Source organism: Pantherophis guttatus, chromosome 8 (assembly GCF_059756535.1).
Source record: "Pantherophis guttatus breed Tessera chromosome 8, ASM5975653v1, whole genome shotgun sequence".
Taxonomy (NCBI): Eukaryota; Metazoa; Chordata; class Lepidosauria; order Squamata; family Colubridae; genus Pantherophis; species Pantherophis guttatus.
Window position 1 is genome coordinate 67,407,316 of NC_142070.1, and position 144,179 is coordinate 67,551,494.

The 144,179-nt window shown below is 38.4% G+C and overlaps 1 protein-coding gene across 1 annotated transcript; it reads left to right on the plus strand.

Annotated features, from left to right (window-relative positions):
• The first annotated feature begins 9,080 nt into the window (after window positions 1-9,080).
• On the plus strand, window positions 9,081-85,815 carry DCHS2 (dachsous cadherin-related 2). The gene is made up of 21 exons (XM_087875402.1): window positions 9,081-10,062; window positions 10,174-10,931; window positions 29,786-29,977; window positions 30,943-31,174; window positions 33,556-33,792; window positions 38,132-38,263; window positions 40,053-40,228; window positions 41,158-41,257; window positions 43,124-43,281; window positions 45,456-46,293; window positions 47,661-47,900; window positions 55,477-55,611; window positions 56,299-56,508; window positions 57,005-57,862; window positions 64,557-64,667; window positions 70,316-70,527; window positions 71,706-71,857; window positions 76,701-76,831; window positions 78,458-78,744; window positions 78,840-78,978; window positions 80,120-85,815. The coding sequence occupies exons 1-21, from the start codon at window positions 9,081-9,083 to the stop codon at window positions 82,513-82,515; spliced, it is 8,676 nt and encodes a 2,891-aa protein (XP_087731528.1). The 3' UTR covers window positions 82,516-85,815.
• Window positions 85,816-144,179: the final 58,364 nt, after the last annotated feature.

Genomic DNA, 144,179 nt, shown 5'->3' on the forward strand with positions numbered 1-144,179 from the left:
AACACATTCAGCATTATTTTAAGACTTGGGGAATGAGCTAAAAGCCATTTTAAAAGCAAGTAATAGTTCCAATTTCCTGAAAATAAGTTAATGTGATGGAGTATTTGTTCTCTTAATCTACTAAGATTTGAAAGAGAAAGAAAAAAACCTATTTTTAATCAACTACAGATTTGCAGGCACTTTTCATATTTTTTTTTTTTTAAAAAAGAAAACATCTGCCCTATTATCTTAATGCTCTTTACATTCTTTTCTACTTTTTGGTCAAAACTGAGATTTATATGATCCAAGAACAGGCAGCTAAGATAGCACCACAACAAAGGTAGTGTTAATTTAAAACTTTGCTTCCATCTTTCTTTTGCTGATTTTCTAAGAACTTTTTTTAAAAGGCATAGTACTTGGAAGACCTGGGTTATGTCACAAAATATATTTCCCTAAATTAATGTAATACAATCCACATAGTGAAAATGTATATTCCAACACATTAAAAAAAACAAAATCTTTACACATCTGGAGAGCGCCAAATTCTCATACATGACAAAGTATGGTATGACACTATTGTTGGTGAGTACTACTAATTATCTAAAAGGAGTTACTTCTGACAAGAAAATTGCACACTTTTCAAATTAGAATGGGGGAAAGGGGAAGGGGAAGTACTAGGTTATTTCTTCTTGATCTGATCCTAATCCATAAAATTTGGCAGACGAAGTGAATGTAATGGAAACGGTGAGAAAATGCAGCCATGTAATTTTGAAATTCTTAATATTAAGTGAAATTAAAGCTGAATATTGTCAAACGTATATCTTGGACTTCCAAGAATGCAGGTGATCAAATTGGGTGGCAATTTCTAAAAAAGGATAGTGGTAGTCCTCATTATATGACTGTAATGGGCAGGCTCAATGAGACGGCCTTGCTTAACAACTCCAGTCCCACCTCCTGCTCTCTATTATGCAGCTGTGAAACGAAGGTGTGTGGGTTGTTAATCAGAGCACAGGATGCCTCGGAAATGGAAGAAGTCTTTGGAGGCCTAGCACAGGGCCAGGGCCACGGTCTTCTCACACACACCCAAAACACCCCATACTCTGCTTCCTGCCCTTTGGGTCCCCCAAGACTCTTTCTCTCTGGGTCTTGCAGGTATTTCCCTCTGCCCCCAGGTCTCTCTTTCCCTCACCCAACACTCCTTGCAGGCCTTTCCCCACTCCCAATAGGTCCCTGAAAGCCATTCTCTGCCCCATGGAGTTCCCACAGCCCTGTAGGGCCCCCTAACTTTCCACAGTGCTGTGCAGACTGCATTAACGAAGCCCAAGCCCTGCTGGGACATGTTGGGCAAGTGAAAGGCATGTGGGGGGAATAGGTATGTGTGTGCGCTGAAGCATTCCTGCAATCAGTTATAAGTCGAACTGTGGGGGGTACCCAGTGGCCATAACTTTGGGACTGAAGTAGCTTTTGTGGATCTGCTGAAACTTAGAATTGCCATAAGTAGAGGTATACTTAGTACAATTGCAATCAATTCCTATGAGGAAAAAAATGGAAGGCAGTCAAAAAGCTGAAGTGATTATTCACAAAGTTTAGTAAAAGTAAGACAATCCCATAAGGGAAAAAACCCTACCATCACATCAGGAGAGGGTTCTACTTACCTTTATTACCGGTTCGCAATGGGATCACGTGATTCCGTGCAGATCGCGGATGATGACATCCAGGGTGGTGGGTGGGGCCTCCCGCCGGTTTTACTACTGGTTCTTGCGAACTGATCCGAACCGGGGGCAACCCACCACTGTATCACATGCCTTAATGATTACCGTCCAGTTGCACTCACTTCCATTATGATGAAGTGTTTTGAGAGACTGTTGTCATCCGCCAGCAGCCTGTTGAGCTGGCAGCGGAGTCAGACAGTGAGGAGGCTGGGGAGGACAATGGGCCAGTCCTGGAGTCAGGGAAAGGCCCGGATGAGAGCTCTGTGTCGGATGCAGAGGTGGGGCCAAGGCCATCTGGGAGCGATGCACGGACTCCGGAGCCTCCAGAGACGGATAGCAGAGAGGAAGAGGAACAGGAGGAGCCTGTTCCTAGTGCACGCATGCGCAGAGCTGCCAGAAGGCAAGAGCAGCTAAAGCAAAAAGGACGACTCAGAAGTAAGGCCAGGAGATGATTGGCCCCTCCCAGAAGGCTTAAAAGAGCAGCAAGGGCTCTTGGGATCTTTGTAGGAAAGCAACATTGCTACATTTGTTTCTTGTCTTGCTACATTTGTTTCTTTTTTTTTTTGAATAAAAGTTTTTTTTATTTTTTTAAAACATAAACATAAAATACATCTTTTAGAACGAAACATTGATCCGGTTATAAATTGGTACAATCACTAATTCATCTTTAACAATATTTCATCTCCATTAATTATCATCTTGTAGAAATAATAATAATAATAATAATAATATTATTATTATTATTATTATTATTATTATTATTATTATTATTATTATTAAGATGGGAAAAAACCCAGCTCACAATAACTCACTCAAGAAACATTTGTTTCTTGTCGGCATCTCTTGCTTCTGAACTTTTGCCAAGAAAAGCCTTTGGCAGGGTGCCAAAGTAGAGAAAGGTTGGTGATAAGGCCGAAGGACTGTTTATGAAGAATTTGTTTTGGACTTAATTTGGACTAAACTGAGAATGAAGTAATTCTCAGCTGTTCTAATAAAATGTTTGTTTAGGACTGATTGTGTCTGGTAATAACTACTTGGGCCTAGATCACAACAGACTGGTAAAGGACTATATGATTTCATGCCTTCCCCGTTCTCATTACAGTTTGCCTATTGGAAGAACCGCTGTATAGATGATGCACTTTCCTGTGTGCTTCATCTTAGTTTAGCCTACCTGGAGGTGGAGAATACTCATGTGCGAATTCTGTTTGTTGATTTCAGCTCAGCGTTCAACACAATCTTCCTCAGCGTTTGATGAACAAACTCAGCCTGTTGAGTCTTAATAGTCCTTCATGTAATTGGATACTGGATTTCCTTATTGATAGGCCCCAGTTTGTGTGAGTTGGAAGAACAGTTTCCAACTCCATCTCGTTGGAGTTGGGTACCCCATAGGGCTGTGTCCTGAATCCGCTACTCTTCACCTTGATGACCCATGACTGCTGTGCCAAATCTGCCACAAATCATATTGTGAAGTATGCGGATGACACAGCAGTGGTGGGTCTTATCCAGGATGTCAGTGAAGGTACTTATAGGGAAGAGGCGAAGGCTCTGGTGGACTGGTGCAATAGAAGTAACCTGGTTCTAAATGTTAATAAAACAAAGGAGATCATCATAGATTTTAGAAAGACCCAGCATGGTCATACTCTACTCAATATCAAGGATGCAGCTGTAGAGGTGGTCAACAGTATTAAGTATCTGGGATGCAGATAACTAACAATCTGAACTGGTGTCTCCGCATCAGAGGTGGGTTTCAGCAGGTTCTGACCAGTTCTGGAGAACTGGTAGCGGAAATTTTGAATAGTTCGGAGAACCGTAGTAAAAATTCTGACTGGCCCTGCCCCCATCTATTCTCTGCCTCCCAAGTCCCAGCTGATTGGGAGGAAATGGGGATTTTGCAGTATCCTTCCCCTGGAGTGGGGTGGGAATGAAGATTTTACAGAATCCTTCCCCTGCCATGCCCACCAAGTCACACCCACAGAACCGGTAGTAAAATTTTTTGAAATGAACCACTGCTCCACATGGCATCCTTAGTGAAGTGTGCAAACCAGAGCCTGCATTTCCTGCGTTACATGAAGAGAGCACATCTTTCTCCTTCTGTCCTGGCCACTTTTTTTTTTTGTTTTTTTTTTTTGTTTGTTTGTTTTTTGTTACAGAGGCACCATTGAGAATGTTTTAATAAACTGCATCCCTGTTTGGTTTGGTGGCCTCAGATAGAAGGACCATACAGACAGTGGTGAGGACAGTGAAGATGATAGAAAGGTTGCTTTCCATTATTAAGGATACTGATTATAAGTGCTATGTGCTTAGAGCTCAAAGCATTGTTAGAGACCCCACACACCCACTTTACGGTCTGTTTCTGTTGCTCCTCTTTGGGAGGCAGTTTCGAAGTGTTTCTAGCAGGACTACCAGATTCTGTAACAGCTTTGTTCCTTATGCCGTCTGGTACACTCACAAGATTAGTTTTTCTTCATGTATACATCCAAACTAGACTTCTTGTTTCTCTGCGTCATATAATATATGTGGGTATATAAATAATTCTGTATTTATTTATTTTGTCATGTTTATGTAATATATATTAGAGCTAGTGACCCTTTGAGAGCAGTATGCAACAAAAATTCATTTTAATGTATGCTGATTAGTGTACATTCAAAATGACAATAAAGTTAGTCTAAGTCTAGGATACATATAGGCAGAGGGTGTAGAAGATTACAATAGAAAATACAGGTAGTGTATTTCCTTTCCTTTCTTTTTCTCTTTCCTTTTGCTTTTGCTTTTGGACTTTATTCCCTGGCAAACTATTCAAAAGTAAAATGTGCCTCTCGGACTTAAAAAAAAATCTGTACACACTCAATCAGATCCTGCACAATGTCACATCATTTGCTGTGTTCACTCTAAGATGGAGCACTTATCATCTGCAGCTGTTTTTAAGAAACCTAGTCTGGACATAGTGACTCATTCTCAGATAATATTCATGGGATTGTGATGGTATGATTTATGCAAATCTGATTTTCTTTAAAAGATCCAGATGGTTCTAATTGCTACTGGGGTGCAAATTTTCCCATAGATTTAAAAGACAGCTACTTGAACTATAAATTGCTTTGGAGCTGGATTCAAATGACTGATCTGCAAAATTCTAAATCTAATCAGACTGCCTCCGGTATCAGAAGAGAGGTGTGTGTGTGTGTGTGTGTGTGTGTGTGAAAGAGAGAGAGAGAGAGAGAGAGAGAGAGGGAGGGAGGGAGGGAGGGAGGGAGGGAGGGAGGGAGAAGCAGGTCTTTCTGTGAAGAATATCTCAACTCTAAACTCCCTTCCAGGGACGCAGTGGCTCAGTGGCTAAGATGCTGAGCTTGTTGATCGAAAGGTCGGCACTTCAGCGGATCGAATCCCTAGTGCCGCGTAATGGGGTGAGCTCCCATTACTTGGTCCAACTTCTGCCAACCTAGCAGTTTGAAAGCAGGTAAAAATGCAAGTAGAAAAATATGGACCACCTTTGGTGGGAAGGTAACAGTGTTCCGTGTGCCTTTAGCGTTTAATCATGCAGGCCACATGACCACGGAGACGTCTTCAGATAGCGCTGGCTCTTCGGCTTTGAAACGGAGATGAGCACCGCCCCCTCGAGTCGAGAACGACTAGCACATATGTGCGAGGGGAACCTTTCCCTTTAAACTCCCTTCCTTTCACCCTTCTCCAACTATCCTAAACTGGTTAAGACAACAGAAAAAAGAAAAACTTAAAAAAACCCAAACCACTGCTTTTTATTGTTCTATTGAAACGCAGTTGCTTTTTCTTTTTACCTAACAATTGTTAGCGACATGGTTTCCATTAAATTGAAAATGTGTATAATAAGAATTACCACCATCCCCTATTCTGATTTCATGTTGCGTTCCCTATTTGCATGATCCAAGGAGAAAGCAGAGCTAATTTAAAGTATTACAGATACTTTAAGTATCTGTACAGATAAGTCCCAAATGCTTTGAAGATCTTTCTGGAATCAAAACCGAAGCACTGAACATTACGTATGATTTAAGAGTTTAGTTCTGGAACTGAAATGTACCAATATCTATAACTTTTGCCTTATGCTTTGCTTAAAACAGTCAAATTAAGATGGATTTAGAAAATAGAGCTTTTAAGAAAATCATTATTCATACTGTGTCAAGTTAGGGAGAAATCTTGCTTAGTAGGAACATAGGCATATCATTTCCAGTTTTAATCCCTGATTGTTCTAGACAAGTATAGAAAAAATATATTTCCGAAACCCCAGAAAACTATTCTGTGTAATCAGATGTAGTTCTGCTCTGATACGGTATATAATTTTTTGGTTCTGGCCTGATAAAAGAATTAGGGAAGGATATTTAAAGTGAAAGTCATTAAAAATTCTGCTTTTAAAAAGACAGCACAGCAAAACAAAATTAGGGGATTTAACTTAACATACTATTATGGTTTGTATAAAGACTTCCTCACAATGCTCTATTACTTCTACTAAGTTTGGCAGAATATTGAACTTAACTGTTGAGAGAAAGATATGAAAGAAAGATATGATGAAAGTTGTCTACAGAAGAAAGTATGCATTCCCTCCTAGTTAACATTGCCCAATATGTAGCCTTATTTGTATTTATTGGATTAAGTATTTCAAAATTGCTCTCAAACACCCAGAAAATAAAAGCTGTCATATTTTTCTCTAGTTCTATGCTAGAAATAACCTACATGATTGCTGGGGATCATTTTTTTTCTATGGGAGATCAACCATCACTTCTGATCCCAGCCTTGGTGGGACTAGAAACCTCTAAGGACCCTTCCAGCTCTGTGATTCTGTGTTCTGTTGTTTTGCTCTTTTATTCAGATAATATTTTTTACCTTATTGTACTAATATTTATATACACACACAGATAGGGGAAAGAGATCTTTTGGAACTTGAGGTGGTTTTTTTTAAAAAAAATATTTTTAGCTTAGCAGGTTATTTTACACTCTCTCCTCCCTTTTAAAAGTGGCATTTCTTCATTTTGTTATCGAATTTCAGTTCTTCAAATTAGGTCCTGGGGTGTAAATGTAAGACTATGGAGGCACATATTGCATGGCTAATAGACTGCCCATCATTGATACTACAGCATTTTTTCATTTCATTTTTCATTTTATTTGATTTATATACCGCCCTACTCCCGAAGGACTCAGGGCGGTGAACAGCCACAAGATAAAACACATAAATACAAAATTTAAAAGTAAAGTAAAACCGAATTAAACAATTTGGCCCAAGACAGATTTAAAACACCCCAATAATTTAAAACAGATTAAAATTTACATTTTAAAAAGGGAAAAAAGGGAAAAGATTAGGCTAGGCCAGCCTGATGGAATAAAAAGGTCTTAAGAGCGCGGCGGAAGGTGTGCAGATCCGGGATCCTCCGTATCTCTGGGGGGAGCTCATTCCAGATAGTAGGCACCCCCACAGAGAAGGCTCTCTGCCTGGGGGCCGCCAGTCGACATTGTTTGGCCGACGGCACCCGGAGGAGCCTCTATGAGAGTGTACCGGCCAGTGGGAGGCTATTGGTGGCAGCAGGCGGTCCTGTAGATAACTAGGTCCTAAGCCATGGAGCGCTCTAAAGGTGGTAACCAAAACCTTGAAGCGCACCCGGAAGACCACCGGGAGCCAGTGCAGCTCGCACAGGAGAGGTGTTACATGGGAACGCCATGTCGCTCCCATAACCACCCGCGCGGCCGCACTCTGCGCCAGTTGGAGCCTCCGGGTGCTCCTCAAGGGGAGCCCCATGTAGAGAGCATTGCAATAGTCCAGGCGGGAAGTGATGAGGGCATGAGTGACCGTGAGTAAGGAGTACCGATCCAGAAAGGGACGCAACTGGATCGGGACTCCTTACATCTATCCCAGAACTAGCAAAATATTTTGAATTTCCCATCCTGGATTCCAAAATCAAGTATAATACTTCTTAAAAGGTAACCTTATATTCTAATTTGGGTTGTACTCCGGGTGATTTCATTGAGGTGTCCTTCAACAAAATAATAATAGTATTATAGGACTAGTTTGAGCTGGAGTGAATCCAGCAGGTTCTGGAGAATCGGTAGTGGAAATTTTGAGTAGTTCGGAGAACTGGCAAATACCACCTCTGGCTGGCCCCAGAGTGGGGTGGGAATGGCAATTTTGCAATATCCTTCCCCCAGGAGTGGGGAGGGAATGGAGATTTTGCAGTATTCTTTCCCTGGAGTGGGGTGGGAATGGAGATTTTATAGTATCCTTCCGCTGCACGCCCACCAAGCCATGTCCACAGAATCAGTAGTAAAAACATTTGGATTTCACCACTGGTTTGAGCTATATATTGGAAGGCACAAGGCTGACTCTTCTGCTGTGAAGTGATCTTATATAAGACTTCAGTCTAGAATAGAAGACGTAATAATTTTTATTTGTTATAAAAGTACTTGTTATAAGAGTAAAATCAGATAAAACAAACAAAACACTTTAAAGTCCTGAAAGCATTATAAAAATGTTTATTGTTATTGTGAATTATCTATTTAGTAAGTACTGGACATACATATCAAACATGTACAGGTTATCGTAGCTTTCTATAAAACATATATACATCCCCTGCTCGTCATTCTTTCTAATTATGATATTCATACTGTTAGTTCTAGTTCCCATTTAGCTTTTACATATCATCACTCAAAACCATAGTTTTGGAGACTTCCACGTTTTGCAAAGATAAAGTAAAAAAAGAAAGAAACAGAAAGAGCTGCTAAGATGAGGAGAGCATCTCAAAATTAATTCAGCAAGGACTACTGAGGATTGGCTTAAAATAGTTTAAAGTGACGAAAAGAAAAGATGTAAGTCAGAGATTAGAATCCTGAACAATATTATTCCACCATATAAATTGCACGACAGTATGCTTTAGCAAGCTGTGCTGTATAACTTCCTTTGAAAGGTGGGAGGCCAAGAGGAATTAAAAATGAATTAAAATAAAATCTTAATCTTGTTTTCAAAGTTAGCTGGGTACATAGTGCCCAGCAAGGGTGCTATAGGCTGGTTAATTGGGGCTAAGTCCCATGCTACCCACACCCCCACCATCACATGGGGTAGTAGGGGTGTGTTAGCATCTCAGAGGTGCCTGGGTAAGGCTGTTGCAGCATCATCAGAAACAAGCAGTCAGGTCGGGAGAGAGGCAAGGGAGATGTCCTGCCCGCTGGCGCCTGGCACCGGTGCCTCTTAGCCAAAGTTTTATGGATGAATGCAGTCTGACTGCACTCAGTCTAGGCTACAAGGAGGGCTGAGAGAGCGTGGAAGAGGAAAGGACTAAGGAGAAGCTCTGGTCAGTCTGACTTGGCTGAGCTACAAGGGCTCCTATGGGCAGAGTGTTTAACGCACCAGCTTCGGGCAAAGAGATCGAGGCGAGCATGGAGCTCCGGTGTCTCGCCTTGAAGATGAGGAAGAGTCGGAGGAAGCCAAGGGGGCGACCGGCCCTTAAGCCGTGGATCGCTGGGCGATGGCCGATCCCACTGTGGCTCTGCCTATGCATCGCGGGGGAGTGTTCAGGCCAGGTGTACCACCTCAGCTTGGGAGTGGACGAAGAGCTGCCGGCAGACACTCTGGTGGGGGACATCAGCGCAGGGCTGCCCCCCGGGGAAGCCCATCCCGGTGGGTTTTTCTTATCGGAAGGCAGCGGGGAGTCCGCCCTGTTCGCGGATTTCCACGTGCACACCGACACGGGCCTCATCCTGACCGCCAGGCCCCTGGACCGCGAGCGGACGGCGCGCTACAGCTTCGCGGCGGCCACGCCGAGAGGGGCGATCGTGCAGGTGGAAATCGCCGTCGCCGACGTGAACGACCACGCTCCCCGCTTCCCTCGGGATTTGGCGCATCTCGGCGTCTCCGAGCTCAGCCCGCCCGGCAGCGCTTTCCGCTTGCCCGCCGCGCGCGATCCCGACGAGGGAAGCTTCGGCATCCAAGGCTACTCCTTGCTGCCGTGGGGTCAGGACGGCTCGGCGGAGGAGGAAGAAGCTCCGTTTTTCCAGGTGCGCTACGGCGCTCCCTCGGACCCTCTGGAGCTGCTCTTGCTGAGACGGCTGGATCGGGAGCAGGCGGCTGCCCATCGGTTGCTGGTCGAGGCTTGGGACGGCGGCAGCCCTCGCCGGAGCGGACGCCTCGGGGTAGAGATCCAAGTGCTGGATGAAAACGACAACGCTCCCGCTTTCGGGCAACGCGAGTATCGCGCCCGCCTGCGGGAAGACGCGCCGGCGGGAACCTCCGTGTGTCGGGTTTGCGCCACCGACCCGGATCTGGGTGTCAACGGGGAGGTGCGTTACGCTCTCAGCCGCCGCCAGGGAGACTCCTCCGCGGAGATTTACTTCGAGGTGGGCGAGCGCAGCGGGTTGCTCCGTTTGCGCCGGCCGCTGGATCGCGAGCTGCGCGCTAGCCACCGCCTGGCTGTGGAAGCTCGCGACGGCGGCGCCCAGCCCGAAATGGCCACCGCCTGGGTCTCCGTGTAAGTCCTCGACGTGAACGACAACCCGCCGGTCATTCGCTTGCTTTACCTCACCGAGGCCGGCGCCAAAATCTCCGAAGGGGCGCGGTCGGGGGACTACGTAGCCCGCGTGTCTGTCTCCGACCCCGACGAACAGCCGGGAGGAGGAGGAGGCGGCGTGGCGCTGAGCCTGGAAGGCGGCGAAGGCGCCTTTTCGCTGCGGCGCTCTGGCGACGGCGGCGTCTATTTTCTATGCGTCGACGGTCCCTTAGACCGGGAGACCCGTCAGGCTTACGAGCTCCGCTTGACGGCCGTCGATGCCGGCGTCCCGCCGCTCTCCTCCCGCCACGTGTTGGCCCTCCGCGTGGCCGACCGAAACGACCAGGCTCCCGCCTTCGCCCAGCCTCGCTACCGCGCCACCGTCTCCGAAGCCGCCTCGCCCGGCGCGGTGGTTTTGCGCCTCAGCGCTTCGGATGCCGACGAGCCGGGCTCTCGCAACAGCCAGGTGCGCTACGCCTTGGCTCCCTCTCAGCCTCACGGCGCGCTTTTCCACCTCGACCCGCTCAGCGGCGTCCTGAGTCTCCGAGCCGCGTTGGATCGCGAGCGGGAAGCGCTGGTGCAGCTATGGGCGCTGGCCCGGGACTTGGGCGCGCCGCCCCTGTCTGCGTCGTGCCTGGTGAGCGTCGCCGTCGCGGATGCCAACGACAACGAACCCGTCTTCAAACGCCAAGTCTACACCGTGAGCCTGGCTGAACACTCCGAGGTCGGCTACTGCCTCTTGCAGGTAACTGGCCGGGGAGGAGGAGGAGCAACCTCTTGTAGGTAGAGCACAAGGAGTGGTGAAATCCAATTTTTTTTTACTACCGGTTCTGTGGGCGTGGTGTGGCTTGGTGGGCATGGCAGGGGAAGGATACTGCAAAATCTCCATTCCCATCCCACTCCAGGGGAAGGATACTGCAAAATCCCCCATTCCCTCCTCACTCCTGGGAGAAGGATATTGCAAAATCTCCATTCCCACCCCACTCTAGGGCCAGCCAGAGGTGGTATTTGCCTGTTCTCCGAACTACTCAACATTTCTGCTACCGGTTCTCCAGAACCTGCTGGATTTCACCCCTGAATGACCCCCAAATGAGCTAGTGTTTTCTGGGTTGGAGGACCAGCAAAAAAGCTGGTTTAGGTGAATTTTGCCAGGTAAAACGAGCTGGTATTTTAAAATATTCTCCTTTATTGGTTTAAAATATTCCCTTCACTATCACAATTAAAAAATAGCAGAACCTTTATCAAAATACAGGTGCTAAACTAATCCAGGTGTCTATCCTTGCCTCAATAGATTGGCTGCCACTGAAAAAGTTTCTTCTCTTTGATTTGTTAAGAAACAATCCTAGGTTAGAATGGAGTTTGTTTAATTATGCTTGTGTGGATTGCAGGTACTTTTTCAGGTACTATTTAGTCTTTCATAGGTTTCCCAGATATTTTGGACAGGCAGGCTTTGTATCTGCACAGTTGTGACATTTTCTGTTTGATTCAGAGCAAGGAAGTTTAGTTGGGTTAGGCAGAACATTTTTTTCCACAATATAAATGATACCAAACAAGACTAAGGTTGACTCAGCCTTCCAACCTTCTGAGGTCCGTAAAATGAAGAGCCAAATTGTTGTGGGCAATATGCTGATTCTGTAAACTGCTCAGAGAGTGCTGTAAAGCACTGTGGAGTGGTATATATGTCTAAGTACTATTTTTATTGTTATAAAAGTTAAAAAGGGAGAAGCCTGGAATCCTCTAACATAAGTAATCACCAAGGCAATCTCTTTTTTCACAATAATAATTGGACGAAACTGCCCCCTGAAGGAGCACTTCCATTCCTTAACCCAGAGGTCTTCAAACTTGGCAGCTTTAAGACTTATGGACTTCAACTCCCAGAATTCTCCAGCCAGCATAGCTGGAGAATTCTGGGAGTTGAAGTCCACAAGGTAGTAGTGCCACTACTACCTCAGCAACCTTTCTTAAAAACAGAGAGGTGGAAACTGGCTAATGGTTATCTAAATTTAGATTGTTGGATCTAGGGAAGATCTCTTCAGGAAGAGTCATACCATAAATCTCTTTCAAACCTCTTCCCATAAAAAGGCAATGATAGTCTCCCAGATTCAGAGGGTCATAGTAACCCCAACACCACATGGAAATTGAGCTGGGGATGGGTGACGCGTGCAGATGGCAGAAGTTTGTTCTACAAGCTTGTTCTCTAAAGGCCAAGTTATTTAATTTGGAGAAGCTGAAAGAAGCAGAATGGTTCAGAGAACTTTTTCCAAAATTCCTCTAGTGGTGCAGAAAATAATAATCTCATGGAAGCCATCACTCTGAGAAAAAGAGAAATGATCCCTTAGAAGATATCTTTCCTAGACAGGTGTACAGATATTTTGAAAATCTATGCCTCATTGAGCGCTAATTATGTGACTATGATCTGACTGCAACATCTGTCATTCCATTGGTCACTATGATTGATTGAACTGATATGGCTGGTTAGATGGTATGCCCTCCCTCTTTTATCTCTTCCTGTGCATCCTTCTTGAAGTTGTATTTGATGGAAGAGAAGGACCAGATAGGAACGTGACAATCTTCAGTCAAGGTTCTATGACAACTCTTACATCAGAAGTGTGGGTCGATTAGCAAACAAGGAACAAGATGCACATGCTAATGTGGAGTGTGAGGCAGAAGACACACAGACTCCATCCACAGGAATTTGCTTAATAGGTTGTGTGAATGAGTTGTTTGCAAACTATAGCTTATTGATTAGTGTCTTGTGTGAAACGAGTCAATTGGGGCTTTAAATAACTTCTATTAAACCCATGCTTAATTAGATATATAGATATGTTTTGGGTAGAGCTGCCAAAAAAAAAAACCCTTTATATTTGTGAATAGAACAACCTTCCTTATTTTGGTAAATTACTTAGATTTTCAACTATACTTTGCATAAAATCCCAATTACCAAATTCAGACACATACTGTAGAGATTATAGGTATTATATAGCTCAACCTGCCTGAAAGGCAACAGGTTAGAAAAAACTAGCACTGTATATAGAGATGGGGGAATTAAAATAAGGCATTTTTAAAAATAAATAAATAAAACTAAAAGAGACTTTGGTAGTACAGTGGTCTAAAGCACCCTGTTATTAGAACAGCTGCCTGCAATTATTGCAGGTTCGAATCTCGCCAAGGCTCAAGGTTGACTCAGCCTTCCATCCTTTCTAAGGTAGGTAAATTGAGGACCCAGTTGTGGGGGCAATAAGCTGACTTTGTATAAAATATACAAAAGAATGAAGGCTTAGCGCATTGTAAGCCGCCCTGAGTCTCCGGAGAAGGGTGGCATATAAATCAAATTAAAAAAAACAAAAAAACAAAAAAACCACAAATTTCTGCTACTCTCTTAGCTGATGGTAATGATCTTGAACTTTATAAATCTTTCACAACTATTACTAGTGTCGTGGCATCCTCTTCCTCTTCAGGAGAATCTTCCGCACATTTTCTGTTCAAATGCAATTCGTATTTGTATTAATTTTCTAACATTAGAGCATACCTATTAGCTGCCTTCATTTTCTTTAAACTGTGGCTTCCAAATTCTTGTCAAGTGCTGTCAGACTTCTACATGGTAAAAGCCAGACAGCACCTGAGTAAGTGTTGTCTTACTCAAGTGCTGGTAAAAAGTTTTGCAGGTCACCAAATAGAAAAATAGATTATCATCCCTTGCCACAGATACATAGGTGACTGGATATGCTCCAATTTGTGTAGCAATGTGATCACAGCATAGAAAGACAATTTGCTGCAGTGATTAAGGTGACCTTGAGTACTTGTTCCATTCTAGGCAAAATCCAGCTGTGTGACCTTTTTCTGTCTCTCAGTCCTTGAAAACAGGCAATAGCAGACCACTTCTGAAATGTTACCAAGAAATCTGCAAGGACTTGTTCAGACAGTCGACAGGAGTCAGTACGTATTCAAAGGCATGCACGCGCACACGTGCACCCACAAATTATCACAGCATACAGTGGACCCACAATTCTGAAATATTTTTATCTGTGAAAAAAGCATTACAGGTAGTCCTTGACTTAAGACCATAATTGAGTCCAAATTTCTGTTTGCTAAGCAAGGCAGTTGTTGGGCAAGTTTTGCCCCATTTTTATGACCATTTTGCCATAGTTAAGTGAAGTGTAGTTAAGCAACAGCACTTACACACAGTTGTTAAGTGAATCTAGCTTGTCCCATTGACTTTGTTTATTGGAAGTCAGCTGGGGTGCTTACAAACGATGACCACATGGCCTCTGGACACTGCACCTATTATAAATACATACCTGTTGCCAAGCATCCAAATTTTGATCATCATTTTTCTTTTGCTCTTTCTTACATTTCCTATCCACATACCTTAAGACATCTTCCAAATGATTTTTTTTAAAAAATGATCTCTCTTCGTCAGACACATCTATGCATCCATGCACTGTGAAGTAATGGAAAGATAAACCATGGAAGGAAGGTGAGAGAAGAAGACAGGGAGAATAAAAGGTAGCACTTCTTCTTCATCTGGGTTGTGCAGTTTTGGTTGTTCATCAAGCAATATCTGTACTTCTTCACTTGAAATGTAGCTGATTGCTGCAGAAAGCTCAACTGCTCCCTTTCTCTCTCTGACATACTAGCACTATGGAGAAGGAGGGAAAGGATATCATAAGAAGACAGGGGAAGAGGAAAAGGCAGTAGAGCAGGAATGTCAAACTCAAGGCCAGGGCCCGGATCCGGCCCGCAGGGTGCTTAGATCTGGCCCATGAGGCCGCTTTGGAAACAGTAAAGGGCCAGTCTGTGGTGCCTCTACCAGTGAAAACAGAGCTCAGGAGAGCAGCCCTCCTGAGTTTCATTTTTGCTGGCAGAGGGTTGCAGGAGGGCGTTGTAGCAGAAAACAGAGCTCCGGAGCCTGTTTTTGCTGGCAGAGCGCTCGGGCCACCACAGGTGTCGACATTTTCATTTTGTGGGAAACGGGTCCAAATGGCTCTTTGAGTATTTAAGGTTGCAGACCAGTGGTGGGTTCCTCCCGGTTCGGTCCGGTTCAGCCGAGCCGGTAGCGGTGATGATATGACATCACCGAACCGGTTCTCCCCCCCCACCCCCCACCTTATTCTTACCTTTTATTTGGTCCCACCCCCAATCTATTGCTGCCTCCTGAGTCCCAGCTGATGACTAGAGGGAAAAAAACTGTTTAAACTCTTGCCGCGGGGCTTCAAAGGGCCGTCCTACAGCTGATCAGTGTTAAAAGCAAACAAATGAGTCGGGCGTAAGTGTGAGGACTTTCCAGAAATGACTCTGACCAGCTAGCCATGCCCACCTAGTCACATGACCTCCAAGCCACACCCACAAAATAAGCCACGCCTACAGAACCGGTAGTAAAAAAATTTAGAACCCACCCCTGTTGCAGACCCCTGGTATAGCCACCTTGCCATACTTGAACAAAACATGATGGATTCATTTTGATCCAATAACCCTCTTTGGTATACCTCCTGTTTCATCTATGTCAGGGACGGGTAACCATGGCCCTTTTATGACTTGTGGACTTCAACTCTCAGAATTCCTGAGCAATTCCTGTTTCTGGCTCTCACTGCCTGCTGAATGACTGTTTACTTTTAATTCATGTTTATTTCACTTGGCACTTTCTTAATATTATTTAAACCCTAATCAAAAGCATTTGTGTGTTCCCCTTTGTTTATCTACAGTATTGAACAATTTTTATTCTACAGAGTTTGGGGCTCCATAGCCTGTTTAAGTGGAGTGTTCCTGTTTTAGTGTATAGGCTTAATTGATACATCTTGGCAAAAGAAAAAAAAATGATAATGAACCTTTTGGGTTAAGTTAATATATAAATGGAATTTAAGGTATGTACCAGTACTGGGATTCAGTGCACTAATGTACCATCCCAGCTAGCAGCTGCTCAAGAGATCTTAGGTGTTGATGATAACTCTAAATGAATGGTTGTGTGACATTGGGATGTTAAGTGCCATTTGCTACTGATTTATGATTAATGGGCCAGTGAGGGGTGGGATATAGATTCAAAATAGTGTCTCTGTTGATTCTTATATTCTATGAGCTATTATGTAGTCAAATCAGCATATACCTATATTAACTTTTGTCTGAGGTACATTGGACCAATATGGTAGATGTCAAAAGTCTTTTTGTTGTTTGTGCTATAGAAAAATTGATGAAAAGTCTCCAATTCTCATCTATAGGGAAACTTGTAGTAATTTATAAAACTATTTTTCTGTTTTACCCAGGTAGATCTCATTAGCTTTCTTCCAGTGAGTATAATTCAACATACTACATCCAGTAGCATCTCTATGATATGACAGAACTCAACTGGCCTGCATGATTTGATATGACATTTTATCCTTTTATAATAACCAGTCTCCTTTATTTCCAATCTTGCTGTTTGGATTGGGGAAATCATGGTCCCACAGCTTCATATCTTTCTCAGACTCTTACTTTATATCTCAGTCCATGTCAACTTCCTTACTAGCCTTTCCTTACTGCAAGTTAGGGATAGAAAAGAGGTATGAATACGATTTTATTTTTTTAAAAAATGCAGTCTTAATTCAGAGATTTACCTGAAAATTCTGATTTACCACATTTTATATTTAATGAAGAGTTTTCTCACACAATCCCACAGAGCCAAATCATTTACTTGGCCTAAAGGACACTTTTTCATTCAGGCATTTCATTTGAATAAATATCTTCACAACCTCAGCTAGTGTGTTTTATGTATGAGAATTTTTTGCTTTCCATGCTGAAACAAGTTAAGTTAAAGCAGCTGCCGATTTAGTAAGCCTGGGGAAAGGAGCTGAGAACAAATTAAGCCCAGCTTTTTCAAAGTAAATAAATTGCAGTAAAAAGAGAAATTGCGAAATAACCATGACACTAAATAATAAACAGAAATTCTTGATCTCTTGAACAGCTATGCTATGTATAGAAACAACAAATACAACTTTATAAATGTTACTAATAAAAGCAAAAGTTCAAAATCTCTAGCAAGTCAAAAGAGGTAAGAAGTTCCCTTTATCTTAAAAATTAATTGTGGAAAACCAGAACATGACACCAAAGCAAATATTTAACTGTAAACTGAGTCCTTGGTTTCCTAGAATGCTTGATGTAATCTGGATAGAAGCCAACCGCTGCTGGAAAGTGCATAGTGTATCCCCAATCTGATCCTCTATAAATATATTGGGATTGCCAGTTGTTGTTGTTGTTGTTGTTGTTGATAGCATATGGAATTATTTCATTAGCCAGGAAACTATAATGCAATTGCAGAGCAGTAGTTTGGTTGCTTGTTTACCAGCTCAGTCAGGTACACGCTTGCACAATTCACAAGGGAGCAAGCTGGCTTCGCTTCAGAAAGAAAGATAAGCAGGTCTTCCTACAGCATCATTCAAGGCCTCCCCTGAGCCACCTCGAAAACAGGCACCGCAACTAGGAAGGTTCAGAGGGCAGGAATCTGACTGCCTGCATGGAGCACCAGCTCGTCTCCCCTCCCCCCCCTCTCCAAGTGGTACCTATTTTATCTACTTGCATAAAAAATGCTTTCAGACTGTTAGGTGGACAGAAGCTGACGCGAGTGATGGGAGCTCACCCCAACACGCAGTGCTAGGACTCGAACCGCTGATGCAGAAACTATATCCAGCGTCATTAAGCCATTGAGCTATCGTGCCTCAAGATTTACCAGTAAGCATAGCCAAAGGCGCATGCACTGTAAATGTAAAACACCAACAATCTCTTGCAGGTGCTCTGTTTATTTTGCTTATACAGTTTGGCTTGGGTTAGGGTTAGACCTCTGTGACCTGCAGAATCTCTGTGTGGAATAATGGAATGAGAATGTATGAGCTTACGCTAGCCTCCCATTACATCCAAAGGCTAGATTATGAAGGGAAAAAAACAAATCCAGAAGAAGACAGTAGCACACCTCTCTCATAGTTTTGCCCAGAAAATTACAAAGAGGCATGCTCAGCTCATGGGAATCTTATATTTTTGCTGGTTAAATAAAAATTGGACGTGTTTTTCCTCTTTGAAAGCTGCAATATGCTGGGAAAAAGTAGTGCTTTGCTTACTGTATACTATCAACATTTTATATGGTTGAAGATGACTAGATAGTGTAATCCTTATTATTGGGATTAAAAAATTGATTTAGTTTTGTTTCATCATATAAAGAAAATCAAAACAAACCTTTGTTTATGGTTACAGCTGGAATACCACAATCATGGAGCACACTAGATTTAAATGATAGATGTTAAGTAAATAGTAATAAGTCAATTTTGTTATGCTATGTAAATTCTTTGGGCATTTAAGCACTGCTATTCTGTCATTTGTAATCCCATATAATATTCTGATTTTTAAACAGGGCTAATGAAGTTATATTCTCTTTTTTCCACAGATTTCAAAATACATGTAGTGTTTATGGACTTTGACAGGTGCAGATTTTGAAACCCTTAATTTTCTACCTAACTATGGCAGGTGCCAGTGCAACTAAATTCAAAGTATACTTTTAAAAAGTATTTCCCATTAAGAATTTTGTTTGAAACAGGGGTTCTGGAGACTCCTGGGATCCCCAAGACCCTTTCAGGAGGATCCACAAAGTCAAATAAATAAATACTTTAAAAAAATTTCAGATTTAATTTCTAATACAACAGATATTTATATGTAACACACCTAAACCCCAGGCATTTTTATGAATGTAAATGTGTCCTGAGGCCAACATGCTTGAGAAGCACTGATTTAGAAGAGTGCTTTTTTGCAAAACATTCTTCTTTTAAAATGCCTTTGTCTGTTATGCTTTGATAAATATTTCCTTCTTATGGGACCAAACAAAGCAGTTTTTAAAGTAAAGCATACTTTTCTTATACTTACCATATTTTTTGGAGTATAAGACACACCTTAGTTTTTGGGGAGGAAAATAGGAAAAAAAAATTCTGCCTACCAGGTATTCATCTGGCTAGAGTCCTTAGCCTGGTCAGCTTCAGCACATTAGTTCGCCCCCAGTTGGGGTTTAAAAACAGCTTCTAAAGCACAGCTGATCGTCGGAGGGAACAGCAATGAGAAAAGCAGGCGAAGCGCAGAAGATCACTAGCACTTCGTTAGGGCTGAAAAAAGCTTTGAAACCACAGCTTTCAAAGCATATAAATTAAAGCTAAATTAAAAAAAAAAGCTGATCGTCGGAGGGAGCTCCAGTGAAGCTCAGAAGGGATAAGATATAGCAGTAGCTGTTCCGGGTAGCCATTTTGGGCACCATGCGTTGCGTTTTAAGCCTCCAAACACGTTGCGTTTTCAGGCAGCAATCGGTGGCGATGTGCTTTGGCGATCCCTGTAGCTTTGAAGGGCTCTCAAACGGAACGTTTGGAGCTGAAAACACGACGTGCGGAGCCCAAAAACACAAGCCATTGTCTGTGGCAATCTCTGCAGACAGGAAGAGGTCGCGCGGAGACCAAAGGGTGGGGGCCGGCAGGTGGGCGGAGCTACATTCAGAGTATAAGACGCACCCAAATTTTCAGCCTCTTTTTTGGGGGGGGGAGTGTGTTTTATACTCCGAAAAATACAGTAAATTCTATTTTATGTAATCTAGACACTTTACCTAACTGTCTACATATTTAGAATTGTCTCTTTGAAGCCTCAAATATAGTAAGCAGGCAACCATTAATACTGCTTTAGGTATGTTTTATTAACAGAATAAGCAAATGCACACGTTTTTCATTTCTGATTGATGCGTCTGTCTCCCACATTGACTCCCAAGCAGTAGTTTTCTTCCACTTTATGCAAGGGCTGTCATGCTTAAGTCTGCTCCATTCCCACTCATGGGACTACATTTGGGAAAAAAGTGAAAGGAAGGGCAGTCATTTAAACCTCCTAGACATGCTTGAGACAAACAACTTAGGCATGCTTTATTGTTCTTACAACTCCCACCCATGTAATGCATATGGTTTAATGTAATGTTCAAAGTACTGGATGTATATTTCCACATAGAGAAAATATTTAAAGCTGTTATACATTGAATTTGTTTTTATTCTATGTTCCATGTTTCTGTTGCTTTGAAAGTGCAGAAATAGCATTTTATATCTTATGGCAAATGACTCTAAATAGCTTTGTTCACCATGGTTTTATAGAAATCTAAATTAAGAATTGTAGAGGTTTTTGATAGTGAAAACATAGATAAATGCTGAAAAACCTGTGTTTGTGTATGTCAGTATATAGTTTGAATTTAACTATAATCTTAGCTCTTCCCTTTTTTGAATTGGAAAGATTAGAAGGAATTATAAATAACCGACGCAGTCTTTCGGCAATGGCCGCTCTGGGAGTGCGCTTCCCACTCTATGGTTCCAACTCCATGCGGTTGCCCCGGCTCTTGGAAGACTCACAGAGGTGGCTGACCTGACCGGCTTCTTCTCCGCTTCCAGCAGCTTTCAGCTGGGGTTTGAAAGTCGGAGAGGAAATCATCCTCAGTGCTTGGATGGCGGTGGCAGCAGCATGGTCTCCCCCTGCGGGGCTGCACCTCACTTTGCCCTTTGCCACCTCTCTGGTCTGGCTGCCGGAAGACTCTCTGCCCCGGCTCCCGGAAGACTTGGCAGCAGGCGGCTGGCCCGAACGGCGCCTTCTCCACTTCCAGCGGCTTCCAGCCGGGTGCTCACCGGCTTCGCCCACATCAACATGGTGAGGCCTGGGAGGCATGCAAGTGGGGGAGGGAACAGGCGCTCGCATGGCTTGGCGCCTTTGGGCCGCTTACATTCTCCCCTTGCAGGAGGGGCGGGGCTTGATGGTGCACAGAGGGAGCCTCTCTCTGCTGGACCCCCCAATAATAAGGCCAAGCCCTTATTTTGGGGTTCAAAAGAAAATAAGACCCTGTCTTATTTTCGGGGAAACACAGTTTTACCATGGAACTGACGTGCTTTGTTGATGTTCTGTCCCCGTACCACGCACACACCCAACCAGCCAGCCAAGGGTTAAATAAACTCTTCAAACACTCAACGTCAGTGATAAGAAACTTGGCAGCAACTCCGTGGCTGCCTGCCAAGAACTTTTACTCTGATAACACAGACAAAAATACACACAGTTTGAATAGTCCAGTTTGTAATTAAATCCACAGCAAATAGGCGTTGTGTCCAAAGGTGCAAAGTGACTCGCCAGATATTAGCTTTGTCCGTCACAGAGTCCGAATGGCCATCACACTCCCTTTTATAGCCTGTGGGGTGTGGTCCAGTGACTCAGCTTAATCTCTGGCACGCCTCCTTTTCTGCTGTGCACGCTTGTCTCTCCGACGCCGGTGTGGGTCCAACCACAATGTTTCTTCGTCACTATCCGACGGCTCGGAAACACCTGGCTCCTGGCCAATCTCTTCTCCTTCGGGAGACACATGAGGCATTGCCAGAGAGGAGGGTCCTGGAGAGGGAGGCCTGGCCGTCTCCTCTCCTTCATGTTCGGAGCCGTCTTCCTCCAATAAGATAGGCTCGGAGGACGGAGCCACAACAGTTGAGTCTGATGCATTATCTGCTTATAGCAAAGATTATCTTCTACATAAAAGATAATTTCCTATACCAAATGATACCAGTGAAGAGGTATTATTCATAATGATACAAGACTTTCAAAATGAAGATCAGTAATTTGAATTACTATTACTACAAATAGGCTAGTTATATGGTCGGAAAACCTGGTGCCAATCAACATTTGGGTCACTGCATTTGCTACTGATATTGCTGGCTAGTGATTTGCCTGCTTCTTCATATCCTAAAGCAGGGGTGTCAAACTCGAGGCCCGCGGACTGCATCCGACCCGCAGGGTGCTTAGATCTAGCCTGCAGGGCCAGTCTGCAAAAGACCAGCCCGCGGTGCCTCTGCTAGCAAAAATGGGGTGCAGGTGGGGGGCGCCCCCCACAACTGCTTTTAGCATCCAGAGTCCTCCAGGAGGCCTTCCAGGCCCAAAACCGAGCCTCTGGAGTGGTCCAGGAGGCCTTCTAGGCCCAAAGCGGGGCCTCTGGAGTGGTCCAGGAGGCCTTTCAGGCCCAAAACAGGGCCTTTGGAGTGGTCCAGGAGGCCTTCTAGGTCCAAAGCGGGGCCTCCGGAGTGGTCCAGAAGGCCTTCCAGGCCCAAAATGGGGCCTTTGGAGTGGTCCAGGAGGCCTTCCATTACTGCAGAAGGCAGTCCTTGATTCAGAAAGTTATAAAAGGGAAGAAAAGTAAAATATTTTACCTTTCAGGCTTGCAGGAATCTGCTATTATAGCCTATGTCAAAAATTTATAGTTCTAGTCTTCACATGGAATAAATTTCTTGATCTGGTCTCTCTCTCATAAGGTGATCAAGTAGATCAAGTAAGTATTAAAAAAACAAAATCACAGAAATGTATGCCTCTCTATTTTTATAAGTTTATAAAACCATGTCTGTGGAGGTGTGGTCCCATGTCACACCCATCATGGACATGCCCCCACCCCGGCCCTCCAAGGTCAAACCCAATCCTGATGTGGCCCTCAATGAAATTGAGTTTGACGCCCTCCTAAAGGAAGGAGACCATCTTGTGAAAAACCATAAAAATGAAATTAATCAAGGATATTACCTCTTGTACCCACTGCTAAAATTGTCTGCTAATGACAGGAAGAATCAATCCTATGGGGAAAAAAAATAACTTCAGCCAACATGCAAAGAAGATGAAACAGATTTTCAGCTCAATCTTAATTGACCCCATTTCACAGCAAAGAGTAACATCAGAGACACAGGGTGGTATTTGTAGGATATTTCCTAAGAATTTGGATTTGGAATAATTATTATAATGGCTGTAAATAGCTTTAGGGCAAATGGAATAAAGAAAGCAACTCCTGTTCTGTAAAAAGTTTCAGTTCCTGCAGCTGATCTTTGGGCATTATGAGCTACATAATCCAGATGTGCGTTTTTTCCCACCTGAAGCTGGGAGACAATTCTAAGGTATCTGAAAACTTTAACTTGTTTGATTTTGTGTCCATTTAATTGTCATGTGTGAATTCAGGGAACACTAAGGAAATACCAATGTTTTTGTGTTTTCATAATTTTTTGTTAAATCATTATTTGTGCATTAAGTGGCAAATAATCTTATTTGCATGTTTTAAGCTGAGTGGAGTTTAGGGGAGAAGGACTGCACATAAAGTATCATTGGGATATGTCCATGTGCTAGCTTTGAGGGTAGTGGGGGAAATTAAGAGTTTTTGACATTCCTTTTAATCTAGTTATTTTGCCTGTATAGTAGTAACCAGGATAAAATATAGTTAATAAGTTATAACAGGAACCTAATAACAGAATAACAGGGCTGGAACCTTGGACGTCTCTTAATTCAACCCCCTGTTCAAGCAGGAAACCTCATAGCATTCTGGAGAAATAGCTATCCAAACACTTCTTAAATACTTCCAGTGATGGAGCACCCTTAACTTCTGGAGGCAAGCCATTTCACTGATTAATTGTTCTCACTATCAGGAAGTTTAGGTTGGATCTTTCTTTGATAAGTCCATTTGTTACTTCTTGCCCTGCCCACAAATGCTTTGGAGAACAGGTTGATCCCTTCTTCACTATGGCAGCTTCTAAAATATTGGAAGACTGCTATCATTTCACCCCTAGTCCTTTACTTCATTAGACTTAGACAGTTCCTGCAATTGTTCATGGTATGTTTTAACCTCCAGCCCCATGATCATCTTTGTTATTCTTGTGTTCTTTCTAGACTCTCAGTTGCATTCTTTCTAGAGCACTCCAGAAACTGGGTATTAACAAGAATGAGAATCAGAAGGAGTTCTAGTGATGAATTTTTCTGACACTTTAACTCTCTTCTGCATATGTAGGTGTTATTGACTCTGCCACAGAAATATTGGTGGTTCAAACGATCACCCTGTAGTGCAGCAGCAGAATACATTATTGAAACATACTGTATGCCAAAAACACCAGAGAATAGACTCATTTCACTAAGAGTCTATTCTTTTCTGAAGACTGTACTTAGAAATATGCCTCTCTGCAGCCATACTTCATTCTTTTATAGAGATTTAAGATCAAATCTCTTGCAGAATTCCACATGGAATTCTAAACCTTTTTGGGGTCTTCCTTTCCACACTCACATGGAACTGTCTCTGATCTTGACATGTGGAAAATAACATTGCACATTACCTTGCCATTTCTTCGGTAATGCAGCCCATTGCCAGTTTCATGTGCTGTTTCGTGTAACTATCAGTCGTAGTCTATACTTTAATATAGTGGCTTCGATAAAAGCTTTAGCTTCAAAGAGACCAAGACAAGTAACTCTAAGTAGCTTTGCATTAGTATATAACTAGTAGGCAAGCTTTAAAGCATGAAAACAAATCTATTTGTGGACTGGAATAAAACCTCCAAAACGTTAACCTAAAACTGTCTACTGTTGACCTCACCCCATTCCTAAGAGGTCTGTAAGGGGCGTGCATAAGAGCACCAGCGTGCCTACCGTCCCTGTCCTAATGTTCCCTTTAATTGTATTCATTTTATGTATTCAATTCATGCTGATACTTATATATATTATCTAATATGTACTTGACAAATAAATAAATAAATAAAAATAAAAATATCAGACATTCTGTGTAGCTTCATTGACACTGAGCGTATTGGTGAACACTGAAGTTTGGTATCTTAAGAAATAAGTTCTAATGGACAATGGGTATAAACCAATCAAATATAAATATATCTGTTGGGAATCTGAGTACAACATATTCCATTTTTAATAGTGTGAGAGCAAGTAACATAGAAAAGTAGAGACAGAAAACTGATGATTATTTTTCGATTCAAAGTATGATGTACAGTGCACATGGAAAAAATGAGGGTGGATAAAATTATACCACTAAAAATTCCAGAGAAGAATTAATTTATCCTATAATAAATTCTTTATTCATATTGTTTGATTTTACACAAGTAATTCCTTTCAAAGCTTTGTTTGAATTTTTTTTTTCTAATGGTTCAAAACCAAAAATTGTTTACGCAAAACAGTATATGTTTGGCCAGTATTTTTTATTGTTTCGTTTGATGATTTTTGAGTTAAGATTCATAGATCTGGGGATAATACTTTTCATGTGTTTTCTTCATAAATATGCCTTTGAAGTTCCAGACCTTTGTACAGTTTTTGCATCATTACAGCTTCATAATGGTTTTATGCTGCTACTAGACTGCTGAAACATTCTGTTTTCATTTAAAAAGTCAAAAATGAAAGAACAGCATACATTTCCCAAATTAAATCTGTACTGTAAATCTGTATGTCATTAATTTGGTGTTATAAACAATCTTCATTTTACAGTGGAAGAAAAAAAGCATTAACAGCAAGCCATGATGTCACAAAAATGACAACAAGCATATTGGTGATGGCCTGATGCAAATCCTGTCTTTATATATTTGTTCCAATATCTGATACAAATGCATAAGTTGCTGTATTTGGTTCATGATGCATGTTTTGTCACTTTCCCTCTTTCCCCTGTTGGTTTCCATGTATCTGATTAATATTTCCAGAGTCTTTATCTGTTAATTTCAGCAATAATTTATTTTGAAGTATTTTATTGTAAGAGTGATGCATATAAACATAGCTCAGCCTGTGTAAGGCCAGGGGTGGCAAATGTCTACATGTCTCAAATAGCAGACTTGAATATGTGAGGATAACCTTGATTGATATGCTGTAATGAGCCGAGGTGGCGCAGTGGTTAGGGTGCAGTACTGCAGCTACTTCAGACAAATCTAAAATACCCATGCTGCTTTTTCCAACATGGTAGAGAGAAGAGATTGTAAGTAGGTACAAAAACAGGCTGGGGACAGCAGAGACAAGACTTCTCCTATATACAGAACAGTTGAGCTAAGCCACGCCCAGGCTCCTAGCTGTCTCTTGTGGCTCACACAGCAATACTATGTTTCAGTTACCAAACAGTCCCCATTGGCTGACCTTGTTGCCATGTCTATTCCAGTTCATGAATATATCTACACTGACAAGAGTTGGCCCTGTAAGTAACCTGGTCCCAGGCCATGAGGGTTGTAACCAATTGTATCTAGAGGCAAACTGTCAACCAATGCAATTCACAGAGCAGAAGTGTCACGTGCTGAATGACTATCACTCATGGTCGCCTTCACGATTGCTTTTTCTGCCAGTTGAAGCTTTTGAATACTTATAACAGAATTGTTTCTACATTTCCAAATGAATACCTATTGTTAGTCCAGCTACTATTCAGCATAGTGCCATAATGCATATACGGAGTATGATTTTCTGAATAGCAGGCGGCACATCATACAACATTTGAAGCATTTCTTCCACTGGGTTGAAATGTTCCAAACCTTTTTATCTCATGATTATCACTTCAAGGCTATTTAATATAAATATCATGTCTCTAGATTGTTAGCAACTGCATTGGGAACGGAAGAGCGTTTGTCAAAATAGGCAAGAATACAATTGAAGCATCATAATTGAAACATTGCCTCTTTGTACGTGTTGATACATGTACAAAATGGTTGGGGCTTCATTTGCCATGCTGCAATCATATTGCCTTTTTAACCCCACATCGCACTGTGCACATTGCTAGTTGTCAGTAAAAGAAGTACATTAAAAAGGCACTCTTAGAAATCTTTTCTCCCAGATATTTTCTTGTGAATTTTGTAATTATATATATTTATTTTAAAGAGGAATTTCAACAACTTGAGTCAGTAAGGCAAATTCAATTCCAATTAATATAAATTGTCTTGAATAGACAGTATCAGCAGTGGTGAAATTCAAATTTCTTTACTACCGGTTCTGTGGGCGTGGCTTGGTGGACGTGGTGTGGCTTGGTGGGCATTGCTTGGTGGGTGTGGCAGGGGACGGATACTGCAAAATCTTCATTTCCACCCCACTCCAGGGGAAGGATACTGTAAAATCTCCATTCCCACCCCACTCTGGGACCAGCCAGAGGTGGTATTTGCCGGTTCTCCAAACTACTCAAAATTTACACTACTGGTTCTCCAGAACTGTCAGAACCTGCTGGATTTCACCCCTGGGTATCAGTACTATCTCTGTTCAAGAATCTAGTCAACTAACAGTCAAAGCTAAATTGACACTTGATAAGGATCAACGGAATTTATGGGGGCTGGACTTAGTCTCTTGTGTCAACGCAAAGATTCCAAACTGATTATATGTTTAACCATGCTTTCCAGATCAGCCTGTTCTCTTATGGATGTATGAGAATTTAGTTTATTCATTTGGTTTGGTTAAGATGTGCTGTATATGAAAATGAAGTTATTGTCTCTTACCTATGATTATAGAAAGTGTGTGATGTTTAGTGAGGTCAAATCTAGGTAAAGCTTATTATGAAGAGACATGTAAGGAAAATAAATTTATATGGTTACAAGATGTTTTGAAAGAAATACTATACTTTGCAAACTGCATTGTTTCTTGTTTAAATTTACATAAATGAGGCAAGCTGTAAGGTTGGCTTGGATTTACATTTTCCATATACTCTTAAAAGAAAAAGATCAAGTGAAACAGACCATGCTTTGTGACACTCTCGATTTCTTAGAATAATTATCATATACAGACTGTGCATGTTTTCAACTCATCTGTTTTTATTGCATATTTTTAAGCACTGTTCTCTTACGGATATTAATGTTATTAAAATTAATAGTGTCAGGTTGGATTTATAGAACAAAATATTATTTTCAATTTATAAACATTATTTCATTTGACCATTAATGTGTCTTAATCTACAAAGTTTCATTCATAAAGAATTTTAAATTGCTTGAGGTATTTCATTTCTTAAGGTTTTTTTAAAAATAAATTCTAAATAAGTATTTCTTTACACATTTCTTAAACTGCGTATCTACAGTCTAAAGTAGTTAATATTTCAAAGGATGGCTGGAAAGACACATGTGAGAAGCCATTAAAGATCTAAAGCATAATTTATATAGAATATTAACATTCTATCAGCCCTAACATAAAAGTAGTTTATTACAATATTATTTCATCGTAAAATTATAAACATTTCAAAGCTATGTTAACACAAATATAATTGAGACTTCGCTTCTAAAATGTTGTTAGAAGCTGAAAACCTTCCTGTCATCTCTGCTAATCACACAACAAAAACTGCTGACCGCATTGGCAACCTCAAAATAAACAATAAAATTGTTGTTAGTTGCGAAGTCGTGTCCGACCCATCACGACCCCATGTATAACGTTCCTCCAGGCCTTCCTGTTACAAATAAACTGCTTAATTTTTTTTTTGCTCACATGGGCACTTGGGATGCAATTAATTAAGCACCTCTCCAAATGTCAGCTGACACTGGCATACATACATAAAACAGAATCCTCTGTAAGATAAGGGAAATATTACAACGCTGCACCGTGATGCCGGACCCCTCATAAAAACCCATACCTAGGAAAAGATCTACACAATTAAGACCAACACATTCCACAGGCTATAAATGATCTTCCTCTCTGGACTTCACATGCTCCAGAACAGGAACACCTCAATTTGCACATACTTCACTCAAAGTCCATTATTTCACAATTGAAATATATTATAAGTACTACCACTCTCAGCATTCTAACATTGTAGCCTACCTTTGATTCAGTGGTGAAATCCAAATATTTTTACTACTGGTTCTGTGGGCGTGGCTTGGTGGGCATGGCAAGGGAAGGAAACTGCAAAATCTCCATTCCCACCCCACTCCAGGGGAAGGATACTTCAAAATTCCCATTCCCTCCCCACTCCTGGGGGAAGGATATTGCAAAATCTCCATTCCCACCCCACTCGGGGGCCAGCCAGAGGTGGTATTTGCCGGTTCTCTGAACTGCTCAAAATTTCCGCTACCGGTTCTCCAGAACCTATCAGAACCTGTTGGATTTCACCCCTGCTTTGGCTGGTATACTCCATGTAACGCTGTTGAATAAAACTACCTTTCTTTGCAAGCAGCTATCCAGCATGTTTATTTACGTCTCTTTCTTCCAACAAAATCATTATATTATACAGTATATTATACTATATATACAAAAGCTATTATAGAGTTGATATCGCAACATTAGATTCCATAACTATTTCAACTTCACACAGCTTTAAAGATAGTCGCCCCTTATTAATTGTGACAGATTTACAGTAACAAAAATTCCTTAATCTATATTCCACATCAAAAAGAGACTAATTTTTTTTTTAAAAAATCTAAGCGCACTATGCAGGCAGCTTATCTGCAGAGAGCAGAAAGTGGCATATTTTTGTCAATTTCACTACTTGCTAGTATTTGTTGCCCAGTCCACTGAGGTGGAGATGTGTAGCTGTCCTGCCAGCATCGTTAAAAGATCTGCTATGGGACTAAACTTGAGATACTAAGTGGAAGGATTAATTAAGTGTTCTTTGTATGAATTAACTGCCCTAATTTAAACTCTGCAGCTTTCTGGTGTTTCCAGATGAAATCTAGCTTTGAATTAATTACTATTTCATGGAGCTGAGCAGCAAATAAAAGCTCCATAGCCAAAGAAAGAAGATAAAATGGGGCCAAAGAGATACAGACTAATCTTGGAGAAATACAGATATTGCTTGCTTAAGTAATGTTTTGGATGTGTTAACAGGTATGTAAGAATTAATGAGGTTTTGTTTTCTTTATACTATTGCAGGTCAAAGCAACAGATCAAGATTCAGGCCATTTTGGATATATTGAATATTTTCTTTATAATGGATTCCATAGCTATGAAAAATCGGAAGCATTTCAGATTGGTGTAAACACTGGCTGTATATACGTGTCTCAGGATATTGACAGGGAAGAAGATCCATCTACCTATGATTTATTAATAAAAGCCATTGATGGGGTAAGTTTCACTCTTTAAAAATGTCATCCTTACAGCTACAGAAAGACAATTTAAAGGATGCAATCATAGGAAACCAACGAAGGAAAAAAATTGAAAGGCTCATTAAAGGATAATGCTGATAGCTGCTTAAACCTCCCATATATCTATTGAATATGTACGGTACTTCAGATACACTGATATTCCTCATCTCACAACCTATTGAATATAAGGACCAGTGGGCCATAGATAGAGAGAAAGGGATTTGCTCTGCGTTCCCTTACATTCTTCCTGCTCTTTGTTTATGAGTTCATTAAACTCAAATACTCTTTATTCCTGCCTTTCTTCCCTAGAAAAGTATATGAGGCCATATATTCCTTGTAAATAAATCTTTCAGTTAAAGTTACAAAATATGCTTGACTAATCCTTGCTCAGATTAGATTCTGCTTTTTCTTTTAGATTCTGCTTTAAAATCACTTCAACAAATTTCCCACTCAGAATGTAAAAACAATGAACGCAAACTCTAAATAATTTTCTGATAATGTTATTTTATACAGCAGATTTTTCCTTTTTAGGCATTAAAAAGTAGTAGTAATAAAAATGCTTTTAAAAAGTAAAAAAAAAAAAGAGGCTCCGATGATCACAGCTGTGCCGTGCGATCGTCAGAGCCTTTTTTTAACTTTTCAAAGCATTTTTTTAACAACCTATTCGGGCGAATAGGTTGTTAAAAATGCTTTTAAAAGGTAAAAAAAAGGCTCCAAAGATCGCGCGCCACAGCTGATCACCCCCACCCCCTGTGCTGTTCTACTTACCCCATGCCTCCGTTTTGGCATGTGGTGCGCACTGCGCAGCCAGCAAACCAGTAGTAAACCGGTTCAGATTTCACACTGCTTTTAAGATACCTTAAGTTAACTGATCTCTAGCAATTTGAAAGGTGTTTGTTATATTTGAAATTGGCTTACAAATTGTTTTGATTTTGGATTTAACAGGGTGGACTAAGTGCCCAAGCTTTTGTTCACATAGTAATTGAAGATATAAATGACAATCTTCCTATCTTCAACCCTGTAATTTATGTGATAAACATCAGCAGTCATACACAGCCAGGAACAGAAATAACTAAACTTCTTGCTACAGATAAAGATTCTGGGTTATATGGAGCTGTGACATATAAACTGATTCCGGGATATTTTTCTTCCCTTTTCAAAGTGGACCCATCTACAGGTATGATAAGAATCATATATAATGCATTATAATTATGATTGCATGTTATTGTGGGAATGTGAATTTAAAAAAATAAACAAATACTGTATTTTTTGGACTATAAGACGCACCTGTGTATAAGACGCACCAAAATTTCAAAAGGTAAGTAAGGGGGAAAAAAGTTTTTTCCCTCCCTGGCACCCAGGAGCACTCTTCAGGCCTCCCAAACCCTCTGCGCACCCTGTTTTTGTGAAAAACGGGCCCATTTTTCACAAAAATGGAATGAGCGGAGCGGGGCTTCAGGAGGCCAAAAATGGCTGTATTCGGTGTATAAGACGTACCAAGATTTCCACCCTCTTTTAGGGGGGAAAAGGGTGCGTCTTATACTCCGAAAAATTCGATAAGTACTTGCAACATTTGATTTTGGATTGACACTTTAAAAATGATTTGTTTGTTTTTAAATTACGGATACAATTGTTTATACTGCTGGAGCATCTGATGCAGAATTTTACTGAAGCAGAATAGGCATAGGCCTGGATGGGAAATGCCTAGAAATTGAACATACTCTTTGTTAAATTATCTCTTAGAATAAAAGGGAGATACAATTATAAGAAACTTTGTAGATCACACTTTTAAAATAGACCAAATAAGATGTCTTTTTTAAGTATTAGGATAAAGAAATATCCTTCTGAATGAGTAATTTTTAGGATTTAACTTTATATCAACTGGATTTCAATCACTTGATGCAGTCTAAAGAGCACAAAAAGATTCACTGTGATTTTAACTTCACAGAAATAGGTGCCTTGAAATCTGCGACCCATCTTCTAACATAATTCTTGGGTATCCTTTAAGAAAGTGATTATCATTTGTAGCAACCTACATTGACCCCAGCAAAAACACACATAGCACAATACTAGGAAAATGAAACTTTGCTAGAGACCAATTTAGGGATTAAAGTTTGAAGCTAACCACCCCTTCCCCCCCCTTAAAGGATGCAAGAGGAACAAAAGATAGAGGACATCCTATAAAATTCCCTATCTATTTGATCAGAGGACACAGGCTAGACTGAATCCCAGAAAACATGGCAAGAAAATGCCTTAGTCATTACTCTAGGTCCAGCCCAGGTCCAGTGAAGACTCACTAAATGTGAGTGACTTTGCTGACAAAACATTGTGCTAACTGTCAGTACAGCTCCGTGGGAGCAGGTAGCTGGCCATCCTAAACAGGGCCACTCAAAGACAGACCTAACAATCTGCTGATGCAGTAGGAGATGAAAATATGAAAATGCTCCACTTTGAAATAGACTCAAACATACTCAAATCAGATTTGATCTTTAGCTTTCTCAACTGGGACTCTAGGGATCTTGGCACCACCCAGTGTGTCCAATAGAGAGAGGCAATTACTCCAGAGTAAAAACAAGGCTAACATGTGTTTATCTATGTGGTTTAGGTTCACAGAAGATAAACTCAGTGAAACCATAAACTCCTGGGCCTTATTTGACATAGTCTCTATCATATGGAAGAGCATGTCACTAAGTATAGCTCAGGAGTGTTTACAGTCCCTTTGCCGGTGTCATTAATTTTGTACGACGTGTACATTTATACTACTTAAACACCATATAAAAATAATAAATTGCAATATCCACTTCATTAGTATGTAGGCTGTGAAAGTTGGACCATAAGAAAGGCTGAGCGACAAAGAATTGAGGCCTTTGAACTATGGTGCTGTAGAAGACTCCTGCAAGTCCCTTGGACTGCAAGGTGATCAAACCGATCAGTCTTAGAGGAGATCAACCCTGACTGCTCTTTAGAAGGCCAGATCCTGAAGAGGAAACTCAAATATTTTGGCTGCCTAATGAGAAGGAAGGACTCACTGGAGAAGAGCCTAATGCTGGGAAAGATTGAGGGCAAAAGAAGAAGGGGACGACAGAGAATGAGAGAACGGCTGGATGAAGTCACTGAAGCAGTAGGCGTGAGCTTAAATGGACTCCAGAGTGTTAGGTCGTGGGCGCAAGAAAGGACAGGACACGCAGTAGAGTCTAACACTTTTATTAGCTCCGTAAATCGCAATGGCAATCCTAGCTGCGGCAGCTCCTTTTTTAGCTAGGAGCTGTCCGCGGCTTCAGTCACTGACGGTCCTATGAATTTCCCGCTCTTGTCCCTGATTGGTCCGTTCAAATCTGCCATTCAATACTCAACCCAGAGGATGGTAGAGGACAGGAAGGCCTGGAGGAACGTTGTCCATGGGGTCGCGATGGGTCGGACACGACTTCGCAACTAACAACGACAACAACAAAAATAATAACAGATTCAGATCCTTTAGACTTAGTTTTAGCAAAACTTTTGCATTTAAATGTTCTACAATTAATATATCGGTTCATTATTTTATCTTTTTCCCCCCAGGAACTGTTTATTTGATATCTTCCCTGACTAATGCAGATTGTTCCAGTGTGCTGCTGACTGTTTCTGCTCAGGATGGTGGGGGTCTTAGGTCTGATGTTGATGCGGATGTAACTGTGGAGATCTTTCAAACTGCTGTGGCTCCTGCTGTCTTTGAACACTCATCTTACAGCTTTTCCATCACTGAAGATGCCCCTGAAGGAAGTTCTGTTGGAACAGTGAAAGCAAGAAAGCCTTTGAGTAAGTGTCCCTTGAGATCCATTCCAGCACATTCCAAAACTCTGCTGATCGTTTACAGGTTATCAATACAGGATGCCAATGTTCTTTTTAGTACATTAGATATGCAGAAATGCAAAAAAATTAGTGCTCAGCTTGGAATCAGTACCACCGCCTGCTGAGGTGGGTAGTCATATATATTAAATAAATAAATACATATTAATAATAGAATTTCATAATGATTTTTCTGAACATATGTTTTCATGGAATGTTTCCTTGAGAAGTGACATTAAAAATCATCTAAATAATGTTAAAAGACTTTTAAAACAATCGTTAGACTTTGAAACATATAGAACATTATTTATTTACAACTTTCTTTATTGAAAAGAACGTGTTCTACCATATCCTTCATCCTAAACATATCTCTAATCACATCCATACTCAATCATCATCATCTTTTAACGACCCCATAATCCCTTGCGGGGTGGAGTCTAGGCAACAGAATGGAGCTAGCAGAGTGTTTAATGGCCGGATGCTCTTCCTGTCGCCAGTGTGGAGTTTTGTTCAGCAGATATATTCTCATTGTGCCCAGAGAAAAATATCTGCCTCTACCTAGAATCGAACTCACAGCCTCCTGATTGTGAGGCGAGAGCTCCACCTCTAGGTCACCACATCACTCCCACATCCATACTCAGTGTATGTTACATTTCCATGAACGTAATGCAAGAAACCTTTTATGCTTCCTGCCACATTCCCTACTTTCTCATCATGCTACTTGTAATATGTTGAGCATGTATATGTAGTAGCATAGGAGGTGAAGTTTAGATTACTTATCTTGCCTTTAAGTAACTCAAAGTAGTGAATATGTCAGCACTTCAACCTGCATTTACTCTAGTGCTGACATAAGAAGGAGAAGAGGGGGCAGCTGGCAAGAGGACTCTTGACATTTCACCTACTTATTTTCCTTGAAGATAATATCCCCTAGGAGATGAGATGGGAGGGGGGACATTCCTGGGAGCTTAAGTAGTAGATATGGGGAGAGTGATTTGGAAGAAGGCCAATGAGACGCAGAGAATTGGGGAACAGAAAGGGAAGGTTGGGGGTCAGGAAGTCAGAGTTGGCTACACCACGATTGGGGACAGATTGCCGTGCTTAATAAAATGAAAGATTTCTTCAAAGACTGTCTGTTTGGAAATGCAATTTATTTTATTTGAGACGACATCGAAACCTGACAGAATATATCTAATATTCTTTATTGTAATTATTTTCCTCACAACAACAGCCTGTGAGATGAATTGGGCTGAGAGAGTGTAATTAGCCCCAAGTCAACCAGCAGGCTAAGGCAAGACAAAACTTCCAGTTTCCTGGTTTCTAGCCTGGTGTCTTAGCTACTACTAGTTCGTAATAAAGTTTTCGAAGACATTCCTTTGACTAGGTCCCCTTTGCTTGTGTGCCTTATGTATTATTAATTCCTTGTTCTATAGCGGGGTCAGGCTTGAATTAACCTCATATCATTTATAAGCTCTGACTGCATAAGAACTTTGATGGGTGTCTATACAGTAGAATCATTCAACTTAACTGGATGTAGTTAGCAGAGATTTAAGTAAATTCACATAAAGTCTTTGGCTTATTTTCGTTTGTTCAAGGTAATGGTGGTATGGAAAAAAACAGACTTTTAACTAAAAGTCCTAAACGTTCCAGCCATTGTAGCATCCGCACAGACATGTGATCATGATACGGGTTCTCAGATGTGCAGATTGCAATTATGATGTCACCACAAGCTGCATCATGTGATGACCATTTGCAACTTTCTCTGCTGGCTTCTCACAGACAAAGTAAATGGGAAAGCCCATAGGAAAGGTCATAAGTCACCCCAGTATGTTGTTCCTGCCATTCATTCATTCATTCATTCATTCATTCATTCATTCATTCATTCATTTAGTCAAGCATGTATTTTATGACAGATACAAATGTAAACATGATTATAAATACATGAAAAGGATACAAATAAAAGAAAACATTAGGACAGGGACAGTAGGCACACTGGTGCACTTATGCACGCCCCTTACAGACTTCTTAGGAACGGGATGAGGTCGACAGTAGACAGTCTAAGGTTAAAGTTTTGGGGATTTGGGGAAAAAGCCACAGAGTCAGGTAGTGCATTCCAGGCATTGACAACTCTGTTACTGAAGTCGTATTTTCTGCAGTTTAGTTTGGATCGGTTTACCTTAAGTTTATATCTATTGTGTGCTTATATATTGTGGTTGAAACTGAAGTAATCATTGACACGTAGGACAGCAGGTAATTTTATGTACTATGCTTAGGTCAGACTGAAGGCAGCGTAGTTCTAAGTTGTCTAAGCCCAAAATTTCGAGTCTGGTGGCATAAGGTATATTGTTGCAAGCAGAGGAGTGGAAGACTCTTCTTGTGAAATATCTCTGGATTCGTTCGATTGTATTAATGTCCGATATGCAGTGCGGGTTCCAGGCAGATGAGCTGTATTCGAGAATTGGTCTGGCAAAAGTTTTGTATGCCCTAGTTTGCAGTTCAATACTACGGAGAAGAAACTATGCAAGATTAGGTTAACAACTCTTAATGCTTTTTTAGCAATGTTGTTACAGTGAGCTCTGGCACTTAGATAATTTGAGATGAGTACTCCAAGGTCTTTGACAGAGTGAGGGTCGTCTGTTAGGTTGTATCCATCCAGCTTGTATTTTATGTTCTGATTTTTTTTTTGCCAGTGTGTAAGACAACATTTGTTGGTTGAGATTTGGAGTTGCCAGTACGAGATCCCAAAGATTTTTCACTTTTCTCACCCTTAATCTCAAATGCACCTTTCTATGGCCTCACTGACCTGCCTGCATGTCCTGATGACCCAAAGGATCTCCACACCCTTCCGCAGCAACAGTATATCAACTCCAAATTCTTACCTGCAACTCCTGTCAATTCCCATTTAATGATCTGTGTGTCCTAAAGTTATAACAGCAATTGGCACTGCTAGAATTGTGTTACTAAGCAATGCAGCCACATGATGTCATGTTTTACAACCGGATCGCATGGCAATCCTGGTCACAATTTTGTGTGTGAGAGAGTTTATAATCTAAAGGGATAGAAATACCCTGTTTTCCCCAAAATAAGACATCCCCTGATAATAAACCCAATCGGGCTTTTGAGCACATGGCAATAAGGCCAAGCGCTTATTTCAGGGTTCAAAAAAAATATAAGACAGGGTCTTATTTTCAGGGAAACACGGTATAGCTCTTACAAATACTCCATAGAATCTTGTTTTCTCTTTATTTTTCTGCATGCTTTAGATTCAGCAAAAGCAAAAACAAATAGGAAGTATCTAAAAGCAGGCTTAAAATATTTAGTTCATTTAATATTGTAGCATGGATTTTTCAAGCAAACTGGAATGCATTTCCATGAAATGAAACCTCTACACTATTAAACTTCTCTGTTTGATTCCTTTTTACAGATTTCCTGGATACCGTTTCTTATAGAATTTCCTCTGGCAATTCCCATGGAATTTTTACTATTGATTCTCACAGTGGAATCATACACACCAAAAAACAACTTGACCACGAAACACATGATCACATACTTCTTACAGTGCAGTCGCAATTGGGAAGCTCTTCCATCTTCAGCAGTGCCCAGGTCAACATAACTCTGATTGATATCAATGATAACCATCCAGTATTTATGATAGAATACGATCAAATATATCTATCTCAAAGCACGCTACCTGGAACAGCTCTTTATATTGCTCATGCAGAAGATAAAGACAGTGGGCTCAATGGGCTCATCCGTTATGCCATTGTAAGCAGTCAGTCAAGTATTTTTACTATTGATCCAGCTCTTGGGATTCTTTACCTTACTAGAGATCTGAGTGGTCATAAGCAGCATGAACATGTAGTGGTATACATCATAGCAGAAGATCATGGAAATCCTTCCCTGAGCTCTGTGTTGATTTTAGGAGTGCTAATTGACAAACAAAAGGGAAGTCCTGTGTTGACTTTTGAAAAGTTGTTATATCAAGTGGAAGTTAGTGAAAGATCCTGTTTAGGTGCCAGAATCCTGCAAATAAGGGCCTGTAAGCTAAATTCCTATCACATTTCTGCTACTCTTACATACTCTTTGGAACATAACATAGATTCTGTTTCTTTTAAAATTGATCCAGAAACAGGCATGGTTTACTTACATAATCCTTTAGACTATGAACATTTGCAAACTCATACTTTTAGAGCTTTTGTTACTAGCTCAATGGATAAGTCAGTACAAAATGCAAGCACATTAATAATAATCAGTGTAATTGATGAAAATGATAACTCTCCTGTGTTTCTTCACGATGTCTATTTTATTGAAGTTGAGGAAAGAGTATTACCCCAAGGTGTGATTGGCACAATTAAAGCAATTGACAAGGACTCTGGAAGAAACGGGCAGCTCTCCTACTTCATCTTATCAAATGACAATTATTTCAGAATCAATTCCAATACAGGTAAAAACATTTTACAATTTTCCCTATATTCAGGTGGGCTGTGTTATTTTTCTAGTAATATGTGCATTCATTGAATTAGTTTAATTATTTAATTTATTTGTCAATTAACAAACTGCATCTCAACATTTAGTAAAACTGGGCATCATAGGTGCAAAGAAAAAAAAATAAAACTAAAAATAGAATGCAGTCTTCATTACTTAATAAATAAAAAAAAGTTTTTGATACTCCCAAGTATCATAAAGTTAAAAAATATAAACCATCAGCACAAATGCTGAGTAGTCTGTGCTTCTTACATCTATTCTACTGATTTGAGGAATGAACTTCTAGGATAAAAGTCAGTCAGATTCTCTCAGTATGTGCCATCAATTGATACTAATGCCCCCCTCAATCTGAGTTTTCTCTGTATTCTGCTGCCCCAGTTTCTCAGGGATGCCCTACTGCTTTAAAACTATACAATTGTCTATTTCTATTCTTGCTGACATATTTGCCCTTTTCTTCTTCTAACTTTTTCTTTCATTTGGAGAATTTAAGTTAATTCAAACTTCATAGCTAGTGCTTACCCCTTTTGATAGGAAATTGACTAGCATGGCTTTATGCATGATTTAGAGATATTTGTACGAAATGCTTAATAATAGCATGTCACAGATGTAAATAATCTACTGGTATTTTTTAAAGAGAATGAGAGAGCTGATACGGAATAAAATTCAAGAAAAGGTGTGATGATAAACTAATTTTATCCAGAACAATGGATAAATGGAATGGAAATTACACATAAATTGCCAGATTAATTGCCAGAACAGTTGTTTCTACATGTAAATAATACATTCCATAAAACCTGTCCTTTTATCAATTGAAAAAAACGAATAAAGCAGCATTGCTGTTGCAGATATAAAGAAATAATTTGGAAATCATGGAGTATAACCACTGCTGTATTATTCTATTATGAGGCAATTCATTTTTAAAAGTTTCCAGATAACTCATATTTAGTTGTTGCAAGGCTTCAGAATATCTGCAGCTCTGAACAAAATGAAGAAATGTTCCTTAGTCTCTCAAAAACATTTGTACTGAGAATCCCCAATTTAAAAAGATTTTAGTGAGTTTCCTTAACAACTAAAATAACGTCATCCCTTTTGTTTTGCTGGTCTGGGAATCATAATATTATCTGTGTCAACCCTGAAGCTGACCTGACCGAAGCCATTTTGAGGCTTCAGTGCTGCCACACTGGAGCTGGGGGATAGGGAGGGGTGAATAAAGATAGTTGGAGTTTGTAGCCAAAACAAAATTCTTTCTCCTGGGAACCAAGGACATTCCAACAGGTGGTCAGAGAGGGGAGGAATGAAGTTAACAGACAACTGGACGACACCTTGATTGGACTATATGGCTGATAGTTTAGGGAAGGGAGAAAATGTTTACCTAATTAGGTGAAAACCGTAGGAACATTCAGAGTTGGTTTTCACCAGCCTGTGCCAATATGATATATCCCAATAAAACTATTCTTTGAGGAATCTACCAGCCTTGGAGTTATGTTTGCTATGGGTGTATTACTTGGAACCCTGACAATCTAATTGCTTCTGGCTGATAGCATCTGGTTCTGACACTAACTTTTGTGTGAAGTCCAAGTCATTTACTGCACAATGACAGTAGATGCACAAGTAATGCTGAATGACTGCTGTTGCTAGCCTCTGGGTAATGGATCAAGTGACAGAAGCAGCAAATGGTACCTTGTGCTACTTATTAAGACAAAATGCATCCCACAATACTCTTTCTTTTCATTGTTCCTTTTCACTAGGGGAAATTATAAACTGGGTGGCATTAGACTATGAGCAGCAAGTTCAGCACCATTTGATCGCTCTGGTAACAGACCATGGAGTCCCTCAACTTAATGCTACCGTATCTGTCTATATCTCAGTTATGGACGTCAATGACAACCGTCCATGCTTCTCTCAGGATCTGCTACGTTTCAAGGTTTGCAAAATATGCAGAGTCTGTTACTGTGCAGGTTTGAGAAAGGGCTTTGGGGACATTTTATACATTGTATTACAGTGAGACGGAATATGGAGGGTATTAATTTTAAATTTGAATGTGAATTCGACCCAGTGTATGTTCAATTTGCGTTACAGGCAAGTAAAAAAAAAATGTATGAAGAAAAATTGGTTTTGGTCACCATCTTGTGGTCAAACGTTTGAATTAGAATTTGAGTATCCTGTTACAAAATGTGAAAGAATTTGATCTGAGATCCCAATGATTAACATGAACGTCTTGTGGCAACCATACTGGTTTATCATTACCTTTGTCAGATAATGTTCCCAATTTCAAATATTAATAAAATCTAAGTCAGGTTAGCTTTTTGGAATCATAATTGGTTAAATACTGCTACTTGCTATGGCATATATTTTTTAAAGTGAAACCTGTATAGGTATTACAGAAAAATCAATGAAGCTAGATTCTATGACAATGCTATGACATGTCTTCTAAATGTATAAATATAGTATGTATTTATGTGTATATGCTCAGCTAGTCAGTGAGATGAAGTATTTTTAATATATCAGCTTAGGTTATGCTGTGACTGGAAAATAGAGCCTCAACCAACCTCAACAAATTACAACTTACCTATGGCAAGAGATAGAAGTAAGCATCCTGCAATCAGTCAATAAATTTGACTATTAGTAATATTTTGATAAGTAGGCTGAAAATCATGCTGATCCAGCCCCTCAGAAAAGGGGCAAATAGATAACAGAAAAATATCTGAATATATGGTATGAACCCGCCTATTTGTGAATATATTTGTGAAAATTGTCTCCAACCATAAGTCATGATTTTGTTTTGGGACACAAATTATTTGAATTCCTTGTAAATTTGAAACATTTAGTTTTAACTGAATTGTTTAATTTTAGGTTTTAGAAAGGCAACCAGCAGGAACACGAGTGGCCAGTATATTTGCCAAAGACCTTGATTCTGGAAACAATGGAATAGTGCTGTATTTGTTATCCTCAGGTAATATTATTTATGAAGTAAAAATAGTATGGCTGCATCTGGTCATTGTCACCCATTTAGCACCACCCATGTGTAACTTAAGGAATGCTATGTCAGGTGACTATTGCCTTTTTTATTTTTACTGAGGTACTGGGATTCTATGGATTGGAGGGTAACTGAGCCTGCTGGGGGCATCCCATAGAGACAATACCTATCCCATAGGGACAGGAACAAGAACATTGTCAGAGGTCATCTAGTCCAATCCCCTGCTTTAGCAGGAGACCATATACCATTTCAGACAAATGACTGTCCAATCTCTTCTTAAAAGCCTCCAATGATGAAGCACCCACAACTTCTGAAGGCAAGCTGTTCCCCTGGTAGATTGTTCTCACTGTTAGGACAATTTCTCCTTAGTTCTAGGTTGCTTCTCGCCTTGGTCTGTTTTTCTCTGACTTCCATATTTCTTGGAATTATTTAGGAAATGGGAGAATCTAGACTTCATGAATTGTCATGGCTTATTTTGGGAGAATATGATCCAGAACACAGATGTCACATGTTCAGTTTGTCATAATAATATATTAATATATTATTAATATATATTTATCTTAATTGTGACAAACTGGATGGGTGACATCTGTGTTTTGGATCTTATTCTCCCAAAGTAAGCCATGACAATCTATCCAATGTTTATCTGTAAACTCTGATAGGTTTATGATATGTTATAAAATAGTATAGCTACTGTATTCAAAGCCACAGTTGATACAAAATGTGTTCTGCTGCTCGAGGGTATCAACCATGTGGAATTTTTTTTTTTATTCTTATCTGATATATATTAGGACATACTTTCAAAGATATTTCCTTACCAGATTCCTCAATGTCTTCAACAGTGACAGAGCGTCTAATGTACTGCTCTCACTATAAAGGCTGGCATATATTCAAAGATGTACCTGCCTTGAAAATGATCCATGTTGAACCGTTAACACACTCAAATCAGCACAGAAAATGTTTTATGACATAAAATTTGCCAAATTTTAATTCCGTGGGCATACTTGGATACTGTATTTTGTACGTATTCTGTAGGTTAGCCTATTTGACTATGGTTAAGGGTCTTATTATTTTGGGCGGGGAGGTCTTATTATTTTGGGCGTGTGGAGGAAACGGCGGGTACCAGCTGTGCATACATTTAAATATTTTCAGGGAGGGCTTATTTTCAGGGGGGGGCTTACTTTAGCGCATGCGCTCAAAAGCCCGATTGGGCTTATTATCAGAGGATGTCTTTTTTTAGGGGAAACAGGGAATATAGATTACTCTCTCAGAGCAACTTGCCATACTATATAGAGAGTTTCCCAGAAAATATCCTTATTCTCAGGTATAATATTTGAAGGGAAGCATAGAAAGTGACACTATTAAGATAGAGGAAAAGGTCTCCTTGACTTGAGGCAGTGCAATCTTGGAGAATTTGGGGCCAAATATGGATTATAAATTTGAATTGCTCATCACTGGTATAAATGACCTTCATTGCATATTGATTGGGTATATCATTATCTCTTGTAACATGGAGGGATGAGGGGTTAAAATTGTACCCTAAGAAATCAGATTGCTTTTTTAAAAGTGCCAGAGATTTCTGTAAGCTTATAAAGGATATTAGTTTAAATTTTTATTCCTTGAATTGGAAGTTGATTTCTATTTAAGTGAATCTTTTTAAGACTGCAAGGCAGAGAGAAAAAATATGCACATTTAGGGAAACATGGTTATATTCTGCTTGCCATGTGACAGAATTTTGCACAATTCAAAATTTTGAATTGTCAGCTGTCAAACTCAGTACTTAACATTGTTTAAGGTTCTTCTAAATAACACTTTCTTAACATGCTCGTGTATCTCTTTCAGAAGAAAGTTTAGGTCATTTTCAGATTGACAGCAGTAGCGGTGAGTTAAGAACTACCAAAGCTCTTTTATACAATTGGCATTCAAACTATCGAATGGTAATCAAGGCAATTGACAAGGGAGATCCTTCTCTTCAAGGGGAAACAGTCATCAATATTGAGGTATTGGCTTCAGCATACAGTGTTTTTTGAGAAGTAGTACTTTTGAATACGAATCAACTAAAAGAGACCAAAATTAATGATATTTTGGACATATGGATACCCTATCCAGAGCGCCATACGTTCAATCTCTCTTTGTTGTTTCATTTGTACATCCTTTATTTATTTTAAAATATGGGTGCTGCAGAATTTGGCATGAATATTTCCTTCATTAAAAGAAATATATCCCTTTAAACAGTGGTGGAATGCAAATTTTTTTACTACCAGTTCTGTGGGCGTGGTGTGGCTTGGTGGGTGTGGCAGGGGAAGGATACCTCAAAATCCCCATCCCTCCCCACTCCTGGGGGAAGTATATTGCAAAATCTCCATTCCCACCCCACTCTGGGGCCAGCCAGAGGTGGTATTTGCCGGTTCTCCGAACTACTCAAAATTTCCGCTACCAGTTCTCCAGAACCTGCTGAATATCACCCCTGCCTTTAAATAATACAATTACAAAGTATATATGGAAAAATTAAAAATATAACTAAAAGCAGCAGAAAAATAATGATGCACATCTTTGTTTCAGTACCTTTCACTGATGTGGGGAGGGGGGCGCATACTCCCAAAGATTCATCAATCTTGAGCAAAGAAATGCTGAACCTGGACAAAAATTAAATTTGGTTTAATTTAAATTTAAGATCAAAGTAAGCACATTCAGCTGATATCATTATTATCTTATATATTATTATCTACCTATCTTCTACAATAATTTTTCTTCTTCTGTCATATGTATTTACAATTCTTTGGCCAATTTGGAAGGTTCTGGGGTTTTTTATCAAAGGCTTTAAAAGAAATGCATAATGTTCTAAAGCCATGGATGGTATATCATCAACTTACAGAATGGTTCCTGCTAACATCTTTGCACTCAGATCTTGTTGAATGTGAAAAGTTAATTGTGGTTTAGTCAAAATATAGGTATTTTTATATATTTCTTAGGTTGATCCTTTAATAACCTTTGGGTGTGTTTAGTATGGTTTTAAGCACTTGAGTGTTTCATTGGAATTTTTGTTGTCCATTACAGTGCGTTCAGTTATAACCAACCAAATGAAACTATTTCAATATAACTCACCACAAAGGTGTGATTTTACTTAATGTATGCAATAGATGATGTGACCTGATGCATTTTAAGCCACCAATTGTATTTCTTAATAGTACAAAATTTGACACATTCTGTTGTTCAATATAAAGAGCATTGCTCTCTCTTGAACAGAAAAAACACTGCATTTTAAAGTATGAATAATCTAATTGTAGTAATATTTAATTTTGACTTCATAACAAAAATATATTGTATCATCTAATGAAATAACATTTGTGGCTTAAACACAACAGAGGAAGTCATGCCGAACATTGTATCGGATGAAGAAGATTGTTTTTAATAGTTAATGAAGAAGTGTGGATAGTTCTTTTGATCTAACCTTCTTACCCTGAAAAATTCCATAATATCCAGGCTGTCAATAAAAAGATTGTTTCATTTAGCTTTAATAGACACCTGATTTTCTCTTGATTATGCAGTTAGTAGAATATTATTTCTGGAATTATTTCTGAGTTACTACAGAAGTAGTAGCAGAGTAACGTCTGCCACAGTATGAAGGATCATTTGCAAAATTAATCAATAGATGAAATCATTGATTATACATCATGGTATACTAATGAACACAAAAATGCTTGAAAATACTAGAAAATGAGGCCCTGTTAACCATCATAATGATATATATAGGGGTGTCAAATACGCGGTTTCACAGCATCATCACGTGATGTATCACAACTTTTTTCCCCTTTGCTAAACCAGGTGGAGGTGTGTGGCCAGCATGTGATGCATGCTGCCCTCAGGCTGATAATTTGACTATATCATAATATAATTTTCTGAGAATAATGAGCTGAAGGGTGTTGTAATGTTATGCTTGTTAGTTTCTAAGGGGAATATTTTCAGCTGTACAGGCTAATTTAGGTCTAACTCAACAAGAGAGGTCTTATGAAACAAATGGAAAGTTCAAGCTGACCTTGTTCAAATTTTCAAGACATATCGGCCTTAACTGAAATTAATATTATCAGTCAATGAATGAGTAATCATTCCCATTTCAGGGGAAAATGTTACAAAATGCCATTAATAAATAAATACATTCTTTTTTTTTGCCTAGGTAATACCTCTTGGCAAAGGAATTTCTTATTCTTCTCAATACATCAGACATTTTGCTATACCAGAAGATTTTAGACCTGGTCAAGTCATGGGCTCTTTAAAACTCCCTGATCAGCATTTATATCCCAACAGAAAACAGCATTTTATTATCCCTGAAGAAGATTCTGATATTCCATTTGAAATTGATAATGCTACAGGCGATCTCTTTCTTTCTAAAGCACTTGATTATGAAGCAATATCTCACTACTTCTTCAGAGTTGTTGTAACTGACTGTCTAAACAGTTCTCCACAGAATGAGACTGTTTTCCTCAGTATTGATGTTGAAGATCAAAATGACTACTTACCTTCTTTCCAAAATAACTTTATTGTAATTGGGATAGAGGAAAATGTGCCTGTTGGTACTTTGGTGTATACATTTAGCGCAAGAGATGGAGACGGTAGTTTTTTAAACAGAAATCTTCAGTATTCAATGCATAGTAATTACTTGACAGAAAATTCATTTTTCATCCATCCTATTTATGGTACCTTAATTACAGCAGTATCTCTTGATCGAGAAATAACTCCATTTTTTGTCCTGACAGTATTGGCTTCAAATCAGGCTGTAAGCCTGACTGAGCATAACCAATGTTCACTGACAGTAAAAATTGTCATTTTAGATGTCAATGATAACAGCCCTAGCTTTGTTTCATCTCCTGTTTCCTACATTAGAGAGGATGCAGAGGTAGGCTCAATAGCACATCACATAATAGCACATGATCCAGACCAAGGAATGAATGGACAAGTAACATATCTTCTCTCAAGCAATGAAGACCATGCCTTTTTCATAGATAAAGCTACTGGTAAGTTAAAAGGGATAAGTTGATTCCATTGATGTTACCCTGGAGATAATACTAATTGCATCCTTATTGATTTCCTGGAAATACAATTTTTAATTTATCATAGAGTCTAAGTCTATGGGAAAATAGCTCATAGCTACATGTAGCATATGAAAAATTCAATACTCTTAAGTTGTGTTTTAACGGTTTTCTTAAAATGCATCTCAATTTATTGACACAGTGTTAAGGGAAAAATGCTAGAAGCAAGCAGGCAAACAATTTATTTGATTAGTAACTATACCAGAATCAGCATACTCAAGGCACATTTTAAAATCATATCTTTTAATGACCTTTATATAACCAAACAAATAGTTAAGAAGAACATCAAGGGAGGTATTAAAGGTTTGCAGAAACAGGGAATGGCACTTATATTTATCTGTGTCCAGTGTTTTTATTTCTTTCAGTGATACACCATGTCTCTGAAGGCCAAAGCAGTCATAAAAGCTGATAAGGGCCGAGTAATTCTTGGACAGCATTCAGAAAACTAATTGAGAGATTCCATAATAGTCACAGATGATTTTATCTAAGAAACTTATATTAAGTCGTTTTTGGCAAGACATGAAAACCCTGAAAACCTCTTAAAATCAGTATTTTTCTATCCAATAAACATAAAAATAAATATTACAAGATAGCTATGTAATAGAACAGATTTAAATATATATTAGACCAAAAACATTCAGTTGAAGACTTTTCTGAACAGCCTTTTTTATAGTCGAGCATCTGAAAGAAAACATTGGAAAGTTGATGATGAAGCTTTGCTCCTGTTAACCATTTATCTTGCAATTGGGGTTTGAAAAAAGACTTCAGATACTGATTGTATCTTGCAGGGAGAATCATACAGAAGAGTCTCCTTAAGGCATGCAGATGCCAAACAGTGTAAGATTTATATCAAGATCAACATCTCTGGAGTTGTATGAGTATAAAATATGTTCCTATAAAAGGAATATTTGATAATAGAGATAATTATTTGAATCAATCTTGTAAGTGGCATTATAAGAGGCTTCCATAATTACCATTAACCAAAGAACACAACATTCATAAGCAAAATGCTGAAGTTCCAAGCATGTTTTAGAAAACTTTTGCAGAGATGTGTGTTCCTAATAAGTTCCTTTTCTTTGAGGTTCTAGTACTCATAGCCTCTGTTATGATAAGATGTACAATAATTTTCTAGTTCTTTGCACCCCAAGCAATAGATAGGTTTCTGAATATTGGTTAAAACAAACCATAGATTGGCATGGTATCTGAACTCTCATGCTGTGCATCCTCATAGTGCCTTATGGGAACAGCAACTGAATGAGATGGCATTAATATCTTTTCTCGTCTTCCTTTAGGAGTGCTAACAACAGTCTTTGCTTTGGACCGTGAAAACCAAGAATATTATACCTTGAAGGTTGTTGCTCTCGATAATGGCAATCCAGCTCTATCTGCCACTCAGAACCTGATAGTAATTGTTCTTGATGTAAATGATGAAGCGCCCATATTTACCAAAGCTATATATGAAGCTTCAGTCTGGGAAAATAGTGCCCCAGGAGTGCTTGGCATCAAAGTTGAAGCAATAGATAAAGATTCAGGTAATTTTCACATTTTTAAAAATGGTTAACAGTCTTACATCTTTTCATTTTTATTTTTTTCTATTCCAATAGAAATGAATTCCATTTCTTTTTTTTTTAATAAATATTTTATTGATTTTCAACAATTAAAATACAAAAAAAAGAAAGTTTGTGCATAACTGATCATTTACATATTACTATATTTCATTTATATTCTATACATTCTAACTAAATTCAATCCTACTTTATCTAATTTTTTTTCTATTTGCAATCCATTTATACCACTTCTCCAATATTATATAATATTCCAAATCCATCAATCCTTTCAGCTCAAGTGTCATCTTGTCCATTACAGCGCAGTCCAAGACTTTCTTAATTATTAAGTCTTCCAAGGGTATATTTGTGTTTCTCTAGCACTGTGCAGAGGCTAGTCTTGCTGCCGTTATTATATGTAGAATAATGTACATTGTTTTTTTGTCAAAAAAAAAGAAAAAAATGAATTCCATTTCTATTATATATGCAAGAGTAGACATAGATTTTATCTCCACTAAAGGATCCAAATTTGTATATACAGGGTTGGGATTCTACCGGTTCGGACTGGTTTGGGTGAACCGGTAGCTCCGACGATCAGCTGGGAGCGAACTGGTTTGCCCCGATGATCAGATGGGCCCACCCTCCTGCCTATGCTATTTTCCTACCTTTATCTTCTCAGCTGATTTGCACGGTAGAGCGGATTGCCGTGCGAATCAGCTGTGTTACTCCTCCGAAGAAACCAGGAAGTGAAGATTTCTTCAAACTGTGCACATGTGTGCAGCAAATTGCGCAATCACCGAACCGATTGTTAAACCGGGAGGTTCCCACCACTGTGTATATAGAAAAATAACTTTTTTATTTCATTGCTATTACAGTATCTATTGTTCATCCATAAAATGTTAATGTGTGTAAATATGTTTCTTGAAGAAGAACCTAAAGATACTGAATAAAAATGTATAGTTCTTCCTTCTCTTAGATCCCTCACTTCCAGATCCTGAGCTCCGTAGGTAACAACCAGCACCTTGAAGTGCCTTAGAACACCGAAAACCAGTGTAGCTCAAATAGTATATGGTAGTGACAGTGCAGGTTACAATGGCAATTGGGTCTGGAATTTCACATTACGTCATCATTTAGCAATGGCAGTCCCAGCAATCCCCTTTGCCATCATTAAGTGACGATTGTGAGTCATTAAGTAAGGATCTCACATGACTGCTACTTGTGACTTTCTGCTGGCTTCCAACAAGCAAAGTCGATGGGAAAGCCCATGAGTAGTTGTACGTCCTGGTCATGACCAACCTTTCTTTAGGTGGACCACAAGTAGGCTGCTGAGGAGGGTGAGTGGGTAGTGCTTATGGGAGTGAGTTGCAAGCTTCCTTGCCCGCTTCCCCATTAATTTTGGTGAGCTGGCTGGAAAGGTCACGAGGTGGTTGCCAAAATGCCTGAATTATGAGCATATGATCACAGCTTCAGCAGTACGAACTAGTTCAAAGCTCTCCCTATGAGATCTATGCTCTTTTAAAAGTTACAGATTAATCAGTATACATTAAAAGTTATTACACAGATGCATTCATTCCATCTGTCCAGAATGGGGCAGTATAATACCACTTTTAATTACTGTTTTTATTAAAGAAGAAAAGAAATCATGGACAATTTCAATTCAAATACTTATTTCATAAAGCTTTTTTATTTAATTCTTTAAATCAGATGCTATATTAAATGCAGGAGGAAGAGGGTATCGATGTCACTTTTTTCTAAATGAAAATAATTCTACACTCAAGTTACAGCTCCTGAACTTACATATGCACACATCTGATTTGCTTTTCAAATTCCCAGATATAGATGGAAGGAGGGAGGAAGAGAGAGGGGTGGGAGGGGGAGGGAGAGAGACAGACTGTAGCTACCTAGACAGACAGACAGACAAAACATAAAAATACGAGCACTAGAACAGTAGAACATGAAATGTGTGCAGAGTTCCCTGACTTTAAGAATTGGGAAAATTAGTGTATCAAATTTTACATTCATGCTTCTCTAACTATAGTATATGTTGCTAGCTATAATATATGTTGCACTTGCCAATTTATTTTACTGAATTTCAGTCAACTGTGTTGATGTATTAAAGGTCAGTTGTCAATACAAATCTTATTCTAGAAAGCATGTTCTAGAAGCTATGAGGCACTTCGGAAGTCTTCTAATCCAATCCCTTGTTCAAGGGACATGGTCCATGAGACCATACATATATTCTTGCCTTCTCATCTGAGGAAATACCTAACCTCTCTAATTCCCAGAAAGTAAGAAAAACATAATACTGGAATTTATTGTTTACCAGCATTTTCCCATTAGTGGTACCCAATAATAGCTTATAACAAGATAAGAATAACGTGGAATATTCTAGCTGAAACAACCTTAAAAGCTATATATCTTAATTTTTCTTAAGAAAAGGCTACAGTATTCAAAAAATGAGATTTCACTGTCTCTTTTTTATAACCCTGCTTTCTGTTCTATCCAGCAAATTGAACCCAAAGCTGAAGAGAAACTAGGCTGTTCTTATAAAATGGTCTAAGCCTGTGATGGTGAACCTATGGCATGTGTGCCAGAGGTGGCACGCAATGCCCTCTCTGATGTGCATGTGCACGCACTTCCTGCTGGCCAGCTGGTCTTCAGGTCTCTGCCACGCATGCATGGAGGTGGGGCACATGCAGGGGACACATGTACATGGAGGCTGGGCATGTGCGAGGGGCCAGGTGCGCCTGTGAGGGGTGCGTGCAGGAGGCATGTGTAAATGCATGGGGGCGGGATGCATGCAGGGAGCTGCACGCAAATGCATGGTACACATGTGGGGGGCCAGGATGCGTGCACGGGGGCCGCACATGCATTGCATTTTGGTGGTTCGGGCGCACATGCACGTACTTATACACACATACATGCACGCTTTGGGCACTCGGTCCGGAAAAGGTTAGCCATTACTGATCTAGGCTTCTAGCATGAGAGATTGTACAGTGGGCCTAAAGTATTCATAAATAAAAGCCAGATTTGAACTTTAGAAAGGATTTTTAAGTTCAGTGTAAAAAAGACTCTTTTCACAGAACATTCTTTACAGATATTAAAGAATCCGATTTTTCATAAGCAGAGAACACAATGGCATCGACTTGAGTTTAGTTTCCAAGTCAACCATTGTTGTTCAAGGAAACATAGTTTTTCTCCCCTTGATTGCTATCTCAGTCCTTTCTTTGTTCCAAAATTTGCAAAGAAAATCCTGTCTCTGCCTTTTTCATTCCTTCTGTAAAAAGAAATAGAATTTTTACATAAAGCATTGTCCACGCACGTATTTTGCAGAGAAGTACATTAAAAGGAGAAACTGACTGACTACTGTGTGGGTAAATTCTTATTTATCTAACAGACGATTCAAGGGGCCAGGACACGGAGGCAACAAACATGTTGTAGATGGCCAACTTTCTACTCATGAAATCTCCCCCACGTCGCAAACAGTCCACAACCACAGTTGGAGAGAGAGAAAGTCTCCTTAGCATAACTCAGAGGAAGCACTGAATTAGAAGTAAACCAGGGATATCCCAGGTTTCTTTTCCCAAGAATCAAATGGGATTCCCACCCCTGTTTCTGAGTATAATATAGATGTCAGTCTGCATGCAGTGTACATTTCTGTATTTTCTTGAATTCAATCTATAACTTCAGGCATAATTTAAGAACCTCATAAACCGGCTCCATAGTATATTGCTGGGTTTTTTTATGGTAGATTCTTATTTTAGCCAATATTCTGGTAAAACACTGGTGCACCCTGATTAGGACATTAGACTGTTCTCTATGAGCAGCAGTCTATTTGTTGTGTGAATCTCTTAATATGAAAAGTATTGAGCCACAGAAGTAATTTGGCCTCCAAGGGCAACAGAATTACTTTTTCCTCCATGGACATTTTGATTGTCACTTGCAGAACATCCTGGAATTTGCTCAGAAGAAGAAAATGTCTTGTCTCTCATCGTATTTATTCCAGGAATTAATTTTTCTTAGATCTCGGTCTATAAGCAGGTTTGACAATAAAACTACCATGATTATCATAGTTGGTTGCCCAGTCAGCCAGATGTTTAGACTGGAATTGGCATTTTTGTCCACCTATCGAGTCCTTTCAAGGACCTGGGATAGCCAGATGTTGTTCAATAATATTCAAGTCATAACAGAATGTAAGCTGTTCCAAGTAAGGCTGCCTTTTGTAATTGACCGATGGTGATTTTGTAAACGTCAATAGTCGTTCATTTGGTGCTCTGGATGTTTCAGAATTGCACACAAGGTGCCCAGTATTATTGCTGCTATCTTTGTTTCCTTTGTCATAATCGTTCTTCTATTTGTATTTTGTGCTTTTCTGTTCTATTCTGCTGTTTCCAAGCTTTGCAGTTTCCACTGTCCAGATTTATTTTGTCTTTTCTTATCAAAATTGTTAAGTCTGGGATGTTGGGTGTCAGTTTGAAATCTGAAGTCCCAGAGCATTTTAGCTTCCTCATTTTTTATTACTTTGTCTATTTTTTTCCCACCATTTCTTGCTCGCAGGCAAATTCTTGCATGGGGCAAGAGACAAAGCTTTCTGATAGTTAGGTGTTTCTAGTTGTGTGAAGCAGCTGGCTGCAGTAATGGTGTGGATGATGTGTAGTGGTGACAGGCAGGTTGGAGCTTTCCCTAGGTCTGCTTGCCTTTCTGTGTCCTTTTAACCTTTGCTTCAGGGATTGTTTTTCCCGATTCATATTCCATCTTAAGAAATGTGGAGGGCGGGTAGCCTAAATTGGAAAGATAATTCCGCAGCCTTGATGCATGTGGATTGGAAGTTATCCTGAGGATTAGTGGTGCTAAGCCTTGGGGAAAGAAGTCTGAGCTTTAACCAAAGGTTTATAGAAGCTAGAGGCACTCTGGACTCAACTTTAATCATTCCTGTCTCCAGTCGTAGGTGTAAGTTTAATACACAGCGCAGTATCTGGAGAGCTGCTCTGATGAATTTAGATTGTACATTTTCCAGAGAGGGGAAACACAAACCTGGGGGCCCAACCAAAGTCCCATGAAGGAACTGGGCTAGAGACTTAGTCTGAGAAAGTTCAGTTGGAACATAATACCTTCCCTTGATTCGGAAAAATTTAAGGATAGCATTGGAAGATCTTGGTCTAGTAGCAACCACATATTCACAGTGGGCTTGCCTTGAGCCAGTGGCGTGCATGATTACTCCTAAATACTAAAAGACAGTCACTTACCGGTATTCTATTTTATGGCCATTAGTGCTCCATAAATGGAGTTTCAGCCTTTTGGCAAAAGCCATAATCTTGGTTTTCTGACACTAGCTAGAATGGAATGGAATGGAATGGAATGGAATGGAATGGAATGGAATGGAATTTTTTATTGGCCAAGTGTGATTGGATACACAAGGAATTTGCCTTGGTGCATACACTCTCAGTGTACATAAAAGAAAAGATACATTCGTCAAGAATCATTAGGTACAACAGTTAATGATAGTCATAGGGGACAAATAAGCAATCAAATCATATTAGGAAACAGTCGATATAAATCGTAAGGATACCAGTAACAAGGTTACAGTCATACAGTCATATGTGGGAGGAGATGGGTGATAGGAACGATGAGAAGATTAATAGTAATGCAGACTTAATAACTAGTTTGACAGTGTTGAGGGAATTATTTGTTTAGCAAAGTGGATGGATACTTACTTGAAGATGACTCTTTCCTATGTAGACTATATGGATCTTGATGTTGCCTTATTTCTTGGAATACTAACAAAATACTTATTAGAGCTGTTCTCTCAGCTTTCATGATATTTCCTCTGTTAATTGGACCAGAATTCCCCAGTTCAGACACAGAAACAATAGAAAATGCCTAAGAACACCTTGTGTACCATTTATAAGGTTGTAAAAACAAGAATGCAAGTCAGAAACCATTTAATAGGAAGCAGGATTTTGTACTGATATCAGAATAGAGTGTTCTGATTAGCTGTTTTTATTTAACATTTTTCCAGGGCAAGAGACCAAGTAAATTGAAATGTTGAATAGCTGAAGGTAAAATAATCTATAATAACCTGACATATACATTTGTCTGTAATAAAGAACTATAGTTATTGTTACAGTATTATTTTGCTGTAAACATTATGAAAAAGATGCTATGCTTTCTTCAGCACTGAAACCACAAGAAATATGGAAGTAATTTCATATAAAAGTATAAAAGGCAAAAATGGGAAGTAAGTTTCCCATTACAGACAGAAGGCATACAGCTGTTCTAAAAAATAAAGAGCTGTTAAATTTCATGAGTAACATTTTCTTTTCCTACACTCAGATATGGCAAAGTTCTGTCATGACGACCGACTAATATGGAACATTATATGTTTAATATCACAGCTCCATTTTTTAAGGGACATGCATAAAAATCAGTTACATGGTATTCTCAAAGAATAAAGCTCACAATCGGTAAATGATGGATCAGGTCATTCTTGATAGTGGATAAATATGTTGTAATTAAATGGACTGAAGGATAACACCTGCAAATGCATTACAAGAAAATAAGTTTCACTGTACAAAATCCTTAGGACTATCAAAAAAAATACTTACAGAATCAATTTCCAACATACCACAGGAAATTCTTCATATGGACAGTGCAAAATATTATTTATTAAATATTTCTAAAACTAATAAAGTAATATAGAATAAGAAAGAAAAAAGAAATAAAGATGGGTAAAAATGCAAGAAAGAAAAAATTAATAGAAAAAAGGGAAAGAAATACTAACATGTCGTTTTCAATATTCTACAGCAGTTATAATTGCAATTATAAATTTACCTCTTTCTATAAATTACATTGTGACTCTATTCTTTCTATAATCTAGTTTATATCTACCGTAATCATCAAACCCATAAATCGAGTTCATCTTTTTCTGTTTTATGCAAAATACCAATAAGGTATTTCCAGTCAGCAATAAACATAAATGTTGTCTTTTCTCTGATCAATCAAATCAATTTGGCTGTTCAAACAAGTCAGTTTGGCCATGTGATAAATTTAGAATTCCCAGTATTAATGTAAAATCTTAGTAAAGATTTGCTAATTACCAAAATAACATTAAAAAAACCTGTAACTAACATTTATTTTTTAGCTATTGATCTTTTCAACATTTTATTTTGGGGGGTTCTGTCTTACTGAACTACAGGGTTAACTGTATCTGACCAATCGGAATATTTTCTCTTTTATTTAATAACAGAGAACTTTAATACTTGCAAATGCCACATAATGTTCAAATTAAAAAGTCATGCTACATTCTTTTCAACCCTTCAAAGGTCTAAAAAAAGTCTCTAAATGTTCACATTTAATATATCCTTATCTTTAAACATCTTTACTTAAAATTGATTTTTAAATAAAATAGTGCAGAACAAATATATAGAAAAAATAAATCTATATCACCTCTGTAATAAGTGAATATGCCAGGAAACTGCTTGAAAGCTTTTATTAATATTATAGTGGCACATTTAAAATGGACTGATTTTTATGTGTGTGTGTGTGTTTGTGTGTGCATTTTAAGGAATCAATTCCCTACTTAAATATGACATATTGCCAGGACCTGCATATGAGAATTTTCAGATAAACTCAAGTACTGGAGAAATTAGAACAACCACCTCGCTTGACAGGGAAATTCGAGAGGTTCTTCATATTAAAGGTAAGGCATTTGAGATACTATACATACAATGACCCAGGGATTACACATAGTTTTTAACTGATTATTTCCCTTTAAATTTAATTTGTCTGAAATGTACAAGGAAGGCCTTTGATTTGTATCACTTGTGTCCTATATGGCCTAGGTCCAGGATACTTGTCAGACCCCCTGCAGCCAGCAACAATCTCCAATCGCCCGGTGCATTCCCACAGACAGGGCCTCCTCAGGGTGCCATCGGCCAGACAATGTCGGCTGGCGACCCCCAGGGGGAAAGCTTTCTCTGTGGGTGCACCCACCCTTTGGAATCAACTTCCTTTGGAGCTCCGGATGGCTCCTGACCTTTGCTCGTTCCGCCGTGATTTGAAGACCTAGTTGTTTTGTAGCCTGGACTGATTGGGGGGGGGGGGGGCTTCTTAATAGTTTTAAATTGATTTTAAACTGTTTTAATTTGGACTTTTAATTTCATATTGTTTTAATGTGCAATTGTGCATTTTATTGTTGTGAGCCGCCCTGAGTCCATTAGGGCGGCATATAAATCGCATTAAATTTAAACTTAAACTATATACATGAACATATTTGAATGAAACAAAGCAGTGTTGCATTGATCTTTTAGGGAGAATGGTTCACAATCTGATCTCGTCAATCTGTTACTATAAATCAGTTTTCAAATATGCTTATTTTCAAATATAGTGCTTGTTCAAGATGGGGGCACTCCCTCTTTATCCAGTACAGCATCAATTATCTTTAGGGTACTAGATGAAAATGATCATACTCCTAAGATCATCTTTCCAGCTTCTGATATCCAAATATTGGAGAACCAACTGCCTTCAACAATAACAACTCTCCTGGCTGTGGATGATGATATAGCTAATAATGGAATTGTGCAATATCAAATAATTGGTAAGGTGAAAAATTTAATAATGTATATTTATTTCGAAAAAGCAAAAGTTGAAATTTAGCATCTGCTGACCTTATTTAACTACTCTTAAAATGTGATCATTTTAATATTTGCATTTTTGTACCTTTAACTTGTGTTACTATGATTTATTTATTTTAATACATTATTATTAAAAGACTCTTTAAATTCTACAATAGAGGAAATACATAAGTCCTTTAAAAAAAAGTCTAGCTGTCTCATTAAAAATCTTATTTTTTTTTCCCTTAGAAAATATTAGTCTTTCTTAAATTCATAACGCAAATTTAAGTCCTGCATCTGAATACTGAATCAACGATTAATTTCTAAAATTTGGGGTAGAATGCTTTCTAGTATTTGGGACTTTAGTCAGTATCACAGCTCTTGCATAGAATTTATATGTAAATACATAATAAGGTATAGAAAGTTTTTCTTGTGTTTTTTTTTTTTTAATTGACATATTCATTTTGTTTCATTTTGAAGGTGGTAACACCGGAGGACACTTTGCTTTGCACAAAACCACAGGAGACCTTTTCACTACTTGCAGTTTGGACAGAGAGATAGTCAACAATTTTACCTTGGTCATAGAGTGTTTTGATCTAGGCAATCCAGCAAGAAGTTCTGTTATGGAACTACAAATCAGAGTCTTGGATGAAAATGACAACAGTCCTTCATTTACAAGAAATCATTATCAAGCAATTATAAGTGAAGATATTGAAGAAAAGTCATCAATTCTTGAACTGTTTGCTGCAGATGCAGATGAAGGTCCAAATGGAAAGGTTGTGTACACTCTAATGGATGAAACTCTTGGATTGTTTACTATTAACAGAACTAGCGGTGTTGTCATTACTAATAAACCATTGGACCGAGAGAGACAATCTCAATATATATTTAAAGGTATAGCGACAGATTCTGATGTCCAGCAACCAAGAAGTGCCAGTGTTACTATAATAATACAGATTGAAGATGTAAATGACAATAATCCTTTTTTCTTAGAGAATCCTCTTGAAGTTCAAGTGTCCCCTCAAACACCTGTAAACCAGGCAATAGCTACTGTGCAATCCAGGGACTTAGATTTAGGTCTGAATGGAACTGTGAAGTTTCGGTTTGTGACACCAGCCACAATGTTTGAGATGGATTCAAATACAGGTGAAATATTTCTTAGGGAACCTGTATCTTATGATGGCTTATTCACCCACCTCCTGATAGTAGCATGCGATCAAGGGATCCCAGCTAGAACTGCTACAGCTGTTGTGATCATCTCTTCTAAAGCTCACATGGAAATTATTTCTTTCAGTCATACTCAATATGAAGCAGTGGTTCCTGAAAACAGTGAAATGGGTGAGTACCCAATCATATTGTGTCTTCTGTAATGTTATGTATATCAGTAGTGGGTTTCAATTTCGTTTGCTACCAGTTCGCTCGTGGGTGCTCTTGCGGCGCTTCTCACGACGCATGCACAGAGATGTCCAGGCGGATGGGTGGAGCCTCCCGCTGTCACTACCGGTTTGCCCGATCTGGGGCGAAACGGTAGCAACCACTGATGTATATATATTTGAATATACAGTATGTGTGTTAATAGGCATCCTAGGACAGAAAGGGCTTACAGAAAAAGCAAAAATAAGCTACAGTTTGAAATTTGAACCCATATTAAAACATGTTCTCTACCTACTGATTCATATCAGAATGCCTTATTTTTTCATTTTCAAAATCTTTAGCTCTCTTTTAGATTATCATGATTTTGTGTCTCTAATATACATTGTTCAGTTGCCATCACAACTAGCTGTAAGCTGCAACAGACAATAAAGCATTTTTACTTCCTGTTTTAAAGACAGTTATTTGGTTTGAATGTTTTCAAAATAGCAATGTACAATTTTAACTCTCTCTGGGCATGATGAGATTATATCTGCTGAACATAACTCCGCATTGGTGATAGGAAGGGCATCCGGCCAGTAAACACTCAGCTCCATTCAGCTATCAAGACTCCATCCCGCAAGGGATTATGGGTCGTTAAATGAAGATGAACATACAATTTTAGCTGCATAATATTCATTTCTCTGTATTGACTTTGTTGTTTCTTTTTTTGGAGATAGAGCTCAGGAAACTACAGTTCTTAATGTTTCATGTTTTGGAGAAGTCAAAGGAGTGTGTGGGCTGCTTAATTTGAGCCTACATAGGAAGTCCTCATTTAGTAATCACAATTAGGAGCAACCATTTAATCATTAAGTGGAGTGGTCACTAAATGAAACCATTACTATGTGTTCTTGCTTTAGCTTTTGTTTGTTTTACAGATCTGTGAAGGTTGTAAATGTGAGGATTGGTCACAATGTTACTTTTTCATCACTGTCATAACTACAATCAGTTTCTGTACTAGGCAGTTGCTAAACAAAGACTATGAGTAAAGCTGTAAGCTTCTTTTCCAGGCTTAATATTAGCAACATATTCAAATGGAAGGTGTTTCTTTCCCTTTTTTTTATTAGATATGCATACAATTATTAGAATTCAATGAGTTAATCTGATATTGAAACGGTCTGTTACAAATAAGACCTTGTAAGGGATGTATTTTATGGAAATTCCCTAAGGGAATACAATATGAGAATAAAAACAGTATGCTGCTAACTAGTAATAAACATAAATAAAAATACATTTGGATAGTTTTGACTAAAGGAAACTTAGGAATCAAGAGTAAAATCACAGAGGATACAAGGAGAACCTCATTATTTTAGTGGCGCAGTGGTTAGAGTACAGTACTGCAGGCTACTTCTGCTGATTGCCAGCTGCCTGTAGTTTGAATCGCACCAACTCAGGGTTGACTCAGCTTTCCATCCTTCCAAGGTCGGTAAAATGAGGTCCCAGATTGTTGGGGACAAGGTTCTGACCAAGGCTTCCTGAGTCAGTAAACACACGAGTAGTCCCTAAAACCTCTTTTATTGCAACAGCTGTGAATTATGTTCATTCACAGATGAGTCCCAAATAGTTGTAAAGAGTCCTTCGGGATAAGGCTGATAATCACCCACCTTTATCTCCCTTAACAAGCTATCAAAGACCTAATTGGCAAAGCCACACGGAGTCCAGAATCAAACAGAGCTTCAGACTTTAAACTGAACAGAATTAACAATGTTGCTTCCTGCAAAGGCCCATATGCCTTTGCTCCTCTTTTAAGTCTTATGGGAGGGGCCAATCATCTCCAAGCCCTACTCCCGAATTGTCCCTTTTGTTTTAACTGTTCTGGCAGCTCTGCGGATGCGCGCACTGGGAACAGGCTTCCCCTGTTCCTCTGCCTCGCTGAGCTCCGACTCTGTAGGCTCTGGAGGCAGCACATACCTCCCAGATGGCTCTTTCTCTGCTTCCAACTCAGAGCCTTCGTCCGAGCCTTTCTCAGACTCCAGGACTGTCCCATGTTCCTCCCCAACCTCCTCACTGTCCAACTCTGCTGCCAGCTCCGCAGGCTGCCAGTGGACCACAACAACAATATGCTGACTTGTAAACTGCTTAGAGAGGGCTGTAAAGCACTATGAAGCAGTATATAAGTCTAAATGCTATTGCTATTGATTTAGGAAGAGACTGTTGGGCAGCAACTATTCACAAGATAGGTTCTCTAAATGTACCTGCCCTAACTGAACCAGCCAGATATTGTGAATTATAATACCATTATCCCTAGCCAGCAACAAGTAAAAGAGCCAGTCAGGCAAAGTTTATCTATAAGTTCTATATTTAGTTTTTTTTATTTGTAATATCAAATTCTTATTAATGTAATAGGGGAGTAAGCTCCCTTTGTTTAGAGATTAATTTTAGGCATATTTCGATTAATGGCAGCTAAAGTCATGCTAATCTGTTGCTTGAACATGCTTTATACAAAAAGCTTGGTGGCGGAATCCATGCTTAGTTCAGGGGTGGGTTCTACTTACTTTTACTACCGGGTTGCAACGGGGCCGCGTGCGTGTGTTTGCTTCGCTTGCACGTGCGCTCTTCTGTGCATGCGCAGAAGCATTTTGATGACATCGGGGTCAGTGGGTGGAGCCTCCTACAGGTTTTACTACCAGTTCTATAGAACCGGTGCGAACCGGGGGCAACCCACCACTGGCTTAATTGCTCCGATGCATCATTGGTGCCTAAACCTTTTTATTTTTGTAGCAATTCAACTTAATTTTGTTTGTAAGATCCCCTAACCCTCAAAGCCTTTGGCAGTAGTATAAAATGCAGTTTATAATTGAATAGATTGCTAATGCAGCTTGGAAAAAAAAATATGTCAGGGTAATTAATGCAATTGCAGGCAACAATACAAACGCAGTCTGTTCCAGCTTCTAGACTACTGTAGCTTTGCTTGTATTTACAGAATGATTCTGTAAAAAAATTTGACTAAGGCAAATGTACCTGAATATATCATAAGTGATTAATATCAGTTGCCATATTACAAATTTGTTTTCATAATTGAGTAAAATTCTCCAGTTCTTTATCTTGATAACATTTGAACAAATGCCTATTGTGGCAAATATTTCTAAAGCTTAGTATGGTTATTTGGTTAGGATTAACTCTTTTTTATTATTTGTCCAATTTAAACTACTAACAGAATGCTTGTTTGTTTCATGCATTTTATGTATCAGTTCTCTTCTAAATTAGGTAGACGGAATGGTTATATGTATTTCTTTTCTAGATTTTTGGAGACCATGTCTCATACTTTTCTACATAAATCAGCATCAGTGGTTTAGGAAGAGTGCCATTATTTGATTTTGTTTACCAGATTTCACAAAGTCCACTTCACAGTTAGCTACCAATTTCTTTTCCTATTCACCTTCTTTCTCTCTTCCTTTATAAATCATGCTACTTTGACAAAACATACTGAAAAATAGAAATCTTTGTGTGCCCATTTGATCATTTGCTTCATCGTACTGCCATTCATTCATTTAATTTATATGTCCACCCACCTCAAATTCACGACTCTGGGTGGCTATTATGGTTTTTTATTTTACAATTTTACAAGTACATCAGGAGCTGAGATTCAGAAATCGGTAACAAACAACAGCCACTGCATGGGCTCTACCACATCCAAATCCACAAGCCCAGTGACAAAACTGTTTTTTTGTCTTTGAGGCCTTACAAAAAATCAGCAGGGTCAGGGCTAATCTAATGTCCTAGATTATGATGTTTCAAAGGGCAGCTGTATTTTATTGTTTTATCTATTACCAGCTGGACGCCCGTGCTTTGCTACGAAACTATGTGAGCGGGCTTGATAAATTGACAGTTAAAGACTGAAACTTAATGTAGAATGTGTAATTCCATAGCATCAGAACGGGGTAATATAAGGCAACTGGCAGTTGGAACAGAGTGGGAGGGTGAGTAGAATGTCCCAGCCAACAGGCCAGATGAGTCACGCGCTGGCCACGCCCACGCCTGGTTTAGCGAAAGAATAGCATCAGAGTATGTTAATGTACACCAACTGGCAGTTGGAACAGAATTCTTTTCAGGTGGGGAGGTAGAGTAGAATGTCTAACTCCGTAGCATTAGAGCGTATGAATAAACTGAATATATGAATATACTGCATATGAAATACTAATGTTCTGATGGTCATTTTGAAAAATCCTTTTTTAGCAAGTACCTAAAAGCCATGAGGAACATACATGCCAAATTTCAAGTTTGTAGGCTTTACCGTTCTGGAGATTTTGTGATGAGTGAGTGGTATTTGGCTTTTATATATATAGATTCCTGGTACACTTTGAAAAAATACAAAGAGTAAAATAAAAATAAAAAAGCATATAAGTGCCAGGAAAAATATGTGTTTTCCTCTGTCAGAATTGTTTTTAGAACTTTCTAAACTTAAATCTTCCTGTGTTAAATCATGCTTCTGCTCTCTCCTTAAGAGATGTATCATGCTTCTGCTCTCTCCTTAAGAGGCCTGGCTTGCGCTTACTATTATTGAATAATTACTAAGTTATATACAATATTTGCTTTGTATGAGAGATTGTGGAGAAAGTGATGGAGTGACAATTACGGTGAATCCTGGAAGAAGCAAGTTATCTGTTCTTTTTGGCAGGTTGAGATTCAGGCCTCAGTATGGCTTAAAGGTGGGACCTAAATGGAGGAAGCAAGACCATCCTCATCTTCCTCGATCTCTTGAAAAACTTTGACCCAGTCAACCGCAATATTCTTCTGGCCAGACTACAACAAGTTTGCAATATTATTCTTTGATCATTCCACTCCTTCCTCAATGGGAAAGCCCAATAAGGATTGTAGAGTTGGGAAGATATCTGGCTCATAGATGCTCCCTGATGATATGCTCCATAGTGTGGTGATCTCCCCATCCTGTTTAATTTCTATATGAGGCCACTCACAGAAGCAAACTGTTGGTTCAGGATTTGCGTCACTACTAAATAATGATAGTTGAATAGCTACATACTATACCAGGCCCAATGACTCGTACATTTAATGCCATGACCCAGTATCTGGAAGCTGTTACAGTCTGGGTAGGAAGAAACAAGCTCAGACTCATCCCAAGCAGCATGAGATGGTTATTTATTCAGAAGCCTTCTGATTCTTGACTTATATCATCTTTGGCTCTCAGTGGGATAGTACTGCCCAAGACAGAAGATTTGCTGTTTGGAGGTCATCCTGGATTCACAATTCCTGCTGGAAAAGTCTGAAGGCTAGATATATACCCAGCTTGAGCCAATAGCAGGTGTACCAAGAACATGAGGTACTGAAATCAGTTGTACTCTTATCATTTCTCTTACAGATTTTTGGAATTGACTTTATCTGGGGTTACTCTTCAAGCTCACTAAAGTAAAGGTAAAGGTTTCCCTCGCACATATGTGCTAGTCGTTCCCGACTCTAGGACGCAGTGCTCATCTCCGTTTCAAAGCCGAAGAGCCAGCGCTGTCCAAAGACGTCTCTGTGGTCATGTGGCTGGCATGACTAAACGCCAAAGGCGCACGGAATGCTGTTACCTTCCCACCAAAGGTGGTCCCTATTTTTTCTACTTGCATTTTTTTTACGTGCTTTCGAACTGCTAGGTTGGCAGAAGCTGGGACAAGTAACGGGAGCACACCCCGTTACATGGCACTAGGGATTCGAACTGCTGAACTGCTGACCTTCCGATCGACAAGCTCAGCGTCTTAGCCACTGAGCCGCCGCGTCCCTATACTAGGAAACTTCAAATGATATAAAACAAAGCAGTTCATATACTTAAGGGACACTTTCATTACAGTCAAATAATGACTGTAATTGCTGTGGAAGCTGTTCTGGGTACAAATGAAAGGACCTGCTCAAGGTTCCCACGACTACTAAGAAGTACAGCACTATTGGTCTGAAAACTGTGTGAGAATTCCTCTCATGGAATAGCTTGTCTGCCCCTCTCTGATGAAGTTGGCTTCCAGTCTTATGACTTTTGAATAATACAAACTTGCCTGTTCTAGAAGGTCTTTGAGGTATTAATTGGTGAGGCTCATTCTGCTAGATGTGTTGATGCATTGTTGTTAATAAGTAAATAAATAAAATTAAATGTTTTACTATGTTTCTGTATTTTTATTAGTGCACTGGGTCATTGCTGTTGCTCTCTGAATCTTTCCAGAGATTCTTTTAAGACTAAGATGGTTTTTAAAATTTTACAAATAATTAAAACTGAATTTTAAAAAGTGAGCAGAGTGCTGATTGACATGAGCTAATAAATAATTTAGAAACAGAACTTCAGGGTCCAATAATTCTGACTGTGTATCTAGCTGAACATTACTGGCATTGTGTACCTATGTAAGTTTAATATGTCTAGTTCTTGGAATAAATAACTTCCAAATATTTTATCATCCTTATTACTCTTCCCTGTCTTCTGCTGTCATCAGAATAGGCTAAATGCATCATTGATATTCAAAAATGAATTTAGTAAATATATTTGGTATGTTAATATGATAAAATAATATTTTTTCCTGTTATATACCTGTAAACACTAATATATATTTCACCAGTTATCAGTTTAACTTGTTTCATACTTTTTTTGTTTCATACTTTCATACATTTTTTAGAATAAATTTAATATTTGCTTTCACAGGTACTTCTGTTTTTACTGTTGCTGCTCATGACCAAAGTTTGTTGGAAAACAATGTAAAATATACAATCATCAGTGAACATGAGGATATTTTCTATATTCATCCCATCACCGGTAAATTAGCCTATTATTTTTCATTTGTTCTAAAATCATTTGAGGCTTTAGGAAAGTATTTTCCACAGTGGAGTTATGATTGCATTTGTATAAATATCATACAAGGGGTTAGTGGTTATTTATTTAAATTCCAGTAAAAAATGGGTTTAATTCTTTAATCTTAAAAAAGATGTTTGCTTAAAATAAAATTTTAAGTAGGGTTTCTTTCCTTAAAGTTCATCTGAATTGAGATTTATCCTTCTATAGTGATCTCAATAGCAAAGGTCAGCAATATATATTTTTTTTATCTTAGATACCTAAAAATACCCAAACATTTCATTCAAAATTCCCTAAACCAATTTCTGACTTCATGCACTAATAAGACCCAAGTTATGCAATGTTTTCAAAGTAACGGTTGCTATTCTTAAAGCAAACAAAAGGAATCTCTAAAAAAAAGACTATAAGATGGTCACAATTATTAATTTCATGCTGGTGATTTTATGCCAGTATATAACCATAGAAAACCAAAAATAATGAAATCTCGAGTCTACGAATGTTGGATGAGATTTGGGAAACTATGAGTCATCCTCCCAAGGACTTCTTCCCTCTTCCTTTCATAGGCGATGTATGTGTTGCTCCTTCTCATTTGGTCGCACAGGTATTCACTCCGTGTTGCTTTTCTGAAAGCTGGAGGTTTTTTTGACATGAAGAGCTGATTCAGGAGGAGTTGGAAGGAGACCTGCACTCACACTACTAGGTTGACAGTAATGTTTCAGCTCTTTTTACAATCTCAGTGAAGGAACATCTCAGTTATGGTACCAAGACGAGTACTGCCAATAGACTTCAACAGCTCACTTGATAGATTGCTCCATGAAGATAGTGAAAGGACCTCCTCATACAACACAGAAGCCAACATGGGACAAGTTGAATGAATAGTAGAGTTAGTTACTACACTACACATGGAGCCTTGCAGCTGGCTCTGTCCAGCAAGATTTGTCTTGAGGAAGAAGGAACAAATGCAAATACATTTCACGGTCAATTTATCCCAAATGCTAAAATAAAATCCTAATCTAGTAAAATCTTGTTTGATGTTAATAATTTTTAAAAATATCTATTGTATATAAAAATTTTGGATATAAATGTATGAGTATTCAGACTGCCACTTTCAGATTGAATTGATACAATTCAAGGTCTCTTCAACATCATTATATTACTCCATTTTACAAATAGCATACACATAATTCTCTGAATATATAAGTCTATTTTAGCCCTGAATGCAGGGGTGAAATGCTCCTGGTTCGGACCAGATCTCCCGATCCGGTACTCATGGCAGCGGGTGGTTCGGAGAACCGGTAGCAAAAATCCCTGTCCCCCCCCCCCCATGCACAGCTGAGCCGTGCGATCATCAGAGGCTTTTTTTTTTTACTTTTAAAAGCATTTTTTCTACAACCTCTTCAGCCAAAGAGGTTGTAGAAAAAATGCTTTAAAAAGTAAAAAAAAAAAAAGTTGGCCATGCCCACCCAGTCACATTACCCCCCACCAAGCCACTCCCACAGAACCAGTAGTAACAAATTTTACATTTTACCACTGCCTGAGTGATTTTGGAATTCAAATGGAAGAGAGTTCCAAAATTATGGATGAGATTCGCAGGGTATCTCTTTTGCTGGTGGTGTTATGGAATCTCCATTGAAGGCCTATCTATCTGTAGTTTTATACAGTATGTGTTTAGAGTGCGGATTACGTACATCACTTCTTTATTCAAAGTTAGGTTTGTTTATTAGTTCTCCAGTTAACCCGTTAATTGTACTGATGAGAAATACTTTTTCCAATAATGTGTTTTTTTTAAAAAAATCTAAGATTTCATTTATTCTGATATGGGTACAACAATTGTGAACTTCATATCAATTTTATTTACCAAATTAAACAAAGTAAAGATGGATTTTTCCATCCAATTTAGTATTTAACATCAACATTTTACACAGGTTGTTCACAAAAAGGAATGTAAACCTTTTCTATATTTGTGAGAATTGAATTGTATTTTGTATTAAAAGTATATTTTGTATTCCCCAAATGCTGAAGTCAAAAAGAAAATGACCTGAAACATAAAACTATGTTTTAAAGATTTTAAGATGAAACAGGCTAGATTTTATGAGAAAAGTTGCTATATACTAAATGAATACCAGCTGACTGCTGAAAACATAATTTGCTCCTGGCTGTGGAAAAAGAGATCTACTGCTTAGTTAAACCTCAAGTATGTTTTTAATAATCAATTATTTTATTAACATGACTGTCTTATTTAATCTAAATCAAGTTCACATTTGGGAACATTTATAAAAGATGTTTTCAACAACTCCTCAGCTAATAGAATAGAGTAAAAACAAAACAAAACAAAGTAAAATAGTTTATATACTGCCTGACTTTTTGTTGGCAGAGTAATCAGGATATATTTCATATCCACCCAAGGTTTCATTTCTGTGGGGATGATTTGCTTAAATTATTTTGAGGCATGATTTACTTGTATCAGCATGCTGTGCAATACAGCTTTGAATAGGGTACAATACTAGGAAACTGGCATATGCCCAAATAGGAACATAACTGAATAATTGTTAACTAGGATACTTGCTGATTAGGAAATAGTGCATGTTGTTATTGCTGTTACAGCATCCAGCCTGTCATGAAGAAATGCCACCATGTAAAGGAATTCTGGGGGCAAGTAACTAAGATGACCACAGAAGCCTATAGTCTATCCTAAGTATCTGTCAGTGACATACGGATTTTCTTGAAATTTCAGCTGGCTAAATGAGCTTGTATTGGCCATTAGTGCTCTCTAAAGGCGATAAAGTCTCTATAGTTTTGCTTCTTTCAGTTTAAATCAAATGGCCCATATGGTAGACTTTCTTTGTAGTATAGGTTCGAATCACCTGTCCCGGGTTTTTTTTCCCTTGTGTCCACCTTTGATTTTGCAAAGTTTATCTTGCGACAGGGGTGAAATCCAGCAGGTTCTGACAGATTCTGGAGAACCAGTAGCGGAACTTTTGAGCAGTTCGGAGAACCGGCAGCAAAAATTTTGAGTAGTTTGGAGAAACGGCAAATACCACCGCTGGCTGGGCCCAGAGTGGGGTGGGAATGGGGATTTTGCAGTATCCTTCCCCTACCACGCCCCACCAAGGCACACCACCCCCAAGCGACGTCCACAGAACCAGTAGTAAAAAAATATGGATTTCACCATTGTCTTGTGATTCACAAGGAAGATACATACGTTGACTTTAAACCACAGGTTAATTCACTTGAAGACATAGTTTTTATCCCAGAGCTATAATTGCACTCAACAATGAACTAAAGGGCCACCATCAGTGAGCTGTTGGGCAGCATTACTTGATCTGTTGTGTGGATGTTTGGGTGGTTTAGGGGTGGGGAATTTGTGGTGGGTGTGGGTGTGGTTGAGGATTGTTATGTTCGACCTGGTCTTTGGGTGTTAAGTGAATTTCGTTGTATAGGTATACTGTGTTGTACAATGACAATAAAGTTGTGTTATTACTATTGGTTAATCTTTCGTGAGATTCACAGCCTTTGAGGCTGGTTAATAGCTCAGCAGCTCGAGTCCTAACCAAGGACCTAGGAACTGTTAAGGTATCGTCGGAGGATGTAAGCTGTTCCGAGTAAGGTGGTTTTTTGTAGAGTCAAAATGTTCAAGTCCGGCAAATTTAGAATTTCTAAATAGCGGGGTAGCCCTTTGGGTATTGCTCCAAGGGCTCCAATTACAATCGGGACAACACACGATTTCTTTTTCCACAGTCGCTCAACTTCAATTTGCAAGTCCCGGTACTTTGTGGTTTTTTCTTGCTGCTTATCTTCAATCCGTGCATCACCAGGTATTGCAATGTCAATGAACCATACTTTTTTCTTTTCAACTATTGTTATGTCAGGTGTGTTGTGGACCAAGTGCCTGTCAGTCTGAATCCTAAAGTCCCACAAGATCTTGAGTTTTTCATTCTCTAAAACTTTCTCAACCTGATGTTCCCAGTGGTTTTTGCTTACTCAAATCCAAACTTCTGGCACAATTTCCAGTGAATGATCTTAGCAACACGGTCATGATAATAACAGTGTTATTACTATTATTATTATTATTTACTTTATTCATTAAACATGAAACTCAGTCAACTGAACATTCAAAAATGCATCACAATTACTATTGACTGTGCTAATGGTTGATACGGGTTGCTGCCAGCATCCTAGGTATCAACCAAGTACCTTCTTAAAATGTATGATGTTCCAAGTAGCACAGTTTTTTGCAGTTCCGCTGGTGTTATTGCAGGAAGCTGCAATTTGATGATGGTGATGATGATGATTGAGAAATGTAAAGATGGGACATACAGTTATGCTCTTTAAAAGTCTTTTTGGTCCAAAGAATTTGTGCCATTTTTTGATCTTGGAGCTTACTGGTTTCTATATCTGTTTTCTTGAAATCTGTTATTCTCTCTGTCTTTCATTATAGGGAAAGCTAACCTTTTTTGTATAGCCAACTTATACCTTTTCTATGATCCGCACACAGAGGGCCTCTTTTCTGGCACTGTTTCTTGTAACTCAGTATTTTCAAGGCTAATACCCACATTAATCTACCAAGTTGGCATCCCACCACATGGGGAAAGTGAGGCCCAACCCTTTCAAAGATAATCGTATTGACCTGGAAAATTGGAAGAAACTGCTTCACCCATTCTAAGCTGTGTACCCCTCTAGTTCTCTGGAATTGAGATTTGGTATTTATTTCAATTATATGTGGTTTAAAAGACATACATGCTTCAATTCAATTGCAAGGATGCACACATTTCTATTTATATAGAATTGAATATATACTTTTTAATTTTATGTTTATGTTTATTACATTTGTATACCACCCTTCTCCCGAAAGACTCGGGGCAGTGAACAGCCAGCAGATAAAATACAAAAAATACAAAATTTAAAACAATATTAATACGTTTTAATTTTGCTATTAAGACTCTGGTTTTCTGAAGAGTAAGAGTTTTGGCCTGCTTTATATTTTTTCAGGCTGTAGGAAAGGGACCCCATAACCCAGGGGTCAGCAACCTTAAACACTCAAAGAGCCACAAAGGTCCTAACCGGAAGCCCCCATTCAATTCTGGAGCCGACAGGAAGTCCGGTTCCCCCACCATAGTCTCCTCCTAGCATGGCGTCATTTTTCCTCTGCTGACCGGAAGTCTGGTCCCCCTACCATAGAGTCTCCTCCTAGTGTGGCATCCTTTTTCTTCTACCTATCCTAGCCGAAAGCCCTATCAATTGTGGAACCGACCAGCAACAGGGAGCTACAGCAGAGGGATGAAAGAGCCACATGTGGCTCCAGAGCCACAGGTTGCTGACCCCTGCCATAACCAAACTTTTGTGGTAAACAAACAAACAAACAAAAAAGACAAAAATACTCTACATATCTTTGATTGCTCTATTGTTTAACTTAAGTAAGAACGGATGTTATACCTCACTATTATCCTTTATTTTTTGTAAGAACCATTTTATTAAGATTTCAAGATTCTAACTTGTTACCAAATTCCCAGAATAATTTTTCATTTTCACACCCTAATTTAGAAATTGTAATGAAAGACTCATTTTCATTGCACGTGTAACAGTCTGATGTAGATAACTTCTTTTGTCTCTAGGTGAAATTACAGTAAAACGTACTGAATTTCTTGACTATGAAATCAGAAAGGAAGTGCATTTTTCAGTTTTAGCTGAAAATAGCATGGCTTCAGCAGTGTGTGGTGTAACTGTATTCCTACAGGACATTAATGATAATGCACCTCAGATTGAACAAAGCTATATCAGAGCATCAGTTTGGGAAGCCCAAGCCTATGATGCATATATTACACAGGTAAGAACATAATGAAAGATTAGAGCATGTACAGAGTGTACCTAACTCAACTTTTGATATTCCTTGCTGCTGAGAAAAGCTCCATTGTGACCTAATGCTTTACCTGCATAGATAAAGCCTCCAGGCTGCCAAGTAGCCTAGCTAAATAACTTATTGTGAAATGCAAAATGTGTATTCTCAGCAACCTAATGTGAGATAGCACCCTCTCACAAAGCTCTGGGCTATATGCCAGAAAATGTATTCTTTTCCCCTTCCGAGGTCCTTTGTTTGCAGAGCACTGAGAAAATCATGAGGTTTGCATGAACTAATGGCTATGAAATTATGTTTCTAACACTGACGATCTGGGCAAGCTGTGTAAACTATAAGAAGTTCGAGAAAAAGTTTTTGTGCATGGCAGCTTCGGCTTTTTCTTTTTCTCTCTGCCTGCTCTGTTTAAGGTGGGAGATAAAATGTCGCCCGGTTTTGCTTTCTGATCAGAAATAAAACTGATTATCAGTAGCCTCGTGTTCAGAGTTATCAGATTCTGAGGTGCACTAAAGAACCTTACAATAAGGATACAAACATCACCCTGCTGGATCAGATCCCTGGCCCATCTTTTATCACAGTGGCCAACCAACTACTCAAGGTAGCCCACTACTTTTCTACCAGATAGCCTTCAGAGGCAGACAGGAAGTGTTAAATCCTTCCCTATAAGTTACCAAGAAAGTAGTACAGTAGTGTATTGCATGTGAAGGCATTGTAAGAAGAAATACTACTGCAAAATCAAGAAAGAAAACTGCTGAACTTCTAATGGATATGTGATTCCCATTTGAATGGAAAGCTAGAACCAGAGTTTAGGAAGCTAGCCAAGAGCTTCCATGCACATTGTTACCCCTTCTTGTTCAGGTGTGAATGATTACTACACATATTATTTCAGCGGTTTCAAATATGATAAAAGTTGTCTATAAGTTATTTTGTTGAGATGTATTTCATAAGTTGTTGATGAAATACATTTGAATTATATATGCACATATTGTCACACATGACCAAAATATGACCGAAAACATATTCTGAAAAACAAAAAAATTAAGCTAACGTCACTTACTAGCATCATAGGCCGTTTTCTGTTCTAGAATGGCAGACATCTGTCCTGGAACCTTTATTGCCTCAAGATTAGCATGGATTTTGTACCCATACAGATCTATGCAACAGACTCTGACAGTGGACGAAATGGAGAAATTGAATATTCTATTTTATTTGGGAATATAAATGAAGTATTTCTTATTGATTCAGCACGAGGAATTATATCTACAAATATGGCCCTGGATCGTGAAGACATTTCATTATATAGGTTTGTAATGATTATAAAATCTATATTATATCATGTTTGACATGAGGCTTGAAAATGTGTTACTTATATTATAAACAAATACAATATGGATATGTACAGTATATGGGTTATACATATGATTTTTTTTCTGAATTTGGACCATAGCTACACCAAATGTGTTGTATGTAGTTGTATGTTATGTGAATAATGGATGATGTGTTGTTAGTTTTGTTACCTGTGTTCTTCAATGCTTCTTGTCATACTCTATGGCAGAAATATGGTATATCAGTCTTACTTACTTTGTTACTTGTTAGGTATTTTGGGGAGCACACGTTTTTATGTATTTGATAATATGATTTGTGAATCTCATTTTCTGACACAGAATCATAAGAAGTTGTCAAATCACATGGTGGTCCATCTAGCACAAGGGTGTCAAACCATTATGTGCTGCGTTGGGATTTTGTTTGCCCTTGAGGGGCTGAGGTGGGCATGGCATGGTCATCACGGTACCGGGTGGGAGTGGCTGGGCCTGGGGCGGCAGGGACCAGTCCAACTCTGCAACCTATCATGGGCTGGATTTGGCCTCCGGGCCGCATATTTTATACCTTTGATCTAGCACATTAATGTTTACATGATGGCAAAGCTCTCCATAATTCCACCTTGGAATCGTTCTCAACACTGACCTTTAACAAACCTAACCTAATGGTGTGACATTTGCCACTTCCAAAGGCACTGGTGAAGATTCTTTCATCAGCACTCTTGAGGTTTCATCTAAAATAGGTCGGCAGCATTTGAGGGATGTGGGTTCCTGATCTTCTGGAGAAATACAGTAGGCCATGATATAGTAGGCCACATCATGATATAGTGACATCATAGAAACAGGTGAAGGTGAATTTACCAGCCTCCTTTGGGAGAATACGTGTGTACTGAATGAGGAAAGTAGAAAACTGCTCCTATTCATCCTCAGAATAAAAAAGCCCAGTCCCAACAACTCCAGCTCATATTTTGGAGGACACTTTGGCTCTGTTTTCAGGGAATTGGAGGATTTAAAAATGAAAATGAGAGCAGTGCACCTCTCGAAGGCTTTGAGCTCCCATTCCACCTTTATTATCATGGTTGGTTACACAGTCAGTCAGATAGTTAGACTGGAATTGACATTTGTGTCTTTCTCAAGGACCTGGATAGGCAGATATTGTTTAACCACCACACCTCCAGCTATGCCACATCCATTATCCAGACATCTGTCTTTCTTTTCAATCAGACTTAATAATTGTTGATAAGAAAGACAAAGAAGTATGTATTATTATTATTATTTCAAAACAAAATAAATGTAAAAAAGTTGCAGAAGGTGAAATATAGTCATTTTACCATCAAATTTGGGTGGCACAGTTTCAAGATGGTGGACGTACAAATGAGGCTGTTTCTGGTTGCCTAATGCTAGTCTAAAACATATTTGTGGAGGGTTTGGGGTTTTTTTTTCTTTTCCTGACGTATCTAATTCAGTATGTCTGGAAATAATTTCCAAAGCTTTTTTTCTAAACATATTACTGAATGCACAATTAGAAATGATTTCATGTGCTCTAAAATAAATTGTTGCTTTTAAAATGCATTTCCTTGAACAAACTATAACCAACCTTAAGTCTGAATTTTTTTTTTTAAACTTCTGAAACTACAATGATCTGTTGTTGAAAAATGCTGGAAAAGTAAAAACTTTAAAGTATGAATTTCAGAGGGAACTGTTGACAAGAGATTTTATCTAGATGCCCTTGATTATATATTTTATCATGTTTTTCAAACACTGAAATTTAAGAAATTGGTTAGATTAGTATGCATTTCAACATTTAGCTTACTTATAAATATTCTAGGCATAATATGAAATTATGGCTGTTTAGAAACTTAAATACAATAAGTAATATGTTCTGACCATTTTTAAACAACAAAAATCCAGTATAGAACCAGTGTAGTAGATGAATGGCAATAGAATCCTATAATCAAATTGTAATGTTTGTTCCTGATATATAAATGTTGTTGTTGTTAGTTGCGAAGTCGTGTCTGACCCATTGTGACCCCATGAGCAACGGTCCTCCAGGCCTTCCTGTCCTCTACCATTCTCTGGAGTCCATTTAAGCTCACGCCTACTGCTTCAGTGACTCCATCCAGCCACCTCTCTGTTGTCCTCTTCTTCTTTTGCCTTCAATCTTTCCCAGCGTTAGGCTCTTCTCCAGTGAGCCCTTCCTTCTCAATAGGTGGCCAAAGTATTTGTGTTTCATCTTCAGGATCTGGCCTTTTAAAGAGGAGTCAGGGTTGATCTCCTCTAGGACTGACCAGTTGGATTGCCTTGAGTCCAAGGGACTCACAGGAGTCTTCTCCAGCACCATAGTTCAAAGGCCTCAATTCTTTGGCGCTCAGCCTTTCTTATGGTCCAACTTTCACAGCCATACATTGCAACTGGGAAAACCATGGCCTTGACTATACATACTTTTGTTGGCAGGGTGATGTCTCTGCTTTTTAGTGAGCTATCTGGATTTGCCATAGCTTTCCTCCCAGGAGCAGGCTTCTTTTAATTTCTTGGCTGCAGTCCCCATCTGTGATGATCTTGGAGCCCAGGAATATAAAATCTGTCACTACCTCCATTTCTTCCCCATCTATTTGTGAGGAGACATATGAATAAAGGAAAACAAATGTTTGTTACTTTTTGAAAGGAGGTTATTGTATCAGAGATGAAAGGGAATATAAATTTTCCATATTTATTTGACAATGTATATTCTGCTATACTTCAAACATGTACAATATATTAATACATTTGAAATGATAAAACTGACGTATATCAATTTAAGACTATTTACAGTATAGAAAGCATATTCACTCCATTAAGTCTTTGTGTCTGTGCTTAGTCCTGTTCTTTTGTTCTAGCTTTTATTGAACTTTGTGGTTCTTTACGTATCAACATAAAAAGTCCTGTGCAAATGTTACCAATTAAAGTTATTTAATCTTTTGAAGAATATTTTGCCTTAACTTAGAAGTAATTGTTGTAAAGTAGTATGGTTAAGAGAGTTTTACTACTTTTGTATAATGCTTTATTGCTTTAGGAAGTCAATGAGGTGAATCAAAACTGAACGGACTATTTTAGTATCAAAGAAATCAATGAGGTAATTAAACTATGTTTTCATTAAAATCCCATTGATTTCAGTGAGAATGAATTTAGATTTGATCCATCTCAATGTTTGCATATTTAATTTTTACATGGATTATAAAGCAGTTGAAGTCCCACTGAACTCAATAGATGTTATTTTTTAGTAAGACACTACTTAGTCCAATTGGATATTATCTCAGGTGAATTTCGGTATGGCAGGGGTGTCAAAGTGGTGGCCCACAAGCTGGATGTGCCACACGCAGGCCATGCCCACCCAGCTCCACAAAGACAAAAAAGTCACGATACATCACGTGACGTGATCGAGTTGTGTATGGAATGACCTCATACTGAAACCAATAGGATTTTTCAATGCAATTTATACTAACATATTTTTTTTCTCTCACCATTGCTTATACTGTACCATTCCTCTTGGTCTATGCTCATATAGGTTCATATCACATTACTATTGCAGAAAAAATGCAGCAGGGAGCACTGTTTGCTGTCTTAAATTCCTGCATAAAAGGCAGTATATAAATCAATAAGAATATCATGTACATTTTTAGTTTTGTAGCACTATTTCTCTCTTTCTCATTATTTATTTATTTATTTATTTATTGGTTCGATTTATATGCCGCCCTTCTCCGGAGACTCAGGGCGGCTTACAATGCGTTAAACAATAGCCTTCATACTTTTGTATATATCTGCTTAGTAGGGCTTTCGGCCCTGCCTAAGCAGTGTTCTTTTTATACAAAGTCAGCTTATTGCCCCCACAATCCGGGTCCTCATTTTACCTACCTCGGAAGGATGGAAGGCTGAGTCAACCTTGAGCCTGGTGAGATTTGAACTTGTAGTAATTGCAGGCAGTTGGCAGCTAAGTGCTACTTTATCAGCACTTTAGTCCACTGCGCCACCAAGGCTCTTCCATTATATCTAAATCCATTATATCTGTATCTACCGTGTTTTCCCAAAAATAAGACCCTGTCTTATATTTTTTTGAACTCTGAAATAAGCGCTTGGCCTTATTGCCATGCGCTCAAAAGCCCAATTGGGTTTATTATCAGGGGATGTCTTATTTTGGGGAAAACAGGGTATATCTCTATCTATCTATCTATCTATCTATCTATCTATCTATCTATCTATCTATCTATCTATCTGATGAGAGAGAGAGAAATAGTGCTACAAAACTAAAAATGTACATGATATATATTTCTACAGTATATCTATAACTATACCTATATATCTCAAATTTATATTATTTGGTATAAAATGGTTTGTCGTTAATGCGACTGCTTGAGGGCTCCTGGATTGGAGTTGAAAGGTGAAAGGGAAGCAGTATGCTCCCTCCCATATTGGAGTAGACCAGGTGCTTCAACAGAAAATCATTGTGTGTGTGTGTGTGTGTGTATGTATATGAGTGATAACATCTGGATCGAGGTTCTTAAAAAAGAATTATAAAACAATTATTAATGCTACTGTTCTAATCAATTACTAACATAGTATGTCATTCTATAAATTAAGAAAATCCATTCAGTTGCTTATGTTTTTTTTTAAAAAAAAAGCCACCAATAGACAAATACAGGATTATCTTTCACAAATGATTTTATTATACTAACATTTTCACTGGAAAAAAAAGTGACAATTTTTCAGACACTTTGTAATAATTAGTATATTAATTAACCTGTGTAATGCTTCTGGCAGCCAATAATCCAAGGTTTACTGATTCCCTAATAGGTTGGTTGTACAAGCTGCTGACAAAGGAATTCCTGGGCTATTTGCTATTTGCACCGTAGAGATAGAAGTTGTGGATATCAATGATAATGCCCCAACTCTGCAGCCATTTGATGTTATCCATCTCTCTGAAAGTAAGAATGATTCTCATTTTATGCTTGGATTAAACTTTAAACATGGGAATAGTTTTTCTTTCAATTTATATTCTTGCTCAAATAGCAAGTATCTGTCAGGTTTCGAGGTCGTCTCAAATAAATTGCATTTCAAACAAAGTCTTTGATGAAAAACTCCAATTTATTAAGCACAACATTCTAATTCCGACTCCATCGCAGCCAACACTGACTTCCTGACCCAAAACCCTCCCTTTCCTTTCCCCACTCCTCTGCACTCATTGGCCATCTTCCAAGTCACTCTACCCCTAATCTACTGCTCCAGCTCAAAGGAATTTCCCCCCTCCCATCCCATCTCCTAGGGGATATTATCTTCAGGGAAAATAAGTAGGTGAAAAGTCAAACGTCCCTTTCCAGACGCCTCCGCTTCTCCTTCTTATGTCAGCACTAGAGTAAATGCACCTTGGAAGTGCTGACATCATCATTTCAGCAAATATTCTGTGAGATATTTCTAATACCTATGAATATTCTATTTTTGAACTATTTAAAATAAACACCAAAAAATAATGCAATCTATTCCTTTAAATCCTCAAAGGACGTTTTGTCTTAAGACACAGCAATCTGGAAATTAAGAATTGATTATTATTTATTATTCCTGACATTTAGTTTTAATTTCTGTTTTACTTTTGGGGGGAAAAAACCCTACTGTGAAGCTAAGACAACCAACTTTAAGAGAATTTTAGAATACTGTTAATGTTGATGGAAGTAACAAAGTATGGTGTCTTGAGCTAGTGGAGGAAAATTGAAATCTAACTCAAATAATGGTAGCTAATTTGGCAGGTTTTAAAAGTAGACTAGATAGGAAAGAGATGACAATATCAATAGCTACTAAAATAAATAGCTCTATACTTCTCTTGAATCATGGGCACTGATTGTTGGAAATCAACAGTAAAAAGGGATTTTTACTTTCTTCTCCAGTTCTGTGACTTCCCAAATGCATCCAGTTGGTTTCAGTGTGACACAAAATATTGAATTAGAAGAGCCTTTGTCAAGATCCAGAGGAGTTGTTCTTATAGTTATATAACAATAATTAAAAAATAACTTATCTAATATTCTGTGATCAGTATTGTAAAAATTAAAAATGGTTAGGTGTAAAAGTTAAGATTCCTATCTTGAAATAATTGTGCATGTGAATAACAAAGGTTTATGAAGGAGGCTATGGTACATATCGATCTTCATGATCTCCAGAAGCGAAGTGGATTAAAATCTGGTTAGGAGCAGGAAAACATCCCAAAAGAAGATTGCTTAAGGAAAGTATATTGCCATGGCCATGAAGTATCTAGAAGTCAAGCTACCAAGTGCAACATACAGGGAGTTGGAATATATTATTCCCAACTCTGCTCAGATAATTGGGGATAGCCATATATTTGTATTGTGGTTGTTGCAAAATGTACAGAATGAAATGTAATATTATTGTTACTCATTTTAGAATTAAGTTTAAAATTTGCCTAACATCTATATAACTATGATCATTTGTGATATAACACTTCCGTTTTTTACTAAATAATAGGCTCAATGGTTGGCTTACATTATTCAAATCATGCAAAAACTACTGTGATATAGTCTCATTTTTAAGCATCATTGTTGTAGGTACGCCAGTTGGATTCCTACTGATACAAGTAGTTGCAAATGATACAGACCTGGGCCCCGCTCTTCACTACAGTTTTGCTGAAGGTTATAATCATGGAAAGGAATTTGCAATCGACCAATTGAAAGGAACAATTACACTGGTGAAGGCATTAGATTTTGAAACAAATACTCATTTGGAACTTTTTATCAACGTTTCTGATTCTGTGCATCAAACCATAGAACAACTTCAGATTCTTATAGCTGATGTCAATGATAATCCTCCAGTATTTATTCAGGATGCCTATCAGGTAAGAAAAAGAAATGCCAGGATCAGTAATCTACTTTTTAAAACCAATTAATGGTCAATATTTGAAATGCTGTATTTTATTTCCCTTTCTTTCAGGTGATTATACCTGAATGTAGGTACATAGATGACTCTGTCTTGACTGTGCATGCCACAGACAAAGATTCAGAGCACAATGGAAAGATATTCTACAGAATGATTTCTGTCTCTGATACATTTTTTATTGATCCACAAAATGGTGAGCATGCATAAAACAACAACACAAATTGGGAAAAATCCTGTTCAAGATTCTGTCTGCTGAGAATGCTTAATAGGCGGTCTTTTCATGCATACCTTAAGTGTAGCTAAATACATTATTCATGATTTTAATTAAGGATCTAGGTACTTCTTCTAAGTACTAGAAGAAAGGATCCAAGGAGTATATATACTATATATATCATATAGTATATATTCTACCCAGTGGTGGGTTTTAAAAAATTTTACTACTGGTTCTGTGGGTGTGGCTTGGTGGGCGTGGCATGGCATGACATGGCTTGGTGGGTGTGGCAGGGGAAGGATACTGTAAAATCTCCATTCCCTCCCCACTCCAGGGGAAGGATACTGTAAAATCCCCATTCCCTCCCGATCAGCTGGGACTTGGGAGGCAGAGAATAATGGGGGCAGGGCCAGTCAGAATTTTTACTACCGGTTCTCCGAACTACTCAAAATTTCCACTACCGGTTCTCCAGAACTGGTCAGAACCTGCTGAAACCCACCTCTGATTCTACCCTGTTTTCCCCAAAATAAGACATTCTCTGATAATAAACCCAATCGGGCTTTTGAGCGCATGGCAATAAGGCCAAGCACTTATTTCAGGGTTCAAAAAAATATAAGACAGGGTCTTATTTTCGGGAAAACACAGTATATATAGCCAATATTATATATTGGACAAATAATTCTACTTCAAACTAGTTTTATGTTATAGTAATATACTATAGTAATGTATACATGGTATATTTTGGATTGTATATCTACTCTTTGGCCTATCTAAATCTATTCATTTAATTTGAATGCTATTATTTTTCTGTGACTTAGAAATTTCACTAAATTAATACATTTTAAGAATATAGAATTTCTTTAAATATAAGAATAAATTACTAACATATTATAATGATTTTCACAATAGCTACATATGTTTTTCATACCCCTGAATTTATATGAACTCCATTTAGTACATGCAATTTTTGGCTGCCTGGAATTGTCCTTTTATATTGTCTTTCTTTTTTGTAGCACATAAAATTTTTTAAAATGATGATCTTTGTGCAATACAGAAAGTGGAAACTATAGTGTTAGTACTAAAAGTTTTTGCACAGCATAATGCATGTTTTATTTTATTTTAGGTTCACTATTTCTTGTTAAGCCACTAACTTATCAGTTCAGTAACCCAGAGATCCATCTCCTTGTAGAAGCTGTCGACCATGGAAAGCCACCTTTGACTGCCATGACTTCTGTTACAGTGCAGATACAAGCTATGAATACTTACGTTCCTCTGTTTACAATGGCAATCTATACTTTTACTATAAGTGAAAATGCTTCAGTTGGAGAGAACTTGTTTACATTTTCAGTTAATAACCAAGGTAGAAATCATCAAGGCACCAATGTTGTGTATTCCATCATTGGTGGAAATAACGCTAATAAATTCTATGTGAAAAAGCTTTTATTTGGGCCAGAATATTCAGATCAAACGATTGGAAATCTTGTTTTGAGAAGCACCCTAGATCGAGAGAAATGTTCCTCTTATAAGTTGTTAATTCTTGCTGCTAATCAAAGAACTACTCATCTAAATTCCACTGCTACCGTGTCAATTACTATTTTAGATGTTAATGACAATCCACCTGTATTTACAAGTTTGGAATATCATGTTCATGTCAGGGAAGATTTTCCAGTTGGTAATTACATTACTTCAGTGTCAGCATATGATTATGATGCTGGAACTAATGCAGATATCACTTACAATATAGCCTCTGGAAATGATAACGGGCACTTCCAACTAGAAGGTAAAACTGGCTCAATACGTCTCATCAGAGCTCTAGATTACGAGGATGCTACGGAATTCAATTTGACTGTTCAAGTTTCTGACGGAGGAATAGTTCTTAAAAACGTGGCTTTTGCTGTTGTTTTTATCAGTGTCCTTGATGCTAATGATTATGTCCCAGTATTTGTTTTTCCAAACCTTGAGTGTGGTATACATGAAAATATGCCTGCTTTTTCCTCTGTTTGCACAATTTCTGCCCTAGATTTTGATACTGGCCCTTGTGGTTATCTTTCCTACTCTATCCAGTCATCTTGCTTGTCTACTCATCTTGGGAATCTTGGAGATCATAACCTGTTTATAATAGATTCTTTGTCTGGAAATATCCGCACCAAGCAGGTGCTTGACTTTGAACATCAGAGTAAGTACTGTTTCGTTGCACAGGCGAAAGATAAAAGCAATTCCACAGCTACTGTTACTGTTCAGATTAATGTTGAAGGATTGGATGAGTTTGACCCTGTGTTCAGCCAAGATGAATATTTCTTTTATTTTCCCGAGAAGAATGAAGCAGGGCAGTTGATTGGCGACGTAAAAGCATCAGACTGTGATGGTGGCTTGGATGGTGTCATTTATTATACTTTGTTAGAACAATCTTCCTTCTTTTCGGTGAACTGTAGCAGTGGGTCTGTTTATTTGGCTAGATCTTTTCACAAAAAAAGAAGCAGCATGAAGAAGAAATATGGCACTTTCGAACTTCTAATAAAAGCTCATAGTCCAAAGCAGGACTCAAAATCCAGCACCTGCACAGTTCTGGTAAACATTTCTAATAGCCCTGAGAGCTATCACACACTGCAAACAGCTAACTTATCTGTTAACATTGCCATCTCTATTATAATACTTTTGTTTTTAGCCATTTGCCTTGCTGTGCTTATTGGTAGATATATACTAAAAGATACCCGCAAGTGTAGCCTGAAGAAAGAGTTGCCATGTCCCTCAGTTATAGATCTCAACATGCATAGACAAAAAACCTCATCTAAACATTTCCAAGAACCCCAAATATATGAAACAACTATTCTCCCTTTTGGGAGCATAGCTGATTGGCTAAGTTTGATTGGCACCATGGATAAAAGAAATATTGATAGTGTTTGTGTACAACCCAACTCATATAGCCACGGATCAATGGAAGGGGCAATTGGAGAAGATGTGGAACTAAAAAAGGTCAATGAACATCCTTATAGGAAGGGTACTAGATCTGCTTTAAGTGACAGAGGCTCATTTAAACCAGATTCAGGGATTCCAAGGGATTCTGATCAGTTTTCATGTCAGTCCGGAGAAAATAGGATGATGTCCATTTCTCAAAGCACAGAGGCCCTCCATTACTTCAGAGAATTACTCTGCAACAAAATGTTGTCCCATACACTTGCAAAAGTGACAGTTAAAGAAATTGAGATAATGACAGATCTCACAATGGAATGTATAGTAGCACCTGATAGCAAGGATCTTGTTACCCCAGTAGACTCTGTTAAAGATCTTGGAGAGAATTATAACTGGAATTGTTTGCTGAACTGGGAGCCCAGCTTTGAGCCTCTTGCTTCTGTGTTCAATGACATTGCAGAACTGCAAGATGAAAGTATTGAAATGCATAATTTTCCTAAAGGGGACAAATCTTTCATTTTTCCTCCTCCTTTGCTTACTTCTACAGCTCAACCTGATTTAAAGTCATTTTTCTCACAACTGCCAACTTCACTGGCAGATGTATTTTAAAAATATCCCCACTCATCTGATATCCATCATTTGAAATCTCCTTCAGCACTTATGTTTTTCACTTTTCACCAAAGAGCCATGGTGGCACAGTGGTTAGACTGCAGAACTGCAGGCTACTTCTGCTGACTGTTAGCTGCCTGCAATTTGGCAGTTTGAATCTCACCAGGCTCAAGGTTGATTTAGCCTTCCATCCTTCTGAGGTCAGTAAAATTAGGACCCAGATTGTTGAGGGCAATATGCTGACTCTGTAAACTGTTTATAGAGAGCTGTAAACCACTGTGAAACGGTATATAAGTTTTAATGCTATTGCTATTCCCTATCTCTGCTGACAATGCAGATACCTACAACATCTCCAGTTGCCCCATATCTTAATCTGAAGGGAAACAGTTCCAGTTGGTCAGCATGCGAGCTTTCAACAGCAGAAGAAATTTAAGAACCTGTGCAGATAATTTATCATTGGTTTCAAATATAAAACAGACATTAGGCATTCTGGTCATATGCTATAAAACACAGCATGCTGTATCATAAAACTGTAAATATTTTATTTTCATAAATTAGAAATTACTTAGCCAAGCTTATTTCCATAAATAATTGTCCACAACATATACTATCAACTTGTCAGATACTACCAGGAATAGCCTATCTCTTTTCTCCTGCCTATGTTTGAGATCCCTGTCTAGGGAAAATCCAATTTATTTATTTATGTATTTATTAGTTCGATTTATATGCCGCCCTTCTCCGGACACTCAGGGCGGCTTACAATGCATTAAGCAATAGCCTTCATACTTTTGTATATATCTGCTTAGTAGGGCTTTCGCCCCCTCCCCCCCCAGCGGTGTTCTTTTTTATACAAAGTCAGCTTATTGCCCCCCCAATCCGGGTCCTCATTTTACCTACCTCGAAAGGATGGAAGGCTGAGTCAACCTTGAGCCTGGTGAGATTTGAACTTGCAGTAATTGCAGGCAGCTGGCAACTAAGTGCTACTTTAACAGCACTTAGTCCACTGCGCCACCAGGCTCCTTGGAAATTATTTTTACATGATGTTCATTCTGAAACTCGAGATGGGTATTAGTAAAGATGTGTTCATTCAGTGGAGTCATGGTGCACTAGAATCAAACAGATCTATCATGGTCTTGCCAATTGAACAGAGATTATACTACTTTTTTGCCTAATCACGGGTGGGTACTTACCTTTAGTACCGGTTCGCAACGGGGCCGCGTGCTCGCGCTCACTTCACATGCGCAGAAGCTTCCTGATGATGTTTGGGTCAGTGGGTGAAGCCTCCTGCGGGTTTTACTACCAGTTCTTGTGAACTGGTCCAAACTGGGGGCAACCCACCACTGTGCCTAATCAAATTACTCTGAGTCAAGCATACTTCAGTTTAGGGGGGAAATGGTGCTCCAGTATATAATATTTCATTTGGGTAATGAAATGTCTGCAAGGAAACAAGCCCAGAGAGCACCAAGGACCCCACATGTCAACCCTAAGCTACAAATATTCTCTTTTATGAATCCATATAGATGTACATTTGCATATTCACATGATAGGGCTAGTATATTTATAGTGGAAAAAAAACATTTTTACCAGTTTTACAGGGGTTTGCTTTTTTTTTTTTTCCCAATGAGAGATTGTCTCTGCACCTTCATCATAATCACTGTTGGTGAAATTATGATAAGTTTGAATTGGTATTGGATGCAGAAAAGGTCCTTGAAATGTTCACTTCTTCAGTGCATATCTAGATAATCATGGTGCAGAATATCACTGATTCTACGGGCTCAGATTCTATGGACTGGTTGATTATTCTGAACAATTTAAGACACAAAATATATTGATTCTGTGATTCTGTGACTCCTGCAAAGATAAGGATTAAAATATACAGTATGCAGGAAAGTATATTCAGAATGGGGTTATTTTACCTTGCTTTGAGAGGAGTCTCCATTCAAGATCTTCTTCTGAGATCATCTATGAGGCATTCAGGGGTTATTCAGGTAACCCTTGCAACTGTAACTTGAGAATAGTCTAAGGAAGAGTGTCAAACTGGCAGCCCATGGGCCAGATGCGTCACATGCAGGCCACGCCACCCCAGCTGTCACATGATGGCAACATGTTGCCGCGAGTTTATAAAGAAATCTGCAGGAAGGCATTTAAGTGCAGCCAGGGCTTCCCAGTTCTTGCTTACAGAATGGACTCGTGCTGATGGTTTTTGGCTTTATGGACCCCCCCCCCCCCGCAATGGCATCCTGCTGCACATGCGGTTTGGGGGCTCATTTTCTTTGACTTTTGGCTTGGTATGAGAAGTGTGAGAGATGATTCAGCTTATAAAAAGGGTTTTTTTTTTTTGTTTACATAATGCGTTAACGATATGAACGCATTCATATAAATAAGATAGCTCATCGTTTGCATTACTTTTCTTTTTACAACATGACTATCTGTAGTTACACAATGCAGATATATACAAGCAAAACAAAGCATAACCAAAAACGTAACGTCATGGCAATATGATTACATGATTAAATCAAGTAATATTTTTTTAAAAAAATTCTACTTTTAAACTGTAGTTACATTTAGAGTCTTTCAATGCTTTAAGACAGAGGTGTCAAACTCAATTTCATTGAGGGCCGCATCAGGGTTGTGTTTGACATTGGGGACGTGGCCAGAGTGGGTGTGGCCAGCTTGATGTCACTCATGTCGGGGGGGGCTGTGGTGGCCCAAACGCTCTACCATTAAAAACGGGCTCCTGAGCTCCTGCAATCCTCCACCAGTGCCATTTTCACTGTCTGAGGCAGCATGGGCCAGTCCTTCGCTGTTTTCAAAGTGCCCCGGCGAGCCAGATCTAAGTACCCCATGGATCTGACTCATGGGCTTTGAGTTTGACACCCCTGCTTTAAGAGGAAGTATTTTGCAGTATGACGGTCCAATTCTGACCAGAAGCATCCAGAAACATACATACATATATAACACTTAAAGTTCTGACAGCAGCTCTCAATAATGATTGATAATATTTTGGAAATAGCATAAATATTCAGGTAGAGTACACATTCTAGATTTGAGACAGATATTTGGCAACTAATATTTAGAGATATAGCCTAGGTATATTTAGAAAATAAAATTTAACCCAAAATACCTGAGATTATATTGGTTACATAAAATATTTTTTCAGCCTTATATACAGTATGTTCAGTACTAATGTTTTTTTAGAACAAGTAATATCCTAGTATTCTATAATTCTAAAATGCTCATTGGTCATAAAGTATCAGTTATTACTACTTTGTTTTAATTATTAATAAATGGTATTCCAACACTTTGGTTTTGCTTCTTTTTTACCGCATTGCACTATTACAGTTTTACTTATTTTTTCAGTTGAGATGATAACATTATTCATTATTCATATATTCATTATTTTTTATCATATGCATTATCACTATGCTCTTTTTTTTTACAACATATATTGGAAAGGTTAAAAATACATATAAATAATATCACAGTCTCATTTTCAAGGTTTTCTATTAATGCTTATATATGCAGTTTACATCGAGACTTAGTCAAAGATTCTATGTGAATACAGGTTAGATACAGAAAATCTCATTGAAGCATTTTGTTTAAGTTATATTTGTCAAGAGTTGACTTAATTCATGGCCTGTTTGTTTCTCACAATGCTATATAATTACTAAAACTCTTGTGTTGCTATTATGCCACATAAGCAGCAGTAGCTTTAACAAGTTTAAGTTTTAAGTTTATCAGAATTTATATGCTGCCCTTCTCCCAAAGGACTCGGGGTGGCTCACAGCAATTAAAATTAACAATTAAAATTCAATTCAAAACCCCCAATTAATTAAAACTCCCAGAACAGACTCGGCCAGTTTGCTTAAAGAGCCATGTCTTCAGGTCCTTGCGGAAGGAATGGAGATCAGGGGCAGTCCGGAGCTCGGTGGGTAACTCGTTCCAGAGGGTCGGTGCAGCCACAGAGAACGCCTTCATCCTGGGCGCCGTCAGCCGACAAGTTCCTACAATGGTAGAGAAATAAGTCTACAGCAATAACAGTCTACAAGAAGGCTAAGCCGTATGCTTTTGTTAACCCTTCCCTCTCTATTTCTGGCCTGGTACTATAATACGAAATGTATATTGTCCCTAGTTCTTAATGAGCTGTGGATTTATGTTGACTGATCATTGCTATAGATGGCAGTACATGGAATCCTCTTTAGAGTTGCATTGACAACCTGCTGCCTTCCAGATGGCTTACATAAATCCCCATTAGCCTCAGCATGCAAGGCCAATGTCATTTTTCTAAGCTAAAATATCTGGAGAGCACCAGATATTGTCTATCAACTTTAGGGAATATGGGTAAAACCTGACACAGCTGAGTTAAAAATTCAACATCAGTTTTGATTCGTTTTTCAGGCAACACTAAAAAATGATATGGAGTATAGTTGCCTAGAGTATGTCTAGACTCGTATAGACTGGTGGCATAAAAACATATATTTATTTAGCTTTCTACTAACATACCAAAATAGCTGCTTTTACTGTTACCAACAAACCTTATACCTTTTCCAATAATAGCTGTAAGCTGATTCCCTTTTGTAAACATACTTATGCCATGCCATGCTTAAGATAATCAGGCTTAACAAATGTTCAATAAAATATTTTGTTACATTTTTCTTTTTAATATATATATTTACTAATCATCTGTCCAAAACTGTGAAGTATATTAAGCAGAAGTAGTTCTGTCTCGTGTGTAGCTGAACGTGGAAAAGTGAATATATACAGCAAGAGACTGCTATAAATCATAAGACAGCTCTTTTCACCTGGTTTTTTAATTTGTTGTGTAAACAATGTAATTCATTTATTTTATTGTAAATTTACTTTTCACTCGCTTCAAATAGTCTATTCTCTGTTATTTCAGTAAAGAAAGAAGGAGATCAGCATATACTAATGTTAGGAAGAATAAAACTTGTGAATGGAAAAGTAAATTAAGTCCCAAGTGTAAAATGTATAAAATAAGACTGTTTTATTTTCATGGAACTTGCACTGACATAAGAATACCAAATCATTATTTTGATCTAATAAGGACAAAAAGCAATGTATAAAACAGAGTACAGACAAAGTGGAAGCAAGAATGGATGCAAGGAAAGAAAGATAGAAGTATAGTGAATGATGTTGGTATAAATTTAATAAATTTTTATTTTATTTTGATTACTATTCCTTACCTCTTGTCTACACTATGTATTTTCAATTTTTAAATTAAATTTCATAATAAAATACAAGTGAAAATAAAGATATGCACCATTGTATAAAATTGATCATCTTGCGGAACAATAGCTTGACTAGTATATACATTATATGCACAAAGAACTGAAATAATAAAGGGAATTTTGTACCAGTCATAATTTTTCCAATACAAATTTCTCCTAACTCTCTTTTGAAGAACATTATGTCAAAATCATACTTGACAATAAGCTTTACTGAACATATATGGATTCATCCCAAGTGAAAATGTAGACTTTTGTTATATATCTTACATAAAATAGCAATAGATGTGGAAAGGACGGAAAGTTTTAACCTCTGCTGCCCATATGTACTACACAATAATAAAAACGACATAGCTATCTATGCACTGATGTCATTCAGGTTATTGAAAGAAATTCATACCACTGTATAGAAACACCAGACAGCATTGATGGCTTACCCGATATCTTAACTGAATCAGTCTGAGGCAAATTTTTCCTTAACTTTCAGATAACCAAATGAAGGTCTCTGGTAATCATATTATCGAGTTCTAATACAGATTTTTTTTTAACGCTGACACACATCTGTAGCGATAAGATCTTTCATAAAGCAGAAAAATCCATTAAATGCTCATATTTGGCTAGAACCTTTCCCCAAAGAAACTCAAGAATATATAAAATGAAATATTCCTGTGGCTTGAAGTATCTCTGCCAGAATAAATAAGTTTATTGTAACAGCAGTTTCATTAAACCCACATACTGCACCTGGGAGAATCAAAGTATCGGTTAATATAATTGGCAAAACTAAACTGATTCCATGCAATGCACTGAATATGAAACAGAAGAAATATTTATTTATTTATTCAATTGTTTTGTCAACAAGTATCAGTATAGACATAGACATTGACACATGAAAAAATGGCACAAATAAATGGATATAAATGAGCAAAACATAGCCATAAACACATAAAATGAGTACATATAAATGGGGACAGTAGGAGAGGGATGGTGGGCCACTCTGGTGTGCTTATGCACGGCCCCTTAGGGACTTCTTAAAAAACGTGTAAGGTCCACGGTAGACAGTTTAAGGTAAAAGGTATGGGGGTTAGAGAAACTAACAACAGGATCAGGTAAAGTATTCCAGACATTTAGTACTCTTGCTGAAATCGTATTTTCTGCAATCAAGATTAGAGCAGATTACATTTAGTTTGTATCTATTAATAGCCCTTGTGTTATTGCGGTTGAAGTTAAAGTAGTCATTAACAGGTAGGATGTTATGGTAGATAATCTTGTGTACTAGGTTTAGGTCGTAACGTAGACGGCGTAGTTCAAGGTTATCCAGGCCTAAAATTTCAAGCCTGGTGTTATAAAGAATTTTATTGTGAGCAGAGGAGTTGAGTACTCTTCTGGTAAAATACCTCTGGACCCTCTCTAATGTATTAATGTCCATTAATATTAATGTATTAATATGTTGCACAAGGACAGATTCCAAGGATATAGAATCTATACAGTATGTATACAGTAGTATACATCTGAGAGGGACATTTTCTTATAACTAAACCAAGAGAATCAAGCTTTATTTCTTGGAGGATATGGAAGATTGTGGGCCACTTAGAACCAGATCCTCAACAAAGCATGGTGAGAGTAAAATAAAAAATATTTTTTTAAACTACTACAAATAGAGTAATAGAGATATTATTATGTACTTAAATGAGGCTCTTTTGCCCCTAAATTTAAATATAATAATCAGAATATTAAAAACAAATCTGATTTTTCATGATAATTGAGAGAATGAATGAAACTGAGGTGACAGAAACACCATTGATTTCTTGGCCTGTGAATGAAGTTTCAAGAGATGGTCTCTATTCTTGTGTACAGGGTTGTGTAGTACAAGTAACTGCCATACAGACATCTTCACACTTAGTCAACTTAAGCAAGTTTTACTTTCCAGATTTGTTGTCCAGTATTACTACGCAGAAAACATTTTTTTTCATGCATAATTAGGAAATTACATCCTTTTCTTACTTCCAGTAATTTGATCCTTGCCTTTATAGATGTCAGAATTTTTTTTATCTTGCTTCCAACTCCCCCATTTCCTTTTCTGTCTCTCTTCATCTGTCATTCAGTTGTCTTTTTTATTTTTTATTTATTTATTTTATTCAATTTATATCCCGACCTTCTCCAAGTGGACTCAGGGAGGCGCACAGCCAGAACTAAAACACATATCAATACAAAATTTAAAATTATTAAAAGAATTAAATAACTGTGGCCCCAAAATTTAAAACATTGAAAACTAAAACCCCTTTGACAATTTAAAAAGCTAAAAAACTAAAAAAAAAAGGGGGCAGGTGTTCACTGCTTGATGGAAAAGAAAAGTTTTTAGGGCACGGCGAAAAACCCGGAGATCCAATATCCTTCGTATCTCCGGGGGCAAATAATTCCAGAGGGCAGGAGCTGCCACAGAGAAGGCCCTCCCCCTGGGGGTCGACAGCAGACATTGCCTGGCTGACGGCACCCTGAGGAGTCCCTCTCTGTGGGAGCGTACTGGTCGGTGGGAGGCTATCGGTGGCAGAAGGCCGCCGATAGCCTCCCAATTTTAGCTGATGCCGCAGAGGTAATTTTACTCTTATTATTATAATCTTTAATTAAATCCCATATACTCAGAGCAAAACTTATTTTTTCTGGAAAATTTATCAGTTCTCGATAATATGGGTATTTCTTTCCTAAATTCCATTCATCAACATTTTTTCATTTGTATAATAATTTATTACTAATGTAAAGGCACATATGGAAATAATATACTTTAAATAAAAGTTTGAGTATATAACTGTCTACTTTACTACTATTTAAAGTTATATTACATGTTATGACAAATCTACAAGAAAGGATTTATTTTTAAAATTATTTTTCTTTTACTTTGAAGATTTCTTCATTTTCACATCTACCGTTTTCTAAAGCATGGAATAAATTATAAAACACAATATATACCATGAAGCACTACATTAAATCCTTAGAAATAAAAAAATTCAAATAAATAGATCAATGCAAAAAAAAAAAAAAAAAAACACCAAGCCATAAGTACAAGCTTAAATAAGTCATTTCAGGAATGCACAATACTTTGTGTTCCATTCACAAACAGTTCTGATGTTGCGTGGAACATATTTTTCTCTCCTGAGTCATGATATTTGCCAGATTCTGTAATGCAGGGGTGGGCAACTGTGGCCCTTTTATGACTTGTGAACTTCAACTCCCAGAATTCCTGAGCCAGCCATGTTAGCTCAGGAATTCTGGGAACTGAAGTCCAGAAGTCATAAAAGGGCCATAGTTGCCCACCTCTGCTGTAATGCCATAAACCACTTTTTGTTTTGGAAAATTTATTTGTGGCAAAAATATTACAGTATTCTTAGATTGTCTGGAATATTTCCAGATGAAAACTTGAATGTCCATGACCAGAACACCATTTTGTATTCAACTGAAGCACAAGCTGAAGAAAATCTAGTAACGGAAAGAATAAATCAGAGTAAAAAAAAGTTTTCAGGATCTATTTAAAATCCAATAGCCAGGGAATTTCACTGAAATGTAACTGTATTAGTAGTGTCAATTATAGCTCCTAAAACACTATATATGAGTGCAAATAGTATATCAATTTATTTAGCCCAACTCAAATAAGGCTGTAAATGTTAAAACCACTTTTTAAATGAACAGCCTATACAATTGATAATGTTGGAATGATAAGAACCTCTGGGTAGCAACGTTTTGTATTAATTTCAACTTGAGATCTGTTTGCAGAGTAACGTGGAGCACAGTAAAATAGTTCAGCCAAACTATAATCTGTAATTTAAAAAAGGTTAATTGACCCGGGAAATTGCAGCTCGGCATCAGCCTAAAATGCTAGGATAGTGGTAAATTGTTTGATTAGGAATGGGAAGAGCCATTTTTTCACTTATCCAGAGTGACTGGAGCTCCCTAGGTGACAGTGAGTCTTCATTCTCTCTCATTCCCATTCATACAATTTACCTCAGCAATTGTGGGAAAAAATAGAGCTATTATGTGAGCCATCTTAAGTTTGTAAACAAGATATTTATTTTATTTATGTATTTATTATATATAAATGACTCCAGGTGGCTTACTGAAGGATATATATTAAATAATAAGTTATGAAAAGTGTTGTTGCTCATGCATTACACAACAACTTTCTTGGGACTTTCTAAATTTTGAATACATTGGTTTGTGTTGTGACATCCCTTGTTTTAAAATTCTTCCTTCATACAGCCCACACATTATAATAATCATAAATTCCTGATCTGTGTTTGTTGCAAATCTCACCAAATTCATTCAAATATTATGTATTTCTGAAATTAATGAATCCAAGTCCTCGTACTTTGTGTGTATGGTTTACACTTATTAACTTGGGCTGTTGGTTTGACTTCCAAGCTTGGCAGTTTGGTTGCAAATGTTTCATCACCATTAGAGGAGACATTGTCTGTGCATTTTGAATATCCCTTCAACATTAATGTTTAGTGAGGATTGCTGGTTGGAATGTTAACAATTGGCCTGATCTGCTTGATGCTACTTACTGATCTGTTTATTTTAATGAAATCCTGAAGACTAATTCAGGGCCTTACAACCTAATATAATATTAAGTGGACTTGATTTATCTGTTTATTTCTTCTGGAGCTTTTTTTGAGTTGTGAAAGTGATAAAGAAGCATTATTACATTTAACGTGGAGTGCTAAAAGTAAAAAGCTGCTCATGAGTCAGCTGTTTTTATCTCGCAATTCTTCCCTCTTGACAATTATATCTGCAACTTTCCTTAACCGCATCCAGACTGCTGCTGGTTTAGATCCAGAGATGTATTGGGGGAGATATATTCCAGGAATTGTGAACAACAGCTAGCAGAGGATATTGTGTAATGTATGTTGCAAAAAATGAGCAATGCTTTTTACATTGTAAAGTAGTTGTATAATACTTTGTGCAAATGGGGAAAAAAGTTATCTTTCGGTGTTTAAAAATTTTGTCACATTTGTCATAGTAAGATTATAAATAATTGTAATAATCTACATGATAAAATAACGTGACTCAGTTTGGTATAGTGGTTAAGACACATGGTTGAAAGCAGGGAATTGTGAATTTTAGTTTTACCCGAAGCATGAAAGCTGGCTGGGTGACTTTGTGCCAGTTGTTTTCTCCCAGCCCAACTCCCTTACAGGATTGTTTTGGGAAAATAAGAGGAGGAAGGAGCCTTACATATTTTATTTAAAAAAATATATAAAAACAGGTTAGAAATATCTAATAAATAAAAATAATAAAGGTTGGACATGAATGTTCAGAATTATCAATGCTTATGCTCTTCAAAAGAAGAAGTCGGTAAACAGCATCATTCTCACTTACTAGAATCGGTCAGGAAAATGTAACATAATTTAGCTTACTTCTTTGTTATTAAGCAGTATAACAGTGCAGTTGAACAATGAAATTAATTTTCTTAGCTTCCTTACATAACTTGGAAATCTGACAGCTTTCTTTTAAGACACTGCAGGGTAGGGAGAATAACAAAATGACTATGTATAAATTAATTTCAACTATACTTTACTATATTTGTAGGAACAAAGTATTGTGTATTCTCTGTGCCTACTGTTGTGGTCCGCCAGCAGCCTGCAGAGCTGGCAGTGGAGTCGGACAGCATTGAGGCTGAGGAAGAACATGGGCCAGTCCTGGAGACTGGGGAAGGCCCAGATGAGAGCTCTGCATTGGAGGCAGAGATGGGGCCAGGGCCATTGGGGAGTGATGTGTGGACTTCGGAGTCTCCAGAGTCTGACAGTAGAGAGGCAGAGGAACAGGAGGAGCCTGTTCCTAGTGCATGTATGAGAAGAGCTGCCAGAAGGCAGGAGCAGCTAAAGCAGAGAGGACGACTTGGGAGTAGGGCCAAGAGATGATTGGCCCCTCCCATAAAGCTTAAAAGACTAGCAATGGCTCTTGGCCTCTTTGCCGGAAAACAACCATTGAAAGATTTGCTTCGTGTTTGGATGTATTTCTTTCTTGTCAGCGTCTTCTGTTCCTGAACTGTTGCCAAGAAAAGCCTTTGGCAGTTTGCCTAATTATCCCAATGTCGGAGATAAACTGAAGAATGGTGTTTTGAGAACTTTGCTTTCATTTAATTTGGAATACTCTGAGAATGTGTTAATTCTCAGCTGTTTTAATAAAATCTGTTTGTTTTCTGGAACTGTTTTGTATTTAATACTAGCTATGTGGGCCTGGGTCACAACACCTACTGCCCTGTTTTTAGATTACTGAACTGTTTTCCTCTACTTACATTTCTTATATTTGGGAATCATATTGTTGGAATATGATGATATATAGTAAATATATATTATATAATAAATTTCCTGCCCCAATACTTATTTTTTCACTCATAATTTTAAGTAGTTTGCTTCAATGTATATTCCCATGTTAGACCAAAAAATGTGAGTGCAATATTGTTTTAATTTACAGGTTTTTTTTTAAATGAAATTGATTTCTATGTGGATTTATGTGATTGCTTCGTGACATGATTTTCTTTCCAAGGTTACATTCTATCTATTTGTTTTTGCTATTTCCTTGAAAAAACTAGCTAAACTATTTTCCAGAGCAGCTTAGAAATCAGGCATAAGCAGGGATGGGATTCTACCGATTCAAACTGGTTCAGGCGAACCGGTAGCTCCGACGATCAGCTAGGAGCGAAACGGTTCGCTCCGACGATCAGGTGGGCTTGCCTGCCTGCCCCTGTGCTGTATTGGCCTATATCTTCTCACCTGATTCGTGTGGCCATGCCTCAGCTGTATTACTCCTCAGCAGTAATGCAGAAGGTAAGTTTATGTAAAACTGTACACACGCATGCAGTGTGCGTCAGGCGTGTCCTCATGCAAAAAGCGTGTGTGCACAGCACGCGATCACCAAACCCGTTGTTATCCCACCACTGGGCATAAGGTATGAAAGACATCACACATAAAGAAAATGAGGTAGCTTACCTAACTGAGAACCTTTGATTCAAAGTTTGACAAATTATTGTCATGAAATAGGTAGGGTCCAGGTCACAATTTAGTAAGAACTATACCAGATGTTAGTAAGGGCCAATTGAAACTGCCTAGTTCTTTTTCCAGTTTAAAACCTGTTATGGCAACATCTAACATTTTGGATAATAGTGGCATAAGCAATTCATCAATGTGGTTAATGCTGTGTCATTGTAATACATTTTATTTAAGTGGAACTAGCAAGAAAGAGCAATCTTTTATCCTACAGATCTTTTGAAACAATTCTGAGCAACCACTGACAGCTGGTACCATTAGCTGCTCACCAGCCCCAACGAATACAAAAGTGAATGCTTATTTTTTTCAGTTGCAGTTGATTATTTTCATTCTACACTATTCTTGCACTACTATTGTGACATTTTAAAGACATTTCATTCTTTCATTTCTTTTGGCTACCCAGCTCACCTAAGGGATTCTGGCTGGCAAACACAATTAAAAACATCGACCTGATAATACAAAATTAAAATTAAAAGGATGCCCTACAAGAATAAAGACATAAGCCTAAGATTGAAAATCAATGCTACATCTTTTCTATCCTGCTCTATGGACTGGAGAGTTGGTCTCTGACAGAAAGCCACTTGAAAAGACTAGAAGCATTTGAAATGTGGATTTACAGGCAGCTGTTACGTATAAATTGGGTTGACATAAGAAATGAGGTGATAAGCTTCCTGGGAAAGCCAAGGGGAATTATCAAAACCATAAAAAAGCAAAAGTTAGAACAGTTTGGACATGTGAAGCGACACCCAGAAAAATACGGCATACTTCACTTAACCCTCCAAGGAAAGATTGAAGGCAAATGAGGTCCAGGCAGAAGAAGAACATCATGGCTTCATAATCTAAAGGACTGCTTTGGACAAAACTCAACAGCACTTTTTCGTGCGGCTGCTGATAAAAATAGGATGGCCAACTTTATCGCCAACGAATATGGCACAAGAAGAAGAAGACGACAAGAGTAAAATGAAAAAGGGGTGACCAAGAATAACCATCAACAATAATTCATATCTCAAAGGTTTTCTTTACCTCCTGATCCCCATGCCCCAGTGGTGGGATTCAATTTTTTTTACTACCGGTTCTGTGGGTGTGGCTCAGTAGGCTTGGCATGGCTTGGTGGGTGTGGCAGGGGAAGGATATTGTAAAATCTCCATTCCCACCTCACTCCAGAGGAAGGTTATTCTAAAATCTTCATTTCCTCCCAATCAGCTGGGACTTGGGAGGCAAAGAATAGATGGGGGTGGGGCCAGTCAGAGGTGATATTTACCGGTTTTCTGAACTACTCAAAATTTCCACTACCGGTTCTCCAGAACTGGTCAGAACCTGCTGAATACCACCTCTGCCATGCCCCCATAACTAAGAATTCCTTAGTTTACAATTGATCCAAAAAAGTGCCTGATATTTTGAAACTAACTTTCAATTTGCAGGTGACCAAATGACATATCAATAAACTTCTAAATGTTCAAATATTTGTGATACAGGTAGTCCTCGATTATTTATTTAGTGACCAAAGTCACAATGGCACTGAAAATAAGTGACTCGTGACCGTTTTTCACACTTACTGCAGCATCAAAATTCAGACGCTTGGCAACTGGCTCATATTTATGACCGTTGCAGTGTCTCAGGGCCACATGATCACCTCTGGTGATTTTCTACCAAGCAAAGTCAATGAAGAAGCCAGATTCACTTAACAGCTGCATTACTAATTTAATAACTGCAGTGAATCATTGAATAACTGTGGCAAGAAAGGTCAAAATATAAAACTCATTTAACAACTGTGTCACTTAGCAACAGAAATTTTGGGCTCAATCGTGGTCATAAGTTGAGGACTACTTGTATGGTACTTTCAAGTGAATGGATACATAGAATTGATAATTGGGCAATGTGACTGGCTTTGCTTTGTTCTGCTTTATCTAATCTGGTAGTTTTCCAAATTCTTCACACAAATCCCAAATAATAAAAATTGCATGGATTATACAACACACATCCTATTACTTTTGATAGCAAGAGTTGAAATCTTGGAAAATATATTGACCTGCCAAATATACATGTTTGGCATACAGTAGATAGATTGTTATATCTTGTAGAGATCTTCTTGTTGTTGTTGTTAGTTGCAAAGTCATGTCCGACCCGTCGTGACCCTATGGACAATGTTCTACCAGGCCTTCCTGTCCTCTACCATCCTCTGAAGTCCATTTAAGTTCACGCCTACTGCTTCAGTGATTCCATCCAGCCACCTCGTTCTCTGTCATCTCCTTCTTCTTTTGCCCTCAATCTTTCCCAGCATTAGGCTCTTCTCCAGTGAGACCTTCCTTCTCATTAAGTGGCCAAAGTATTTGAGTTTCATCTTCAGGATCTGGCCTTCTAAAGAGCAGTCAGGGTTGATCTCCTCTAGGACTGACCAGTTTGATTGCCTTGCAGTTCAAGGGTCTTGCAAGAGAGATCTTAGGTTTGAGGAACTGTTCATTTCCTATTTTAAAAAAAAGTTGTTCTACTGGACTGATAATTATATATGACCCGGAGAAGTAAGAGAGAAAAGAAGTGGTATTTGTCCTACTGTAAGTACTATATTGAGGGAAAATAAATATCTATCTTCAAGTCTCGCTCCATATTTTTTTTTCCTTTAACCATGCCTAAGATATTTCACAGTTCTCTATTAGCTTCTACAGCTGGTTAAAATATTTCTAAGAAATAAAATTATGAACATTATGTAACTTCTTGATTGCCAGGGCTGATTCCAGTTTAATTCAGCTCTTTTCAAAAAAATCAAGTCTGGTCCTATGTGTAGGTTTTTAGTCAATTATACAATGGGCTCCTAGCAGTAATTATTGACTAATAGAACAGAGAGGCATGTATATATAAAAAGGAGATTGTATATCCAGTTTTTCTTTCATCAGTGACTTCCTAAGACTAATTGCCAGAGGCAAGCAATTGATACAGAAATGTGGATTTGATCTTAGTACAGAGAAGTGCTTGCATATTTTAAGTAAGCATCCCTAATATTAAGAAAATTGCTTCATTTACCAAAGGGATCTCACTTAGCCACACAGTTTTTTGCTACTCTGTTTTGTGCATCTTAATACAACAAGATGATTCCTGAGTGTTACTGGAAAAAAAAATGAAGTTTTTGCAAAACATTTTATCCATCAAATTGAAACACTATGTTAGTTGTCTGTTTCTAATCTGTATTGTCCGTGAAACCAATGCATTTTATTATCTTGATTTTCATGCTCTTTGTCCCCATTACACAAAAGAGTCCGCCTCAATGGCAGATTATTTGCTCACATTGTTTATACGACTTCACATTTAGCAGGCCGTTGAATCTTTGTCAAGAAGCACATACTCAGAAATTCATTTCTGGCAAAGTTTCTTGTTGGCAGCAAACATGGGGATGCAAGTTCTATGATTTCTATCCTGTTAACATCAATGTTATGCGTGTATCAGTCTATCTTAAATCAGAGAAAATATTTAATCTGTTTCTCTCTTTGTATTATTAGCTTATTCATACTTATTCATTAGCTTATTCTTCATAAGAAGAAACTTGTAACCATATATTCTAATAATTGATATTGATAGCTACATACCATGTTTCCCCGAAAATAAAACCCTGTCTTATATTTTTTTGAACCCCAAAACAAGTGCTTGGTCTTATTTTCAGGGAGATCTTATTATTTTGGGGCGCATTGAGCAAGATGGAGCTCCTCTTGCCGTCTTACCTGATTTTCAGCTCTGTCTCTCTAACCCTAACCAGAGGAAATGGAGGGAAACGGCTGCGCATGTGTTTAAATATTTTCAGGGAGGGCTTATTTTTGGGGGGGCTTATTTTAGCACATGTGCTCAAAAGCCCGATTGGGCTTATTATCAGGGGATGTCTTATTTTCGGGGAAACACGTTATTAAAGAATTGATTTCATGTTTCATAAATCAACATAAGTTTCATAAAATTAGATATCCAATGTTGCCACCCAAAAAAACACTTGCCCAAATCTTCAAAGCCATTTCTACAATGGACTGCAGTCAACTTATCTGAGTCGCTACTATATTTGCTTGTGGCATGGGGGAAGTCACTCTGTTGAGCCATAGCACAGTGTGCTGTTTTCTTCACAGTGAAGGGAGCATAGAGTGGCAAGCAGTGTGGATACAGGAATCAGTGGAAGTATCTGGCAATGAGAAAGTGGCTCACTTCCCAGCTCTCTGGAGGTCAAACCATTTAATGAGTTTTGAGCTTGGGTATTTAAACCAGAAGAAAATGCAGTTGGCCTCAAATCAGAAATTTGGGGGCTCAATGCTGTGTATAAAAGTGTCTCAAATAAATTTATATTTAGTTTTTACCTCAAAAAAAAGGGTCATTCTGTCTTCCACTACTGTACTTTCAAGAGCTGACCACACAGATAGTAGGCCGTTCGTACATAAATCCAAATAAATAAAATACAGATTCTGAAAACTTTCATTGCCAGTAAGAGTGGAGCAACAGTGATCTATGACTGAATTGTAAGTCATAGATCACAAATATGCAGCCAAGGAGTTGGTGACAGAAAATCTAATAAAAAGTATAATGTGACTGGCGAATCAAATTATGGCACAGATGTGATGATGATGAATAATTCTTCTTTATATGAATCTCTGTCCCCCTTTTTGTCTACCATTTCTACTCCCAAGACCTTCCAACCTCTTCTGAAGATTGCTGTACAATCTTTGTCACTGGCTTAGAACACAGAGAACAGAAGATCAATAGGACATATGCCCATCTCAACAAAAGAAATATAGCCAAGGCATTTACACCAATATCATTTACTACACTCCATATCTTTTCTCTTCTGTTACAAACTTTTTTTCATTACGTTCAAGCATATTTGTTATCCTTTAAAACAGACACAGTGGCTCTGGCTAAGACCTTGAGCTTGTCGATCGAAAGGTCGGCAGTTCAGCGGTTCGAATCCCTAGTGCCTTTGAAATGGAGATGAGCACCGCCCTCTAGAGTCGGGAACGACTAGCACATATGTGCAGTGCAAGGCCCATCAGGAAAGATCCCTTATTACAGTTCATGGGACAGTGTATTTCTGTTGGCAGGTTTCATACAATTGAGAAGGCTTCTTGTATTTTTTCCCCATCATTCATTCTTAGGAAGAGCACCTGTAATGGAAGCTTGCTGAATTAATGGAGACTAATGTTACCCAATTTGGTTTCTTCCCAGATGTCTTGGCCATGTTGGCAGGAAATTCTGGGTATTGCATTCCCAGCACATCTGGAGGACATCAAGTTGGGGAAATTTGGTGTAAGCTCTTCATATAATTTGGGATTCTGCACATTCTTCCCAATCAGCGGAAGAACCTACATATGTACAGCACACTCCATTTTACATAATTCACTTAAATATGTGAATTTTGTTTTTATTTAAAAGCTTATATTTTGATCATGCAAAAAACAAATATTGATTGCACAAAAAAAATTATTAAGGATGAAAATATCTAAATCTCAAAATCATATGCAAGTATTTATTATTACCGTCTACAGTTAAACAATTAGAATGAATAAGAGTAACTGAATCCAACCAATTGTTTGGAGTATTGCTGCATATTTTAAATATAAGCAGAGCAAATACATTAGAGCACCATATTGAGAGCCTGAAAAAAGCTTAGAATTGATCTTTTAAAACAACATAATATTTTGGAATGAAAAGTAAAGACATCAGCTAGATGTGGGATATCTCTGTGTTAGTCAGACACTAAAAATTATTTGTTTATGTAAGATAAAACATTAACTTGGTGTTTGCTGGTTTTAAAATTTACAAGCTGAATTTTAATAATTGAGAGACAGTCTGAAATTAATGCAATTTTCTCTAATTAAGATGACTTTGCTGGAGTCCATTACAACTGATATGCTGTGCTTTAATGGGGGAGGGCAGAGTTCAAGTAATAGAGAGAATTTATTTGAGCAATTAGTTGGTAGAAAGTGTACTTTTATAAATAAATTTTATGAAGAAGCTTTAGTTGGTTGCTAAGATTCCCAAATTAGATTATTTTTTATGTATTTTTGTATAGCTCAGCCCTTCTAACCTAGTGTCATTCAAATGACTTGGACTATTAAAAGCAAGGCCAATTTAAAAACTGGTAGGTATGCATCAGGGCTGCATTTAAAGTATGCAGAATGAAATCCCTCACAAGTCTAACAATGTGTAACTCTGTCATGTACATTTAAGACAATGAATTTTTAAGAAAATGAAACTCTGCCCAATTAGGCAATTAATTAATTGACAATTAGAGAAATGATGCGAGGAATATATTGAAATATATTATTTCATTTTTTAAAAAATCAAAACAGAACCTATCACATTCATAGTGATCCCACATGTGATTGTGGGTGGAAATAACTGCTTTTTCTCAATTCTAGAAAGCTTTATGTTACAGACTAGCATGGCGGGTGCTTCATCACTGGAAGATTTAAGAAGAAACTGGATAGCCGCTTGTCTGAAATGGTATAGGGCAGGGGTGTCAAACTCAATTTCATTGAGGGCTGCATCAGGGTTGTGTTTGACCTCGGGGGCGGGGGGCGGGGGGCATATCCAGTTGGACATTACTCTTGTCGGGGGCGCCTGTGGCAGCCCGAGCGCCAGAGAAAACGGACTCCTGATCTCCGTTTTCGGCCGTGACAGCCTCCTGCAACCCTTTGCCAATGAAAATGGAGCTTGGGAGTGCTGCGTGCCATTTTTGCTGGCAGAGACGCCATGAGCCAGTCCTTTGCTGTTTCCAGGGTGGCCCCACGGGCCAGATCTAAGCAGCCCATGGTCCAGATCTGACCCCTGGGCCTTGAGTTTGACACTCCTGGTCTCCTGCTTGAGCAACCTCCAAGGTTCCTTCCAACGCTATTTTTCTGTATTCTATAAACTGCATTACAACTTTTTTTAAAAAGTTACATTTTTACTGAAATTTATCTACCCAATATGGGTTAATTTAATAGGCTTTAGTGATGTATGAGGTCCAGGCAGAAGAAGAACATCATGGCTTCAAAATCTAAGGTACTAGTCTGGACAAAAGTCAGCAGCACTTTTTCGTGCGGCTGTTGATAAAAATACGATTGCCAAAATGATCGCCAACATCTGATGATGGATATGGCACAAAAAGAAGAAGTGATGTATGAAAGTCTTTGAATAACTTGTTAGACATGAAAGGGGCCAATTTGTTTTCATTCAGCTAGATCTGGATCTTAAGCCACTAGCTTTTTAATGACCTCTCGGACAAATTGCATCAGAGCTTTCTTTAACATTCTTCATTTTCTCTGGCCTTCACCTACAAAGGAAGATGCAAGGGGGAAAAATGCATCCAAACAGAAGTAATGGTTAATTATGGACTTGCCCATGATATTTTCTCATATAAACAACCAAGGTCCATGTTAGAATGAGAAGTTGCTTCAGGACATTCAAGGGATGGTCTTCCTCCATATTTCCAAATCTAAATGATAATGCTGATAAGAAAAGAAGCAGGTTCAGTTCACTGGCATTTTGAGCTGCTGATTGCCAGTCCATAAGGAAGGTGTGGTACACAGAAGTGCTAATTACACTTTGGTACCCTATTACATATTCAGAGCCGAGTGGCGCAGTAGTCACGGCTCAAAATTGACTCAGCCTTCTATCCTTCTGAGGTGGGTAAAATGAGGCCCCAGATTGTTGGGGGCAATATGTTGTTCATGTTGTCTTTGTTGTAAGCCGGCCAGAGTCCTTGGAGAGTGGGCAGCATAGAAATATGAATAATAAATAAATATCAGACATGCTAAGGATTTGTTGTTTTACTGCAAGACATTGAGATGCAATTAATTATCTAAGAAAAAATTCTACATGGCAAATGAAGGAAGTACATAAGGAATTAATTACAGACGAAACAGAAATCTACTTTTTTCAAACTATTCTTATGCGTCTGTATCAATACTGTTTCATAAAGAATTATACTAAGTTATCCTGAAATTCCAGTGTATGTTACTGTAGGGGAAAAATAATTGGAGCCTGGGGCCATGTTGTTGCAATTAAATGCTTGGTAAATACGTTTAGAGGGGGAAGAATCAATCATGAATCTTAGCCTTCCATTGTTTGTTGGACAAAATAGCTCAAACTCTTTGTTGTGATTGCCAACTGGCAGTTCCAAATCTGACAGGTACTTCCTAGACATGGAATCAGCAGAAGGTTTATACTTTATCTGCGTGACAATCATGAAATTCCCCTCAACTCTCCTTTATATACCAGAAAACATGTGTTAAATCTAAATCTCAACCAACTAGGGATTAAATAAAGAAAAATCAGTTTCGGGGGGGGGGAGGGGATTGAAAATTTACGAGAAATGTGGATCCCGGCTAGCAAAATTCATTCTTTAAGAAATCTGTTGTACCACAGAGTAAATCTTTTTAGCTAGAGATCGGTGTTAAAATTGTATACTTTAATCTTCTGTACTCTGCTTTATTCTCGGCTCTTATCTATTCTGGTGTCTTTTTTAGCTATGCAAAAACTGGTGAGCTTATATCACTTGGATTCTCAGGGTAACAGTGGTTTCCCCAATAATAAAATAAAAGCTATCTCACATTTTGCCTGGAATATTCTCCTATCATTCTTTTTATCCTTCTGAGAAAATGTATTGGGAATGTTTTAATGCACTCTGTAATTCTTTGCCTTTAACCCCTGAATTTTTTTGTATCATAAATAAATGAAGTTTAATTATTTTATTTGTGTCTGATCATATCCCCAAAGAGAAGGGATTTGTCCCATGTTTTAAAAGCAATAAGATCTGAATTTATTTTTCCCATGCCTTCACTTCTCTGAATAAAGTGGCCTTGAACACATATTGTTTCTTTTTATTAGAAATATTATCCAGTTCAAGGGGAATTCTTTCCTGGAATATATTTTTTTCTGCCAGTCATTTATTTTAAAAAACCACTGCATTTCTCAAGAGTTTATATTGAGCATTAGATGAAATTGTATTATTTAGAGCAGATTCCTTTATTTATGACACTATGAGACATTTGCAATCAAAAAGGTCAATCCCATTTGAACTGTTAGCAGGTTATAGCATTTACAACATTAAAAACAGCTGCCTTATTGGTGGGGATGGTGAATCTGCTTTTCACCTTGATTGAAATAATACAGCTTTTTAAAAATGCATTGGTTTATCTTGATAATCATAACTATTATGATGGTGATTAGAACTTCAATAATTCCCATTTTTGAGGGCTGAATTTATATTAATGTGATTGAAAAAAAAAACCTAAGCAAATGCAAGGTATTCAAGCAATATGATGGGGGAGGATGAATTAACTTGTCAGAAAGAAAAGGAAGAAGGAAAAATGTTATGATATTGGGTGATAAGAAGAAGGAGGGAGCAAAATGAAAGGATAACTTATGGGAACACATGATGTGGAGGTCTGGAGACAAACTCTTCTTTCTGCTTTTCATATCCCTGATGGCACAATGTCAAACCATTAGCTATTTGAGCCCATTAATATTGATGCTGATGTGAAGTATTTTTCAGTATTTGTGCCAGAGTTTTTCAAACCTTACCTGGAAATTCTGGATTTTGAACATTAGACTTTCACACGATGTATTCTAGCTGTAGCTCTCTTGGTCCTCTACATCTATAAATTCCCACAATCCATCGTATCTGGTGGGAGAATTGCCTTTAGTAACAGTAGATCAGATTAATATATACTATAATGGAAGTACTGTATCAAGTACTGTACTGTAATGTATAGGCAACATGAGAACTATCTTCACCTACACAGAGCTGCATCTATAGCTGATATTAAAGAAGTTCTATGTATTATGATGAAGCCTCTTTCAGTCCAAATAGAAATTTAATTATATAAACTGAGAAATGTCAATTTTCTAAACTAATTTCAAGGATGTGTAGATCTCCTTTTCATTTTCTAATCCTTTATCTTGGCAACCAGTTCTAAGTTTGCTTCTTACTGGACTTTTTCTCCCATCCAACATCTGCTGTACACCTTGGTTCCTTATAACTACGGGTTCAATAAATGCTTTTTATCCTTGAACACCAAGCTCAGCATAAGGCAACCGCTTTAAAGAGGTCTGCAGAGATTTGGTGAAGGTTATGTGTGCACATAAATCAGTTTTTCCATTTGAAAGAGGGAGATGATATCATGCTCTCGGCTATTTTCCCTGCTAAAATAAACTGGGCAGATGTAACAAAAATGAAAATTAAGCAACAAGAACAAAGGTGTTACCACAAATTTCCTGTTAGATGAGGAAGATTATTGGCATTTGGGTCCATTTTTTTCTTGTTGTTGTTCTGGATATGTCTGAATATGTTGCCAGAAAAGAAAAGAAAACTAGTCTCTTTATGGCTTAGTTCAGGCAACATTCTAAACTCCAACTAACAAAGCAGAGGTCCGTTGTTCATACACTATGATATATTATGTCAAAAGAAATAAATCAGATGAAAATTTAATTGGAAGGCCTGATTCTTAAAGCTTGTTAAAATGAATTGCTTTGCTGATCCAGAAGGGGCCCTTAACATCTTTTTAGTCAAACTGAAAAGTAATATCCATGGCTGCATACCTTTCTCAAAAAGTTATGCTTGTGTGTTGACAAAGAATTGTTAAGCAGCTGGAAACATGAACAATCTTCTACCTTTGCCAACAGCCAAATATTTCAATATTTCAAACATGTAATTTTGCTTACTGTTTTAGCTCTAGAGTTATATCATTTAATGCTGTAGAAAGCAACTATATGTATGCTTAACCGATGTTGACAGGGACCTTGTGGGTCATCTAGTCCAACACCACCCCCCAAGCAGGAGACCCTACACTATTTCTGACAGATGGCGGTCCAGTCTCTTCTTGAACGGTTCCAGTGATGAAGCTCCCACAACTTCTGAAGGCAACTTCTGTTCCATTGGTTGACTGTTCTCACTGTCAGAGTGAACTCCTTATTTCCAGGTTGAATCTCTCCTTGATCAGTTTCCATCGATTATTCCTTGTCTGGCTTTCAGGTGCCTTGGAAAATAGCTTGACCCCTTCCTCTCTGAGGTAGCCCCTCAAATATTGGAATACTGCTATCATGTCTTCCCTGGTCCTTCTCTTCACTAGACTAGCCATGCCCAGTTCCTGCAACCTTATGTTTTAGCCTCCAGTCCTCTCATTATCTTGGTTGCTCTTCATTTTCCCATTCAGGTGGGAAAAAACAGGCAAAGGCCAATGTCAAGGAGAGCTTATTCCTAAGCAAAGATTTTGCAAACAAATGGTCTGGTATTAGTAATGGGAACAGATATTTCCGAACTATTGCAAAACAGTTAGACATTTATTTGTATCTTCTAAATAGGTAGTAAGCTCTGCCTTGAGTCGGAAAGCAGTTAGAAAAAGGATCAAAAGCAAAAGGACACCCTTCCCTTCTTTAATAAATTCATTGATATATGAGGGTTAAAGTATAGTTTTCAAGATTTTATAACCTAGCTTCTTTTTCCATGCAATAAATATGAATAATGAGACTGTTAGTGAATCTTGCTATCTTGATTATGAGTTGCTTTTAGGGGCTGGACAGAGTTAACGAGGCACACCAATATGTAGGAGAAGAGGTTTAACACCAAGAATCCATCTTTCAGAAAAGCAGCTGAAAATTAGGTAGGTTTTACTTTACACAACTTCTGTTGGGGAGGTGGCATATTTATTTATTTTATTTATTTATTTGTCAAGCATACAGTATATAAGATAACAGGTAAAAGTATAAACATAATTTGAATACATGAAAAGAGTAAGAGTAAAGAGGAATATTAGGACAGGGACGGTAGGCACGCTGGTGCACTTATGCACGCCCCTTACAGACCTCTTAGGAATGGGGTGATGCCAACAGTAGACAGTTTAAGGTTAAAGTTTTGGGGATTTGGGGAAGAAACCACGGTCAGGTAGTGCATTCCAGGCATTGACCACTCTGTTACTGAAGTCATATTTTCTGCAATCAGTTTTGGAGCGGTTTACCTTGAGTTTGTAGCTATTATTTGCTCGTGTATTGTTGTAGTTGAAACTGAAGTAATCATTGACAGGTAGGACATTGTGGCAGATAATTTTATGTACTACACTTAGGTCAGACTGAAGTTGGTGTAGTTCTAAGTTGTCTAAGCCAAAATTTCATGTTTGGTGGCATAAGGTATTTTAATGCGGGTAGAGGAATGGAGGACTCTTCTCATAAAACATCTCTGGACACATTCAATTGCATTTATTTTTTTTTATTTTTTTTATTTTTATTTTTAAATTTATATACCGCCCTTCTCCCTGAGGACTCAGGGCGGTGTACAGCCAGAATTAAAAAACATGGAATACAAATATTAAAAAACAATTAAAATATATATAAATTTGGCCCAAGATTAAAAATACAAACCAATTAAAACATTTAAAATTTCTTCTTAAGCCAGCCCGGCTTGCTGGAAAAAGTGAGTTTTAAGGGCACGGCGGAAGGCACTAAGGTCTTGGATTCTCCTTATCTCTGGGGGCAACTGATTCCAGAGGGTAGGTGCCCCCACAGAGAAGGCCCTCCCCCTGGGGGTCACCAGTCTACATTGATTATGTCCGATATGCAGTGCGGGTTCCGGACAGTGAGCTGTATTCAAGAATTAGCCTAGCAAATGTTTTGTATGCTCTAGTTAGTAGTACAATATTACCAGAGAAGAAGCTATGCAAGATTAGGTTAACAACTCTTAATGCCTTTTTGGCAATGTTGTTACAGTGGACTCTGGCACTTAGAACTTTAGAAATGAGTACTCAAAGGTCCTTGACAGAGTGAGGGTCATCTACAAGGTCATGTCCATCTAATTTGTATTTTATGTTTCGATTTTTTTTGCCAATGTGTTTACAACAGAATTAACGTGGGCTTCACTGTGAACATATGTGGATAATGGCCTAAACAGTACTTACTTACTTACTTACTTTATTTGATTTATATACCGCCCTACTCCCGAAGGACTCAGGGCAGTGAACAGCCAAACAGTAAAAATACATAGATACAAAATTTAAAAACAAAATAAAATCGAATTAAACAATTTGGCCCAGACAGATTAAAACACCCCAATCATTTAAAAACCAATTAAATTTTGCATAATTAAAAAGGGAAAAGATTAGGCCAGGCCCGCCTGGTGGAATAAAAAGGTCTTAAGAGCGCAGCGGAAGGTGCGCAGATCTGGGATCCTCCGTATCTCCGGGGGGACCTCATTCCAGATAGTAGGTGCCCCCACAGAGAAGGCTCTCCCCCTAGGGGCCGCCAGTCAACATTGTTTGGCCAACGGCACCCGGAGGAGCCCCTCTCTATGAGAGCGTACTGGCCGGTGGGAGGCTATTGGTGGTAGTAGGCGGTCCCGTAGATAACCAGGTCCTAAGCCATGGAGCGCTCTAAAGGTGGTAACCAAAACCTTGAAGCGCACCCGGAAGACCACCAGGAGCCAGTGCAGTTCGCGTAGGAGAGGTGTTACATGGGAAAGCCATGTCGCTCCCATTACCACCTGCGCGGCCGCACTCTGAACCAGTTGGAGCCTCCGGTGCTCCTCAAGTACAAAGATTCTATGATGGAATCCAAAGTCTTTTATTCAAATATACTGCTACAATTCTCATTATGTTATGGAACATCCCTGCATTCCAAGTTTTAAACCACAAAAAGCATCATCAAATTAAGGGTGGCTCCAGTGGTTTTGGAACTTGACCAACACATTTTATCTCATTAATAGATTCAAGGAAAGGTACCATTTTTGTTAAAATATTCCCCCCCTCCCCTTAATGATAAAGGCAGTAATGGAATCTCAACAAAGCACCCCAAAGGAATCTGAACCTGCTGGCAGTCAAGTCAAATTTGTGCCCATATTATTGGGTTAAGTAGACTTGGCACTCACCCAGTTTCTACCTTCTTTCTCCTAAAAAGCCCTCAATAACCTTGATAGCCTTTTTGCTGATTTATTGTATTATTTACCAGCTGACATTTTCTTGGCTTTAACTGAAAATTTGACACACAAATCCCACATGTCAAATGATATTGTAAAACAAGCATCCAAGTGTCAGCACATAGACCAATAGTCTGGGGTCTAAAGAACAGAGTAAGGCATACCTTGAGAGAATCTTTCATCTGCCTTCAGCCATCTGCAAATAATCTGATAACTAATTTTAAAGGCATCACATTGGTTCAGCCTATTGGTGCAGATGAAACAAAGGTTTATAGGCTTACTAAAGAGTAGATAAGGATTTTACCCTGCAAATTATTTATTTTGGAAAGTAAAAATAAATCATGTCTAATATTTTGATGGGTTAATTGTAAACCATGCCTACTGTGTGACCAAAGTAGAAACACTCATATTTCACAATTTTGAAAAGTTGTGCAGCTATTCCATTTGTCTTTCCCCATTTCACTGTTCCTTTTTATTACCATTACTATTGGCATGGATTTATACTTAAATTTTGGTGTATGACTGTATTTTGTAGTAAAGGTTGCTGCTGCTGTTATCTTAAAATATTTATGGTCTAGACTCTAGATAAAGAAGGTTAGTGATTTTTAATAGGAGAACCGTTGGAAAAAAGCAGATGAAGCATGAGAAACATAGAAAGTCTTTCCATACAAAGGCAAAAAAATCTTCCTATATCTTATGTCTAAAAACAAATCTTTGCATTGTTTTATCTTTGTATTTTTAAACCACAGTAAATACATATAGAAAAGTATGCAATTCTTTTCAATGATTCGGTTGGCTTAGGTCAGTGATGGCGAACCTTTTCTGGACTGAGTGCCCAAAGGGCGTGTGCATGTGCACATATATGCACATGCATGCACATCCACGCATCCATGCACATGGGCACATGTATACCCGAACCCCCAAAATGCAATGCATGCACGGGCCCCGCACATGTGCTTCCTGCATATGTCCTGCCCCCGCACACAGCAGGGACCCAAAGACAAGTGGCCGGTAGGAGGCACTCACACGTGCAGTTGAGCTGAAATCAGAGAGGGCGCCGCGTGCCACCTCTGGCACGGGTGCCATAAGTTCGCCATCATGGGCTTAGGTTGTCTGTTAGACTTCATTCTGAAGACAATATAAGGAAAAACAGACAGGAAGCGAAGCAATGAATGAAAAGCTCAAAATGTTTGTTTTGATTCTACTGCTACCATTCATTTTTATCAGAAACAAAGAAAGCGTCACAGGGAACTTAAGGATTCTTGTGATCCAACCACAGACAAACTCTAGCACGTAAAAACCTTCTTGAGAACTTTTTCTTTTCTTTGTCTTAAAGATACAAAACCTTAGCTCCTCCTTCCTTTATGCAAAGATAATCATGTGAGTTATAGTTCAAGCAGATACCATTACACACAAGAGGTTGGGTGACAAAGAAGGGCATAGGAGTGAGATAGTGGGATGGTGATCTTCAACAGTTTTCACCATGGGCCATGATATTCTTCCATATTGGCCTTGCATTTATCCTTGTACCAGTGGTGAAATCCCCCCAGTTCTATCCGGTTCACCAAACTGGTAGCCCTGGTGGTGGGAGGCTCCGCCCATCTGCCGAGACATCATTACATCCTGTTTTTTACCATCTGCGCATGCACAGAAGAGGCGCGAGTGGGTGTAGCGCACGCACGCACCCCCATGCACTCCCGTTCCCAAACCGATAGCGAAGGTAAGTGGATTTCACTGCTGCCTTGTACTATCTTAAGGTTCAGGAAGGTGCCTCTAAACTAATTTAAGAAAACAAGAATACTATTTAAGTGTCCAGATCAGGACACTTTAACAGTAGCTGGCTAAGTCCAGGCTGTAGGCTACTGTAGCCGACCATTAGACAATTCCTATTTGCTGTATTTTCTTAAAGCCAGAGCCATTCTTCTTGCCTGGACTATACTTAAACATACAAGACTGCTCTTGGCCATCTCTGGCAAAGAGAAGCCTTTCTTTCTTTCCTTCCTTCTTTCCTTCCTTCCTTCCTTCCTTTCCTTTCTTTTTTGTTTTCTTTACATTTATCTCCTCTCTGCTGAAGCAATATTTGGGATGAACTATAGGTCTGCTGGTTTCTAGATAATTTAGCTTCAATTTGCTTTGTCCTGGGTTTCTGTCCTACAGATTGTGACTTAAACAATTTAAGTTTGATTATCCCTCAATGCATATTGTTTCTTGTCTATACATTTGAGTAACCATCCATTACTCCAAGTTTCAACCCATATGCACCATATTGAAAGCTCAGCACAAACCCAGGTAAAGAGTTCTGTGCCTATTCAGAAATCTTAACTTCTAGTCCAGGTTGTTTAAGTCACAATCAATAGGATTCCTTACATCATCCAAAATAATAGCGGCCCTGAGTCTTCGGAGAGGGGCGGCATATAAACTGAATTAATTAAATTAAATTAAATTAAATTAAATTAAATAGCATTATTTCCACTTTATAAGTTTTTATTGGTAACTTTAAAAAACCAAAACACTCTTTTCTGAGCCATCTATACTGTTTAATGCACCACATATCCAATAAAGGTACTGAAATGAAAACAAAATTAAACAAGTTATATTAAATAACCAACTACAAAATATTTGCAAAATTGTTCCTGATATTCACTACTTTTGTGAACAATAGTCTATTTTAAAACATTTTAAGGCAGAAAATAAGTGTACTTTAGTCATATTGGCATAGTTTTATAGTTTTAACTCCGAGAAAAGAGTTTCTTGGCTTCTGTCTTTTATTATTTTTGCCTTGAAGGTCTCATTGGACCTTAACCATCATCTCAACACCTTTTTAAACGATATCAGCATCACTGAGTTTTGGGGGATTTAAGGGTGTTTATAAACTGCTTCAATGCACAGAAATATGTTAATGTACTCAAAAATATCTTTTAAAAATGTTCAGTTATATTCTTGGAAAAAGTTACTTAGTACCAAAAGTTGGATGATATTGTTTAAATTAAGAGTTGAAACAAATTTATTTACTTAAACTCCATTCAAATTTCTCCTTTATGACAGTAGATATTTAATGTTCACCACCAAATGTTCAGCAAATACCAGCCATCTGTATTTGACAGCTGATTATATTTGATTTCAGTAGTTAATGTACAATGGCATTTTAAAATTGACAAATAAGAGATTTAGACTGCAGTTCTACATCTGTGCAACTAGAGAGAGAATTCACTCTCTGAAACTTCCAGTCTTAAACATATCAACATTCTCCCTGTAACCTCAAAACCTCTGAAGCTGATTTGCTCTAATGCTAGAGTTTTATATTAAAAAGGGGATAAATCAAAATTCATAGATATATTGAATCTAATATTCTCACAGTCCCTGAAGCACAGTCTGAATCCAGCAAAACAATTTACTAGGGCTGCCTTCCGTGTGGCTGAAACCCCCAAAGATTTTCTTCCATGGACTGGCAGATACCTTAGCTGTACTCCAGGGATGTCAAACTCATGTCATCATGGTGACATCACGTGACGTATCGGGACTTTCCCCCCCTTTGCTAAACAGGGCGTGGGTGTGGCCAGCGTGTGACGCATCCAGCCCATGGGCCGGGAGTTTGACAGCCCTGCTGTTTTCACATTAGAAAACACTTGGCTGTGATTGATATAATACTGTAACTGATGCACCATATAGTGCAGTGTTGGTGAACCTTTTTGGCACCGAGTGCTGAAGCGGGGGAGTGTACACGAGCGCACGTATGCCAGAAACCGGAAGAGCAGCCATCCAGTGTGCATGTGTGCACCGGGAATATGATCTTCTGGTGTCTGGCATGCACATGTGCACCAGCCATCTGGTCTTCCAGTTTCTGGCGCGTGTGTGAAGACTAGCTGGCGCATGTGCACCGGGTGGCTGCTCTTCCAATTTCTGGCACTCCCGCATGCGTGAAAACCAGCTGGCCGGTGCACTGGAACCTGGAAGAGCAACAGGCAATGGCTCATGTGCCGGTGAGATGTCTCTGCGTGCCACTTCCAGCACGTGTGCCATAGGTTCGCCATCACAGATATAATGACTGATAGACTTAAGGCTTGCTATTTATCAGATCCTTCAGTCCACTTTGGTTTGCAGCTCTTCTTAATATTTGAGTACAATCCACATGAACATAAAACAAACTTCATCAACATAAAATAGCTAAAATGAAAATATTGGGTTAATCAGTATGTGCTCATTGTTACCATTCATTCAGCACCTCAAGCAATGTACATAAGGATTCCCTCCTCCCATTTATACTACTGCTATCCTGTGAATTAGGTTGTGCTGAGAAAGAAGGACTTCCTTGGCTGAGACTGGACTTGAACTGAGTGCCCTGGAGGCAATCCAAGACATAAACTAAGACATGTAGAGGTTTTGGATTATTTTGTTAGACCAGTTCCCAGCCTTGGAGCTCCTTTTTCCATTTCTGTTAAGCTTTGTTTTGCTTTGAATCCAGGACAACTTTGGAAACATAAGCTAACAACAACAACAACAAAGGTTTCATGTTTCCTTGACACTAAATTTCTCAGGCCTTTAGCCCATCGGGGACTAAACTGAGACTTCCGGTTGAACGCATGCAGTCTTTTTAGATCTTCTCTTTTTTCCTTTTTAGAAATTAACCTTGAAATTTGTATCTCTCCCACTCTGCTAAAATGGTTATGCCTCTGCTAAATGAAAATGAATCACAAAATACAATTAGCCTAGGCATCCTTATCCAGCTGCTTCATGTTATCCTTTGTTTTTAGCCAACCCCCCCCCCCCTTCATCCACTCCATTCTTGCAGTGGCTGAATAGAAAGTTAACAAGCTCAAAGGTGAAGATTCTTTTTAATAAAAAGAACTCGGAATTGTTAGCAAGCTAAAAAAAAAGCTCACCTTGTTTTAATTTTCCAGTGTGCCAGAGAAACATAAAGGAACTTGCCTTGCTCATAAGAGTGTAAATCAGATTAGTCCACAAAACTCTGTTACAGAGGTATCCAAGACATTGGCCAGATAGTCTATACATCTATTGTTTCCCCTGTCACCAAATGTATACTATTATGTAGTATAACTTTTATTGTGTCTAGACAGGACTAACCTTCTTCCTTCAGTACTAGAAACTTTTGCCTGATTCTGTTTGATATAAACATTTATCAGAAAATATGGCATTTCACATCCTCTGCCCTTATACAAGAGAAGAAAAGACCAATGTGGAGAAATTTGGATTTGGATGAAATCTAAAGTTGCATCCAATTTTTTTTAATTCAACTTGCAAAATTGAATAGCAGTAGTTAAGTCTGTTATCGGTAATTATTTTAATTTCATGCTGAAATACAAGTGTATCTGCTGTTGTTTCTTCTTTAAAAGAAAAATAGACATAAGAAATACTGCATGATAAATGAGAAAATACCAACGCAAGACGAAGTTATTAAGAAAATAATACGATGTGCAGAAATGAGTAAATTGACATTTGAAATTGGAGAACAAGAAGATAAACAATATTACAAGATATGGGATTTATTTTACCAATGGTTAGATAAAAAGACATGGAAATGAAATATGATTGAGATTTTTTTAATGTAAGAAATGTAGAATCATATAAAATACAATATAAAGATCTACTATTATTGGAATGATTTAGGAGAATGTAAGGTGTAATATAAATTAACTCAAATCCTAGACTATTTTGTATGAAATGAGGGAAGAAGTTAAATATATGATTAATGAAGATAATAAAATATGGATATATATAAATAGAGTGAAGATGCACAAAAGACTTGTAACCACACTGTTTGTATTTACATGGTTTTTTTAAATTTGTTTTTTATATTTGTTTAAAAAATAACATTTTTGTCAAAAAAAGAAAAGAAATACTGCATGATATTAAATTTGGCTAAATTTAATACATTATTTTCTCACTTGTTATTTCATTCCTAGGTCTTCATGTAAAGATAATATGATATGCTCCATTGTTGAGAGATAATACATCAGTTATTTCTTATATCCAGTTTCAAAACCATAAGACAGTACAAGGATAAGTGCAAGGCCATTACAAAAGAATAGCATGGCCCATGGTACTAAAAACTGTTCAAGATCACATCCCACTACCTCATTCCTGTGCCCAAAATCTATTTCTGAACATAAGCAACATTAAGAGTATCCAAATCTGGTTTCAAAATAGCTTAGGTTTGACTTTCATCCAAAATAGCCAGTGTGACACAAGGCTACCACAACTCAAGAAGTCAGGTATTCAGCAGGTTCTGACAGGTTCTGGAGAACTGGTAGCGGAAATTTTGAGTAGTTCAGAGAACCGGCAAATACCACCTCTGACCGGCCCCAGAGTGGGGTGGGAATGGAGATTTTGCAATATCCTTCCCTCAGGAGTGGGGACAGAATGGGGATTTTGCAGTATCCTTCCCCTGGAATGGGGTGGGAATGGAGATTTTGCAGTATGCTTCCCCTGGAGTGGGGTGGGAATGGAGATTTTTGCAATATCCTTCCCCCAGGAGTGGGGAGGCAATGGGGATTTTGCATGGGAATGATCTTTGAAGACAGGAGGAAGAACCTGAGCGAGGACCAGAGGTGGGATTCAAATCTGAAAACATGTGATGGTTCTCAAGAGGAACAGCATTTGTAACAAAGAGAGCAGAATAAGTGAATATTTAGGAACAGCATTTCTGAAAGTCATGCTTTAAAATAATATGTTTATTCATAAAAGTGAGGCGACTATATGTAATCTACTGACAAGCTAATCCAGGGCCAACTAATGTATAAACACTCACCATAGTTTCTTTTCTTTTAAACAATGAACAGATCATTAAATGGAAATTGCTTAAAAGCAATACTTAACTTAAAATATTTGTTGCTAAAATAAATGTTTTGCTCTTTGTGCCAAATTTTATTTCAACAGGACAAGGCATATGTCTCTAGCATCCTTTAGAAATATAATATAGTTAAATTTTAACAGAACAGAATAACAGAGGTGGAAGGAAACTTGGAGGTCTTCTAATCCAACTCCCTCATCAAGCAGAAGACAATATATCATTTCATACAAATGGCTGTCTAGTCTCTTTTAAAAAGCCTCCAGTGATGGAGCACCCACAACTTATGAAGGCAAGGCATACTACTGGTCAATTGTTCTCACTGTTAGGAAATTTCTCCTTAGTTCTAGGTTGCTTCTCTCCTGGGTTAGTTTCCAATCATTGTTTCTTGTCTTGCCTTCTGGTGGTTTGAAAAGTAGGTTGCCTCCCTCTCCTTTGTGGAAGTCCTCAAATATTGGAACACTGCTATCATGTTGCCCCTAGTCCTTTCGGAAAGTTCTATATGCAACCATGCTGGTTTCTTCTTGGATTTCTTATTTTTATTTTTCATCGGTATTATGGTAGACTGGCCTTTTATAATCACATTTTTCAGAGTTTCCCAACTTTCTTGAGTTGTTTAGCCTTTAAGATTTTCATGCATGGAATCCTTCCCAAGCTCTCTCTAAGTTTGTTGAAATCAGCTCTTTTAAAGTCTAAGACACTAGTTTGATTTTGTTCTATTGCTTGTGTCTGAAATATATTAAATTCCAATACAAGGTGGTAACTCTCTCCCAAACTTCAACTGCCCTCTATCATTTCATCTGTTAGTAAGAACTCAGTCCAACATACCTTTTGGATGACAAAGTTATCAGCTAGGCTTGTAAGTTTCGACCCCCCATTTGATGCAGAGTTTGTTTCCCAGCTAATGTCAGGGTAGTTAAAGTCCCCATTACTACTTCAAGGTATGTTTCCTACATACATTAGTTAACTCATTAACAGAAACCAAAGAGGCGACATAGTTTGGAATCTTTGGTGTGCAGAAAGAGGGTGAGGGCAAAACCTACTCCCAACAATTCATAGGGTACATTTAATATTTATGCCGATAAGTGATTGGTTAATGTCAGGCCCAAGGAACAAGAAATAACATGAGTTATTTCAAAGTAGCTTCTTTATTGCTGTTGTCTACAATCTTGTCAGACTAAAACACTTGGTGAATGAAAAGAACATCGGATACCACCCTGCCAATGATCAATTTGAAAAGTTTTGCACTAATGAGTTGAACAAAGCAACGGTTGCCTAAAACGTTTTTTTTAACGTTTTCAAGTCGTCTTTATAAGAGTGAGTGTAGAAATTTATATATTTGCAACAAAATTAGATTGTGGAATGCATTACATAGCTAGATATTTGGATACAGATTCAGCATGCATAAAAATACAGACCAAGGGGAAATACACTACAAGCACAAAGGCATATGCAGGCATATTTTCCCTAAATCATTGAGATTGAGATATTCAGAAGTCTACAGCACCTGATATTCTGTCTTTTCTGACGAAGCCGTTCTCAGTGTAGACTCAGAACATAAAAGTATATGTTTTATATATTTAGTATGTTTCAACCAGAGGTGGTATTCAGCAGGTTCTGACCAGTTCTGGAAAACCGGTAGCGGAAATTTTGAGTAGTTTGGAGAACCGGTAAATACCACCTCTGACTGGCCCACACCCATCTATTCTCTGCCTCCCAAGTCCCAGCTGATCGGGAGGAAATGGGGATTTTGCAATAACCTTCCCCTGGAGTGGGGAAGGAATGGAGATTTTACAGTATCCTTCCCCTGCCACACCCACCAAGCCACACCCACCAAGCCATGCCATACCCACCAAGCCACGCCCACAGAACCGCTAGTAAAAAAAATTGAATTCCACCACTGGTTTAAACTCTTTATTGTCACATAGGATTCAGTTAAATTTAAATTTAAGAGGTTTCTGAAGTGCAATAAAAATATAAAATTGAGTGTTACTTCAGAAGCTAAACTGACCTAAATTTTAGCACACTGGCCTTTATGTGATAGGAAATTAATACAGCTGCAATGTTGGAAATTGTCTACATAGCAAACAATTATTTCTATCATTACAAAGAGTTTTGTTCTCTTCTTTCTAAATTGTGCTTGTTTATTACTTCACTAATTTGTATCCTGTTGGCTTGGAGGCAGGTGCTAGGCAGTGGCTGTTCATTATAAATTTATAAAATCATTTTTTCTGTTCTTCTCTAATTTCTCCACTTCTTATTTCCAGCATGCAGTCTAATTCTAACTTGGTTAGTGGATCACTAAGGGCAAGACTGCAGAACTCGTGTGTTATTTTAAAAGGATTGTTCTGTAAATGTGAATTTTTGAAACATTGGCATAAAGCAGAGTGTAAATCTGACAGAACGGCTGACTGAATTTAAAAAATATCACATTCTGTAACATTTATTTAGGCAATAAATTTATTTCAAGCAAGGCAGCATACATTTGTACTAGATGTTACACCATAACAAAAAGTGAAACCAGCTGTTCTTGTTTTTCTTTAAAAAAAAATTCCAGATAAAGATTAGTTTTCTAAAATGTTACATAAATCATGCATTGTAATTATTTACATAAAAGCAGATGTACAGATTTTCAACCAATATCACGATCTTGAAAGTGAAAGAATGATTTTCTTTTTCAAAATTAACCTCTTCCATATTCAAGACAGCTAGAATTTAAATAGATTCGTCTGGGATTGGCTTAATGTAGTCTGTAAGCAGTGTGCAAAAGGACATGAAATGATGATACTCATAGTCCGTAGAAAAGCTTTTAGAGCAAGGGCCTATGATTCTGCAGAAGCTTGAAGTTGTCAGGTAACAAGTGAAAACTGGATTTCTTTGGCTTTCTTTGTTTTAAGTATATCCAAGTGGCATTGATAGTATTTATTGAATTTATTTAAAAGAGGCACAAAATCACCCTTAAGCAAGCTTCCAGCGCATTTTTTTTACAAGATTTGCTCTAGTTGCCAATATACTATACTATGACCTTGTAGACAACCCTCACTCTGTCAAGGACCTTGGAGTACTCATTTCTAAAGATCTAAGTGCCACTGTAACAACATTGCCAAAAAGACATTAAGAGTTGTTAACCTAATTTTGTGTAGCTTCTTCTCTGGTAATATTGTACTACTAATTAGAGCATACAAAACATTTGCTAGACCAATTCTCAAATACAGCTCATCTGTCTGGAATCCACACTGCATATCGGACATTAATACAATTGAACGAGGCAAGAGATATTTCATGGAAAGAGTCCTCCACTCCTCTGTTCGCAACAGAATACCTTATGCCACCAGACTTGAAATTTTGGGCTTAGACAATTTAGAACTACGCCGACTTCGGTCTGACCTAAGCATAGTACATAAAATTACCTGTCAATGACTACTTCAGCTTCAATTACAATAATACACGAGCACACAATAGATGCAAACTTAAAGTAAACCACTCCAAACTCAATTGCAGAAAATATGACTTCAGCAACAGAGTGATCAATGCCTGGAATGCACTACCTGACTCTGTGGTTTCTTCCCCAAACCCCCAAAACTTTAACCTTAGATTGTCTACTGTTGACCTCACCCCATTCCTAAGTGGTCTGTAAGGGGAGTGCATAAGCGCACCAACGTGCCTACTGTCCTTGTTCTAATGTCTTTTATTCGTATCCATTTCATGTATTCATAATCATGTTTATATTTTTATCTGTTATCTTCAGAGGTGGGTTCTAAAATTTTTTACTACCGGTTCTGTGGGCATGGCTTATTTTGTGGGCGTGGCTTGATGGTCATGTGACAATTTTTTAGGATTTAGCAGAGGTACTGGTCTACTAGGCTTTTAACTGCTTGCAGAGCTGTACCAGTCTACTCATTTGTTTTTGGAGGCACTGGTCTACCCATTTATTTTCTGTTAACACTGATCAGCTGTAGGGCGGCCCTTTGAAGCCCCGCGGCAAGAGTTTAAACAGTTTTTTCCCCTCTAGCTGATCAGCTGGGACTTAGGAGGCAGCAATAGATTGGGGGTGGGGCCAAATAAAAGGTAAGGATAATGCAGGGGGGGCGGGGGGCAGGGGCGGCGGGGGGACAGAACCGGTTCAGTGACATCATATCATCACCGCTACCGGCTCGGTGGAACAGGGCGGAACCAGGAGGAACCCACCACTGGTTATCTTATATATGCCTGACAAATAAATAAATAAATAAATAAAATAATATTTATTTTTATTTATTTTATTAGTTCAATTTATATGCCGCCCTTCTCCGAAGACTCAGGGCGGCTTACAATGTACTTATAGCAATAGCCTTCATTCTTTTGTATATACCTGCTTATTAGGGCTTTTGGCCCCCCCATAAGTGGTGTTTCTACAAAGTCAGTTTATTGCCCCCCCCCCAATCCAGGTCCTCAATTTACCTACCTCGGAAGGATGGAAGGCTGAGTCAACCTTGAGCCTGGTGAGATTTGAACTCGCACTAATTGCAGGCAGCTGGCAGCTAAGTGCTACATAACAGCACTTAGTCTGCTGCACCACCAAGGCTCTTCAGCACCACCAAGGCTCTATTTATTATTCAATAAATAAATAAATAAATAAATAAATAAATAAATAAATAAATAAATAAATAAATAAATAAATAAATAAATACTACCAAGTCAGGCTCAGGTGTTGGTACTAATATGTAAAGCCTGAAATGCTTTAGAGCCAAATTACTTGTCTCCATGCTGTGCCTCAGAAAATTGCTACTTGGCCCCTAGACTAGAGCAACAGACCTTTCTGTAGTGTCTCCTGTCTTGTGGTATGACCTGGTCTCTGAGATACACCAGATCTCAAAGCTGGCCTGTTTTAAGCGTTGTTGAAAGACATATTGTAGTCGTTTGAAAAGAACAAAAGCTTGGCTGGTTTTCAACTCCCCACAGCTGTAAAACGTAAAACTCATGTGAGGATGCAGAAAAGGGGTTACGACTCTAAAGTCTCATGCCACAAGGAGCACTTCTTCTGCATTTCCCCCCCTATTGCTTCTTGTTCAATCTGAGATAGCAAATTCCTTAGAGACTTTTATTCTCAAAGGAGAAGACATTTTGGAGAATTTCTTTTAGGTGTAAGGTGGTATTTTTTTGCACATTTTTGCACATTTCAAAGGAACCAAGGGATGAGTGTGTAACATGGAAGGAATACATTATTGTGAAAGTTCCACTGGAGCTGCTAAAGAGGGGTGGCTCTTGATAAAACGTTGCACTGTTTTTTCCCCTTTTTTTTCTTGAAGAAACTCAAAGAAATCCTCCACCCAATCTTTCTTCTCGCAGATTTGCTGTAGAATTTTGAAAGGCTATTTGTATCCAGCTCAAACATTGAAAAGAGCAAGATAGAAGAATGTCAAACTGACAGTAGCTGGAACCTTAGATAAAACAGAAATTGATGCCTTGGGGGAAATGACTTGAGCAGACATCGATAGTTTATTACCCTGTGATCAGCTGGGACTCCAAGTATAATGTTAAAGACTGGCTTCAGTGGAGTCTTAGAAAATTCTGAAGTAGAATAAGAAAGAAATCCCTCACAACACAGACAAGGTGGGACATACTACTGCCCACCTTACAATGTTTGGTAAGCCACTGTGTTATTTTTGTTAACAGAAATTATGTGAAAAATGTTCTACAGACATGCATACCCATATACGAGTCTGCAAAGAGTAATGTATAAATCTTTGAAACTTTCAGAATGGTTTACCAGAGGAACTACTATCCACATGAGAGCGTGTGAATATGTATTGTTTGGGAAGGTAGAATATGGTCATTAAACCTCTTTCCAAAGGCAAATTTCAATGGGGAATTGTTTTGGTGGGGGGGAAGAGGAATCAAGTCTTTAATTCTATCTCAATCACCTTTGGTGCTTTTGCTATTCAAATTTCTACTCACTATCCATCCATTCCCACCTTCTCTCCTTTTGTTATAGAAATACAATCTAGCAGGGGTGGGATTCAGCCGATTCGGACCGGTTCGGGAAAACTGGATGCTAATTTTACATCTGGTTCACCGAACTGGTAGTTGCAACAACTGGCTGGCCCCACCCACCCCTCCCCTTCCCTCTCTTCCCAGGAGTCTCCACATGGCCCATTTTGGATGCCAGGTAAGTACAGGGCCCACTTGGAGGCTCTGGGAGGGCAAAAAACAGGCCTCTTGGAAGTTCTGGAAACGGGCCTGTTTCCAGTCTCTGGAGGGCTTCTGGAGCCCAGGGGAGGCCTTTTTTGCCCTCCCAAAGGCTTGAGGCAGGCAGGGCAAAAACAACCCCCCTACCATGGTGCAGAAGGCTGAGTAGGCCACGCCCACCATGGTTACGCCCTCCCAGCAACCAGGCAGAGAACCAGTTGCTAAAATTTTTGAATCCCACCCCTGCAATCCAGGGTAGGTCATAAATCACAATTGGATCAGTAAATCTCAGATGTGTTTAATTTGGAGGGATACAAGAGACATAAGAAGCCTGGTGGATCAATGAAGCAGCAACTGTCTGATTTGGACATGTAGACCAAACAGCCAAATCAGCCATGGGGCTTGAAGAGTCAATCACAGCCAGTTTATTGACACAAATCTATTTCCCCCACCCTGGGAATTCCTCCACCAGGAAAATAAAATCCTCCTCCATGCTTTTCTTTTCCTTCCTCTACAAGGAAATGAAAAGTCACAACTGCCAGCACATGTGTCTCAATCAAATACCAGTTACATGCTGGAGGTTGTCTCAGGAGCCAGTTCAGTCAACAGAATCAAACAGAGTTTCTGGAGAAATTGCCCCTTCAGCTAATTCAGCCTCCATCTTTGCACTTCAGTTAGCCTTTGCCATCTCTTTTCTCTTCAAACGCATTTCAAATTCATTCAAAAGCTTATCAGGAAGCACAATTTTTCCAGATGCCATCCAATTGTTCTAATTATACTGCTGTCTATTGACTGCATGAGTTCCGTTGGTTCTGTTTTCATCTTTAAAGCACAAAATAGTTTAAGAACCAGATTTTCTGAGGATTGTTGTCCATGTTGATGAATCTGTGGGATGAAGACTCTCTTTCAAAGTATCTTGAAAAGACTAATTTTTAGAACTATCTTGAACAAAGCGTCCAAGTGGCATAAAAAAACAGTTTTCTTTCTTCTCCATATTTTCCAGTAAAATTAATGGTGGGAGATTTAGGAGATATTATTCAATCTAAGCCAAAAAAGCCAATGCAATCCTAAATTGCATTAACAGAGGGATACGATCAAGGTCAAGTGAGGTACTAATACCACTCTATAAAGCCCTTGTAAGACCACACCTAGAATACTGCATCCAGTTTTGGTCACCACACTATAAAAAAGATGTTGAGATGCTAGAAAAAGTGCAGAGGATGATTAGGGGATTGGAGACTAAAACATATGAAGAACGGTTACAGGAACTGGGCATGGCTAGTTTAGTGAAGAGACATGATAGCAGTGTCCCAATATTTGAGGGGCTGCCACAGAAGGGGAGGTGGTCAAGCTATTTTCCAAAGCACCTGAAGGCCAGACAAGGAATGATGGATGAAAATTGACCAAGGAGAGATTCAACCTAGAAATGAGGAAGAACTTTCTGACAGTGAGAACAATCAACTAATGGAAAAGCTTGCCTCCGGGAGCTTCATCACTGGAAACCTTCAAGAAGAGATTTGACTGCCATCTGTCAAAAATGATGTAGGGTCTCCTGCTTGGGTAGGGGTTGGACTAGATGACCTACAAGGTCCCATCCAACTCTGTTAATCTGTTATTGCTTCCTAAAATACGTATTTAAATTATGGAATTTACTATTCTAAAGTTGGACAATTTGAAAATAGATTTCATGATTCACAGTAAAAATATAAAAAATTACTACTACCCACAATGGTTTTCTGTTATGTCTATATTAGCACTTCACTACTCATATTCAACTGGTAGAGAATACAATTCAGAGACTGTTATTGTACTCATATCCTGCTTACGTGAGCACTTTATTGGCTATTATAGGGGAAGTATGCAGACTCTAAATACATCTTTGTTGCACCTGGCTCTTTTCCGAGTTTCTTATTTTAAAGGATTGGCATTTTAACTGCTGCTTTTAATTATTTTAAGTTAATTTAATGAAATAGAATTTAATAGTTATTATTATTTATACAATAACACTAAAAATATATGTTTATTTCAACAGACCATGGAAGAACTTACTTGAAAACATGGAGTATAGTGATAACATACATTGAAATATATTCTGCCTGTTGTTTTCAGGGATTTTTCTGATGCGCAGTTCAAACACTGCTGAAAATTGGAAGGTAAGGCACAAGGAATAATTAGGATTTAAAAAACATTCAGAGACAGCTGTATATTGGAAGGTAGACGGGTATTATAGGTATCACTGGTCTCCTTGCTTAATCTTTAAAAGATAAATATCCCCCCCAAAGTTTACTTAATGGGGTGCAAAGTGAAAACCAAGATTACAGCTAGATTTCCCGTTGAGTGTAACTGCAATGTAGAATTTCCCTGACAAAGTTCTATGCAGTTTCTTCGCATTTTATTGTCTTTTTTTATTCACTCTAATTGTTCTAAAAGTAGACAAAATTAAACACTGCTGTCTGTGCCAGGATCCACTCTTATGTAAATATCATTTGTAGCATGAAATGTCAATCTGAAAAATCACCAAACTTCAACCTCAAACAGGGTCTATTTACAATTGCTTCATAAACCACTGTGTCATTGGATTCTGTAGTCTCCGTAGACTTTTAGAGAACAATGTGAAAATTACTTTATTGAGCTTGATTATAATGCATATTTGGTACCACATTTGTACTGTATAATTTTTAAAGGATTCAGTCCTAAAACTACATACGATTTAAGCAGGGGTGCTATACAGCAGGTTCTGACAGGTTCTGGAGAACCAGTAACAGAAATATTGAGTAGTTCGGAGAACCGGCAAATACCACCTCTGGCTGGCCCCAGAGTGGGGAGGGAATGGAGATTTTCCAATATCCTTCCCCTGCCATGCCACCAAGCCATGCCCACCAAGCCACACCATGCCCACTGAGCCATGCACACAGAACTGGTAGTAAAAAAATTTGAATTCCACCACTGGATTTAAGTAATGTTCTTCTATATGAACGAACGCATATATACGAGCCCTAGGATAATATTGCAAGATCCAATCTGGGTCAGTCACTGAGACCAGAGCTTTCGGACTCATAATTCTAATTATTAACCTCCAAATATCAATGGGACTTCTAGAGGCAGCTTCTGGTTGGTTGCTTCTGTCCTGGAAGCAACCAATCAGATGCCACTGAATGACCAGCTTAATGGATAAGATAGTGAATACATGAATGAGAAATCAGTAAGAGGAAAAGAAGTGAAGAAGTGAGTGAAAACACAGACTTGCTGAGTGATCAGATGAAGAGACCAAGTGGCAAGGGGAATGAACATCCTACTAGGAATTTTCAAGTTATAGACCCTTTCCATTCTGAGAGCATTAAGTTGCAATAATAATTATAACTTGGAACTGCATTTTAATTGATAGAATCAAAAAGTCACATGTATTTGATAATTCATTCTGTATAATATATGAAATGATATTTATGAATTTATTGGTGGGATGGTAGAAGATTCAGAGCAAAATCTTCTCCCTATTTTAATTTGCTTTTTTGAACTTTTTTCAAAACTCTGGTTTTGAAATGGTGATTTCTTTCCAATGATGTTAACTAGTTTACTGGTTTTAATGTATATTATAATATGATTTATTATGCATGTATCATAACTGACACATACCCAGTCAGAAATCATAGCACAGTCTCAGCATTTTAGAATGAGTGCAAATGTCATATCGTAAGCATATTAATCGAATAATCAGTAATGTATAAAGAAGGGACTGAGTTGAGGAAGATCATGTTATATTGTGGTACGCATGATTATAATTAAAAAAACGTGAAGTTCTTTATGTCTAAGGAAGATGGGAAAACTTACCCAATTTGCATTATGGTGCATTTAACTAATTTCACTTTTCAACAACATGCTATCTGACATTAACCATTAGGATTTGCATTGCTCCATACTTTGTGATTTATTTGCCTAATTAAAATGTTAGAGAAAGCTGTACATATTGTATATATATTGGGAGAAAGTATATTAAATGTGTTTGCATGAAGATAATATTTTAAGAATGCATTATATTAAGGATGATTTCTTATAATTTATTGGTCGGCTCTGTTTTACAAACATTTAAATCAGGGGTGGTACTCACTTACTTTTGCTATCGGTTTGCAAAGGTGAGTGCACATGCGTGTGCACTCGCTACACTCACATGTGCCTCCTCCACTCCTGCGCAGAGGGTCAAAAATGGGACATCCGGGATGACGTCCGGGCGGGTGGGCGGAGCCTCCTGCCGCCAGCACTACCGGATTGTGCGAACCAGATAGAACCGGCTGAATTTCACCACTGATTTAAATCAATTTCAACAGTTAATGGTCTGAGCTCAATGGCCTTGAATTCTGTAGACAGAAATACTTTCCATGCAGTTTTTAATTAAATATTACAAATATGATCAAACATGTCATAGTTACTGTTTTCATTCCAATCTTCATACAAATATATATTCCTCAAGCTAATAATAATAGAAGCAGAGGCCAATGCCTTTAGGCCTTAACTGTATTGAAAAGGTCTCTTGAGCTTCATAGCATAGGTTTTGTTCCAAGAATGATTGCACATATATATTTTACACTTCCTTCACTTTTGCCAGTCAAAATCCTAAAATATTATTTAGCTGGCTGAACGTTTCCATTTTGCAGCATGACAGTTCACAGAGATGTTGCCAAGTCTTCGTCAGTCAGCAATCTCAACCAAAGTTCACTTTCCCATAAGTATAATCTACTAGTTTTTCTTAATTGTTTTAGGATTCACTACATTGAAAATTCTTTGTCTGTATGGCCTTTCAGATTGATTCAGTCTGAGACTCAGAGGCCCATTTTATAAAAATGCATTGACTCTTGGATTACAGATGTCCAAAAACGAAGGAGTGCCCTGTGTATATTTTATTGCATAAGATTCTGGATCTTCATGATCTGGCCTTCTAAAGAGCAGTCAGGGTTGATCTTCTCTAGGACTGACTGGTTTGATCACCTTGCAGTTCAAGGGACTCACACAAGTTAAATAAATAAATAAGAGAAACAACAAGAAAACATTTTTAAAAGCAGGTCTTATAGAAATTCTTTCTGGCTTTTTATTTCTCCATTGTTAAAATTAGGTAAATATTCAGAATTTTTTTTTCCTCTCTCTAAACCATAACCAATAAGATTAAATCTAATAACATATACATTGCATTCAATATTTTAGCCATAGCATTTAGGACTTGTGGACTTCAACTACCAGAATTGTTAAAGTCCACATCATAAAAAGGCAATCATTCTCCATCCCTGATGTAAGCCAATGATAATTGATGAAACTTGATATTGATTTACACATCAGATCAATAGATTTTAAGCTGACAACTTCTATTGAATTCAGTGTGATCTCTCAATTAATGACTATTGGATCCATGCCATAAATTATGCATAAAGGCACATATGTTTTCTTTTTTTCAGTGGTTTAAGAAAAGCCACATAAACAAAATTATCTTATATTGTTAATTAGTGTTATAAAATACAACATTTGTAATTTGGGGCTGGCATGTATGGCACATGTCTATATACAGTATGTGCCATGTATTTGTTGAATGGTTCTAATATGAAAGATGGTGCATATGAGAATATTAGCTGTTAGCAGTATACATAACTCATTAAATAATTGTGAGCTTGTCTTTGCCAGTGGAAAAGAATTAATAATTCAGTAGAGTTTCCAGTGCTTTTGCCTAATTCCTGCTCATTTTAAAAATATTTTCATATTTTTTCTGTATAAAATATTTCACAGTATAGGACAGGTCTTTAAAATGCCCCTACCCTAAACTCTTATTCTCTGGGTGAAATGAGAAAGTAATGGTAAATTCTGTATTATTTCCAAATAAATAAAGAGTACTCCAAAATTGCAAAAAAAAATAAAATAAAAAACATCAATGTTCTTTATGCTGTTTGGACAATATCAAAGAGGCCCAAGATTGATTCAGCCTTCCATCCTTCTGAGATTGGTAAAATAAGGACCCAGATTGTTGGGGGCAATAGACAAATAATGCTAACATTGTAAATTGCCCATAGAATGTTATAAAGCATTATGGGACAATAAGTTTAAATGCTACTGCTATTGCTATTATTTTTCTGCAGATGTTACCTAGTCAGATAATAAAACATCAGTGCAAGGGGTTTGTTCCCTTCAAATAGATTGCCCTGCCAGATTTGGTGGGGATGTGGTTTCCTTCTTGCTAGTAGTTCATTGATTAGAGTATTGTTTTCAACTTGATTGTTTTTCTGGTGTCAATCCTTGCTTACCTGAGTGTTAGCTGCTGGAAGGGATGTGTTCTGATTTTTTTCTTTCCTTCTTGAGGTTTATTTCTATATGTCTATTAATGGCTGATTTCAGGGGTGGGTTCTACTTACCTTTACTACCGGTTCACAATGGGAAGCTTCTGCACACGCGCAGATCATTGGTGATCACCAATGACAACATCCGGGGTGGTGGGTGGGTCCTCCTGCCGGTTTTACTATGGGTTCTTGCGAACCGGTCTGAACCGGGGGCAACCCACCACTGGCTATTTTGTCTGAATGCCAAGCTTCTAGGAATTCCCTAGTGTTTGTGGATTTAGCTTGGTGTAGGATGGTCACAATTTCCCAATAAAAATATGGTTGAGTCTGTCCACATATTGTAAGATTAAGAAATATTCTAGTTACTAGTTGGTGTTCATAGATTTGCTCTTCTAGTTTTCTGCCTGTCTGTGCTACATAGTGGTTTTTACAGTTATTACACTGTATGTTGCAGATTACTTTCGTTTTTTCTTCCTCTTGAGCTACTGTATTTTTTGGTTCATTTAAGATGTTTTGGGGAACTTTAATTGGTTTGTGTGCTATGGTAATTCCATGTGGTTGTAATAGACTATTGGTTGCTTCTGAGATGTTTTTGATGTATGACATGGTTATCCTTTTCATAGCTTGTGTTGGTTGTGCTGAAGTGAGTTGATTGGTCAGGCACTTTTCAATAGTTGTTGGGATATGTTATCTGTTTCCTTATCCTGTTGTTCTGTATTGCTGAATGCATATTTATTAATTCTGTGCTGTTTTTTTTACAGATCCAAGTAGGAAAACAATACGGCAGATCTAGAAGCTGTACACATTTCTAGTTAATTCAGTGCTATTTTTTTTTTAAAAAAAAATTTAAATATTCATTGGTTTCAGGCCTTGCAGTTAACCAGGCAAAGACAATTTCATGGATGAATAAATGCACTAACTCTTCTTACCACTCAGGTTGAGTTTGTTATTGTCTATGACCATGGAGTCATCTAAACAGTGTCTGAACATTTGTAAATGAAAAGAATTCACTCCTATGTAGCAGGGGAATCTTGGAACAAAATATGCAAATGCTTCCAGATAGCAATTTCAACTGTAAGAATCCTAATTATAAAACTGAAGCTATATGAAACGATTGAAGTCAAGACAAAATTTGGCCGACCAAGTAAATTTCTGGCCAAACTGCCCCCAGTTGGTCTGTTTAACCCACAGATCATTGCAAATAACTTGTTGGAAACTTTCACTAACAGAGAACACCTCAGAGAACACCAGTACTTATGCCATAATAATCCTCATGAGACAATTGCTAGAAAGAAAGCTTTGTCCAAACTTGCTACAAAAAACATCATTGTCTAATGCATATAAAAGTAAAGCTGAAGTGCTTTGTAAAGTAAAGTCTGAAATGCTTTGTTATAAAATTCTTTGGACTGATGAGACAAAAGTGGAATTATTCAATCACAACCATATGAATTACATTTGAAGAAAAAGAGGGAGAGACTTCCTTTAATCGTTCACCTTTTGTTGGTGAGAGACTGGCTAAGCCCATGGAAGGAATCAAATGGGGAATTAGTCTGAAAAAAAAGGTCAGGGGTGAAATGTTCCCGGTTCGGACAGGATCACCCGATCCGGTAGCGATGGCAGTGGGTGGTTCGGAGAACCGGTAGCAAAAATCCCTCCCCACCCCCATGCCCAGCTGAGCCGCATGATCATCAGAGGCTTTTTATTTTATTTTTAAAAGGATTTTTCTACAACCTCTTCGGCCGAAAAAATGCTTTTAAAAGTAAATACAAAGCCTCTGCTGATCAGGCAAGTCAGCTGGGATCGTCAGAGGCTTTAAAAAAAAAGAAAAGCCTCTGCTGATCAGGCAAGTCAACTGGGATCGTCAGAGGCTTTTAAAAGCATTTTTTTTACAACCTCTTCAGCCAAAGAGGTTGTAGAAAAAATGGTTTTAAAAGTAGAAAAAAAAAAGTTGGCCATGCCCACTCAGTCTTATTACCCCTCCCCCGCACACACACCAAGCCACGCCCACAGAACCGGTAGTAACAAATTTTACATTTCACCACTGCCCTAGGTGGGTACAAGAGGGTAAAGTCTGACCTCTTGAATGCCATTGAACCTTATCTACTCTTACCCAGATGCCAACTGTTGGTCTGAGAAGATTCCTGTGTATAGGCTTAAGGAATAAAACAGCTAATTGAACTCATCACATGTGGATTTGATTGTTCATACCTGACATCTTTTTATCTTCTAAGTCACAACATTTCTGTAATTTGAATAGGTCACTGATGGCTAACCTTTTCTGGACTGAGTGCCCAAAGTGCATACTTGCATGTGCAAATCCGTGCGCATGTGCCCGAACCCCCAAAATACAATGTTTGCATGCGCTCCTGCGCATGTGCATGTGTCCCCCTGCATCACGCCCCCACATGCATGCCCCCCACGCACAAACCATGCATGCATGCACGGCCCCACCTGCACACACCTGCACATGCACACACACCCCTGCACTCCACACATGCACAGCAGAGACCTAAAAACCAGCTGGCTGGCGGGAGACATGCACTCATGAATGGCGGAGCTGAACTGGGGCGATGCCCGCAGAGAGGGTTCTGTGTGCCACCTCTGGCACGCATGCCATAACTTCACCATCATGGGAATAGATGATAGGTAGGTAGGTAGGTAGGTAGGTAGGTAGATAGATAGATAGATAGATAGATAGATAGATAGATAGATAGATAGATTTTACAGACATACCAATAAAATTGTATAAGTACTTTGAAGGAAAATCAAGAAATACTGTTATATATTTTAATAGAGCATTTTAAGAGAAACATTCAAAATATTATTACTATAACATTACTATAGTATTACTATATTATTGCTATAACATTTCTATAGTATATTACTATAACATAAAACTAGTTTGAAGTAGAATTATTCATCCAATATATAATATTGGCTATATATACCATGTTTTCCCGAAAATAAGACCCTGTCTTATATTTTTTTGAATCCTGAAATAAGCGCTTGGCCTTATTGCCATGTGCTCAAAAGCCCACTTGGGCTTATTATCAGGGGATGTCTTATTTTGGGGAAAACAGGGTATTAATAATACCTGTTTGATGTTTTATTTTGGGGAAAACAGGGTATAATAAGCTATTATCCTTGTCAAAATTATTCTCCCCCTGGAAATTTTAAAAGATTAAAAATGTATTTATTAAATTTTATATTAAAACCTGAAAAATGCATCTGAAAACATTAAAAATGGACCTTTCTACCCAATTTCTCACCCACCCACCCAAATTATATTACTTTAAGATTATTAAGATATTTTAGCTCTGGTGCAGTGAATTTTATGTAATTGTTATGTAATTTATAAAGGTAATAATGATTACAATAAATTTAATCTTTTAGAATGTACTTACGAGTTTTGAATTAATACTATGAAACATTATGGGCCAGATTGACCGGGAACAAACAAAATATAAATATATTTAATAGGCAAAAATAACATTGATGTTCTTACCATTACTGATATGGAATATATAATTTATTTTCAGTTTGTATTCTCCATTATGTATCTAGTCTTCCTCAATTTTATTAAGGGACTTATTATTGGTGTTCTCTGACTTTTTTTTTCTTGATTATTCTTAATTTTTTTTTCATTTTTGGTTTGTTTTCTATTTTCAGTAATATTATTGTGTACTTTAGCTTTCAACAATAATGAATAAGAAACTAATATATAGAAGAGAGGGAGAATTGGGGGGGGGGGGAAGAAAGATGATTAATCAGGATTACAGCTCTTTAGCAAAGAAATTGTACTATCAAACTCCATTTTTTCCAAAAGCTTTGGTCAACTGTCGCTTGATCATTTCCCATGTGTTTAATAGATCTTTTCTTCCATTACATCAAAAATTAATATTTGCTAACAGTAATTTTTGCAGCAACTGGTTTTTCTAAGGGGCGGCGCCTGTGATGCTCGGTTCTGCTTCTTTCCTCTAAAGTTCAGAATCTGTGGACTCCCCACAATTTGGGCTTTCCACAATTATACCAACTCTGTTTTAGCCAGGAGTGGGATTCAGCCGGTATGGACTGGTTCGGGTGAATCGATTGTTATGATTTTGCACAGTTTGGAGAAGCTGGCTCAGGAATTCTGGGAGTTGAAGTCCACAGGTTGCCCACCCCTGATCTAGAGCAAAGCCTCAAAATTAAAAGTTCCCAGAGCTCCAGGCCAAGAAGGCCCTACTCCCACCAGGGTGGAAACAGGAACTCATGACGCTTTCTTGAAGTACATGAAAGGCCAGTTCAAGTAATCCAGGACATAGTGAGTCACAGCAGCTGGATGTATGTATGTATGTATGTCAGCAGTATGTAACCTTTTCCAATGAGTGTTAAATGATATATAGAACAAAGCTGTCCGGATCTATTTCTCTTGGCCTCTTAATGGCACTATTAAAGCCAATCCATATAATCAGGTTGGTTTGGACCCACCAAAATGTCTTTCCTTTTAGTTCAAAATGGATGTTTTCCATTATTGCATTGTTTCTTTCTTTTTAAGAGTCACAAGTCTCATTTTCTACAAAACATCCTGAACCGTTCTTAGGCTCTTTCTTCTAGTTATAGTCATTATTCTTAATATGCCCTTTATTACTTTTCATGTGGTATAATTTGAACATGTTATCCTTTCCCCGTAATTTCTCCTTCTCTTCTTTAAAGAGCTTTTTTGTTTGTTCGTTTTTTTGTTCTCATAAAAGGGTTAGTTCGCAAGAAACGAAGTAAAGCAGGCAGCACATTTCAGAAATAAATTACCATGTTCACTCTTACAACATACCCCTTGTGGTGGTGATTTATACAGATTATTGTCTGCTTTAATATTTCCCCCACGAAAACACAAGATTACTCTTCTCCTTTTACAGTTGATTTTTGGGCAATCAGCTTTGACTTCCCTGGCTGGCCACAATTAGATTAATTTTTTTCGTTGAGATTTGACTGATTCCATATTATATTTACAGTCATTTATGAAAAATATAACCCACAAAGGATGAGAACAAACTTCAAGTACCCAAGTTTTTTTGTAGGTTATAAAACAATTGAGAACAATTCCTTAAATTATTCTTCTTTAAGGGAGGAGGAGGAGGAAAAAATTTTCTTCTGCATTTATAACAATTATTTAATAAACAATTCTATACAATTCTGTATGACAGAAAGTTGAAGCCAATGTAAAATGTGCCACAAATTAAGAAATGATATAGAAAGATTATGCCTACATTAGGCCACTAATTCTGTAGAATAACTGGCTTTCCATCTTTGATAGTATTCTTTCGCAGAATAAGATGAAGTCAAATTATCTAAGAATTGATTTTGATACAGTCTAATATTTATGGACCAAAAAAATGGAACCTCAGTATATTCCAGCGTCTCTTGGCCTACAAAGGCATAGGATCAGAAACCTGTTTTCCATTTATGTTCTCAAGAGAGAATTTTTCTTCCTTCTGACTGTTTATATAAAGAATAGCCTTTTCATTTTCATTTTCATTTTTTTTATTTTTATAGTGACAGGCTAGATGTCAAGAAACACATTCAATTCAACTATTACTTAATACTGACACTCATTCCCCTTTTATGTTAGGGGTTTACAGTGTCACTTCCAACATATAAGTATAAAAGTGTAATTATCACAATGTATATTGTAATAATAATATATTGTAATAGTACAATATATAAGTATAAAAAGTGTAATAATCAGATCAATTTGTTCTGGTTGGCTGATATGGTCAGTTACAAAGCAGCAGCTTTATTGTCATTGAAAAACATTCTATAGTAAAATGTTTTGATATTCTGCGCTTCGAGATGAATGGCCAAATCAGTGATGGCTAACCTTTTATGTCACCGTGTTCAAGCCTGCATGCCGGAAATGGCACGTAAAACCATCCCGCCTTGACTCTGTGGCCCCGCTAGCCTTCATGCGCGTGGGAGTGCCAATACCTGGAAGAGCGGCGGTCCATCGTGCATGCGTGAGCCGGCACCCAAATTTCTGGTTTCCAGTACGGTTGCGTGCCCGATGAACAGCTGACTATCGTGCATGCGCGTGACGGTCAGCTGGCCGTTTGTGACAGCCAGCTGACTGGCGATTGTGTGTGCACAGGAATGCGGGAGAGGAGCCACTGAGGCCGCACATTCCTCACAGGATGGTTCTGCGTGCCACTTCCGGCACACATTCCATAGTTTCGCCAACATGGGGCTAGATCATTCAAAAATCAATGTGGTTGGTTTTATTTTAGTGAAGCATCATGTGCAGTTCCTGCCATTGTCACAGATGACTTAAGGCCTAGTTGCTTATAACTTATAGCGGCCTTCCCTAAGCTAAAGGATATGTTGGGATATTGAGCCTCCTAGGATTTTGGGTCAGCATATGTGCCAGCTTGGAAATCCTGACTGGCCTAAACTATTCTTGTAGGACATCATTTCCTACAGCATTCTGTGCGCCTTTGGCATTTAGTCATGCCAGTCACATGACCATGGAGACGTCTTTGGACAGCACTGGCTCTTCAGCTTTGAAACGGAGATGAGTACTGCCCCCTAGAGTCGGGAACGACTAGCACATATGTGCAAGGGGAACCTTTACCTTTACCTATGCCAGTTTGTGCTATTAACTTCTCTCCCAAGCTAAAGCTGCCTATTCAAGTAATCCAGTTTAGAGGTCACAATTAGAACCCACAACTTGATTGCTAAGTGCAACAGTTGCTAGGTGAAACCTTGACTGTGCTTATGATCTTCTTTGCTTTGCAAAGGTTGTAAATTCAAGTATTGGTCGCAATATTGACCTGTAACTGTGAACAGTTGCTGTATGAAGCAGACAGTAAGCAATAATTACCTGTAATGTGTCCATAATGCATCAACATTGTACATAGTGAAAAGTATGTATGAGCTGTATTTTGCTTGTTAACTTATAGCGGCCTTTTAAAAATAAATTTTAAAGTTTAAAATTTATTTATTTATTTATTTTTAAATTAAAAATAAATAAATAAATAAATAAACAAAGTAGATTTTCTTAATAAATGATCAAGATATAAAAGGCTGATTAAACCAAAAATAATCATGTATCTCAAATAGATGATGTTGTAAAAAGGACCATATCTTCTTTCATGCCAATATAACATTTAGATTCAAATGCTTGCAGCTCGGGGGTGGTTTCTATACCAACAGTATTTTTATTAACCCAGCAGACTTACTTCTATCTATTGTAGGGACTCTTAATCTAGTAGGAAATATGTCCCGCAAAGGGGAGTTATTGCATCTTCAGGAATTATAATTGCTGCTTGTTAAAATTGTCAAATATTATCAGCCCACCCAGTGGTGGGTTGCCCCCGGTTCGGACCAGTTCGCAAGAATCGGTAGTAAAACTGATGGGAGGCCCTACCCACCGCTCCGGATGTTGTCATCGGCTATCTGCACATGCACTCCCATTGCAAATCGGTAGTAAAGGTAAGTAGAACCCATCCCTGAGCCCATCCCAACTGCAGGAATTCTCCACATCTGTTTCCAATGATTCGAAAGAGAAGCTGTCAGTGTTTCAGTTACTGAAAAAGCCTTATAAAAAACTATAAATAATGCTTTTTCAGTTTTAAGTAAATATTTCTGCATTTAAAAATTATAGCGATTGTTCTTTAGCTTTAATCACTCCATTCTCTCTTCTTCCAGCACTGGAGTTCTGACTTAAAAGCTAGAGCAAAATGATATTAGCCTCAGGCTTCTTGGCACTCTGAACAAAGTATGAAAAAGGCTTCCGTCCATCTCTCTCATCTTTTTGTCCATGTTGTAACATAACACTTATAGATCATTGCACTCTGATGATGATGATGATGTTATCCATTCAGTTGTGCCTGACTCTTGGCGATTCTATGGGCCAGGTCATTCTACATCTTCCGATCTTGCACTAGTTCCTTGAGTTGTTCTAGAACAGTGATGGCTAACCTTTTTGTTGTGGCGTGCCGACAGAGCCTGCACTGCAAGTGTGCCCCCCGTGTGCCCCTCCCCATGCGCATGTGGATGTGCGACCCCGTGCCCCATTTTGGGCCTAGTAGGCCTCTCTGCAGTCTCCTGGGAGCAAAAACAGGCCACAGAGAAGTCGCGCTACACCTCCCTGTACTCCGTTTTGGGCCTAGTAGGCCTCCCTGCACTTATAACCCATAATGCAATGCATGTGTGACCCCTCCTGTGCTTCCCCGCCCCCATGCATACATTTCCTGCATGTGCCCCGCCTCCTGCATATGCGTGGCAGAGACTCGAAAATCAGCTGGCTGGCAGGAGGCATGCGCACATGTGCAGTGGAAGTCAGCTGGGATGATGGTTCACTGGCCCGCAGAGAGGTCTCTGCGTGCCACTTGTGGCACACGTACCATAGGTTTGCCATCAATGGTTCTAGGCTCTGGCTGGTGTCAGCTTCGATATTGTTCACCATTGTGTTCTTTTGTGACTTGGTTTCCTTCACTGCATTCTGTAAAAGACAGGATCTACAAAACCAAAGGCAGGCCACCAGGCCTAGTTTATCTTCATGCCTGAGACTGCCACATGGTTTTTGGCATGCCATTACTCAGAATTTACAGCTGAATTCTATTCACCTCAAGGAGACTGAACCTTATATTTATATTTCAATATCTTATCTTCAACTCTAACAACATGAAAACAGAAGTCTCCTGGGCACCCTTTTGAGTCTTTGCAAGATTATTTATTTATTTATTTATTTATTTTATTAAATTTTTATACCACCCTTCTCCTGCTGGACTCAGGGCGGTGCACAGCCTAGAATAAAAAACATCCCAATACAAAATTTTAAATTTTAAAAGAATTAAATAAATTTTGGCCCAAAATTTAAAACCTCCCGACTAAAATCCATTTACAATTAAAAATATCTAAGGGGGGGGGGGGTTACGCCAGCCCAGCTTGATGAAATAGAAAAGTTTTGAGGGCATGGCAAAAAGCACGGAGATCTGGTATCCTACATATCTCCGGGGGCAGGTCGTTCCAGAGGGCAGGTGCTGCCACAGAGAAGGCCCTCCCCCTAGGGGTTGCCAGCTGACATTGCCTGGCTGACAGCACCCTGAGGAGTCCCTCTCTGTGGGAGCGAACTGGCCGGTGGGAGGCTATTGGCGGCAGAAGGCGGTCCCGTAAAATAAGGTCATCTGGGAAGACATTGAATTCCGTCATCATATGTCATAAAAAATCTTTAGGCATCCTTATTTAGTTAATCAGCTTTATCAGTTGCTGAGCATAGTGATCGTACAAACACAAAGATTCTTACTTCACAAATCATATTTCAGTCATATTTCTGTCACTGATTCTAGCAGCCCACCATCTTGGTGATTTCTGCATATTATATATATTATAATTTGTTAAATTTATTTGTTACCTATCTTGCCATGGAGCTACTCTAGGCAGCTATCGTAAGTGCATAAACCATGTAATTGTAATTATACAAACTATCACAGGTGCATACCTAGAAGTGACAAAGAACAAATAATTGAAATAATTTTGTAATACACTATGTATCTGGGATTGCCACTGCAAAGTAGAAAGGAAAAAAGTAAACTAATTAGTAATGCAGATTATTACACCTATAGAAATCATTTACATGTGTAGTAATGTGCTGTTACCATGATTCTATGGTTCTGAAATTAGGACTGTAAGGCAGACTTTTTATTTAGAATCTGGGATTTTTTTTTTTTTTTTTGGAGAATGTTACAGTTTTGCCACTACACAAAATTGGCTCTTATAACTAATTTCTAAGAAAAGCATATTAAAAATAAAATGAAACATTTTTTTCTAATAAATAAATGCAAATCGTGGGCAACTCAGATGATTCTTCCTCCACCAGCGGTGAAATGCACTTACCTTCGCTACCGGTTTGGAAATGTGAGTGGGCGTGCCTCTTCTGTGTATGCGCAGAACGTCAAAAACAGGATGTAATGATGTACCGGTGGGTGGGTGGAGCCTCCTCTCACCGGCCCTACCGGCTTGTGCGAGCCAGATAGATCCGGCCAGATTTCACTGCTGTCCCCCATATGTGTTGTGTACCCCATATTATAATGAAAGCTTTTACCAGCTTCCTGTTTAAAAATCTTTTTCAATAGTGTTAGAAGACGAATACAGATAGGAACGAAGACAGGTAAAAAGTCAACACAGTGCTATTATTAATAAATAACTGCAAAATATATTTACAAAAATTCTAGTGATAGCATTTTGTGCTTATGTGTGTGTGTATACCATGCAAAGATATACACAAAATGCAAATTATCAATTAGTTTTGTATTATAAAGGAATCATTAAGTTACAATATTGTGTATCTACTTTATACACACAATATTGCACCTTAATTATTCCTTTACTTTATAACACAAAACATTTAGCTGCTAATTACTTTTTTCCTCACCCACAGAAATCTGCAGTTTTAGCAATGCTACCAACTTATGACTAACTGATTGAAACTATATCAACTCTATTTCATGCCTTCTGAACTCACCTTTGCCCAGTTCTTAAGTATCTGAGACACCTGGGCTTTTACAATTCAGACTTCCTCTGAACTGGAAAATTAATATGTTCATTAGCAATCTTACTGAACAGGCATATTTCCTATGAAAAATGTTGAGATTCCAAGTCATTCAGATCTTAAAAGGTACAATCAGACCTTCAATTTTACGTGGAAGTTAATTGACATCAGGGGTGGGTTCTACTTACCTTTACTACCGGTTCGCAGCACTGGTGACGTCGGGGTGGGTGGGCGGAGCCTCCTGCCGGTTTTACTACCGGTTCTATAGAACTGGTGCGAACCGAGGGCAACCCACCACTGATTGGCATCCAACAGTTGTTTTTAAGGGTGCAAATCATGATAACTAAGCCCTTTACTAGCTGGATGATTACATTTTGCTGCAGCTTCCAGAAAAAGCAAAACTTTGTTTCAGAATTGATTTACATATTAAACAATAACACTGAAAATGTAGAACAATGATTTTACAAGTGATTTATATCTTCTGACCACATAAATCAGATTTTTTTAAACTTGTAAATTATTTGGAAGAACCACTCTTAGCAATTTAAATTGCTGTGAGGGATTATATTAAGTAGTTCGCCTGACCTCATTAGTAAATTCTGAAATGTGCTCTCACCTGAGGGTTCCCTCTTCTATGAGAAACTCCCTCTGACATGTTGAAAAGCTTCAGCTCATTTTCATGTAACAACCACCCTAACTGAAAACATATGAGGGACATCAAATAATAGCAAAGCCCTGAGAAAGTTTAGCATCCACAATCTTCTCATCTGTCAGGAAGAATCCTGATTCCTTCTTTTTCTATGTTTGATGTAGCTTGGTTGTATATACTGTATTTTTCAGAGTATAAGACGCACCTACCTTTTTTGGTTATTTTTTTAAAAAACGTTTTTTTTAATTTTTTAGACAAACACACATACAAACATACAAAGTATTTTCTTTGAACAGAGTATTTGGCTGGTTCACAAATTTAAACAGTGTTTAGTCATTTCAATTAAATTTACAATTTCTATATTTCCTTTTTGCCATATTTATTCCTCATCTATTTTTTTAAAAAACCAATATTACCCTTCATCCTCATCTCTAATCTTAATCAAATTCAATTTTTCCCTTCTATTCTAAATTATACCCCTTCCCATTGTCATCTATTTTTATATCCATCCTCACATTGGTTAATTATGTAATATTACAATTGTTTAATACAAATTCAACATTTTAATATAAATCAATTAGTTATATAATTATCTTTTTTGTATATTAATCAATATGAACATGAATATTCCAATTATTTCCATGCAATCCAATTTCTTACAAATCAATTAATTATATTTACCAATAATAATAAACCAAATAATTTCCCTCTCTTGTTACTCATTTTCACATCTTAAACTCTCCCAATAACCCAGTTTTGCCCATATAATCCTCCAAATCACAACTTAATCATTTCTACTTTCATCACAATATATAATTAAAAATATTTCAATCATTACAATTTCCCTAATTAAATTTATCCAAGCTATAATTTAATCCTTTTTACTTTCACCACCATATACCATTAAAGTATTTCAATTGTTACAGTACTTATTCATATTTCTAAAAAAAAAGAAAAAAAAGAAAAACTTATCATTGTCTAGATTTCAAAAATACAAAGACAAATATTCAAATTATTATTCATTTCATTTTTACAATCATTATTTCCCATTTATCTCTTACTACTATTCATATTTCAATTCTAAATATATATAACATTTTTCTCTTTCATTTCTTTTTCTCCCTTCCCATTTTTATTTTTGCCTTTTTCTTTCTCCTTTTTTTTCTTTTGTGTTTAAAATCTTGAACTCTCCTCTTTTGCCTTAAATTTCCCATTGTTTGCATCTACCTTTTTTGGTGTGGAAAAAGAAGAAAAAGAAATCTCTCTCTGTCCCTGCCTAATTTTGCCTCGTTGCAGCAACAGCAAAAGCCTGATTTACTTTCAGTTTCATTTTCAGCATAGCTTGAATAGCACAAGGAAAAAAAAATCTGCTCCGGCAATTTACCTCTTTGCAGCAAGCAACAGAGCCCTGTCCAAAACAGCTGAGAGCAGATCAGCTGAGAGTCGGGAGGCCGATCTAATCAACTTGTGCTATTTAGTCTATGCTGAAGCTGAAAGGATCTGTTTTTTCTTGCTATTTGCTTGCAAGGAGATAACTGCTGTGAGGCACAGGCCAAAGGGTGGGGGCCAGTAGGTGGGCAGGGCTACATTCGGTGTATAAGACGCACCTAAATTTTCACCCCCTTTTAGGGGGGAAAAAGGTGCGTCTTATACTCTGAAAAATACGGCATCTTGTAGCCCAGACAGTCACACTCTAAAATGCTCTCCTATAGCACAGGTGAATAATTAAAAAGTTCTTACAGATGCAGGATATTGTTCACAATGAGCTATAAACAGGGATGGGATTAAAATTTTTTAGCAATTGATTCTCTGCCCAGTTGCTGGCTGGGCATGGCATGGCCCACTCGGCCTTCTGCACCATGGTGGTGGTGGTGGTGTTTTCACCCTCCCCAGGTTCTGGAGGCTTTCCTTGAGCCTCTGGGAGAGGGAAAATAGCCTCCCTTGTGTGCCAGAGAACTCCGGAGGCTGGGAACAGGCCCATTTCTGGACTTTCGAAACCTCCAGGAGGCCCATTTTTCACCCTCCCAGAGCCTCTGCATGGGCACTGCACTTATCTGGCATCCAAGTGAAGACTCCTGGGAGGGGCAAGGTGGACCCAGACTCCACCCCGCAAGAGATTATGGGGTTGTTAAAAGAAGATGATGATGATGAATCTAAGTAATGTGGTGAGCCCAAGGCGACTCTCCTTTCATCCCGTTTCTAGGCCACAAAGGCTCTTTGTTATATCCTCGTCTTACCAGATGCGGCCGAGGTTCTCCAAAACAAATTTCCCCACCTGCTGATTGCGCTAATTAAACAAATTTATGTATTCCTTGTAGCAAGCAAGAAGGGGTCCAGCAGTGCCTTTCCGAATCCAGAAGAAATCAACCTCTTGGGGCAAGAAATCTCCGAGGCCCAGTCTGGAGCCTTTCTCCACTTCTGCAAAGCTTAGCAGATGCCTACAGGTTTTCCCCAAGTCAACTTATGACCACCATGGAGCCCAAACTTTCTGTTACTAAGTGAAACAGTCATGAAGTGAACTTTGTCCCGTTTTGCAACCTTTCTTGCCCCAGTGGTTAAGTGAATCATTGCATTGGTTAAGCTAGTCCCATGGTTCTTAAGTGAATCTGGCTTCCCCGTTGACTTTGCTTGTCAGAAGGTCACAAAAGGGGACCGCGTGACTCTGAGCCACTGCGACCGTCCTAAATCTGAGTCAGTTGCTGAACGTCTGAATTCTGATCACGTGACTGTAGGGATGTTATAAAGGCCATAAGTGTGAAACACAATCATAAGTCACTTTTTTCCGTGGTGTTGTAACTTCGAATAGTCACTAAATGAACTGTTGGAAGTCATAGTAACCAAGCTCAGCCACAATTAACCCCAGATTGGCCCATAAACATTGCCAACCATCATGGCTTGATTCAATCATAGTTTTAATAGAATGCTTTTTAATCAGAGTAGATGCAAGCTCACATCACCATCATTCCATACGCTATAATCTTGGCTACTGTAAGACTTAATGCTAGTCAGTTGGATAATATTGGAGTCAGTGTGGGCCAAGCACAGTCAAAGGCCACTTTTGCCCCAAGTCCATGTTAGCCTGTGCAAACCATGATTTCTAATTCACAGGATGCTTGGCAAACAGATTCATCATTCCCTGCGTCTCCCCAGCCAGGGAATCTCTGTTGTTTAGTCACATACTCTTCAGAATGCACAAACTTTTTCCCCTGAACATCTTTATTTTATGGCTGCCATTACCTCTTCCTGGGCCAGGTGTTTGTGGCTTCTGTTGTTTATTTCTCCTGGAGTTAAGAAGGAAAAAAAAAATGTGGGAAGAAAAATCTGGTCCGGTTCCAAGGAGAAAGATGCTGGAGGTAAAACGGAGGCAGGCGGCTTGGAAAGGTCTCTGTTTATTTGGTTTCCAGAAACTTCAGTGACAGCAGCAAGTGTTTCTGGGGTGGTTGACCAAATGGCTGGTTGAGTGGGTGGATTTTATAGGGTTCTGGGGTTTGATGACTGAGATGCTCCAGGGGGGTTATGCAATGCAGTAAGTCTTGTGTCTTTTGCTATTTGAATGGTGGTGGGTAAATCCTCTTCGGTTCGAAAGGTCATGTCCTGTCCTTAGAGTTTGGATGAGGGGGGATGTAAATTGTTAATCCCATCAGTTCCCATCCTGGGGGAGCTCTGGCTGAAGGTGTTTTATTTGTGAATAGGCTGGCCTGAATTTCTGTAAATGGATACTGAATGGAATGCTCTAGTCTTCTCAATAGATGCTAAAGTATCTCATTCATAAAACTTAACTGTTGGAGGGACTTGCCTGGAGTATTTTCCTGGTAGTGGAGAGAAGTGAATGATAAGATCCTAGGAAAGCCTCCTCTCTCTCCCCCCCTCTCTCTCTCCCTCCCTCCCTCCCTCCCTCCCTCCCTCCCTCCCTCCCTCGTTCCTGACTTCCTACAAATTCTAAATTATGCTTCTTGGTGATGCAGACCAAGGAAACCTGGAATTAACCAAACCACCTTGAGCCCTAATAATCAACTTTATTACTTGAGAAGAAAGAAAAAAAAAATGGGACCTGATTTTGTTGTTGTTATTGTTTGTTTTGTGTAGTGTTTCGTGGTTGTTGCACAAGCTGCAAAGTGAAACCTGAAGATATCCTGAACACCAGCGGGAGGCAGACGCTGTCAGTGCAACACTAGGTTTTGCGGGGGGGGGGGGGGGAGATCAGCTGACTCATTGGCACTCACTCTTGTTTCTTGGTTTGATTTAGCACTGCTGTATAAGCTGTGAAAAATTTAATCACCTGTGAGGGCTACCACGAGGAATACAAGACTTTGGAGACATTGGGCTGCTTCGAAATGCTTTTGGCCCCTGAAAGTTTATTTGAAGGCATTTCCCACCTAGTCCAGTAAGAAATTGAAAGTCAAAAGTACAGCGCAACACTAGGCTTTGCAGTGGGTGAGAGAGAGAGGGGAGGGGAGAGGGAGAGGCAGGGAGAGAGAAAAAAAGAGGGAGAGATAGGGAGGATGAGAGGCAAAGAAAGAGAGAAGAAGAGGAGAGAGAGAGAGAGAGAGAAAGAGAGAGGGTGGGTGAGAGAGAGAGGGAGATGAATGGGAGAGGGTATGAGGGAGAAAGAGAGAGAGGCAGAAGCAGTTACTCTAAATGGAGTAACTCATTCAATCTCTTTATCAATAATTTAGATAATGATTTCTCTAGCTTGGTGATTTTCTTCTCACCAACCAGCAGATCTTGTCTGATCTCTCCATATTTGTCCTTTTAGGAACTTATTCATGTTCACAAAAGACAAACTCGAGATTCTGGTTCAAGAGACCCACAAATACGTCCGCTGTCCAGATATGAGGGAGAAGACTATCGGGATGGTTTTCTTCTCGGAGGTGAGGAGACGTTGTGGTGCACCTCAACATTCTGGAGGTCAAGGAAAGTTGCCCAGGGCTCACGAGGACTTTATGGTTAGAAACTAAAAGTTGTAGGTACTCCATCACTAGAGGGTCTCCTGCTGGAACAGGCGATTGGACTA

Excerpts from the sequence above, each read along its gene's own strand:
- DCHS2 (XM_087875402.1), top strand. The coding sequence starts at position 9,081 with ATGGAGCTCCGGTGTCTCGCCTTGAAGATGAGGAAGAGTCGGAGGAAG. Across the intron at positions 40,229-41,157 it reads AGGATCTGCTACGTTTCAAG|GTTTTAGAAAGGCAACCAGC; the intron begins GTTTGCAAAATA and ends GTTTAATTTTAG. Across the intron at positions 64,668-70,315 it reads CTATATTCATCCCATCACCG|GTGAAATTACAGTAAAACGT; the intron begins GTAAATTAGCCT and ends TTTTGTCTCTAG.